Here is a 144,179-nt window from a genome sequence, read left to right as displayed (position 1 = left end):
GGCTACCTGGATTTATTATTTCAGTTCTGTGCTCTACTTCCTCATCCAGAAAAGGAGATAGTAATAGTATTGTTCTCCTAGGTTGTGGTGAGAACAAATCTCTTTAATACACACAAAACACTTTATCAAAGCATATGCCTTGTTCTACCCTAATATATTCATTGTTAGCCTAAAATTACCAGCGGGTAAAAGACACTCAGACATTGTAGAGTACCCATGAGTATTAACTGCAGAATACATTAGCAGCTGTAAAGGCAAGTACAAATTAAAAATAAGAGACAGGGGTGCCTGGGTGGCTCAGTTGGTTAAGCTTGGGACTCTTGATTTTGGCTCAGGTCATGATGTGAGGGTTGGTGAGTTTGAGACCTGTGTTGGGCTCTGCCCTGACAACATGGAGCCAGCTTAGCTTTCTGTCTCTCTCCCTCTTTCTCTGCCCCACTTCCTCTCTGCACCATCCCCCACTTGTGCTCGCTAGTGCACACGTGCACACTATCTCAAAATAAATAAACTTTTTTAATAAATAAAAATAAAAGATGTAATTCTCCTTGTTGGAAATAAGGAAAAAGATTTCCCTCTGCCTCTGCTCCTTTTTTCTTTTGACAACTTGCTTTAGAATATTCATCATCGTAAATTCTCTTTTTAAATGTATGGAAATCATTTTTAAAACTAAAGAAGTGTTTTGTTAGCTGTGTGAATACTCAGAAATGGCTTTCTCGAGGACCTGGGAATATAAACATCCAAGGAAGGTAGGATCCCTGGCTAGGAGACTAACTTCAGCTGGCTTCCAGCTGCAAAATTGTCTTCTGTCACAGAGATATGAAAAGTTTATCATTCCTTTGAGTCACCCCAATTGCCAGGTGATCATAGGTGATTACCCTATGGGTGATCAGGAGGCTGTCAAGCCCTTTGCTGGAAGACTAGTTATTGTTTATCTTCAAAACATACACAACAGGTTGTGTCTTCTTGACTATATGAAAGGATAACATTTCTTTTTGTCTTTGCAACCTCCTAGCCAACTGCCTGTGAAGGACATCACCTTCTGACTTAATGCTTCCTCAGTAATAAACTGTTTTCTTTCTCTACTCTATTTATGGACAGGTTTCCTGGATTGACAGAAGATTTTGTTTTCAATCATATTTTACCAAAACTTACCTTTCCCTTCTATGTGCACCAAAAGATACTCTGGCATTTATAGCTTTAGAGAGAAGAAAGAGGACAGCTGGCATTTCCCCCTTACTTATGCTTTGATAATTTTTTTCTCCTCTGTATATAAAGCAGTAGTCACCAAATCTCACACAAATAGAATTTAGATAGACAGTGTTTCTTTCTTTTTTTTTTAATGTTTATTTATTTATTTTGAGAGAGAGCACAAGCAGGGGAGGGGCAGAGAGAGAGGGTGAGAGAGATTCTCAAGCAAGCTCCACACTGTCAGTGTAGAGCCCAATGTGGATCTTAGACTCATGAGCCATGAGATCATGACCTGATCTGAAATCTAGACTCAGACGCTTAACCAACTGAGCCACCCAGGCTCCCCTAGACAGTCTTTCATAAGTGCTAGCAAAGAACGAATCCATCAGAATCACTCTTTCTATTGATAAGAAATGAATATACAGGACCCACTGTATCTTACTTTACCCATTACTATTGACCTTCAGTTACCAGTCCTATTGTTAAGTAACTTAACTGTCCAAAGTTTCAGTTTAATCATCAATAAAATTGGGATAACAACACCCACTTCCCCAGGTTGTTATGCTCAGTAAACCTTCTTATGCAGTACACTAGTCTGTTTTCTCTAACATTGTGCTGTGGATTTTCTGTCCTTGTCATTATTCTCTTTGTTTCAGTCATGATAATCTGTGATTATCACTGAATTTCTTGGTTCCACTACAGACATCTGCTTGCAATTTGTGATTGTTAATACCAGAACTGCCAGTTAAAAAAAATCAAAAGGGTTTAAATTTAAAAATTTTTAAAGATTTCTACATTAGTCTAAAAAATGTCCAACAAGAAAATACAGCTAAACACATTATAAAAATGGATGAAGAACAGGATCCGTTTACCGAACAAAAAACTCCAATGGCTAAACCCGTATGAAAAGACAACTCCTCTGAAAGGAGAAACAGCAAATGACGTGATATACCTTCACTCAGACTGGCAAACTGACAAATGCTATGATAAACATCAAGGATTGTGTATTAGGTAACAAAACAGTGATGTGCACGTCTACCTCTTGGAATGAAAACTGGTATAGCCATTTTGGAGAGCACTTTAATAAGATGTAGTACAATTTAACATGCATATGTAGCATGACTCAACAATTCCATTCCACATCCAAACATACAAGCTGGCCTCCAAAGAGAATCCTGTAGAATGTCTACCACAGTATTGTTTGTAGAAACAGAGTTGGAGGGGCGCCTGGGTGGCTCAGTCGGTTAAGCGGCCGACTTCGGCTCAGGTCGTGATCTCGCGGTCCGTGGGTTCGAGCCCCGCGTCGGGCTCTGTGCTGACAGCTCAGAGCCTTGAGCCTGTTTCAGATTCTGTGTCTCCCTCTCTCTGACCCTCCCCAGTTCATGTTCTGTCTCTCCCTGTCTCAAAAATAAATAAACGTTAAAAAAAAAAATTAAAAAAAAAAAAAGAAACAGAGTTGGAATAATCTAGGTGTCTCTAACAAGAAGTTAAAGAAAAATGCACTTAATATATACTATAGAATGGCATGCAGCTGTACTAGTTGGAAGAAATGAATAACATTTTTACACTGAGGTGGACAGATCTTAAAAATACAGTGTCAAGTGGAAAATCAAGATATGGAAAATAGAGCTACATCGCAATGCGACACATATAAAGGCAGCATGCATAGAGGCAAGTTAAAACTTCCAGATCCCATAGCCATATTACCTGCATATGACTTCTTGTTAGCTGTGTAAACTTGAGGAACTCTCACTAGCTCTGTGTCTCCGTTTCCTCATCCGTAAATAATAGAAAAAAATAGTACTGTTTTTATTGTGGTAGTACTTACACCACAATAAAATTGTTGTAATAATTAAATGAGTCAGTATATATGAAAGCCACTTTCTTTTCTCTTTTTTTTTAAGTTTATTTATTTATTTTTGAGACAGAAAGAGAGAGAGAGTATGAGCAGGGGAGGGGCAAAGAGAGAGGGAGAGAATCCCAAGCAGAGTATCCCAAGCTGACAGCACAGAGCCCGATGCAGGGCTCAATCTCACAAACCACGAGATCATGACCTGAGTGAAACCAAGAGTTGGATGCTTAACTGACTGAGACACCCAGGTGCCCCTCAAAACCACTTTCAAAAGTGCCTGGCACGTAATAAGAGCCGAATAATTCTTAAAATTTTATAATTTATTGTAAAATGTATTTAAAACATGTACATACACTCAACAATGCTGTATATTTTTTAAAGTTCTATGCACTTCCCTGATGATATATGAATGTGAGAATCTATTTAAAGGAAGGATAGGCATAAAATAAAATAAAATGCAGGAAAGAAATAAAATAAAACATAAAGTACAAGAGAGGGCTTGTAAAGATTGATGATGATAGAGTCCCGTGAGTGGAAGTGAAGCATGATCTAACCTATTCTCAGTTGAAATCTAAATAAAACTACCTTGCTATTTTAACAACTTCATCTGTATTCAGGCTTTTTCAGGACAACTTGTCACAGTTAGTTAAAATACCATTTTTGCACAAATCCTTAACGAAATTTACATTTGATCATGTATCTAGAGAATAATACCCTAAAAACCTTCTAGGAAATCATATAAAGACATACAATCAAAATTCAGTGTTGCTCAGCCTTACCATAACAATAATATACATACAGAACTTCTGATTGTAAAATAAATTATTTTTTGGTTTGCATAAAGGGAAAGGGAAATCGAGTTTGCCCTGCTGGAGTATAAGCATCTACTATTTTTAATAGTTTTAACCCTAGCACCTGTAAACATGTCTGACATTTAGATTCTCAGTTATTATTTGTTGAGGTAATGAATAGATATTATAATCAGAGATGTCCACTCCTCTCTCACTGGTGGATTTTGCTTGTGTATTTAAGAGCTTATTCTTTCCCAGGGATTCAGTGGTCACTACTTCACAAATAACAAATGTAATCCTAATGCTTTATGATCTCTGTCCCTTCGTGCCTGTGCTGAGCTGCCCAATTAATGAAGCCTGACAGATGACACCGCTGTTCCTTTCTGTCCCCAGGCAACTAACAATGAACCTGATAGCATATTAGAAGTCTTTGGATGCAATAGTCAGAGTCAGCGTTTTGTTTTCTGTTTCCAGCCCATTATCTAAAATGGTTAAAGCGAGGCCCCCAGGCCTGAAACGAACTGCTCCCCATTCCCTTCTCTCTGCCAAGTGTAGAAAATCAGTGTGAGGACATTTCTGCCACAGCATTTTGATTATGCCTTCGTTTCATCTTGAACTTGTCAGAAGCTATAGCAACTGGTTAAAATCCTCATCAGTATGTCCTCCGTGGTTGAGAAGATTCTACTCACTATGATCTCAGTGAGACTTAGGCTCATCATCCCCTCTTTTGTGCTTAGAGACTCCTATGATGGATACGTGCCACCTGCCTGACTAGTGCCCCTAGATATTTAGTGGATGTGAATCAGACCAAGGCTTACTTATTCCACATCTCTGGGTGTAGTGCTCTGGGTCCTTCTCTTGTGTTCCTCAAATCTTGGCCAGATCAATTCCCAAGCCACTTCCCTCTTCCTGCCTGCCTGATTCCCATTCTGATCTGTGATTGGGCTTCCACATGTTAACATAATACATTGTCTGTGTAAATGTGTTTGCTATTTTCTTTTCAGTTATCCAAGAGTAGCAACCCCAACAGAACTCTGTTCATTAAAACAAAACATATGACAAAGAATATGTTTATATCTTGATTTGTAACTACAGTAAGCAGCATTCTCCCCCTAATGAGAAGGATCATTGTCTTTGGTATTTGAATGACATAAAACTTCAGAGTCTTCTTTTTAAGTCACTTCAATAATACATATTAATAAAATGTTGCTTTGTACCGTATACAATATGTCTTCATTAACAGCCCCTTTATCTCCTCTTTTTCTTCCTATTTATTAAGAATTTAAAACATGGTTTTGAAATTTTCTCACTGCATAAATCTTAGTGATTAAATTAATCACATGTGCCTTCAATATGTATTAGTTACTAATTATAGAATGATAGCAATGATGACAACAAATATAGCAAATATTATGTTTTAGGATCAACAGAAAGTGTTATGAGCATGTCTTAATTTTTCTCAAAGTAGATACTAGCAACACCTACCACTAAGGATTCCTATAAGAAGTAAATTTGGTACATATTAAGTGTTCAATACATGTTATATATATACTATGGTGCCATATAACATATAAGAGAAAATATTCAGCATAGCTTTATATTAACATATAACAGCAAAACAAGTGTGACGTGTGGTAATTGTATTTGTCCAGAAATTACGTTGCTGATAATAGTAGAGAAGAATAATTGCATCTTCCTATGGGTTTTTCTTAAACAATTCATTTCATCTGAAAGACACTAAGCAGGACTTTAGAGTTGAAATTTCAGAATAAAATGTCTTCCTGACATCTCTGATGGTAGATATTACCACTGGTCGTAAAACACAATGCCTATCACCTCATGCTACATAGAAAACTAACATGACAAGATTCGTTTCCATGTTGTATTGTTTAATGCAGTTTGTCCTTTTATTCAAAACCAAGGTCAGCTTTTTCAAAAATCAGGACGGATTTTGCGCTTTTATTTCTTTTTCAGTGAGAATGCTGTAAGTACCATCTTTTATATTGATGTTAGTTATATAGCCTTTGTCTCATGTACAAAAATTCAAGCTGGAAGGTTTGTTTTATGCGCTCTCTTGCTTATTTAATGTACATTGTAAATTACCCTGCCACTATATTATCTAATAGATCAAATTGTTTGATGTTTACATAGGACCTGCTATCTCAAGATTGCAAATAATTTCTCAGGCAACTCATGGGAAGTCAGAGAATCTCTATGAAATAGTAAATGCAATATTTATGAATAATGACATTTCAAAAAAAAAACCCATAGTTGATATTTTTGAATTCCACTCCAGGGAGAATAAAAGTCAAATGAGATTTCAACAGGTCATTTTGAGCAGGTAAAGTTTCACTTTACCAAAGCCAGATCTGTATATCAAATTGGAGTGCATGGTGAATTTAGAAGAGATTTCGTTTTTTCATATCCCAGTGTCTGATGAAAGATTCTTGCTTTTCTACAGTCAGTTAAGTGATTGCAGGCATGTGAATTCTTGGCAATTTCATATGGACTTCTGGGACTAGTAGAGTTCCGAATCTGGAACTTAAATATATATTTATGTTATATGTCAACATTATAACAATCCAAATTGGTGGAACCACATATTTACTACTCAGCAAAAAAGAACTAATAGGTTTTGAATAACATCAAGAATGGTAGAAAACTGTAAGATGAAAGAATTTTTTTCAAATAATCACATTCTTTAAATTAATTTGGATCTTGACACAGCACAACCCTCTGCCAAGCACTATAGGTTTTGAAGCACACCATCTGGTAAGAATTCGAACTTCCCACTGCAAATTATTTAACTTCTCTGTGCATTAAACTCATATATTATCAAAAGTAAGGATAGTAACAGTGCCCAACTGCATGGGTTGTTTTGAAAAAGCACATGATATAAAATAAGCACTCAAATAATTTTTAATATCAAAAGTCATCATGAAGAACAAGGAGAATGAATGTTTTCAATAAATGTGATGATATTTGGCTATACTAATTTTTCTCATAAATCTATTAGAAATATTTAAAATAGATCAATGGAGAAAAGACATAAATACATAACTCAAAAAAAAGAATATAGATTGTTTATGAGAAATGCAAACTTCACTGGTAAGCAAAGAAATATATATTGAAAAAAATAAAATATTTTTTGTCTTTTAAAGTAGTATAGGGGCCCCCGGGTGGCTCAGTTGGTTGAGCGTTTGACTCTTGACTTCAGCTCAGATCATGATCTCACGTTTGTGAGTTTGAGACCCACGTCGGACTCTGTGCTGATGGCCTGGAGCCTGCTTGGATTCTGTCTCCCTCTCTCTCTGTCCCTCCCCGACTTGCTCTCTCTCTCTCAAAATAAATAAAAATAAACTTTAAAAAATAAAAAAAGTAGCATAGATATGGGAAAATGTAAGAAAACATTATTCAGGAAGTTTACCCTTAAAAACATTCTTGCATATTGCTAATGGGAATGTGAATTCATATAACCATTTTGGAAATCGATCTGGCAATATTTATCATGAGAGTTAAAATGTTTTTATTATTTGACCTAAAAATGATATTTTGCAATTTTGCTGTTAGGTTAAAATAGCTGTAGGCAAAAATTTAGTATAACATAACTCATAACTGTGAATTTTTTAAACAATGTAAAATTATAAAAGTAACTGTTAATTATGTTAATTTCAATTATTAAGATGCATTTTGGAACATAGCATGAGCTATGATTATGGTGAACTGTTAATTTAAAAAAGAAGAATAAAAGGTACACTATGTGCTATGATCACAGCTATGTAAAACAAGGAAATAAAAAGTACTCAGAAGCAAGGCTGAGAGAAATACATCAAAGTATGATTTTAAATTATTTACAGATAAAAAACCAAAATATGATTTGTTATTTATACCTTTCTAAATGTTTCATATTTATATAATTAGGATATATTATAAAATAAAGCAAACTTTGCTTTAGGAAGAAAATAATTCATAGACATTTAAATCACTAAAAAGAGCATTTGAAATAAAATTAATTCATTGCTATAGGAAAAATTCAGATCTTATTTTTATATTTACTTCATGTTGTTTTATTTTTAACAGAAAGAACAAGTTTTTATTATAAACACAGTTAACAGTTAACATACCATGCAGTATTAGTTTCAGGTGTAGAATTCAGTGTTTCATTACTAACAAACTACACACCTAACGCTCATCACAAGTGCCCTCCTTAATCCCTCAGAAACCTTTAACCCATTCCCCCTGCCCATCTCCTCTCCAGTAACCCTCAGTTTATTCGCTATAGTTAAAAGTCTATTTTCTGATTTGCTTCTGTCTCTTTTTCCTCCTATGTTCATAGGTTTTGTTTCTTAAATTCCACATAAAACTTAAAACGTGTGGTATTTGTCTTTCTCTGATTGACTTATTTCGCTTAGCATCATACATTCTAGCTCCATTCATGCCATTGCAAATAGCAAGATTTCATTCTTTGTGATGGTTGAGTAATATTCTTCTGTGTATATATACCACTTCTTTATCCACTCATTAGTCAATGGACATTTGGGCTCTTTCCATAATTTGACTATTGCTGATAATACTGCTATAAACACTAGGAAGCATGTATCCCTTTGAAACAGTATTTTTGTATCCTTTGGGAAAATACCTAGTAGTGCAATTGCTTGATGGTAGGGTAGTTCTATTTTTAACTTTTTGAGCAACCTTCATACTGTTTTCCAGAGTGGCTGCACCAGTTTGCATTTCCACCAACAGGGCAAGAGGGTTCCCCTTTTTCTACATCCTCACCAACATCTGTTGTTTCTTGTGTTGTTGATTTTAGCCATTCTGACAGGTGTGAAGTGATATTTCATTGTAGTTTTGATTTATATTTCCCTGATGATTAGTGATGTTGAGTATCTTTTCATATGTCTGTTAGCCATCTGTATGTCTTATTTGGAAAAAAACTGTATATTCATATCTTCTCCTATTTTTTAACTGGATTATTTGGGGATTTTTTGGGGGTGTTGAGTTTTATAAGTTCTTCATATTTTTTGGATACTAACCCTTTATCAGATATGTCATTGCAAATATCCTTTCCCTTCCATAGGCTGCCTTTTAGTTTTGTTGTATCCTTCATTGTGAGAAACTTTTTATCTGATGAAATCCCAATAGTTCATTTTTGCTTTTGTTTCCCTTGCCTCAGGAGACATATTTAGTAAGAAGTTGCTAACGTTGATGTCAAAGAGATTACTGCCTGTGTTCTCCCCTAGGATTTTGATGGTTTCAAGTCTCGCATTAAGGTCTTTCATCAATTTTGAATGTGCTGTCCAGTTTTTCCAACACCATTTGTTGAAGAGACTTTTTTTCCACTGGGTACTCAGAAGCAAGGCTGAGAGAAATACATCAAAGTAGAATTTTAAATTATTTATAAATAATTATAATTATTTACAAATGATTCCTACTTTGTCAAATAGTGGTTGGCCATATAGTTGTGGGTTCATTTCTGGGTTTTCTGTTCTGTCCCAATTGATCTATACGTTCATTTTTGTGCGAGTACCATACTGTCTTCAGCACTACAGCTTTGTAATATAACTTGAAGTCCAGAATTATGATGCCTCCAGCTTTGCTTTTCTTTTTAAAGATTTTCAAGATTGCTAAGGCTATTCGGGGTATTTTGTGGTTCCATACAGATTTTAGGATTGTTCTAGTTCTGTGAAAAATGCTGTTGGTATTTTGATAGGGATTGCATTAGATGTGCAGATTGCTTTGGGCAGTGTAGACATTTTAACAATAATTGTTCTTCCAATACACAAGCATGGAATGTTTTATCATTTTTTAGTGTTTTTAATTTCTTTCATCAATGTTTTATAGTTTTCAGAATACCGGCCTTTCACCTTTTTGGTTACGTTTATTCCTAGGTGTTTTATTATTTTTGGTGTCATTGTACATGGGATCAATAACTTGATTTCTCTTTCTGCTCCTTCATTATTGGTGTATAGAAATGCAAAAGATGTCTATACATTGATTACATTGATTATGTATCTTACTACTTTACTAAATTCGTGTATCGGTTCTAGCAATTTTTTGGTGGATCCTTTTGGATTTTCTATATAATGTCATCTGCAAATGGTGAAAGTTTGGCTTCTTCCTTGCCTATTCTGATGGCTTTTATGTCTTTTTTGTTGTCTCGTTGCTGAGGCTAGTACTTCCAGTACTATTTAAATAACAGGGTTGAGAGTGGACATTTCTGTATTATTCCTCACTGTAGAGGAAAAGCTTTCAGTTTTTCCCCATTGAGGATGATACTAACTATAGGTTTTTCATATATGGCTTTTACTATGTTGAGTTAGGTTCCCTCTAAATCTACTTTTTTGAGGTTTTTATCATGAATAGATGTTGTCCTTTGTCAAATGCTTTCTGCATCTATTGAGAGGACCATATGGTTCTTACTCTTTCTTTTATTAATGTGGTGTACCAGGTTGATTGATTTATGAATATTGAAGCACACTTGCAGCCCAGGAATAAATCCCATCTGATCATGGTGAATGATTCTTTTAACATAATGTTGGGTTCAAATGCTAGTATTTTTGTAGGGAATTTTTGCATCCATGTTTATCAGGAACATTGGCTTGTTCTCTTTTATAGCGGAGTCTTTGTCTTGTTTTAGAATCAGGGTAAATACTGGCCCCATAGAATGGGTTTGGAAGTTTTCCTTCCATTTCTACTTTGTGGAATAATTTGAGAAGAAATTATATTAACTCTTCTTTAAATGTTTGGGAGACTTCCCCTGTGAAGTCAGATTATCCAATTTGTTGGCATATAATTTTTCATAATATTCTTTTATAATTATTTGTATTTCTGTGGTGTTGGTTGTTATTTCTCCTATCTCATCTGTGATTTATTTATTTTGCCTCTTTCTCTTTGCTTTCTGATAAGTCTGGCTAAAAGCTTATCAATTTTATTCATTCTTTCAAAGAACCAGCTCCTGATTTCATTATTCTGTTCTACTGTTTTTTAGTTTGCTTATCATTTATATCTGCTCCAATCTTTATTTCTCTTCTGCCGGCTTTAGGCATTGTGTGTTGTACTTTTTCTAACTCCTTTAGGTGTAAGGTTAGGTTGTGTATTTGAGATTTTTCTAGCTTCTTGAAGTAGGTCTCTATTGCTATATCCTTCCCTCTTATGATTGCTGTTGCTGAATCCCAAAGGTTTTGTTCCCTTGTGTTTAAATTTTCATTTGTTTCCATGTATTTTTTAAAATTTATTTATTAATTTCCTGTTTGATCTATTCATTATTCAGTAGAATATTCTTTCTTTCTTTCTTTTTCTTTTTTTTTTTTTAGACAGAGGGAGAGAAAGTGCAACCAGGGGAGAGGAGCAGACAGAGAGAGAGAGAGACAGAGAGAATTTTTTTAAATATTTTTTAAATTTATTTTTGAGAGAGAGAGAGACAGAGCATGAGTGGGGGAGGGACAGAGAGAGAGGGAGACACAGAATCCAAAGCAGGCTCCAGGCTCCGAGCTGTCAGCACAGAGCCCGATGCGGAGCTTGAACCCACGAACTGTGAGATCAAGTCCTGAGCCAAAGTCGGATGCCTAACCGACTGAGCCACCCAGGCGACCCTATTTTTTTTATTTTAAAAAAAATTTTTGAGTTTGTAATTTATTTGAGAGAGAGAGAGAGAGAGAGAGAGAGAGGGAGAACATGAGCAGGGAAGGGCAGAGAGAGAAGGAGACAGAGTCCAAAGCAAGCTTCAGGCTCTGAGCTTTCAGCACAGAGCCCGACATGGAGGTGGAGTTTGAACCCACCAAGCTCAAGATCATGACCAGAGCTGAAGTTGGACACTTAACTGACTGAGCCGCCCGGGAACCCTGAGAGAAAAAGAGAATTTTAATCAGGTTCCACGCACAGCACAGAGCCAAACTTGAGGCTCTATTCCATGACCCTGAGACCATGACCAGAGCTAAAACCAAGAGTAGGACACTCAAATGTCTGAGCCACCCAGGCACCCCAATTTAGTAGCATCTTCTTTAGCCTCCATGTATTTGTGGTCTTGCCAAATTTTTTCTTGTGGTTGACTTCAAGTTTCACAGCATTGTGGTCAGAAAAGATGCATGATATAATCTCAATCTTTTTGTACTTGTTGAGGCTTGATTTGTGACCTAGTATGTGATCTATTCTGGAGAATGTCCATGTCCACTTGAAAAGACTGTCTATTCTATTCAGCTGCTTTAGGATGAATATATATGTTAAGTCACCTGGTCCAGTGTGTCATTCAAAGCCATTGTTTTCTTGTTGATTTTCTGCCTAGATGATCTGTCTATTGATGTAAGTAGGATGTTAGAGTCCCCTACTATTATTGTTATTATTAATGAATTCCTTTATGTTTGTTAATAATTGTTTCGTATATTTAGGTCTCTCAAGTTGGGGGCATTAACAGTTAAAATTGTTAGATATTCTTGTTGGATAGTCCCCTACCCAAAAATCTTTATGATTGTTGCTTTAAATTCAACATCAAGCATATTACTATATCTGTTTGGATTAGATCTCTTGCTGTGACCTTTTCTTGTTCTCTCTTTTGGGATGAATTCCTCCATCTTGGCATTTTGTCTAAGTCTCTGTTTTCCAACGTGTGTTAGAATATCTTGTTATGTTTCATGCTCCTGAGAGTAATGGCTTTATGAAGAAGAGGTCATGTAATGTCTATTGCCTGGTGCTTCAGGAATTGTCTCTGGTATGTGCTGCGTGCATTCTGCACCCGTGTTTGGCTGCTCTTTTCCTCAGGTCAGTTGTCTGCTGAGTTTTTCTTTGCCTGCAATGGGGAGTGTTTGGACCTTGTCCAGAGTGTGGCAACTTTTAATTAGGTGTGCTCTGGTCTGTTTGTTAAATGAGATCTGATGCTCTTTCCACCAGAAGTGAAGCTTTGCAGAACTCTATGCTTAGTAGATGTGGTGCACGTGGGTGTTTGTCCTGGTCTTCTAGGGAAGGGGCCTGCTGCGCTGGTTTTTAGACATGCTTGCCCAAGGAAAGGAGTACCAGCAGACTGCAGGGTGACAGAACTTGTTGTAAGTAGGTTAGGGAGCCAGTGTTGGCGCTGTGCTGTGTACCGAAGTTAGTTTATGATGAGGGGTAGGGGAGCAAAATGGCTCCAGCCATTTGTCCCCTCTGAGGGGAGTCTGTGCTTGCTGATCTCAGAGAAGCACTTTCAGAAGAGTGAATAATTTCCCCCCATGCATCTTAGGCATTTTACAGATCACTGTTTTCACACTGTCTGTGTCTGGGTTGCTTGCCTGCTAGAGCAGTGCAGGGCACTTTGGGCTGTATACTAGCCAAGTCTGGTGATTTTTTTTAAAAAAAAATTCTTTTTAACGTTTATTAATTTTTAAGAGAGAGACAGAGAGACAGAGCATGAGGGGGGGAGGGGCAGAGAGAGAGAGGGAGACACAGAATCTGAAACAGGCTCCAGGCTCTGAGCTGTCCGCACAGAAACTAACATGGGGCCCAAACCCACGAACCTCTAGAGCATGACCTGAGCCGAAGTCAGATGCTTAACTGACTGAGCCACCCAGGCGCCCCAAGTCTGCTGACTTTTTAACCTCCAAACGTTAGGAACCTGGTGTGGCAGGGGCCTGCACTGCTCTTCTGGGGGAGGGTTTCACTGTGCTCAGATGAATATATGTTTGACCCAGAAGGGCAGTCCCACCAGATTATAGGGCATGGATTTGGGAGCAAAGCAAGCTGAACAGCCAATGTCTGGTTTGGCCGCCCTCAGCGGGTGTCTCTGTACCTATGCTGAGGGGTAGGGAAAGAAATGGCACCTGCTGGCTATTTTATTCCAGGAGGGGCAAAGACACCTCTCACAGATGTACATTAAGAAGTAGGAACAGTCTCTCCCCGTACACGTTAGGTGATCCTCAGATTTTGCCCATCTACCCTGGGGTTGCTTGGGTGCTTTCTTTCCCCAAGTAGGGCAGTATCCTCAGGTCTCTATCCTAGCCAAGCCCACAGACATCTAAAACTTTAGTCGTTGAGCCCCACTAGTAACAAAAACTCACGAAAATCAGATGCTCTCATTTCCCAGCCAATGGCTTTGGGGAAGTGTTCCCCTTGTGCACTCCTACGCTCTCGTGCCTTTCTCCATGACCAGGGCTCCCTCCCCTCCACAGCACCCAGGACCAGTTTCTCCCCAAACCACGTCTTTACACTTTCTACCTTTCTCCATGTGGCCTGTTCCCTCTCTCTAGTTGTGCGGTCTGTTCAACCAGTCCTCAGGTCAATGTCTTGGATATTTGGAATGATTTGATAGTTATCCAGCTGTGTTTGGTGGACGAGGCAAGCTTCGTGTCCTCTTACTACACCATGGTCTTACCTCCCCCTCCAGATCTCAATTTCAATCTGTATATTTCTAATAATAACAACATCAGAATATCGTGCCACTGATTTAAAAAACTTTATTCATTGTCATAATGATTCCTAAGGATTCCCTCTAAATATCTTAATTTTAAGCTTTATTTATTTATTCAATTATTTATTCTCAACCCATTTTATTAATCAGGAAGTTGAAGTTCAGAATAGTGAGATGAACAGCCCCAGGTAACTGAGCTCATAAATGGTAAAAGTGGAACCCTGGGGTATTCTGGTATTAGATGTATGTTTTGCTTTAAACTATGTGGGTGCTTCTCTCTTATTTGTAAGAATTAAAGGGACAAGAAACAGGTAAAATACTATACCAGTTTTGTTATTTATTCAACAAGTATTCATTGGGTATAATTGGCATCAGACCATGTGATAAATACTGACATTAAAAAGTAAATCAGTGGTGTCTAGGTGGTTCAGCAGTTAAGTGTCAGACTTCGGTTCAGGTCATGATCTCCATGTTCATGAGTTCAAGCCCCACATCGGGTTCTGTGCTGACAGCTCAGAGCCTGGAGCCTGCTTCAGATTCTGTGTCTCCCTCTCTCTCTGCCTCTCCCCCACTTACGCTCTGTCTCTCTCTGTCTCTCAAATATAAATAAACATCAAAAAACTTTAAAAAAGTAAATCATAACCCTAAACACACGGATCTTGAGGCTTTTATGGTGACAAGCAAAGAAACAAATACAGAAAATGTCATCTTGGAAGTATGTGCCAAATACACATAGTAAAAATCATCTTGGAAGTGTGTCCCTATTGCGATGAAAATATAGTGGAGGCATAAGAATGTCAACCTGGGGAGTCAGAAAAGGCTTCATAGAAATGGTGATCTATGAACTAGATTTCACCAGATTGAAGAGGAAGTAGAGAAACAAAGTCACAAGTCAGGTGGCGCTTTAGAGGAACAGTAAGTAATCCTCTAAGCTGCAACCACAGTGTGAAAAAAATAGTGCATAGAGCTAGGACATGAACAAGCTTACTGTGGAATTATAGGTGATTCGAGTGTGATTAAAATATATGGAGTAGTGAAAAGAACATTAGACTGAAAAGGAGAAATGTCTGTTTCCGGTTTTGCCTTTGTTATTAGCAATTATCATGAGTCTTTTATGTGCTAGACACCGTACTACTTTTGGAGCTTATGGCAATTAGCAAAGACAAATAAAAACCCTGTCCCAGTGGAGCTCATAGTCTAGCAGATAAACATACATTTTTAAAAAAACATATTTATAATATATCTTATAGTTGCTAAGTGGTATCTAGGGGTGGGGGGAGGGCGTGTATGTAGGAGATATTAGTGACATTCAAGTTCTGACCTGTAATCTGTAGGAGTCAAATTTAAGGGGAAGGTGGAAGTCCATGTAGAGAAGGGAGCAGCTTTTACAAATCGCAGAGGCATGCCAAAGCATGCTGAGGTCAGTACGGCTGGAGGATAGCCCTTGAGAAGGAGAGATGAGAAAAGTTCAAGCAGAAAATCCGAAGTGGCCAGATGAGTCACAGACTTGTAATGGAGTTAGGGGTTATTTTAAGGCAATGGTAAACCTTAGAAATTTTATGACATCACCGTGAAGAGAATATTTTTGAATGATCACCCATTTATCGGTGTGGAGAGCGGATTGAAAAAGGCAAATCTAAAGACAATGATACCACTTAAGGTATAGCAGCGAACAAGGGAAGGCATAGTGGCAGCTTCAAGTCACTAGGGTCATAGACGTAGAGAAGTCAATTTCACTTAACATCCTTGAGCCTCAAGTTCATCTTCTAGGAAATAAAGATGTTGGGTTGGATGGACTCCCATTCGCTTTCCATTGGAAAAATACACCCCAGAGTGTTCAGCTCATGTTACACTGAAAGGAGCATTTCACCCCCACCAGGGGCCTTCAGAGAGCAGTGCCATGAAAATTTGACTTACCACATAGCTGTGAGGGACTAGGCTGTGAGAGTTTGAAAGAGAAAGATAAAAAGCAGCCACAAGAGAAAGAGGAAAGCTAATAAAGTGAAATGTCTGCTGGGAACTGCTTCACACAGGCTCATTTGTGACGATTCCTAGGGGAAACCAACAAACTAGAACAGTGTGAAATTTTTATCGGAAAACCCCAAACCACATGAAAACTGCCTCCTTCCAGTTTATGCATAAATGTTACACCAAAGGGATTTCATTCAGATTTGGGGAATGTTTTCCCCTTAGCCCAGGAACCTTTCATCTGAGCAAAGAGAGAGACCTGTTACCTTGTCCAGAGAAGATGCTCTCTCCAGGTTGGCTGTCCAGCTCCCTGATCTGTGTGCTTGCAGTCTAGCAAAGAGTGGAGACGAATATATAGGTGTTTGGCTTTTCCGAGTTACCACATGGAAAATCAAAGCAAGCATTTTGTTTAATAATACCTGAAAGAAAAAAAAAAAAAAAACCCAGGTTCCTGCCATTGGTAGTGGTAATGGAGAAAGAACTGGACAAGAGTCCTCACCTGGCCTTCTCTTTCTTACACATCACTACCCACGCCCCAATTCTGTTGCTACCTTCTCCATCATTTATAGCCTTTCCCCACGAGGGGCCCACACACTTTTGGATCCCCCTGATTGTCAGAAGTTTTTCAGTCCAGTGATCTACTTGGCCCACCTCCTGCTCCGATGTGCCTCTTTTACATTCTGCTCTATTCGTACTTAATGGTGTTATGACCAGATATATAAAATCTTAAACTTCAAATGCCCTTTAAGAATCATATAATCCAACAGGTTCATCAGACTGCTCGAACAACTGAGTTGGAAGTCTCTGGCATCCTGTGTCTTCTCAATCCTGTTCTGAATCAGGACCAAATAAATAGGAAAAGGATGCTTCATGTCAAGCCACAATACTCCTTCCTTCTATTACCACGCCGGCAATCTCTTTGCCATCATTCTGAACTCAATAAAAGGCAATAAAATGGTATTTCTGTTTCTGAAATTTTCTAATTCACATATCAGTGTTTTTCCTGAATGCTAGAATTCATTCTGTTACTGCCTTTACAGAATTTTAGCCTGATAGTTCAGGTGAAGTTGTTGATGAAAATTAATTCAGAAAAGCATCAGTGTTTATAGACACTAGAGGCAGTATTGATCTATTTATTCTTGACGTCCCATAATGCTTCATTCATTATATTAGGGCTCCTCTGCCACTGTTCACTCATGTGTCTCATTGCATGCCTGTCTTCTTTTTATACTGTAAGCATCTTGATGGCAGAACCCATGTATTTATTTTTGTATTCTAAACCTCTAAAATTGTATCCAGCAAATAGAAAGGGCTGAGTGAATATTTGCAGAGTAAATAGAACTTTAGTTTTGAACGGAAGAGACAGTGTCACCTATATGAAATAAAGGCAGTATAAAAATCATGCAAAAATATATGTCAATGAATTTTATTTAAGATATCTTATCTTTAGAGCTTTGATGCTTATGGAGGCATGATACAAATCTGAAGAAAATGATTTTTGAAACTTCTAACATGATTCCAATTCCTTATATGCAACCAGGAAAGAAATAGTAAAAGAAGCTGGATCATTTAAATTGTGTATTCTCTCATTTATTAAGGGGTTATGCAGTTTAAGAAATAGTGACTTGAACTGGTCCATCATTTCAAACAAACAAAATTATATGTCTATCTAGGGTTTGCAAAGAGTTTCTTTGAGTTTTAATTTGTATAAGGTAATGACGTTAGCATATTTGTATAAAAATGTATAATTTTTGTATAATTTGTATAAAAATGTATAATTTGTATAAAAAATGAAGTTAGCATATGTAATATAATTTTGCTAAAGACTAGTGAAATTGTATTACATATGCTAACTTCACTTTTTACACTTTCAACTAGTCTTTGTTCATTTCAGGCTGACATAAATATTTCCACAGCAGAGGTAGATGTGTAGTAATTGGATCTTAGACATATAGTAACATTTCTCATATGGTAATTCCAAATCTTTTTACACTTAAATCATTGCTGTTACATAAGGAAAGACAATCTCTTTGGGACTGAGGAGGCAGCAATTTGTTTCCTGGATTTGGTGTTAAAAAGAGGCTTTGGACAAATGATCATTAAGCCACTGACTAGAGCTGCCTAATAAATATTGAACCATCACCTACAAGCCGTAAACAGGAGCCAGTGAAGAGCCTCATCAGCAGACTCTGGTTAAATTTGCCTTTGGATCTTGCCAGAAAAAGTGATCCTTGGATGTCTTCCTTTTACAAGGCAGCAAAGAATCCCTCACTGTTTGCACCTGTGAAAATAATATGTTCCCTCTAGCTTTGCCCTTGCTGCTTAAGGACCCCATTGACAAACTAGTGGATATATTTCTGTAGAAAGGATATAGAAAAGCATTCTTAAAATATATTCTGTGTAATACAAGTTTGATTAGGTTTGCCTTTCAAAAGGGGAAAAGGCTTCTGTGATCACATAGTTTAGGGAAACTGATTAGACAGGTTCCTTTACTGATGGATTTCTTAAGAGTTTAAAATGCAGTTACACATTATCTGTCTCGAGAAAGGAGGTGGAGAACACAGTGTTTTTCAAACTTAATGACTACAGAATCTTTATTCAACTCTCAAGCATCTTGTGGGAATAGTGTTCCGTTAAAAACACTTACAAAACTTGTATTTATGTCAATGGGAATGGAAGTTAAAGAACAACAGTCCATTAGTTGAGAAAACTGAAAATAAGTTCAAATGACAAAAACAAAAAGTATCACTTTATGCGATAACACCAACTAAATACAGTAAGATTTTTTTCTTTCTCCATTCTGTCTTTGTCTTTTCTTCCATAGGAAGAACCCTGGCTCCCAACAGTACGACTGTGTTTGCTCATTTGCTCAGTTCTATAATACAACATGATTTAATTCCTATTTCTATATTCTAAAAGGATATGGTAGTAACGGAACTATTGTCGCAGTGAGCACACCTCACAATTTGTCTTCTAAATACTGTCTCATTAAGCGCAGGAGTACTTAGAGTTACGGCTGATCACAAGATGATTCTGGAATATCTTATTGAGCCAGAAAGGATGCAATCACTCAAAAATGAGGGATCACATACAAATGATACAAGAACCAATTTGACAAATGGGCCACTGACCAAATCTGGGAAAGTAAATCTTCAAAATAAAGAATGACTGTCATGAATCAAAACACACAGAACACAATGGAGTATTTTTAAAAAGTATTGCAGAAAGCTGAGATGTGCAGCAGGAATGCATATATATATATATATATATATATATATATATGTATGTATATATATATATATATATATATATATATATATACATGCAATACACACACACATACATACAGTTGACCTTAAACAACAGGGGTTTGGACTGGTGAACTTAACAGGTCACTTACACACAGATTTTTAAAAATATAAATAAAGTATAGTACTTATTTAGAAAATAAGCTGTGAGGTGTGCTCACTGAGACTAGTATTCCATTACTTCTATATCCTTTCAGAATGTAGAAACAGGAGGGGTGCTTGGCTGGCTCAGCCATAGATAATGTGACTCTTGATCCCAGGGTTATGAGTTCAAGCTGAATATTGAGCGTGGGTCCTACTTTAAAAAAGAAGAATACAGAAACAGGAATTATGTCATGTGTATTGTAAGACTCAGCAAATGACCAAATACATTGATATTGTGGGAGCCAGGGTTCTTACTATGGAAGAAAACACAAATAAATGCAGAATGGGGAAAGTAAAACCTTACTGTATTTAGTTGGTATCATCAGCACAAAGTGGAAATTTTTGTAATTTGTATATATTTTCTCTTTTTATGATTTTCTTAATAACATTTTCTTCACTCTAGGTTACTTTATTGTAATAATGCATATAACATACAAAATATGAGTTAATTAACTTGGTTATCAGCAAAACTTCAGGTCAGCAGTAGGCTATTAGTAGGTAAGTTTTGAGGGAGTCAAAAGTTTTATGCAGATTTTTGACTTCACAAGGGGTTGGTGCCCCAAATCCTTGTGTTGTCAAGGGTTCAGATATAACTATCAAGCTACACAGGGACTATTATCTTGTAAAATTAAAAATCTTGAGAAGAACTAAACATTGTTTATTTATATACAGTATGCTAAATATTTTGAATAAGTGCCTCACTCATTTATAGTTTTCTAAAGGATTAGTTTCCTACTACCCAAGGATGCTGTGAAAATAGGTGAGAAGAAATTTTGTCAATGAACAAAAAAGCCACAGCAAGCACAAAAGAATTCATGAATCACATATTTACTCTAAAGACCAAGCAAACAAATAAACTCAGGGAGAGGAAAAAGCTCTTTCTTACAGTAGAATGCCAACTAATAATTGCCAAAAGATTGATGGACTTAGAAAAATCACTATCCTGTAACTAGCATAGTAAGATTAAATTCAGGCCAGGATGACTTTTCATACAGTGTTTTTTCTACACTACCTTTGGCTTAATTCTTTGTAACTGAAACTATGAGCACTGATTGACAAACATAAAAGAATGAGGTTTTATAGGAAAGTTATATTAAAAGTCTGGATGCAGTGCTGATGGTTTTATTTTTTCCCCAAAATGATTCTGAATTCAGTGATGTGACTTAGAATTCTTAGCAATATTTTGACCAATTATCTAAATTGAGTAGCTTCTTCTCCACTTCTGGCCCTAATCTTTAGAATCATTAACTCTTTTCTTGATGAATTCTGATGTACCATATGTTCTTTCTCAATTATTTTTGTATCATTCCAGCAAACTGCAGCTAACATCAAAGTATAAGATCAAAGTATTTTACCTACACATTCCGTTTCTTTTCTTTATTTTTTATAATTGTTTGTTTAGATATTTCCTTGCTGACCACCTGATCCATAGTACTTTCTCTCTGCCTCAATTTTTTTTCCATTGGTTACATTTTCCAAGTTGGTGAAAATTAAGGAAACAATAAGGAAGCAATAAAGAAACCTATCAGAAACAATATTGACCTTATAAGAAAAAAATTTAGCAGCTTTCTGTATTTATCACTTTTCCCAAGTTGAACATATTTTTATAATGCTGACTAAAAATATCATAATTTTCATATCCTAAAGTAATTGAAATGTCAGCTGACTTTGTCATAACTAACAAAATTGTAAGTTTTTACAATTAAGGGACATTATTTTATCCTTTTTTATATCTCTTCTTTCCTTCTTAGTTTCTGGGAAGGTGCAGGTATGCACCATGAGCCTAGGAGATCATTTTGACTTAAGATTAAAAGCTAATAGTTAGTTATAGAAACAGAAAGTCATTTGGTAATTTTTTGATGTAATTCAAACCTTGATGTAGGCAGGTATCCTGTCATAATGGACATCTGTTTGATCACTACTTAAAAATCTAATTTGAAATATCTCTTGAAGCTACTGTCACAAACTGACAAGTATAAAACAATTATTACAGTATGGATGGTTTATTAAAATTGCTAGATCATTCTTCGATTTATCAAATTTCCTTGTCTTCCCTAAAGTTGAAAAGTCAGATATCAAGGCATTTAAAAACAGATTCTCTATAACTAGAACATATATTATAAAAATCATCTAACGTAGATGTTCTAACATCTAACTTCATATGCATGTGGATCTATTATAATAAGTAATACCATGTGATAATTGTTGTTAGGACACCTCACTGCTTTAAAGAAATCTTTTATGGAGCAAGAATGAAAACTCTGATTAATGAAGAAAATGCAAACATTTTCTACTAGTCTATGTATATCCAAAGTCATCTAGATGTGAATTTAGCCCTCCTTGAATAAAACAGTGTAAGTAGTCCTATTCTTCATGATTTAAGAATTACAGCAGATACTGTATAAGTTTAGTTTCTTGAAATATGAGTATATCCATCTTGCAAAGGATGTAGGTGGATGAAAATTATGTCAATTAACTCAGCAAGATATTGCAGGAACAAATTAGTCTTCTTTTAAATGGCCCCAAAACAGTTTCTGGCAAGGGAGAAATAAATGATAATATCAAACTTCACTGATGTGGAATTAGGAAATACTACCCAAATTGCTGAAAAATCAGAATCTTTGGGAAGTTAGTTAAAGATGATCAGCTTTTACCAAGATAATAAAATATGAAGTCGTTTTCAATGGTGTTGACACGTAAGGAGAGTTTAACTGGACCTGCTTTATTGATTAGGTCACAATTATGATTAAATCGGACATTTCATTTCTGAAAAAGATAAAGGTGGGGGCCGTGCTTTTTTTTTTTTTATTTGCAAATAGGATGGCTAACTTAGAGCCTGATATATGTAGAAGGAACCAAGTAAAAGTTTTCTGTACATATAAATGGTTAAATGAAAAGAAAAATGAATGACAATGCTTGAGGAGTTTGTTTCAACAGAACAAAGTATCTCACAAATTACTTATTATCCCCTATAATATTTTTTTACATAATAGTAAACTCTAGCCCCACATATTGACTTAAGAAAATTAAAAAGGGCTTCAGCTTAGTTAAAATGAATAGTGAAAGAACGTAATTTCAAAAGGATTTGTTGAGCGCCAGTTCTGGGTTGTAACACAATAGTTTTATCCATTAAAAATCCTAAGTAAAAAATACTTAACCTTAGTAACACTTTAATAGAATATTTAGAAAAAACAACATAATCATTTGACTTATTCACCATGGCCACCAAAATTCAGGGAGAAAAGTCAAGCAAAGTGAGGGGTTATCAACTGCAGTGGAGACAGAGGAAAGGAGTTGTTGCTATTTTGTGTAGGTTAGGGAAGGCCTCTTTGATAAGGTGATATGTGAGCAGTGATATGTGAGCAGGCTAATCATGAAGATATCCAAAGGAGGACATTTTTAGGCAGAAGAAACAGCAAGTACAAAGTGTGGCCTGGAGTGTGCACGTTGTATTTGAGCAAACTGCAAGGAAACCAGTGCAGCTGAGGTGGGGAAAAAAGAGGAAGAGGGTGAAAGTCGATAAAGTCTGGAGGGTAATACCAGCTCAGTTCATATAACTTTATGGCTTGAAAATTTTGGATTTTTACTTGATAGAGATGGGAAGCCATGAAAACATTTCAAGCAGAGGACTTGCATGATCTGTCTTACATACATTTCAAAGGGATCACTCTGTGGTGTGTGGAGAACAGAGGAGGCAAATGAAGTGTCTATTCAATCCAGGCAAGATATGATAGTAACTTGTCACCATGGAAAGAGCTTTGGAAGAACCAGAAAGTGACCATAAATTGGATATGTTTTTAGGAAGAACCAGCATGATTTGTGCCTAAGCTAAATGTTTGGTCAGGCCCAAACTGAGCCTGAGCAACTAACCGGAAGGATGCAGATATCTTTTATTAACAGGGAGAGGACTAAAGGAGGGGCATGTTTAAGGAGATGGAACTCAAGAGCTTGTGGCAAGAGGATGATGTCTACTGGAGAACCAACAAAATATGATAATTTGGTAGCTGGGTATAGAGTTCAAGGAAGAGATATGAATTGGGGACTCATTAGCATTAAGTAATGTTTACTGGATGAAATCAGGATGTGAGTGAATTAGTAAAGAAAATGGTCTAATGGTTAAGACCTAAGTACCAACTCCTATCCCCTAAAAACAGAACAGAGGATTAAAGTTCCTTAATCAGACCTATCAAGTACCATAGTTGCAACAATTGACAAATGAAGATACGTCTTGAAAATAAAGAATAATTATTTGCACTCATCATGAATTATCATTTATTTTATTTTTTAGAATTAAAAAGAAATGGAGTATATTTTGCCTCCACAAGGAGAAAGAGAGAAATATGTATGAGGAATATGGCTTCTGTTTACAAACCTGTGTGATTTTTTCAGACCCAACCACAGGTAATTACAAAGGCTTTACATGGCAGACCTTATGGGGACACCAGACTCCATAGCAGATTTGGGGCACAGCCACTATTTTGCAGCCACTGGGGGGAAGGGAAGTCAAGAGCTCAGGACCCACTTCTCATTCTCTTCTCATATGTACATTCTCTTCTCATATGTACATTCCTATCTATAGGACTTTCTTTCCTTACGTCTCTATCTTGAGGCCTGGGGCAGAGGTCTTTGAGTGCCTCTGTTGAGGCCTCCTTATGCGGGAAGGGGGAAGAAAACCTGATGGCACATTTACTCAGGCTGACCTAGTACTTTTCCACTCCTAGCCCTTCCTCTTTGGTCTCTCCCCCAATCCCAAGTCCATAAGTCTGCCAGCACCTCTTGTTCAGGGCTTCCTCAACAGTGAACCAACCCAACCCCAATGTCTTTATCTATTCTCCTGATACTGGACAGGTGTGCTGTTTGAGGTGGGGAAATGGAATGGGGGGATGGAAACTTTTTCCAGTTTCAAACTTTTGCTTAAATTGTAGCAGTAAGTAGGGGTTCTTGGGTGGCTTAGTTGGTTAAGTGCCCAACTCTTGATTTCAGCACAAGTCATGATCTCATGGTTCATGTGTTTGGGCCCCATGTCAGGCTCAGCTCCACAGAGTGGAGGCTACTTGGAATTTTCTCTCTCCCTCTCTCTGTCCCTACCCTGTGCTCACTGTCTCTTTACTCTCTCTCTCTGTCAAAAATAAATAAAATAAAATAAAATAAAATAAATTATAGCAGTAAGTAATTACAGATTTAACACTTTCATTTTGGTTTGTTGCCTGAATGGGTTACTCCATCACTGGTGGCTCAGTTCTCTTTCTTAGTTTAACTCAGCTCGTAACAGTGTAAATCATCTTTTTGTAAATGTTATCAGAAAAAAGTTAGTACATTTTACTAACATTGTGTAGATTAAATTTATAGTGAGGTGTTTTTCTGCAGTGAAATATATTATAAGCAGTGACTTTCATAAGTAACATTTCTTGATGTTCAGGTAGTTATTCCAAAAATCCTATAAGCACTATTTTTGTAGGCAAATACTGCTCTGGCCTTATGTTAATGCTTTCATGTTCCCATGAATTCCTTCGCAAAAAAATAATACTAAAATCAATAAATCATATTTTACTCACTAGGCTCTTTCTCCTGCTAACTATTCTAGCAACACTGTTAAATAATTATACCCCCAATGAATTAATGGTAAGCCACAAATTTGGTTTCATATAAATTACTGGAGTATAACTATAATTAATTAATCTTCCCAAACTTTTTTTTATTGCTTGCTCAGTACAATAATTGATAAACAAGAAATAATCTGTATGAAAATCTCTCATTATTGAACATGTAACATGGTTTTGTTATTGTTGCTGTTAAAGTTTATTTATTTATTTAGAGAGAGGAGAGAGAGAGCACAGGAGCTGGGGAGGGGAGAGAGAGAGGAAGAGAGAATCCCAAGCAGGCTCCATGCTATCAGCACAGAGCCCAAGGTGGGGCTTGACCTCATGAACTGTGAGATCATGACTAGAGCCGAAATAGAGTTGGACGCTTAACTGACTGAGCCACCCAGACACCCAAATATGTAACATGCTTTAAGATTTTCTTGAAAAGACAAAATACTAAAATTCAGTCAAAGCCAATTCCATTTTGATTCTAGATATGTAGAAATAAAGATTACTCATGCATCATCATGAAAAGTGAAATCTGTCTATTCAGATGATTTACCTTTTACCTAGTACTTCATGTTTCAAAGGAATTATAATATTATTTAAATATTATTCTTAATTCTATTCTTAATGTTGTCATTAGGACTCAAAGGACCAAAATGTCTTATACATGACAAGCACGGTTCACTGGGATTTACGTAGAGAAAATTAAGCACGAATAGATTGTCAATAGCTGGTTCTGTTTTCAAATCTGGAAACTACTGGCTGATGAGTTCTATCAAAGTCACCAAACGTCTCTAAATTCCAATCTTCTTAGCTCTAAAATTAAATATCAAAACATTATTTCATGAATCAAATTAGTTGGTATAGTTTAATTATGACATATATTGTGACTATTCAACACTGTAATATTTTTATTACAATATTAGATTTGTAGAATTTCTTGGGGAAATGTACTGGATCTCCTATGTGGCAATAGGTAGACCACACCTAGGGAAGTTTGTAGTCTTCCTTTTCTACTTCTCAATGCTTTCAGCTTTTCACCACTCTGCTTCCTTGTTGCCCACCAGGCCAAATGACCTCAGTCTTTTAGCAAAGGATGTTTGTTCTTGTGGGCCCAGTCCCTTATCTCAGCCAGAATCCTCTGTCTCCTTCCTCACATCCCACAAGGCTAGATTTTCCTGGGCTGGACAAAGTGAAAGTCACTAATCAGAAAGGAATGGTATTGTGGCAGAAAGAACTCTGGAATTAGCCCTGAAAGGTCTCAAATCTTTGGCCTTCATTGACTACTTCCCTAACTTTCAGAAAACAACTAGCTCTTGTTTTCTTAACTGTGTGGTGGGGCTAAGTAATTCTCTGTAGCTGTATTTTTAATGTTTGAAGATTAAATGAAATAAGGTTCCCTAAGGTGCCTTGTAAACAGTAAAATACATAAAAAGCAAGTAGATACTACAATTCAGATAAACATATCCATGCCAGTGGAAGGAAGGCAGTGACAATTCCCTGGAAGCCTTCTGCCATTATGAAGAGGTGTTTGAATATTTATCAGAAGTTTCCAGAGATGACATCTCTCCTCTATTGTTGAAATGATGGGAATGGCATGGAATACTGCCTAGGAATGAGGTAAATTTAGTCAAGAGATAAATATAGTTATAGATATCATTTCCATATTAAGAAACGGATACCATTTAAAAAACTGATAACCTAGGTGTAGAAATATACCATTTAACTACATTATGTCTAATTTTTATTTTAAAAAAACCATACAAGGTAGAAATGGTAATGGTAATTCCTCTAGCATCCCTCCTAATAAATATTTTACATAACTTATCCCATCATGGCTTTCTTTTTCTTAGAGAACTACCAACCATCCCACCATACATTTACATGTACTACCCTATCCTGCACACATACATTACTTCAAAAAGGTCATATTAAAAAATGGATAAAATACACCTGTAGTTTGAAACCAGTACCAGGGAGAAAAAATATTGATTCTCTGGTAAGATGAGGCTGTCTTGTTACTCTTAATACCATCAACTGTATTTGATATTGCTTGATGGTTTTTAATTTCTAATGTTAGATCTTATGTCTCCAAATATTTCCACGCTAATTCTCAAGACGAATAGATGTCATGCGGTGTGTCTGGGAGAAGTTTCTGAAACAGAAATGAGTAACAGATGGTTTTTCATACATTGGAAGGACTTTTGATTCAGATATTAAAGATGAGATTCAAAACACTTGGACTGTATCTAATTGTTCCAGACTGGTAAATGGAAAATTCAAGTAATTTATTTAATGTGATTGGATAGAGTAGATGGATAGTGGTCTGTTTGACTCTAATTGCACCTTTTTTCCTGGGGTATATGAAATGACTAGGTGTAATATGTATCAAATGGTTACCTTTAGAATTATAGTCAGAATTTCACAAAACAAATATAACAGAAAACATTTCAAACTTGAAATTTGTTAATATACCCTTGAGTAAGTGTCCACTGAAAGTCAATGTTGAATATTTAGTGAAGGATTTCTATATTTAGTAGAACTGAAAATTTTAAGTGATCCATGGGAAAGTTGATAGAGGCAGAAGAGGAAAGCTGAGTCCATGGTTTTTTTCTTTGTTATGGATGGTTTGTGAACACTGAAATCCATTGCCAAAGAAATCACATTGAGATTCCAATCAATTTAAATAGGCATTAAAACAATAGCAATATTCCTCAAGCACTTAATGATTATCGCAAACAGCCTGATTATTTCCATTTTTTACAATTTACTAGAAAAGTTTAAGTTTGTTACTTGTTATTTTTATGGCACTTAAAAGTCTTATTTCATTAATAGGTGCTCTCATCAATCCTGAGGGCAATTTGGCTTTACTTTATTACTTTCACTTTGCTTTTATTACTTATTAATGTACTTTTGAGATGAGAATATGTTTGTGGTACTTCAGCAAGCTGGAAATATTATTCTAAAACAATACCATCTGGGGAAAAAATCCATGATGTTTATAATATTTCACATTGAGAGCCACTGTTCCTAATGTTTCTGTGATTTGATTGTTAATTTATTTTGCTTTTTATAGAGGTAACGACATTTCTTTCATTTTTCTCTATATCAAACTGTGAAGGAAGGAAACACACACACGCACACACACACACACACACTGTAATTAGTCAGGCTAATCGAACTTCAAGTCGTACTCTGCCATTTACCAACAACATGATATGAACAGAAAATGCTAGTACCAAAACCTGCACTACTTAATTTCCCTTCATTGGGAAACTGCAGAAATTAAGTGAAATAAGGTATGTATATATATATATATATATATATATATATATATATATATATATATACATATATATATATATACATATTATATATGTATATATGTACATATTATATATGTATATATATATACAGACCCACACACATACACATCTATAATAGAAATGCATAAGGAATGTATCATAATATATTTTAGCTATGTCTTCACGATTTCTGTGAGATATTGGTGATCACAACCCTCTTGGATTATCATTTCAGAAGATCTTAGTGATATGTAGCCAGCATTTTCTGTCAGTCGTGGAATTATGATTGCTGAATTTTACTGGCTAGAATTTTATATAAAGTGTATTACTAACACTTAGGCAACAGGGCTATAGTTTTACCAGTTCCTCTTTTTCCTTTCTCAGATTTTAAATAAATTTTCTGGGAAAGTTTAATTGAGAAATTTAAAAAAATATTTCTAATCTTTTCCTTTAAATGTAAAATAGTTCCTTGTTACATTTCTCTGGCTCTAGTGCCTTTCATTCTTGATTCCCATTGTTATTTCAATAGTTAATATTTCCATGTCAATCTTGGGTAGTTCTTGTTGTCTTGTTACTATTGTGTAATTGTACAAAGTATTCTAAGATGTCTCAAGTCTTTGATGTTTCATCTTCCTTACATTTCCAATACTGATTACATGAATTATCTTCTTTATTCTCACTTATTTAACCATGATTTTTCATCTTTGCTTTTTAGTTGCTTGCTTGTGTTAATCCATTAAATTCATGTCATGTTTATCAATTTATAATTTTCTGTCTTTATTATTTTCTTTTCCAGTTTTCTTGCACATGCTATATTATTTGTCTGAATTTTTATTCAATCTGTTTTCTTTTATTCTAGTTGATGATGATAACATTAAATATTGTCTATTTACTTGACTGACTATATCTTGCATTCCATACTTAATTTTTCACAAATTTGTTGTATTCAACTTGGAGTATGATTATAGTTTTTCTCTCTTTGTTTTTGTTTGTTTATTTATTTATTTTAAGAGAGAGAGACAGAGAGGGAGAGAGAGAATCTTAAGCAGATACCATGCTCAGTGTGGAGCCTAACATGGGCCTCAATCTCACAATTGTGGGATTATTACCTGAGCTGAAATCAAGAGTCAGACACTTAACTGACTGATCCACCTAGACACTCCAGCTTTTCTCTGTTTAAATCATTATTTCAATAATTTTTTCAATAATAGTTATTGATTTCCTCTTATGTGGTAGCTATTTTGGCCCCGACTTCCTGAAATTTACAACACAGAAAACAATCAATTAATTAATCAATCAATATTTGTGTATAAATTTATAAAAGTTACTGGTTATAATAAGTGCTATAAAGTGAATAAATGGACTCAGATCAGTCATGTAGAGAACAGAAAATAACGGTGGGATTCCACATTTATAGAAAAGTCAGAGGATGCTTCCTTTAGATTACAATTAAGCTTAGATCTAAAATATAACAAAGGATCAACAAAGCAAACTGTAAGAAAAAGAATGATCTAAACAGAAATGATAAATTATACTTAAAGTTCTTAGTTGTGAATATCCTGGCATCTTTGAAATGGCACTGAATAATCTTGTATAGTTTAGTTTGGCCTTGTTGGCAAGGCCATATATTAAAGGACTTTCTAGTAAATAAGTAACTAATGAATTTATATTAACAAACAATCCTCAAATTGCTGTGTGGAGAATAGATTGTAATGAATAAGGGTGGAAAGGGTAACAACAGAGTCTTGAGCCAATTTAGGAGTTCAAGAGACGTAATGAAGATAGTGTTTATGAGTAGAGCTATAAAGAAATAAATCTGGGAGTGCCTGGGTGGCTCAGTCGGTTAAGCGTCCAACTTAGGCTCAGGTCATGATCTCCCGGTTCGTGGGTTCCAGCCCCGCGTTGGGCTCTGTGCTGACAGCTTGGAGCCTGGAGCCTGCTTCAGATTCTGTGTCTCCCTCTCTCTCTGCCCCTCCCCTGCTCATGCTCTCTCTCTGTCTCTCAAAAATAAATAAATGTAAAAGAAATTTAAAAAAAAAGAAAGAAATCTGAAGGTAAAAACAATAGGTGTGTAGTGTGTATAGTATACATAGGTTTTCCCAGAATATTGAAGCAAATATTAATTTAAATGCCTTACTTAGACTATATGCTTTAGGGTGGCTACGCTATCTACCAATACCAGTATTGGGTAGGTTGTTTCAGAAATTGTATATTTAGATAATCCACCTGGCCTAGAGGGTATTTAAATTAAAAGATAAATACATATCCCTGAATTTGTGAGGCTCACATTATTCAGAATAATTGGAGAGAGAATATAGTGAGAATCCTAGGTTCTATCACTCATAGCTACATGATTTCTAAAGAAGAAAAGTTTCAGTAGTTGCTATTACTGCTTAAAATACCTCAAAACTTACTGCATGAAACATTCGTGTTAATATACTCTCAGTTTTTGTAGAGTAAGAATTCAGATATGGCACAATGGAGATGATTTGTCTTGATTCCAGTATGTCTGGAACCTCAGGGAAGAAGATTGGATAGCTAGAGGCGATTCAATGCTTGAGGACAGGAATTAATCTGTTGACATCTCAGTCACATGTTTAGTAATTTGATGCTATCAGCTGGGACCTTAGCTGGACTAAGGGCTAGACCACCTGCATATTATCTCTCCATGTGATTTCTCTGTGTAGGCTATTTTGGGCTTCTTCACAGCAGACTAGCTAGGTTGTAGGACCAAGTACCCCAAAAGAACTAGGTAAAAGTTATATTCTTTTTACAATGCAACATTGGAATGCTCACATCATTACTTCCACTAGAGTTACAAGCCTTTCCAGATTATAAAGAAATAACATAAGTCTTACCTCTTAATTGGAGGAAGGTCAAAATCACATTGTAAAAAGAGCATGTGCATTGTAAATGTTGTTACACCTCTTTCTGGAAAACACAATCCACCGTGCAATTGATTCAGTAAATAATGGAATTCTGCAAGTATGATTTGCTTTATATGCTACTTGCAAAGAGTCAGTCACATCATTACTTCATTGAATGTATCATCTTAACTTTAAATGTTATTTTAATTTTCAGCTTGATAGTTTAAGGAGAGTGGGTCATGGTTGAAAACCACACCATTTAAAGACCATTAGGAAACACATTTTTCTGAACAGTCAAAGAAGCATTTCAACTTATTAACTTTCCTATGATGAATCACAAATGAATCAGCTTTATACTAGGAAGTCAGCACGGCTCAATAAACTAATCAATGAACTAAGGCTTCAGCATATGGTATAGACACTCTACTCCCCCCGAGATATTTTAAACTCATTAAAATGGTCCAAACCAGATAGATGCACATGCAAATTTTTAATGCAAAATGAAGTCCTTACCAAAAATGATTATTTTTGCAAACCCTTTGAAAGTTCTTACCATATGTTCACGTACATTCTTGAATGTCTACCTTTCTTACTGTTCAACTAATCGATCAAAATATATTGGACACCAGCCCTGTAAAAAACTGAGGAAACCCATAATACAATTGGCCTCTTATGATCATGTATTTATTGGCAAAAGTTAATAAAGTGATAAAAATATTGAATTATCACTTACAAGGAAATTGATATTAATGCATTCTTCTTCTAACATGTGTTTTGCATCATAGAATATGAAATAGAAGCATCATGAGATGTATATTCAACTTGACATATATGTCTCTCAATAATAATTTGCTGTAGGCAAGTCACTGTGATAAGTGCTTTATTTCCTTTGTTTCTTTCACTGCTTGCAATATGCCTGTACAGTGTCTTAAAAAATAGAGGTTTATTATTTTTTTTAACTCATAAAGACAAGAAATCTGGAATAAGAAGTCCAAGGCTTATTTGGCAACACAGAAGTGGTACAATGATCCCTGTTCTTCCCAAACATCAACTTTTACACCTCCAGGTCTTGTGTCTGAATTCAAGGGAGGAAGGAAAGAAAGGCCAAAAGCTAACAGATCTAAGGACTGGATGCACACACCAGTCTAGTATAATTTTTAACAGAAAAAGGAGTTTTCCAGAAAGAATACTCAGATACTTTTTAAATTAATGGAACTAATCCGGGAATTGGCTCACGTGGTCATCTTTAAATTATAAAAAAGTATAAGGAGACAAATATTTATTTTCTTCTTTTGACTCTGTAGAATAGAAAGGCTGGGGGAAGAAAGGACCTGTTAGTATTCTTTTTTAGCACTCACTTCACCTTGTCTACACATAGCCTATAAAGTCACCGCATTTATTGTCCATGTTTTATAGTTGAGATGAGGGTGGCTTGGAAGTGTTAAGCAGTTTTCCCAGTGCCCTATGGTCAGTAGCTAATAGAGCTGGGCTACAAACTGGGCATCTGAATCGGCATCACATTTTCAGCAGAGGTACAATGATGCTTCTTATTATCATCCTGGATCAGAAAGTCATTATTTCGAGAAACCTCCTTTTCATAAGTCTTTCTCCTCACATAATCATCAGGGAAGATATTAATAGTTTTGGAGCATCTGAAAGATGCCAAAAGTTTCTGTAAAAGTAATCTTTCTTAAATCAGTTAAAACAAAATGGCAAGGCTTATAAGTGTAAGGAATCTGTCCATGGCCACACAAAATAAGAGAGGGCTAGAATTTTATTCCAATTCTACATAATTTCAAAAGCTGTTTCTTTTTATACTATACAAAAAGGGTTTCAATTTTCCTAAATATAATGACTATTCCAGATGCCACCCATCTATATCCATTCTGTAAAAGATTTTAAAACTAATGTATCATCTCTATCTATCTAATTTATCTATCATCTCTCTATCATCTATCTGTCATCTATCTATCATCTACCAATCTACTAACAGATATATATTTAATTGTGGTAAAAGCACAGAATATAAAATTTATCAGTTTAACCATTTTTAAATGTATAATTGTGTTAATTATATTTTCATTATTTTGCAACAGATCTTTAGAACTTTTCAGTTTGCAAAACTGAAATTTTATACCTATTGAACAACTTTGAATTTCCCCCATTCATGACAACTACCACTCAATTTTCTGTTTCTATGAATTTGACCACCATACATACATACCTCATGGTAATAGAATCTACGGTATTTGTGTTTTTGTCACTGGTTTATTTTACATGGCATATTGTCCTCAAGTTTCCCCATGGTGTAGCATGCCATATAATTTACCCCTTTTTAAAAGCTTAAGAATATTCCATTGCATGTATATACTACATTTTCTTTATCCATTTTTCTATCAATGGTCATCGTGTTGTTTCCACCTGTTATTGTGAATAATGCTGCAATGAACATGGGTGTGCAAATAATCCATTTGGGATCCTGCTTTCAATTTTTTTGGACATAGACAGCATTGCTGGATCATTCTGGAAGTAATTTTAATCAATAAAATAATTTTAAAAATATATATGTATATATATATATTTCATTTGGAAATCTTTCCCCTGCATCCTTGTAGTTTTATGTTACAAGAATTAACCTGTGGCCTTTGACTCTCCAGTTATATGGATCCATACATATAATCTTGTTTCTCAAGATTGTCAGACTCTTAATGAAATCTTCTGCTTTTAATCCCATTCTGGACATGCATGTCCTGCTGATTCTATCCTTCAATGTCAGTGACTACAGAAGAAATGCATTTACAGTAATACTTTAGGGCTTGGCGGGGGGGTATATGGAGCCTGGCTGCCTAGAGAGACAGTTTTGTAGTGTGATACAGAGAACAGGCTGGGACACCTGGGTTTAATCCTGTTTGTACTACTCATTTTCTCTGTGTCTTTGGGCAAGTATCTCAACCACCCTGTGCCTCAGCTTCCCTTTGTGTAAATTGGGGATAATAATACTAGCTACTTCTTAGGATGTTTTAAGGATTAGGCTAGTTATTATGAAGAAAGTTCTTCGGATAATACCAAGTAAATATTATGTGCTAACTATAATTACTTTTCTTACTGTCATGATATTTGTTATTGCACACTCATTTTTTATTCTCAGAAGCCATTCTGTCTCATAAGTCATGATAAAAAAAACATGGCTCTTAGTCCCGCCATAGTTATTCAACAGGCCACCTGCAATTTCCTATATTGATTATTTGTCAAAAGTGGTTACATTAGAATTGAACTATATGGTGTGCTCATGTTGAATCACAAATATTCAATTGTGAGAGCAGCCAATACTGTCAATACATTTTAAACTTGCACACTCATGCATGATTGAATTTTTGTAAATAATTCTATGCACAGAGTAAAAGCTCAGCATATATTATTTTCTTCTGCTTTATAACAACTATCAAAGTCAGAAAGTATGTCACTTCATTGTAATCCTAGCAAGAAAGGAGGAAGTAGGAATATCCAGATCTAGTTGTTCTTAGTCCAGCTTCTCTTTCTCCATTCAAACTGTCAAGAAAAAAAAATGTACAATGGAGACAAAAAATAAAAAAAAAAAGAAGACATTATTATTGGAACTTGGGCAACAAATGAAAATTTAAAAAATCTAGCAAAATAGTCCTTGGTTCTTAGAGCAGATGTATACTTAGAAATTTACTGCAACAATGTGCCAAAAATTTTACATGGCAATATCATAGAAAATGGAGCCAGAGAGACAGAGAAGCTTCCTGGATGCATGAGTCTAGCTTGCCAAGACATCCTGGCCCAATCATGGCTGCTGACCCTGCAGTGCGAAGCACAGACCTCAGAATTGCCTGGGGTGCCTCTACCTGTTATTTTCCAGGTAGAGATAAAATAAATATTAATTTATTAATATTAATATATAAGGTGTATTAATTGTAATCAATTCAGAATCTCCCAGTTGTGTCCTCAAACGTTATTCTTGGTATTTTCCATATTCCCTCTAAATCTCTCTAGCCTTCTGCTGTCTGCTCTGTATCCCAGAAAACTGACCTGTAAGGATGATATCAAAATCGCCCTTGACCCCTGGCTTCTAGTAGGGTTTGCCAATGATGAACACCAGCAGAAAATCAGAGGGAAGAGATGCCATGAGATTTTTATTCTACAAGTTCCCTCCAGCAAAGATGCCATGAGTTGTCAGTGTCCTTCAGCTGAAGGTCACAATGCCTGTCAAATGTCTTTTGGCCCACAGATATTTCTTTCTAGCTTCCTGCCTTTTCCCCTACCGTTGGTCCTTTAGCACCAGCTCCTCCTTCTATAATGAGTTTCAGGATTCTAGAAGATGCTTGGGAACTTTTCTAATACTTGTCCATACTTTCATAAATTATCCTTTTATTAAATCCTTCTCACATGACACAACTCCAATATCTCATTATTCTCTTTTTGGGACCATAATGAAAAAAACACATCAAAAACACTGAGGTAGAAATACATTTTCTTACAAAAAGAGAGACAGAGTTAGACAGAGACAGAGTTAGAAGATGGGTGAGATTATGCATGCTGTACAAATGTTTCAATTTCTTTTACAATATTTCTTAAATATTGTATTTATTCTTAAAATAAATATTCTTAAATTTCTTAAAATTTGGAATTTACATTGTAACACAGAATTTATAAGAAAAAGGCTTGAACTTGATGTGTGTTATTGACTAGATCTCCCACAGTGTCTGGTTCACTGTTGTTTTGTTTGCCAAATGGAGTGCTTACTATTGGTCTCTCATATCCCATAGACTTTGCTAATGGTCAGCTGAGATCATTAATATAAAGAAGCTTGTGCAGTAAAGCAGTAGGCTAATATTAATTATTCATATTAGTGCAAAGTGAGGTTGTCAAAATGTTTACTATGAGTAATCATTTAAAAAGACAAATCAGAATGAAGAAATGTTGGCACAATAATTTGAAGGTTAGAAGCTAAAAAATCATTAAAAATCTCAATCTTAGTATGAATATAAGAAAACTTTAGTGGTGTACTTGAAACAATATTAAGAATTTGGTTTATGGTAAATGTTGAGTATGTCAACATGTAGTAGGTTACTAAAGTTTCTTATTATCTTAAAGTTTCTTATAGTATTATCTTAAAGAAGCTTTCCTATTTTATTCAGAATGTGCACTTTTTAACAAACTACTCCTTGTGACTATTTGAAATGTAAATTTTAATAATTGAAGTGCACATCCTGAAATGTGGAGGGAAAGTACATGAGTAATGTGCAAAGTAAATTAAATATTTATTCCAGTGAAATTATTCAGAAAGGGCTGCTTAGATTTTTAATACTGTGAAAAATGTTAAAAGCAAGATTTTATATTGACACAAACAATTTTAATGAGGAAACATACTTCATGTTGTCTCAAGAGGGAAAATATTAAAATTACTTTACGATTTGCATTTATCACTTTTCTTTTACTTAAAGCATCTTGTGTCAATTTTAGCGGAAACAGCAATCTTCTTTCTAGATTAATCTACTTTATCTGTTTCAAATAACATTGACACAATTATGAGGAAGCATGTATTTCCATTAATAAAACAGATTTACAACATGTTTTTTTTACAAATTCTAAATAAGAGAACATAGCTTCGATTAGTGTCTCTTTGAGAGGAGCTGAAACTTTAAAGTGCACTGGAGGGCGATTAATTGCATTTATTTCCCATAAAACTCTTTTCAGCCAAGACTATTTTCCTTTAAAATTAAAATTAAAAAGAAAATTAAGAAAAGGCCTTTTTTAAAATGTGGTCCTTTTTTAAATGCCACAAGTAAAGTTATTCAAAAATACAAGTTGGCCAACCTTCTCTGTAAAGTGCCAGAGAAAAATATTTACACTATATGGGCCACTTGGTTTCTGTTACAGCTACCTACCTCTGCTATTACAGTGCAAATGTAACCGTGGACGATATGTCCACGGATGGGAAAGGCTGTGTTCAAATCACCAGTGCTGTGACCATCGTCTGCCAACTCCTTTTCTAAAAAGTCAGTACTCTGTATTATAGTTGACTGGATGGCCGGAGACTTTTTCAGAACACTTTCAGTACATATTTCAAACATTTCAGCCGAAATGAAGTTTACATTAGAAATAACAAATAAGCTGCTGAAGATCATGCTCCTGCTAAATTATAGGGTATTTCTGTGCTTTGAAGAGGTGAGCGGCTGTGCTTTAGATCTAAACTCCTCTTTGGAGAAGGAAACCCGCTATAGTGTTGGAATATGAACAACCATTTTGTCATCAGAGTAGTTCCATGTAATTGAAAGATAAAGGTCCCTGCATTTAACTTCAGGTTACAGTATGAATCTAATATTCTTAGCTTGTTTTTCCCATCTATGAAATAGAGCTCTTCGCTGTGAATACTATATTATTAATATATAATGCTTGAAGTTCCAGACAATGGCAGGTGCTCAGGTAACATTAAATCGTCCTCCATCTTTGGGCACCTGTTGGGATGAGCACCGGGTGTTGTATGGAAACCAATTTGACAATAAATTTAATATTTAAAGTAAAATAAAATAAAATAAAATTTAAATAACAGAAAAGAAGCTTTAAAAAAATCCTCTTCCATCTTCTTCAGCATTTTATGGAAACAACATTGGCCCTGAAGGAAGACTCATAAAAAAAAATCTTCAAAAAAAAAAAAAAGTACTGGACCATGGTGGCAGAGAACAGAGGACTGCAAGATGCAGCAGGAAATACCCGCTTTGCTGATTTTCTGGCTTTTAATTTTCCTGCACTATTTCCTCAAATAACATTAAGACATTTTCATAACATGGGGTATTTGGAAAGGCCTGGGTATCAATCCATGCAATATATATTGCTCTCACTGACTCACCTGGGGAAGCATATCAGGCAGTTCATATTAGGGTGAAGTCACAAGTTGTTTAGAAGAATCCAGAAATTCATAGCCTTTGCAGTGAAAAGCATGCATAAATACGAGCTCTCCTTATCTACTTTTTTAAAGTTCAATTCATTTTCAGAACTCTCTATCAAAGGGAAACCCTTACATTTAATTTCCTAATTGGAAAAATATGAAACAACATTGATCAGAAATTAATTTCATTGCTAAAGTCATGATTATATACTATAAAACAATAAAGGGATGTATCTATATGAAAACTATTTTTATAAAACACATTTTAAGAGAAAGTAACTTTTTTTTATTACAAGTTACTGACTTTTTTTTTTGCGCTTAGGATCATGAAACCACACAATACTTTGAAAAGTTGAGATAACTTTGCCTTACACTCACAAAATGCTCCCCAAAATGATAAAGCAGAGACAGACAACAGGAGCCATTACAACCACAAGCCATAAAACTTTTATTGTATGGAGTGACTGCATACACTTAATGGATTCAAATAGCTGTTATTACAGGAACTTACTGAAATCCAAACTATTTCCATTTAGGTCAGCCATGTCTGTAAATCTGTTAATTAGTCCTTTCTGCTTAATTGCATTATAATTATCACAGGCTTATCTTAACTATTCACATTCAAACTATTCATGGTCCAGGTACATGTCATTGTCCAACAATAAAAATGTATTTATTCATTTTGAGACAAATATTTCAGAAATTGAGAATACAAATCAACTTCCTGGATTTGTCTGGTCCCACAACAGCCTAGTTCTATTCCCCGTTTTCCTCCATTCTTTGTCCAAATACATTTTTTTTCCTCAGAAAGAAGAGAAAATTATCTGAAGAGAAATCCCTTTTAATGAGAAACAGATTTAAATAATAACAATAGTAATAAATCTTAGTAGACCTTCTTTGTGATATGTACTTCAGGAGATTATTCTTGTTCTTCATCCCTAATATGGTAAAAACATAGATCAATAGGAAAAAATGACATTTGATTAAAATGTTTAAAGTAACAGCAAACAAGATTGTAATGCATCCTTGTAGTGATTTAGTATCTATTTACATACAATTCCGTACTCTTCAATACAGGACCCCTGCTCCCCTCACATACACACACACACACACACACACACACACACACACACACACACGGTGTCACTGTTAATGTTGCCTGTTAATTACAGCTTCATGTCTCCATTTGTCCTTTCTTACTTAGGGGCTATCTTCCCCCTCCTCCCCTGAATGTCTACCCCTGCAGTACTAACCTTCATCCTCCCTCACCTCATGTTTTATAGTTGCTTTAGAACTGGCTTTGGCTTTTCCTACTCCAAACATCAGACCCTGGTAAGATGAAACTTCTGCAGTATTAATACTGTCTCTTGTACTTAGGTATCTTTGTGAACTCTCCATGAATTTAGAATGTCATGCAGCCTCCTGAGATTTGTATTCTTGCCCCTTTACCATAGGGCCCGACCTAGCTTTGTAGCCTCATCTTTAATTGTCTACGTATGCACCTTAACTTTCAATGAAAATAAGTTTTAATTGAGTTGGTTACTCAACTGGAGAGTGTGATCTCTAGTTACCCATACCTACTGACATAGTGAATTCGCAAGCTCCCATCTCTAGAAAGTTTCCCAGTTACTCTCCCCTCTTAAATTATATAACTAATCCTCTCATGTATGTTTCTTGGTAGTTCATCTTTATACCTTCCCCATTGTATCTAAATCAGGACCTTGTCAATAGAAAGTGCTGCATAAACATTTTGAATTAGGTTATGTCACTTCTAAAATGCAAACACAAAAGAGGCACAACTGACTTTGTATTTACTAGAACCATGTCAATTGTGTCTGAAAACTCCATCTGGAATGCTTTTGACGGTGATTTGGTAATGGTGTCTGTGACTTTACAGTGGCTTGTCAAGGGCTCCGTAACAGTCAACAATATTGACTTGGAATACAATTTCACATTTTACAATTATGGGCCCCTTGATGTGAGAGTACTATCGATCATTCTTCTTCTTCTTCTTCTTTTTTTTAATGTTTATTTATTTTTGAGAGAGAGGCAGAGTGCAAGCAGGCAAGGGGCAGAGAGAGAGGAAGACACAAAATCCAAAGCAGGCTCTAGGCTGTCAGATCAGAGCCCAATGCGGGTCTCAAAACTCAGGAATTGTGAGAGCATGACCTGAGCTGAAGTCTGACGCTTAACTGACTGAGCCACCCAGGAGCCCCCGAAAATTGTTTTTCAAGATTGTCAAACTTCCTGGAGGAAGAGACCATCAGGAATTAGACTGCATTCCCTTTGAAAATAAGTTTGTCCCGAATTCTTGTAAAAAGAGACTAGCTGCATCTTCCCCTTTTTATTCTCATTTTTAGAAGTACCAAGATTTGTACACCTCTCTTTCTGATCTACATGTTTAAATCAAACTGCTCAAAATGCCACTTGCTTTGAAAGCAAAGTGCTTGTTTCCATGACATATACAATGAATGTATATAGTAAAGCATCTTTCATATTTTCATCAATTTTATTTCCGCTTCTTAATATTGCCAACATTTAAAGCCAAGTTCATGGAACACCAATGAGAACATCCAAGCTATTTATATTAAGCATTTTAAAGTATTTTAAAATACAATCATGCTCAGATAGAGTTGAGAAATCCCAGAATTAAAATTGCCTTCATGAAAATGAACAGGTTATAGCCTAATACACGGAAATAGCCATAGTACATTTTAGTGAAGTGTTTTATTCTCCATGGATACTTCATTTTTCATTTATCCATAAATGAATGTTCACATTAAGAATATCCATCAATACTCAATGTTATAAAAATGAATGCGTGAATAACCTGTACGTGAATATATACATGGCCAAAGTTTCATTTGGCTCTCCATTCAAAAAAGGTAGTGTCGGTGGATATTTTGGGCATTATCAGTCAATTCATGCTTACTTTTTTTTCAGAGGTTTATAATCAAAGTAAAAAAAAAATCTGATTTAGCTAAGGAACACACAATGAAATGTATTTAGATTTAAAAAAAAAACTATTCTAAAAAAGATAAGCATAACCATGTCAAAGCCTCACTCATGTATTCACTAACCAGTTGGGGGAATTACTGTACTAAAAACTAGTGTCAAATGCACAGGTGTGAGCTTCCTCCACATTCCATAGGCTAGGCTTTGATCACAGCACTCTTTATCCTCATACTTGCTCCTGGCAATGGAATCTATTTTTAAAGGTTATTACCAAGATCACTTTGGTGATTTCCCCCAAAATTAGATGAATGAGTATGGAGTTCTTAATAAACAACTGATATGCCGAACTATTTACAAGAACATAATGATTAAAGCCTAAATTTAACTCTCCTCTTCATGAAAGAGGCATTTGGGAAACTATTAACCAACAGGCTTTACACTACAGTGAGGCTTTCTCTGCTTTTATGTCTAAGAAGTTAGAGGGCTCCCGCACTCATGTTCCTTAGAGATGCCTATAATAGAATTTTACTTTTAACATGATTTTTGAGCCTGCTTTCATTTTTTAAAAAAGAGAACATCATAACAATTTATAACAAAGATGTAAAACTGACAGGAGCCAAACGTAGGAGCTGGAAAAGACAATATATGACACCACCTAAAACTATATTTCTAGAATGTTTTTAGTCCGGCAATTATTAATGATACATATTTAAGCCCATATCCTCAATATGAACTGTTACTCACTTTGTTACATAATAATTCTTTATCCACAATAAGTATATACAAGCACTATTCTTCAACGTTTTGTTAATTTAGAGAATGTATGCTTTTGTAGAGCATAAAGAAAAAATCAATTCTTTCTGTATTTAATTTCAGTCTTGGTAGATCCAAACATTTCTGTGTTAACTTCTTCATACTTCATAAATGCTGTGAGGCAGAGAATAAAATGATAAGTGTAACATTTTATTTTCCCCTTGTATTTAAAAGAAATGACCTTGGTGGTTTCCATCCTAGTTGGTAAATCACCAAAACTAAATGTAACTAGAGTTCTATTTAATATTGTGTCAGGAAATGGACATGACTAAAATACAGATTAAAAACTGGTCTTATAATAAGGTAAAAACTGGCCTTTTCTTCTAATTTAATTTGTTCTTGGGAGTAAAACATCTGGATAGAAATGCCAGGAAATCATAGTTTTCACTAGCTCTATTGCAAACAGGGCATACAAATAAAAAGTAAGAGAAAAATCAAAATAACAATATTTTCCAAGCAAAAAATTACTATATAAATATTAGGCATGAGATTATGCTCCCATTACAAAAAGGGACAGATTATATTTAAATATAATATTATTAAAATAATTAAAGTAATCCATCTTTAAAATATGAACCACAGAACTTAACAAATTCAAAATCCTAATGGGATATAAGTAAAATAAATAAGATTAAAGTAAAAATATATAATACTATTTTATATACTGAATTTTGCAACTAATCTATTTTACATACATTTAAGTAAATTAATATGAAAGCTGCTACTTTATTTACCTTTGAAGCCATAGAAAGGTTCAATAGTTTTACATTTTAATAGTTTTAATTTTACATTGGTTTTCTGCATTTTAAATTTAAAACTTCCTGTTACTGAAGTGCAGTAAATTTTATCGGATTTAGTTAAACTTCTTATGATTTTTGCCTAGTGAACAGAATTTATAAATAAAGGTAGCCAACCCAATAAACCAAATTGAACAGGGCAAAAGCTGTTGGGAAAAATATTCGAGAATAGGAGTCAATTTTGGCAATGCGTATGTGTATCCTTCCTTCCCTCCATGATCCTGTTCTGCAGTCTTCAAAGCAGCAGAAGAAACTGGCACAATCTTTGCCCTCCAAACACTGGTACCCATAATCCTCTTCTCCATGTGGCAGAGAAATGCTATTCATTGGAATCAGAGTGGATCCAGGATGGAGTCCAGGGGACATCTGAGTAAAATAATAAATGAGTTTTTCAGAAAAAAAAATCTCATAAAGAAAGATCAGTATGGCTCCTCAAGGCAAACTCTGCAATAAAAATAATCTTAGTTTTTAGAAATCAGAGAGGTGTTCAATCCTAATGCGTTTTTAGATTATAATTTACTTTGTAACACATAACTTAATATTATTATACATTCCAAAGACCTTTCAGGGAAAAAACGCTCAAATGTGGAATATATTGTTTACCTTTAGAAAACTGGCCCACCAAAATATTGTTAACCATGAATCTAATTCTAAAACAAAAATATATATTTTACACTAAAACATTTATAATTCTCTAAGTGTCTGTTTGCTACTATTATATTACATAATTTATTTATTTTGGTGATAATGAGAGCAAATAGCAAAGATGGAATTTTGATAATGCAGAAAAGCTTTGAAGAACTGTGAATGAATAAAAAAAGGCATGGATAGGGTTTGTAGTAGAGGATAAGTGCAAGGCATCATATTTGGAAGAGACAACATGCAGGAGTTAAAAACTCAGGTTTTTGTTTGAGAACAACTGTGTCCAAAATTTGGTACATTCTACCAATATAGCTAGCCTCATAGTTGGAATTATATCAGCACCTGATTTTTGTGATGGCTGTGATGAGTATATTACATGACTTATTTAAATGATAAGTGCTCCATCTTGCCCACTTATAGCAGCTACTTTTATCAGGATCATGTGGGACCGATATCAAACTAATTTTTTATGATACCAGGTTCTGAATAATACTTATATAATAAAAAAAATTTAATATTTTAAAATCAAGCAAGTCCAGGATACTGTGAGACATTAAAGCAATCACGTTGGAGTCAGACAGGTTTGGTCAACAATTCCATTTCTGCCCAGCAGAGTTATGTCACCTCCAACAGGAATTGTTAGTGCTCTTCCTTCTGTCTCCGTGTCTTCTGTACAAAAGTCACAGTAATACACAGATCCATTTGGTGATTAAATGAGATGATGTGCATAAAGCACAAAGCAAAATATGAAACATACAAGTATTCAGCTGCCAATAGGTAATCTTATTGCCATTGCTAGTGTTGATGCCTGTGGGAGACATATCACAATTTGGTATAAAAGACGTACTAGGGGCGCCTGGGTGCTCAGTCGGTTAAGCATCCGACTCTGGCTCAGGTCACGATCTTGCGGTCCGTGAGTTCGAACCCCGCATCGGGCTCTGTGCTGACTGCTCAGAGCCTGGAGCCTGTTTCGGATTCTGTGTCTCCCTCTCTCTCTGACCCTCCCCCGTTCATGCTCTGTCTCTCTCTGTCTCAAAAATAAATAAACGTTAAAAAAAATTAAAAAATAAATAAAAAATAAAAGACGTGCTAAGCAACAATAACAGTAACAACAACAACAACATGCACCTTATAAAAAATGTTACTGGAGGGGCACCTGGATGGCTCAGTCAGTTGAGCTTCTGACTTTGGCTCAGGTCATGATCTCCTGGTTTGTGAGTTTGAGCCCCCAGTAGGCTCTGTGCTGACAGCTCAGAGCCTAGACCCTGCTTTGGATTCTGTGTCTCCCCCTCTCTCTGCCCCTCCCCTGCTCATGCTCTTTCTCTCTCTGTCTCTCAATAATAAATAAATGTCAAAAAAAAATTTTTTAATGTTACTGGAAAAAAAATTAATGAACCCTTGAATAAAACAGCAATTAAAATATTAATGAAGATTCCAGTTTTCATAACTCTTCCTTCAGAACTTCTCCATATTTAGGGATTATCTTAAAATGTGAATCCTACAACTTGTAAGAATCATTGATTTTATTACCTAAACACTAAATATAATGCTGAGATCATAGAAATTATTTTAACCTGATCCTAAATTCTTCCTAATGAAAATGTTTACATTTTTTCATCCTGCATTTTGAAAGAGACAAATCTCAAAGCCTTGAATATTAAATACTGTATGGAAAAGATTTTAAAAATTAAACAAAAGAGAATTAAAAAAATTTGGACCTATACTAAAATCCATTTTATTTCAACAGAAACATAGAAACCAAACTACTAAATGTTAAAATTCAGTAGATGTAAAAAGTAGCAAATAATTACATAGAGTGATATTTTAAAAAGATAAATGCATCACACAAGTCATAATATTAGAAACAAAATGTGCAGCCTAAAGATAAGGAGCAATGCCCTAAACACAAATCAATTCATGACTCCACTTGCCTGGATGTATCATAAAAAGCAGAAGCAGTATATTATTAAATGTTAATGACATATCTTTTCAGGTTGACACTTGGGGATACTTGAATAAGACTCTGAAACTTTAATGGAGCACTAAAATTATGTACAAAATGAGGCAAATTGGTATTCATTTCTTTGTCACTTAGTACTTACATAACATATGTTCAAGTGCTAATCAGAGTGGAAAGTGATTAAAATACAAGTTTGTTTGGGGCACCTGGGCAGTTCGGGAGTTCGAGCCCCGCGTCAGGTTCTGTTCTGACAGCTTGGAGCCTGGAGTCTGCTTTGGATTCTGTGTCTCCCTCTCTCTCTGCCCTTCCCCTGCCCACGCTCTGTCTCTCAAAATAAATAAATAAATAGATAGATAGATAGATAGATAGATATGTTAAAAAACTAAATACAACTTTGTTAATAGGCAATTTCAAGGTTATATGGCACAAAATACATTCCAAATATCCCTCAGCACTGACATAAATAGGAAGATGGTGTGTTTGTTAGAAGATATCAGTTGTGTATGAGGGGATGATTAAACATTAAAGTGCACAAAGGTGGAGAAAAAAGTGGTTCATTTTAAAAATGGACTAATCTGTAGTGTTCAAAATCATGGAGAGCTTCTAATGCAGTGACACTTTAAATGGACAATTTTCCAGTTTCCTGCTGTCCCTCAAAACACCACAAGTCCATAAACTGAAAGAAGCTACACTTTAATGAATGATGGATGTGAACAGAAATATATTTTATATGTGCTGAGAAAAATATCCCAAAAGCTGACACAGTAGCAATAAAATAAAATATTTTGACACACAGATTGTGACCTGGAAACCACTAAAAAATTAATCAGTAGAATATGCACATTCCAAACCTCATTTATCTGAAGTGCAACTTTATTACCCATCTTATAATTTCTCAAGTAAAGGTCCTGTCCCCCCCCAAAATAGCAAGCATTGAAAAAATTAAAAAAAATAAATCAGGTAAGTGATAGAAAAATAAACTACATAATCAAAGTTATTTTTTACTTTAAATAATATAGTTTTGAGAATATACCATTATATTGTTATTTGAAAACGTCACTAAGAATATAGCTGAACTTAACATTACAATAAATTGATCATGGTCTCATTATTAAATATATGTATGTCTGGTTATATATTAAGGACTACACTATGTAGATATTAATAAAGGAGATAGGTATACAAAATATATTTCAAGCATCAAGACACATTAATGTCAAATAAATATTATTAACTAGTAAATAAAACATTTATGTACAAATTATATTTATGTATGTTTATATATTATTATTTGTATCATACACTAACATCATTAATGTTATTAAATATCAATTACGTGAATATGAAATATTATTAGGTCATGTTATCAATATTATGAAACACTAATATTACTGTCCTTAATCTCCCATTTAAAACTTTACATGCGAGAATGCCAGCCTGAGCACAGGTTTTCTCAAGACACTGTACTTTCATAAAATCCATTTCAAAACCTACAAAAATCCACATCAGTGTTAACAACAGACATGAGATGGATCTTAGTGATGCTGAGTGGTCAACCAGCATGTCAGAGTTTGTGCTGTTCCTGAAAGACAAAGAACAGGTGAAAACAAGCCAACAAGCGAAGTGGACCAAAGGAAGTCACATTTTGGAAGAGGCTCAGGAAATGGAAGCATGAGGGGAAGAGCTGTTCTTCCCATCAAAGCTTCAGAGATGCTTACTCTAAAGCAGGAAACATGGGAATGATAAAACAGGATGGAAAACATGGCCTTTGTGAAATGTCCATCTCCGGAATAGCTACCGCGGTCTGAACCATCACTCATCCACGCATGTAGAAAGTAGAGATGCTGACAGGTTGATGTCTGCTCACGTTTAGAACCTTGAAACTTCGACCATCAGATCATCCCATGCCACTCCAGGGAGGATTAGGGCTCCTGAAGTTGGTATTGGAATGTCCTAGTAAAACCCTCATCATCATTTAGAGTGTATGTGTGCATGTTTGGAAGCACCAAGATGTCGTGGTCCCCATCCCCACCCCCACCACGGAAGTGAAATCTGACACTTGGAAATTCAAGAGTGGCATGACAAGCTTGCAGGGCCTATTGGAGAAAAATCGCCAAGAACTTCCAAGGTGAACTTTCAAGGTACTAACACTACAAAAGAAAAACATGGAGATGAACAGCTAGAATTACTGATTCTAATAATTCAGGAAACATAAGAGAATATTAACCTTTTGAATTAGTTCACTCAGAAATACTTAAAGAGACAAGTTGTATCCATTTAAGGAAAACAGGATAGAGAACATTTAGAAAATAAAAGCTCTCGGAAATTAAGGATAACATTGTAAATTCAGGAAAAAAAATCAAAACATTGTGAAATAAAATCTTATGGAAGGAAGTTGCCCACAATATACAGACAAAGAATGTATCAATAACAAATAGGATAGTAAAAAACAGGATAAAAAAAGAATATCTGTAACACATGGATAATTAACCTAGGAGGCCTACAGGTATCTAATAAGAATTCTATGAGGAATTTAGGAGAAAACAGAAAATAATTGAAATAAAGAATCAAGGAAATTCTCAGAAATAGAAGATAGGAATATTAAGTAATGAAATGAATGAGGTAAAAAAACAGAGAGTGTACTGGCCCTCAGAAATTTTAACACCACGGAAAAAGAGATGAGATGAAAATTTTCAGGTCAGAAAGAGAAAGATTTACTATCAAAAATAATAATCAGATTGGCATTATAATTAGTGATAATGAATTAAAAGGTAGATATTTAAGTGTATTATTTGAAATTTGAAAAGTAATCAACAATAGTTATTAAAGGCAAGATAAAATATTAAAGGAAAGCATAAGATGGAGATGGTGGGAAAGCTATATTTTTCTTTTATACCAAAGAGTCACAACTTTAATAAACTTGGTACCTTAAGAATCGGATATATAATGGAAATAATCATCAGAGGAAAGTAAGAGCAAAATGATAAAATGTGGTTAATTCTAAAGACTAGGAGCAAGTGTTCACGGTACAGAATTTTATTCTTCACTTGTACATTTTATACTTTTTGACTTGTTCAACTGTGCACTTATTAAACTTAATTTTTTAAGTTTATTTTTTGAGAGAGAGAGAGAGAGAGAGAAAGAGCATGTGCATGCACGAGTGGGTAAGGGACGGAGAGAAAGGGAGAGAGAGAATCCCAAGCAGGCTCTGTGCTGACAGCATGGCGCTCCATCCCATGGACAGTGAGATCATGATCTGCGCCGAAATCAAGAGTTCCATGTTTAATTGACTGAGCCACCCAGGCACTCCTAAAATTAATTTTTTCAATGAGATTTTTTTTTACTTGTGACTAATCTGGTCACAAGCTATAATAATCAGCTATAATAATCTATGATGGTTTAAGTAGGTAGAGAAATATTAGTGTTATTTGGAAATCAAGGTTAAAAAAACAAAGAGCCACTGTTGTTGGTATTTATATACCTCCCGAGGATCTTTATACGACCATTGTCACAGCTGATATTAAATGGCTATGCCGTCTGTTGACAACATCCCACACCTACTGACACCTTACAGTTATTTAAATAACCTTGTATTTCACATCTCATCAATATCAAATGATCTCTCCTAGAGGCTTTGCCAAATGCCATTAAGGGAAAGATTTATAATTTGTGAAACTGCGTATTTATATGGCTTTTATTTCAGTATTCTCAAAGGTAGATGAATGTTTATTTATATAGATATGTATTAACTGAAAATAAGATCATTTATTTGAAGAGAAGGAGCTGAGGGGTGGGGATTATGGGCAAAACAAACAAAAACTTTCCCACACATTATCTTCACTCTAATATCCTGGGTCCTGCTCTCTGTGGTATATTACTTCTTGAACTATTGCAATAGTTTCCAAATTTATCTCCCTGCCTTGTTTGTCATTCAAGTGTATATTCCAGGCTACCTCTAATCATCTTTCGGAAACATAGATACAAATATGCCATCTTGCCTAAAAACATTCATGGCATAACAGTCCTGACAGTACAAAATATAAATTCTTTAGCTTGGTACTGGAGACTTTCCACAACTTGGCCATATACCACTTTTCTATCCTCAACCTAGGTTATTTTCTTTCCTAAGATTCCTATTTTCTAGACCAGCACTGTCCAGCACAATTTTCTATGATGACAAAAATGTCCTGTGTCTGCACTGTTCAACATGGTACTCACTAGTCAGATGTAGCTATTGAGCACTTGAAATATGACTAATGATACTAAGATACTGAATTTTAAATTTGGGTTAATTTTAATCAATTTAAATCAACCTAGCAATATATGGCCAATGGCTACTGCACTGGACAATACAGCTTGGAACATATATCAGTCTATCTATATCTTATTCTCATAAGTCTCATAAGTCTATCTATATCTTATTCTCACGTAAGACTCAGCTTGGCTCACTCACATGGTTCTTTCTCTATCTTAAATATTCTTCCTAATTTGTTCTCCTGAACTTTGTAACTTACTCTGGAAAGAACAAATTCGATGATATCACACTTCCTATGAATTTTTCTCTGTCAAATCCCCTTTGAAAGCATTACTTTACAACTTTGAGTGAGTTATTTACACCTGAAATGAAAGGAAACCACCCACTCCATTGTGACTCACATTAACATAACCTCCTCTCAGCACTGTGTGCTGAAGTCAATGTTTCACAGACCACATCACCTGGTGTTTCTGGACTTCCTCAACGCGAGGGATAAACCACATAGGTCAGGCTTCATGGTACTTGTCTCTATTTCAATATGAACATTTCCTTTAAAATATGCTAATATATATTTACTATAGAAAACACTGCTTCTGAAAAAGTATTTGAACCCAGTCTTCTGAGCTAATTCTCTTATTATCTTTATTTTTATTTTTAATTTGTATTATACTTTATCTTATGTTTACATGTATATTATATTTTTCCATAACTACATTTAAGATCTATGAAAGCAAAGAACACATTCTATTGTTTTTTCTCTCCAAAGTGCCTTGTCCATGATCGGTGAAATACATTTCCATGATTGCATACTTTAACCAAATTAAGAGATTACAAATAAGTAAGTCTCTCCTCAGATGGGTATACCAGGCTCCTGATATAGGTATAATATGGTTTTCTGAGATTTCTAATCATCCATGGGATGAAGATTCCAGTTTCAACACGAACTACTCTTTAGTTAATAATGAATGGCTTACTACAATTGTATTTCTATGACCTTTACCTGTTTCGTAGAGTCTGGATTCCATGCTACAACACTCTTAACTTAGATTTAAAAAAAAAAACAAAAAAACAGATGTTGACATAAACACACCTGAAGCATGTTCTTAATGAGTATGAGTAAAAACACAATAATATGTATTATATGGGATGGAAATATGGGCCAAATTAAAATGTCAATGATATTCACAATAACAAAAAATAAAGAGGAAAGAAATAGATATGGAAAGACGGAAGCAGGGGGCGGAAGAAAGGAAGGAAGATGGGAGGTAAAGGGGGAGACAGAGAGAGTGAGAGAGAGAGGGGGAGAGAGAGAGAGAGAACAGAAAAAGGAAGGGAAATAGAGAAAAGGCCTAATATATCACATGGAGAGTAAGGTAAAAAGTATTTTTATTAATTTGTTTTTTTAAGAGGGTCATTGGAGCTAAAAATCTATTGTATTCAAATATTACCGCTTTTTTAAATAAATTGAAATAATCTGAGATTCTCAGTTAAGCAAAGAGACCTCAAGAAGGGGATTTTGGTTTTGCTTAATAATAGACATGTTGATCTTTCAGTGACTCTAGTCGAGGTCTTTGGTTCTGACTTGACTGTTCCTGTAAGTCATTCAGAGAACAAAAAGGGAAAAATGCTATGTTTTAAACTACTCAGAATTTTGAGTTTATGAAAGAAAGTGGGGGTATGGAAGGAAGAGAGAGAGAAGGGGAAGGAGAAGGAGAAGTGGGAGAAGGAGGAGGAGGGAGAGGGGAGGAGGAAGAAGAGGAGGAAGAGCAAGAGGAAGGAAAAGAAAAACAGGAAGATGAGAACAGTAACAACAACGACAACAACAACCGAAACATTTGAAAAGGGGTAAAGCCAAGATGCTTCAAGACTTCTGGGTCTAGGTTATGCAATTTTTTGTCCTGGCTGGCAGAAGAAAGAACAGACTCCACAAAACCATTAAGTAGAGCACTCGAGACAACAAGCAAAGCTGTTTATTCTTCATGAAAGTGCAATCTGATTTACTCAATTAGCAAGACCATATGGTTGAACACAAAACCAAGCAGGGAGTCAGATTTGATTATTGATCCTGGTTTTTCAATCAAAATGTCATTTACTATTAAAAGAGCTCATAAATCACATAACTGAACAGAAAGGAGAGACTACAGAACTTTATTCTGGATAGCTCTAATAAAAATATTTTTTGTACCTAGGTAGTCAACAATATATATCAATTTAACTTTTAATGTTTGAAATTTAGTGCTTCAAAGCTCTTATTTAATTTTTATTCCTTATTTTTTCATGTTTATTATTTTGCCTCCTGGGCCTGACGCTAAATTTTAAATACCCAATGTATAGATTTTTTTCCCTTAAATTCTAGAACATTGCCTAGGATATGGGTATCCCTAACAAATATTTGGTGAATGAATTATTTTAAAAAATCATAATTTTAAAATTTGCACTCCCATGGTTAAGTTTACTGAGTGAATGTGATAGCCAAACTGATTTGCTATAGTCGTAGAGTAGCCACTTTTTGGTTGAGTGTCTTTGATAATATAATAATAGTCGCTACATTGTATATTTTTATAATGAAATTAGAGAATCTATGTGAGATTATAGATTTCCTGCCTTTTATTCAGTTTCCAGAAGTAAAATTTTCAAAGTGGTCATTGAACATAGCTATGGATGAGTAAATGATGAAATGGAAAATCCAGAGAGGATGCTTGGCTTTGATTAAAGGAAAATGGTAGAAAACCTGCATTTTTCTTTACCTAAAAATTTAGCAAATGGATATTAACATTGACATTATGGCTCCCTGATGGTTTATCCATTCAGGGGTTATATTATGTCCTATGGGTAAGCTAAAATAAGTCAAATTGAGAAAGTCACAGACTAATTCTGCAATGTAGGTTATCAAATGTGTACTGCCATCAATGTGCTCCACTTACTTGGAATATTGCGGGAAACTGAAAGCAAATACACATAAGTTTGGTCCTTGGAGTGTAATATGAAAAGTAAAATACAATTGAAAATGATGTCAAAGTTTGATAAAGAAATTAATGAAAACTGGGAGGAGGGAAGAAAAGCATTGAATCCTAGAACTTGCTAAGTTAGGAGATAATATAGAAAACTCCGTGACTTATTATATATGCTCTATGGTAGGCTTACAAGCTTGCCATTCAGGATAGCTGTTCTCGTTAATTTAGGTATGTGGGAACAAATCTGCTTTGAAAAAAAAAAAAAACATTTCCTGGAATCAGCAAAAAAGTGGCTTTTTTTTTTTTTTTTTTTTTTTTTTTGGTCAATACTGGAGGAACAAATGTTGACTTTTCTGAGTCCTATAAGAACAGGAAACACCAAGGAGTGATTACAAGCTTCAGCTCTGGCACCAAAAAAGACCTAGGTTTGAGTCTTGGATTCTTCAGTTCCTAAGGCTGTCTGTCCTTCTGCAAATCGCTGCACTTGTCCTCATAGGAACATAAATGAAATCATGCACATAAAATACCTGGCATACTCAGTAAGTGTTGGATATTACTTGAAGGTTGTTACAATTGCCATTATAATAGATTATAGTTGATCATCCAATACTTAAGTATATTGAAATTAATAGAGCCACTTCTAATAAATCAATTTGATGTGATGTATGTTGGGGTAGATACATGATAGGGAAGGGGGAGTAAGAGAGCACAAATATAGGCGAATCAAAAACACTTCATAGCTATGACTTTCAAACACAGCTGAATACTAATATTAAAGAGGGTTCTTTATCTCTAAAAATTAAGTAATTTTGTGGGCCACCTTTTGTTAGAAGTGAAAATCCTAACACAAAAATAGCATCAAAGAGAGATCTTAAATAATTTTGGGGGTACAAAAAATCTACCATTTGGGGAAAATCCACAATAAGAAACCACTCTTTACAAGGGGATTTAGAGTCTTTTCTAAGGGGCACTATCAATATACCTCTCCTGATAGGCCATGTTAGGTACTCCGGTGTCATCTTAATGTTATTTATCTCTTGCTGGGTACTTCAAGAATCCATATTTGTCTAAGCAAGTATAACATGAGTATTCAGAACACCATCTCTATTATGATAAGTTGATGTTTATAAAATACAGATTTTTATAACATACCGAGCTCTTATTTTTTTGCTTTCTGTCTCTAGTAGTCTTTCCTTTTTTGTTGCTGGTAAAATAATGCAAGGTGCCATATTCCATTAAGGCTGCAAAAACAAAAATGAAACAAACAGAAACAAAGAGGTCCATCGCAGTCACATAAGAAACCTTAGGTAATGACTTCCTGGCGATTGTGCTCAGAGTTGTCATAGTCAGGACTGTGGTGATACCTGCGGAGGGAGGGGAAAATAGGAGACAAAAAGTAACAGACTATTTTAGTTCTGCCATCTGATTTGGCAATGCTGTAAGCGGTCACAAACAATGGAAACAAAAGGATATGATTACTCCTGATTTACACAAAAAATTACTGGTAACCATAGCTACATTATGTTCAATGTGCTCTTTGTGTCTGTATGAATTTTATTTTTCTTTTTAAGCTTATTTATTTATTTTGTAGTGAGACAGTGAGTGAGAGAGGGACAGAGAGAGAAAAAAAAGAGAGAGAATCCCAAGTGGCCTTTGTGCTGTCAGTGCAGAACGCAACTTGGGACTCGATCTCAGGAACCATGAGATTACAATGAGCAGAAATCAAGAGTCAGATGCTTAGCTGACTGAGCCACCCAGGAGACCCATGTGTCTGTATGAGTTTTCCTCACCTAAATTTGTGGACTGCAGATATCTGACTCCCTGTACTCATTCTTCCATTCCTCCACAGCAATAAATTCTCCAAGTTTTAGCTGGCATGTGGCTGCCTGGAAGAACTTCTTTGCCCCCTTCTCTCAGTTATGTGTGGACACAGCTGAGGAGAAGTAAGTCAAGGGCGTAAACAATGGCCAATGGATGGCATTAAAAATGCAAAAAGGGAGTCAAAAATGTCAAATTTCCAGGTATAAAGTAAGTCATGGAGATGTAATATACAGCATGGTGATTATAGTTAATAATACTGTGTTGTATATCTAAAAGTTGCTGAGAGTAGATCTTAAAAGTTCTCATCACAGGGGCACCTGGATGGCTCAGTCAGTTAAGCAACTCACGTTCGATTTCAGCTCACCATTTGTGAGGTCTGGCCATGCTGACACCTTGGAGCCTACTTAGAAGATTCTTTCCCTCCTCTCTGCTCTTCCTCTGCTCTCTCTCTCTCTCTCTCAAAATTAATAAACTTAAAAAAAAATTTTTGTCACAAGAAAATACATTTTGTAACTGTATAATGATGGATGTTAACCAGACCTACAGCGGTAATCGATCTGCAATATACACAAGTATTGAATCACTATGTTGTACTTCTAGAACTAATATAATGTCAATTGTATTTCAATAAAAATAAAAGACGGCATTAAAGAGATAGGAAATGCCCATCTTTCCCTCTTCCTCAGAGCTTTCTGCAGGAATACAATGGCTAGAGCACCAGCAGCCATCTTAGAACATTAGATAATCATGAGAATTAAAATCATCCACAACACAGCAAAAAACTAGAAGGAGCCTGAGCCCCTCACACTGCAATCGCCCTTCCACTACCTACCTCTGGGCTTCTCACATGAGAAACAAATCCTCTTCCACCTAATTTAAGCTATAGAGATTTGAGGTTTTCTGTCACAAACAATTAAAATTAATCCAAACTAGTACAGTGTTTTCTTACACAATAACTTGAATTGAAGTTATTTTTTAATCTCAAGTTTAAGTAAAGAATAGTAGCAAGATTATGTCAATGGAATACCTAAAAAGCACAGAGAAAATTTTCATATTTTGAAGAATTCAGCATATAAAATTGGGATGTCACCCTGGGCCCCAGCCCTGTGTATGTATCTCTGGGAGTATCTGTTTGTTTTTAGTTATGGCTTTCTTGTGGTTCTTACCACAGCTCATCTTGGCACCCTTAACTCACAGCTGCACATACCATATCTCTTCTTACCTAAACCGCTACAATTCTCATTCTATGTCCACCAGACATGGCCCCAAATTCTGACTCTTCCTTTAGTTCTGTGACCTTAAGGAAGTTTCTTAACGTCTCTATGCCTTTCATCTAAAAAACTGGCACAGTAATATCTTACTACTTATAATGAATTTACACATGAGGTATTTATTTTATTTATTAGTTCTTAAAGTAGATACTTAGAATATTGATTTTATATCTTCCTTTCTAACATTAGCATTGTAAAACTATAACTTCCTCTCTGAGCAATGCTTTAGTTGCATCTACAAATATTTATGTGTTAAATTCTTATTAAAATTTAGTTTGAAATATTTTCCAATTTCCATTTTGACCCAAGGGTTATCTAAAAGGTCATTTTAAAATTTCCAAATAGATAAGGCCACTATTATCTATATTATGTATATTAATTCTTAATTTACTTCCATATGCACGTGAAAGTATGGTATGTTTTGTAGTTAGGGATAGTCTTCTATGAATATTAATCGGGTCAAGTAGTTGATAATTTCATTCAGATTTTTTACATCTTCATTGATCTTTCTCCCACGTAATTGTTCTACCATGAGTGAGAAAGAATGTTAAAATATCCAAATATGATAACAGATTTCTTTTTTACCCTATTATTCCTGACAATTTTGCTGCAATGATTTTTAAACCAAAACTATTTATTAAGGCTAGGCATACAGGAAGTGCTCAACAATTACCACGAATAAACAAGTCTTTCCTTTTCCTCACCTTACACCTTTTTTTCTGGTAACTTATCAAATCACAACATTGCCACACTCAGAAAACGATAGATTTCCAAATGTATTCCTGGCTTCCATACTTTTGTCCCAATTAACTCAAAAAAAAAATTAAAGACAATGTGTGCTTTGATTTCAATATCAGTGACTGCATTAAATTTCACTTTACTAAAGTACTATTACATTTCTATTCATAAATCAATGAAAACTACAGAACTTAGCTTTCAGATATTTATGTCTTTAATTTAGTAATTAATATCACAGTCTTTCACATAAAAATAAGATAGTGGATTTCCTATAAAATATCTTTGAATCCATAATAATAAAAAAAATATTTGGGTTATTAAGCAGATTCATTGATATTGCCTCCTTGGTTTCCCTTGCTCAAAATCCTACAAGTCTTCCACATCACATTGAGAATAAAATCCAAAGTCTGTAAAATGACCTGTTACAAATATGATCTAACTACTGGCATGTCTCCAATCTCATTTTCTACCACCTCTCAGTCAGTCTAGCCATTGTTGCTTTTTGGTTTTTTTTCGGGCCTTCAAGCATGGCATGGCAAAGAAGATCCCACGTTAGGACCTGGTGGTTCTCCCTGCCTGTATTATCGTTCTACCAGATACCCACCAGGTTAGCTCCCACACTTGACTGGGTCTCTGCTCCCTCCTCAAACAAGTGTGGCCTGACTCCATAACACAAAATAGCAAACAGCATATTTACGCACATCCCCTGACATACTCTTATATTTATTTTGCTTTCTCTTCATAACCTTTATTACTCACTGATATTATATGCTTTTTATATTTGTACATTACCTGCATACCCCACTAAAACATAAATGCCTTAAACATGAGGATTTTATAACTACTGTTCGCTGTTAACACTAAAGCCCCCAAAACGCTGCCTGTTTCATTAAAAAACATTTGATAAATGTGACATAAATAAACTCAGGAAATTGTCCTTCAATTATGTGTGTATGTATGTATGTATGTATGTACCTACACTCGTTTTAAGAAAAATCTTGGTCCTCCAAACACATAGGGCCCACAATTATAAGAGATATTCTTCAAGATAGATCTGGCTATGGCTTCACAGTTGATACGCTAAAACTTAAAACTATGGATTCACATAACAACACAATTCCACAATTGGCTATACCCTTTCTGAAACTATGGCATGTTTTTTGGCTTTATAAAAATATAATAGTAGAATAGAAACAACCCATTCCAATTTTCTTAAAACAACTCATGGTAGCATACAAAGAATCTGAAATACTTTACTTACTTTAGGACATAAAATAATTTGAAATTATAATACTAGTTTAAATAGGGAAACGAAACTCAGGTATGAGTACATTTTATTCACTGGCTATATCTACACCTCTCTTTAGACTCTCAAGGGCACTGAATTTTCAAATACAGAGCTGGGTGCCTCGGGCTTTATCTTGCCACTTTTGTGTGATTTGCATTTTACTGTATTTATTAAATGTAGTTATTCACCAGCTATCATAGAAACCACATGAAAACCTCCTTTGTTGAAAATAGACTATCCCAACTTTATATTTTTTAAGACACAATTTTCAGTAGTATGATCATGTTTTGCACTGATCTTGGGAATGAAATTGATCAATAAGATATCTTTGTATATCAATACATAAATGGATGTTATTTTCTTTTAAACAAATGTATAGTAATTAGGCATATTTTCTTATATGATTTTGATTATTGCAATTGACTGCTAAAGAAAGAAACCAAAGGTCTATTTTATCAAGTATGAATCACAAATTGCCCTTTTAATCAGTGTTATTGTACAGTCAACTCTCAAAATATTCATACACTAATTACACATTTCATAGATCACAGAAGCCTGGCAGTTTTTGTCCCTTTCAGCGACTTGCCCTTTAGAAAAGTTGGCTGTTGATTAGCACCATTGTAAGAGCGGGAGATTCCGAAGCCTTCTAAACACACATCAGTCAATAAATGCTGGCTATCAATGATTCAGCAAAAGAATAAAAATCTTGATGAAAAGTGACTGAAAATATTGACCAAATGAAGATTCAGGAATTATGCATGGTTTTCGCTTATTAATTCTTGCTGAGTATTTATGCTTCCCTTGAACTCCATGAACAGGAAAAATATAAAATTTTCTGAAATTAAATTCTTTGTGATTCAATTTACTACTTGTTTTTCATATATTCCTTTCAACATTGTATTGCACTGGAGTATTTTTTAAATTTTTGCTTGATTGTAATGTAGAGGGATATTCGAATATATTCAACTACAAACTTTTTCACATTGAAATATTTCAACAGTCCTATGATACTTATAGCATAATATTACATATCATACCAAGTGATGTTCTTGCAGGTACTGCATCTTTATTGATCCAAAAAGACACCCAAGAAAGAACAACTGTCAGAATACACGGAATGTAGGTCTGAATAGTGAAATATCCCATTCGTCTGCTCAGGTCAAAAAAAATTGTCATAATAATATAATCCCCTAGAAGAAAAAAGAAGGTTTTATTTTTGCTATTAAAATACATAAAAGCATAGGTTTGAACCAATAGATTTAAATACAAAGCCGTTTGATGCTAGCATCATTCACTGATTGGTGTTTCCTTACCAGAGATGGTGTGAGAAATTTCAGTGGAGTTCCGTAACCCTACAAATGCAAACTGATATAATCTCCAGTATTTAGGATCAGCCACTTCTACAGAAGGTTTTTTCCACTTATACTCAATTTCATTTTTAGGGTACCCATCTAGATAAAAAAATTAAAATAAACATAGAGAGTTTAGCAAGATCCAAATCTGTTACTGTTGCAATACCATTATTCAAAGACAAGTTCTTTGAAATTCATTTTTGTATGATAGGATATGTCAAATATAGAAAATACAGCATAAAATATATGTGTATAGTTTAAAATTAACCATATAATGATCCAATAATGATAATCCATGCCACTCCACTTAAATCAAAAAACAGAATCCTGCTAGTTTCTTAGGGAAATTCATGTCCCCATCCCAATGTAGTAGTCCCTCACCCAACTAAATGTAACCACTAACCTGATTTCTGAAATCAGAAAATAGATGTTCTGATATGCATTTCTGAAACATATAGCTTATTTTAGGTTCTTTTTCAACTCTACTTGATTGGTGCCATACTAGATGCATTACTTTATATTTTACTTCTTTTGATGTGATATTTGTAGTAGTCATCCATGCCAATGTACGTAGCTTTAGTAAATTTCTTCCATTGTAAAGATGTACTGAAATTTGCTTATCCATTTTGCTATTGTAGATGCTTATAATGTTTCTTGTTGACTATTGCTAACAGTGTTGTTTGTACCATTACCATGCATGCCTCACAAAATACATATACACAAAATTTCCCTGGGACATATCTATGTATGGAAGAGCTAGGTCATGGATGGCATAGAATTTCCACTTTATGAAACAGTGCCAATCTTCTATTCATAGAGAGCATACCATATATTCTCTCACCAGCCAGTGTGTGAAAATACACGTGGATCCACAGTCTCATTTAACTTGATGTGGACAGCCTATTTTTACTGGTCTCTAAGTATATTTTATTTCACATTTTCCTTATTATGAATGAAACTTCGTAATTTTTTCATATGTTTATTAGATTCTTGGGTTTCTACTTTGGAGAACTGCTTGTTCTATTACCTGTTCTTTTATTGGATTTTCTTCCCCCCCCTTTTTTTAGTCTGTTATCTACATACTCTGAATACTAGATTTTTGTTAGTTACTTGTGTTGAAATGTAGTTGCCTAACATAGAGGTGCATTCTTTCAAAAAATTTTTGTTTCTGACACAGGTCAGGAAAATCCACAAGGGCTTTTTAAAGTAATCGAGTGAAGGAAATTCAGGCTGAAAATTCATGTGAGGGTGGGTCTGCAATTATATCCTCTCAAGGAGTTATTTCACCCCTAGTATGCTGATTGCAGAGGCAACTGTTCTTTTAGACTTTAGTGGTTGTGTGTGTGTGTGTGTGTGTGTGTGTGTGTGTGTGTGAGAGAGAGAGAGAGAGAGAGAGAGAGAGTGTGTGTATATGGGGGAAGGGGAGGTTATTCATGTTACCCTAAGCTCCCAGCCTTTGTAACCCAGCTGTAGGTACAAATTATGTTCTAATAGATCTCTAATCCACAAATCTGTCAAATTCAAAGCTCAACTTTCTGGTTTCATTTTTACTGCTTCAATTCTTTCCTGGTGATTACTCACATGTTTTTGAGAATGTTTTTAATAATATAAGTTTTAAATTGTTTTCAACAGAAGAGTTGGTCTACCATAGACCAACCAGAAGAGTTGGTCTACTGATAGAATCCACTATCAACTTTAAAAATTTCCAGAACATTATGTCATTTTGTACCAGGATCTCTTCATCGGCCATGATAAAATAGCTGTCATCTCTCCACTAACTTGTTTTAAAAATCTGTTTTCTCTTTTTTTTTTTTTTTTTTTTTTTGCGTTCTGTCTTGTTTGATAGGCTCTAACCATCTTGCTTTTCCATAATCTCTATTTTTTTAATTATCATTGTTGATGCAATATAGTATATAGGAGTGTGGGTAGAAATAAAAACAGTGAGCTCATTACTTAATTACTCTAAATTTCATGATATTGACTGTTGAAATGGGGATATATTGAAATATTTTGAATATATTTGTTGTAAAACATTAGGAATAGAAAACTTAATTCTCTACTGGATCGATATGGAATACCTGAAAAAAGTTAGCTGTGATCATTATGTTTATATAGGTGATAACCAATTGGATTCACAAGGATAGAGTATTAATTTCCAACAATTAATTTCCAAATCATAGTCAAAGAGATATCACACCAAAGATGTAGTCATGGTATCCAGAGGCAAGTACAATAATTGCTACATTTTCAAATATTTTCATATCAACTAATCTTTGAATGTTGTATTCATCAAGTCTTTGGTATGATTTGGCCATTTGATTCAATAAGAAGTTAATGTTAGAAAATCAAAACAGTGAGATAGATTATAACTTTAAAAGGATATTTTAATATGACACAAATCATTAAGAAAAGTCAAGAAAATTCAATAAAAGCAACAAGAGATATTTGGGGATTTTTGTGAGTGAAGAAGCAGGATAATACTTGTGAATACATAAAATGTAGTGTGAATAGATTTTAGTATGTAATATACAAAGAAGTCAAATTTCAATAGAAGGAAAATAGCACTAGACAATTTGTGGATATAGGCAATTATATTTCTTAAAATCATTTTACATGTTTTTAAGACTTACTCATTTATATATTGTCTAGAAAAACCTTTATAAGATATATATGTAAATATGTCAGTAATTATGAAATAGAATTGATATTCATATAGAAAGGTAACAATTATTTTCTTGAAATAAAATATTTTTATATCAAAATTACTTAGTTCTAATCATTTCTCTGTATTTCAATATTTCTTTCAAATAAACATTTCTACCTTGGCTTTTCCAACTCATTAAAGTCTCAAAGATTTAGTATTCATGTAGTAAATATTATTCACAAACCAATCTTTGAAACATATTTTAAAATCCAATGTAATAAAGTTAAATCTTGCCTCAGGGAGACGAATAAAATTTGAATCAACATTTTATTCATGGGAGTATTAAAACATTTGAACACTATCTTCAGGACTACTTTATTTAATCAAAATAGGAAAAGGCACTGGGATAAAACCAAAATTTGTAAGGAATGAAATAATAAAATATACATTTACTATGTATTCATTGTCACTTTTTAATTTAAAAGCCAGAAACAAATATGTCATTTGTAATTATTTTATCTGAGAGAAGAATATAATCCCCACCTCAGAAAATTATATAAATTGCATTTATCTCACTTTATTTTACATTTTTAAATAAACAGGTCTGCGGCTAAAATTCTATGAACTTATCATGCATTTTGTCACTTACAGCTTGAAAATTCCAGCGGACAGGAATGTTCATCCATAGGAAAGTTATGAAGCTGAAGATAGCATTCTGCATTAATTGTCAATCTATTTAAATGAAAAAATAAATATTAAATAATAAGTAATTTCAAGCATTAAAAATCCTTTGTCTAATATTCAAGAATGATTTTGGCCTGTAATAGCAGTCTGTGATATATTAGAAAATAATAATAATTATAATACTTCAAAGTTTTAAATGTTAATATTGTAACATTCATAAGTGAGTATGAAAATTCTAATATTTTCCTTTCCAGCCAATTAAGCTACCACTATATACATTTCAGTAAATCTGCTTACAGTTAAAACTTTATACTTCAGGATCACAAAAACACATTGCACACACACACACACACACACACACACTCACACACACAATTAACTGAGTATACATGGTTATGTAAGGTGATTGTTCTCTCTTAAGTTTTCATGAACATCTTTTCACTAAGGATGATTCTTAAGATTAGGATGATCCTTGATAAGATATGTTAAGATACGTTCAAGACAACGAATTAAATAAACTTGAATCTTATATACATCAACCTTCATTTAATCCTTTCTTAAGGATGCTTTATTACATTATTGAAAATTTTATAGTAGATTGGGCTCTTAGAGAAAATCTCAACTATTTGCACCATAGGTTAAAACACATAATGTTCACACCACACCCTCTTTTGTTGCAGAGTTGGGGAGGGAAGGAGGGAGGAATCAAGAGATTTTTCTTGTTTGCTTTTCATTCCTTTCATATGCTAGTTACTCTGAGCTTTAAAAAAAGTTTCCAAAGTATACCGCTATTTTAGATTTTAGTGTATGAAAGGAACTCCATATTTCTTTCTTTGTAATACTGAAAAAGGAAAATTTATGACTTGACCAAATATTAGTATGGGAAATAAATTAAAGCAGCTATATTTTTTAAAACAGTATTACCTTAAAGTATATAAAACTCGTCCATCATTCCAAATTCGAAGCAGACGATTAGGAGTTGTTATCCAATGTGCATCAGATTTTCTTGAGTTTCTGAAGAAAGTGTCAGGAATCCAAATTTTTCCTACCATATTACTGTTAAGCATAAGCACTTTCATGGTACTATTGAATTTTAAACGACTATCAAACCAGGTTTGGGCAAAAATTATATCTATTGTGTATTCCTGAAAGATAAAAAGAAAGGTAACAACTTATAGTAAAGTCACTACTTAGACTTTTTTTAGATGTTTTCATTTTTACATTATAAAATTTCTGTAAGTGAATAGCACTGAAACTCAGTGTTTTCAAATAAAAAATATGCCATTACCTTAATTTTCATTTTTCATTATTTGCCTGAGTCATATAAGATGAAGTCCAAGATTTCTAGTAATAACTGCTTCCTAGTGCGGCTTCATAATTGTTTTGTAAGTTTTATTCAAGATTTTATAATATGTAGTATATAGTCATTTAATATAAAAGCAAATTACCTTAATGTCAACAATTGTATCAATTTTTGTGACAGTCACATGGAGCATCGGTTAAAAAAATCACAAATAAATACAAAATCAAGATGCAAATACCAAATTACCTAAAATCCCTTACATTTTCTTTTGTCCAAAAAATTAATTACAATTATTTAGATCCGCTGTTCTCAAAATTTTCAAAACACACACACACACCCTTATTAAGCGCTTTTAACATGCCAAGCACTGTATGTTGAGTTTTGGATGTATCATGTCATTAAATCCTTACTGCAACCCTGTGAAATAGGTACTGCTATAACCTTTATTTTTAAGTCGCATTTACTGAGCAATATAGAAGTAAAATAATTCTCCCCACATCACAGAGGTAATAAGTAAATGATAGGGAGACTGAATCACCACAGGCTGAATCCACAATCCACATCCACGACAACCATACATAATGGTGGTCATAGTGGAGCCTGATGGGTGCTGGTATTAGAGCACAGGCTGTGCCCATTATCAGCAAGTGACTGTAGATAAGAAATTCCAGGGTTATGAGAGAACCCTGGAGGAAGTGATTAGGTATTACCTACCTTTGTATCCTGACAAAATGTCTGCCATATTATAAGCACGAAAATTGATTTGATAAAATTAATAAATAAGAATGCGGTAATTATCGATGCTGTTGATGAAAGTGATTATGTATGTGTACAACTTTGATATTAAGAGAGACAGAAAAGAGTAAATTGAAAAATATGAAATAGTATATGAATTACTTGTTGTGGGAGAGATTGTTTCCTCACTCTCGATGTAAGGCTAGCAATTGGCCAATTTACATGGACGGACATGTTTAGTGTAAGAAAGAGAAGTGTAATTAGGAGTTTGACCAATTGAATGAAAATTTTTTAAAAAGGTAGAGAGAATAATAAGTACACAGACTAGGAGTTAACTTGTTATTAGGAAAGTTGTATCAAATCCTAATTCCCAGCAGAATATTTATAATTTATTTGACTAGAATATAGAGGAAATAGAATAGATAAGGAATATAGAATAGAAAGGAAAACCTTATTTTATGTATTTTGGCGTTTTATTTTTATTTATTGAATAAATTTGACATGTAACATTGGATAATTTAAAATTGTTTTAATGTTTATTTATTTTTGACAGAGAGAGAGAAAGACAGAGCATGAGCGGGGAAGGGGCAGAGAGAGAAGGAGGGAGACACAGAATTCGAAGCAGGCTCCAGGCTCCGAACTGCCAGCAGAGAGGCCTAAGCGAGGCTCGAGCTCGCAGACTGCGAGATCATGAACCAAGCCAAAGTCAGACGCTCAACTGACTGAGCCACCCAGGTGCCCCCATCATTGTATGATTTGAAGGCATACAGCATACGTAAAGTTACTTTGATATATTTCTGTACTGTCAAAGATTGCCAATGTAGCAATATTTATCATATTACATAATTATGGTATATTATTGTCTATATTAATTATATTGTACATTTGACGTCTATGGCTTATTTACTACTTACTACAAGTTTGTACCCTTAGCCACCTTAACCACCATCATCTTATCTATTTTAGATGAACAGTGTTGCAATTTGGGGAAGGCACGTACATATTAATAGTTAAAATAAAACTTTGGTTTGTGAGCATATTCATTCTGGAAGCATACTGATAATCCAAAGCACCTGTATATCAAAGCAAATTTCAAGAGCCATTGGATCAGTTGTGATCCTGTGATGTTTGACATCACGTACCACTCGTATTGCAGGACATCGCTCGTTTGTCAAGTTACAATTTATTAGAAATGTTTTCTTGTCTTGCAGAACACTCACAGAACAAGTTACTTGCAATCCAAGGTCTTATTGTATTTAAAATCCAATAGGGGCCTAAGCATTACACAGTTGAAATGTCCTTTAAAAAGGGGTTAAGAAATATAGATAAATTACTCCGGATAATTTGTCCATATAATGATGTAATATGTGATCATTCAATACTCTACCCATATAGCCAGTCAATTGTTTTGCATGGATGTGAAGATTTGAAGTCCTTAGGCACAAAAACACTCGCATTATGATCTCCCCTTCACATAGTTTTGATTGCCATGAGGTTGCCAGAGAAATTTAGAGAGGGAGAGAGGACTGAGATTTAGTTTTTTCCAACTGAGTATGGAATGGCACAGGATCAAATTGTACTGTGGAATATAGGCTGAGGTTTCTTTGCCAACCAAGTACTTCCATAGCCACAAACTTGCTGATGTTCACAACTCAAGCTGAGTTGTAACGCAAGACATATCTCATAATACATAATACTGAAGTATATTTACTCTGTAGATGCTTAATCAACTCACTAAGGAATATTAATGGATTAGGCACGCATTATTGGGGGTGGGTGGCGAAAATGGGTCCTTCCAGACAATATCGGTGGTACTTTCTCCCTAAATCTTGTGGAAAATCCGTGGCCAGCTTTACAACAGTTATCTTTAACCCCTATTCTGACCTCCTGCTTCTCAGGCCAGATGTCTTTTCTTTAGAATAAATTATGATTTATCGAAGCAGCCTCTTCGACTGACACAAATAATTAACCACTCAGAGTCTAACAGTGTAACTTGTGTTAATGACATGGTTTCTGGTTTTAATAGCAAATGCAAATAGAAGAATGCTCATGTCTCTTCTCTGGTGGATCCGAAAAAGAGTATTTAATAACATTATGTGCCAGAATTATTTTGTATTTTTGTATGGAATCAAACAGTATTAACTGCTTAAGATAATGGATAAGGCTTACATTCCTGCCAGGATTATGGCTTCGCAAAGCTCCAACATTGGTTGGTAAAGGGGACATCATGCTACCTGATATATACTTGGCTGCAGTATTCCTAACTAACAGGGCATTAAAGGCTGCACTTGAGAACTAACATGTCTAGGGGTGGGATTTAGCAAGCAGCTGAAAACCCTGCTTGGCAGCTGACAGGATCTTCTTTAGAATACCTGTTGATAAAACTGCTAATTGCCATTGAAAGAGTTATGATTTCTAAAGAGTAAACTCTCCCAGGAGAGAGTCTTGGGGGAAATGGGAAAATTTTTCTACTCATAATTATTCCCTCAAGCGAGGACCAAGAAGAGAAAGATACAGAGCATATGTCTTGATAATCCAACCTTCCTAAACCCGTTGCAGATGCTAATACTTTCAAGCTCTTTTAAACTGCTAATCCTTAATAAGTGCCTCACTGAGATAAGAAGGTCATTAAAGTTTCTGCTACTTTATATGTAATCGAAAAATCCAATTTCGTTTACTCATTTGTATTAGTATAACTTCCAGAAAGTGATCAAACTGTGTTATTGTTCTTCATGTTCTTATTTAGAAGCTATAATTAACTGGATAATAAATAAGTAAAAAAAAAAAAAAAAAAAAAAAAAACATGAAAAGGAAGGTCCATTCACTCAAGACAAGTACAATAGCTTCTAGGATAAACAATTTGAAATAAGGCACAGTACATTTAACATTTGAGATCCAATGTACATTATGAGACTTACTTTTTTCCTTGCAAGTTAGCTGAGAAAACAGCATTCATGAATAAAGGCGAAGAAGTGAGTCATTTTATTTTTAACTCAATCGAATCAAAGCATAGTTGATGAAAGTATATGCCTTGTAGTCTTCTTACCACGTGGTCAGACTTGCAGTTATGCACTGTGTCTCACAATTAAAAGTACTAGTTTTCAATACTATTGTCCTAGTAATGGAAGAAACTTCACACAAAATGCAGACCTACGTAACTAATGTAGGTGTATAATTTCATCATGAAGTTTGTTTGATCCTGATCTGGTCTTCACACCTTGGCATTAATCTCCCTAAACCATCTATTCCCGTGGTCAAAATAGTAGTATACTGGGCCAAATAATGGTTATCAATATATTAGATGTGAAGGCTACAGACATGTAGACAAAAGGTACAGGCATAGCTAATCCACAGGACAAATAGCTTTAGTGGTAAAAGTTCATAGGTAGCTGCTCCACTTTGCTCAGTTATTATAAAAACACCAGTCCTTAATACTATCACAATATGGTTAAGTATAAAGCTTGGTGCTATTCTATTTTTCAACTAGAAAAAGAGATAAGGAACAAAGAGGATATGTCATGATAAATCATTGAAGTCATCCAGAAATATACTGAGAGAGAATCAAAAAGTAGACATGAATCCTGGGTTCTGTTACCAACCCTTTGGGCTCTTATTTTTATGACTCTAAATGTAGATTTTCAAAAGAACATAACATCATGTGCATTCACCGATTAACTTTTTAAAAATATTTTTCAGTAATTAAGTTACTTCTATATTGTTCTGGGTTTACAAAGATGAAAATAGAGCCTTCCTGTTATGAATATACTATACACAAAAAATAAAAAATTAGAAATTAATAAAACTTAGGAAACGTACAGATAAAGAGAAATGGAGACAGTAGAGGTGATTTTCAGCTAGGGAAATTTGAGGAAGACTTCATGACAAAAGTAGTATTTTACCCAAACACTGAAGGATATATGAACATTCAGATACATGCTGGGGTCGAATAATAGAAGTGGGGAGGAAGTAAAGAGGTAGTAAAGTATAGGGCATAATGGGGGACAAAATTTAAGTCATATACAATGAAAAAAGTAGTGTATTTTGTGTCCATCAGGAAATGTGCATACCTCAGACACACAGAAGATTCTACATCTGTAAGAGTTTTTGACAATTACCAATAATTGACTTGGAACCTAGACACCACTCCATCCCTATGTACTACTGAACTGAGTGTTATAAACTGAAAGCCCTAATACTCCCTGTGTTAATTTTATGCATCATGCTTAATCATACATTTCCTGCTAAATATTTATTCTATAATATTCGATGTACAATTTCAAAGAGTAAGACATCAATCTTAATATGATCACAGACGGCTAAACCCTACAAAGGATACAAATAAAACAAAATTCCCACTCCTTAAAAAATGTATAATATACACTAGTAAAGAGTTAGATTCTAGATGTATATAATAAATAACCAACAATCTGGCATGGGAAAGATCCTCACAACCCTTATGAACCTGTTTCAGTCAGGGTTCTCCAGAGAAACAGACCCCTTAAGATGGATGGATGGGTCAATGGATGGTTGGACAGACAGAGAGATAGCCAGAAAGGATCGATTGATTTACTTAAAGGTAGTAACTGATGAAATTCTGGGGTCTTTCAAGGCAAAAACTGGCAAAGCAGGCCAGCAGGCTGAAGAAACACAGAAGAGTTGATGTTTCAGTCTTGACTCAGAGTCAGCCTGGTGGCAGAATCTCTTCTTCCTTGAGGGACCTCAGTCCTTTCTCCTTAAAGCCTTATCTGATTGAATGAAGCCCATCCACGTTACAAAGCATGAGCTGACTTACCCAAAGTCTACTAATCTCAGTGTCAGTCACATCTAAAAGGTACCTTCACAGTAACATCTAGACAAATATCTGGGTACTATACAATAGCCAACATGACACATAAAATAGACCATCGTTATACAGTTATAGCAGTAGAAGTGGGATATTCATGGATTCAGGAGGCTTTAACAAAAATTATGCATGTGTTTATTTGCTAGATAAATTACAATAACTAGTTTTTGTGGTAGGAAGAATCACATTTCCTCAACTCATGTTTTCTATATAAATCTACACTCTCCTTTTTGTCCCATCTTTTACTCACTCTACCTTTCAGAGAAGTTTGTTCCATATTTCTTAACTGACTAAATTGGATATATTAAAAATCATTTATTAATAAGTTCTAATCTCTTTTTCATGTGCTGCACCCTGAACTTGATCTGAATGAAATGTCTCAAAATCTTACCGGAAGGTGGGAGTCAGGTAGGTGCACAGGAGTGCCGTCAAAGCGATTTGAGTCTCACCTTCCCAACCCTATTCTACAGCCCCATTTTAATTACTAGTAGGAGAAATTTGGGGTTTTTTTTTTGTTTATTTTATCTCCATTTGCCTGTCTTCTATGAATATTTGTCAGTAGATTCAGAATCCATGCAGAGGGATAAAAATGGGAGAATTATTTATTGGTCCTTTCAAACACAAAATATGCTCCAGAAAATATAGATTACCATTTTTTTCCATACAGATATTCATTTGTTAAGTTTTCAGATTCAATTTTGGTACTGCATAAAGATAATGAAATTTGAAATTCTAGTGTTCAACTGGAGGTCTCCCAAAATAAGATACATGATTATTTGCAGAGTAATTCCAAAATGTTACCTACGTTAAGGTCACTGCATGGGATCAAACATACAATATTGCCTATTCCCTGCAACATTCATAGGAGGATAAGAAGTATGGACTGTCCTCTTCCAGGGCATCTACTGGTAGGCCAAGAAAAGTTCTGGACATGTCAATATCTCCTTCTATCAGAACACCATGAGCAATCCATTACTTCAGATCTTTAAACAATAAGGTCCCCTAAACATTTATAAATTTGTGAATTCAACCTTCCATAGTTATGCATGTCTTGTGAAATTCTATCAAAATTATGAGCAACTGATACCAAATATCACATGGAAGGACAATTTCTTGAAAAAATTCTAGGAACTTCCCCAATGCATAGGCATCAAAACGATGTTGAACATCACCACGTTTTTCTGAGATGGATATAAAAGAGGAACAGACATGTCTGCCACACAGGGAGCTGAAGTGAGATACAAAGACAATCTGGAAGGCAAAAGAAAGACTCTCCAGATTCACTATAGCACTGCATCGAGCACCAAAACAGAAACATAAATGGCTGGAGAAAAAGCAGCCAAGTGAGGAATCTGATATATAGTCAAGAGAAACCCAAATTATTTTCAGTATGCATAATTGGACTATTCTGAACCCATGAGGTGAGACTGCATTTAAAAAGGGGCAATTTGGTGTAGTGATTGTGGGGTGAATGGCACTTTGGGGAAGACTTCTAGGGCTTGAATTCTGAATATAACAATGTTTAGTTGACCTTAAGTAAATTTCTCAGCTTTTTCTTTTCTTTTTTTTTTTCTTTTCTTTCTTTTTTCTTTTTTGCTTGTTTGTTTGAGAGAGAGGAAGTGTGTGTGTGTGTGTGTGTGTGTGTGTGTGTGTGCGTGCACGTGTGTGAGCTGGGGCAGGGGGCAGAAGGAGAGAGAGAGAATCTCAATCAACCTCCACACCCAGGGCCCAGCCTAACGCAGGGCTCACTCTCACATTCATGAGATCATGACTCCAGCCAAAATCAGGAGTTAGATGCATTTAATTGACTGAGCCATCCAGGTACTCCAAATTTCTCAGCTCTTTATGGCTCTCTTTCCTCCTCTTGAATTGGGATAATACAGAGTTTAGTACATAAGGTTCTTGCTAATATTTAATGTAAATTACTTAAAACAATGATTTTACACACGGTAAGCATACTATAATATTATGGTCATGATAATAAAGGAAAGACTTCATAGCATTTTTGTTTTTTAAAAGTTTATTTATTTATTTATTTTGAGAGAGAAAGAGGCAGAGAGAGGGAGAGAGAGAATCCCAAGTAGGCTCCACACCATCAGTGCAGAGCCTGATGCAGGGCTCAAACTCACAGAACTGTGAGCTCATGACCTGAGCGGAAACTGAGATTTGGATGCTTAACCAACTGAGCCACCCAGGCACCCTCTTCTTAGCATTTTTAAAAGGGGGCAACAGGGCTTTTGCAAACATTCCAATTTACAGGGATTATAAGACACAGCCATGCAATGCCTCCTCTGGAAGATGTGAACATTTTATAGACATAGTTTTATTTTTGAAGAAATTTCTTCATGTATAGAGACTGCCAGTTCTAATACCAATATTCCAAGTCGTAAAAATTCTCTAGCTTCTGGAAAGCTAATTTATTCTAAATATTCATATTATTAGTTCATTTGCAGAATTTGAATCAGTTAATCAGTTTCTGTTTCATGAAACATCTGGCCCACTCAAAACTTGGGACACCATTTGAGTTGTTTTTTTCCTATTTCAGTGGCCACTCTTTCTCAGTCTCCTTTGCTAGTCCCTCTACATCTTTAATCTGCCTGAGCAATGCCGTGCCCTAGTTTAGCACTCTGTTCCCTTCTCTTTACTCCCAAGGTCTCATCCAATCTCGTGACTATAAGTATCACGTATATCGCCTGAAAATTGCAAAAGCTACATTCCATATACAGCTGCTTCCCCTGAAATCCCAACGTGTATGTGTAACTGCCTCCTTAACATTTTCATCTGGATTGGTTAGTAGACACCTCATGTTTAATGTTTCAAAACAGAACTCTTGATCTCCATTATCCTACAAAACAGAACAAAAAATCTTGTATCTTTTCTCCATCTCATCAAGTGACAACTTTATCCTTCTGAGTTAAAGTAAAAAAAATCTTGGAGTTATACTTGACTCCTCTTTTTCTCTAAAACTCCACATCTGGTCTATCAAAATACCCTGGAATCACCATTTTCAAATTACTTCCAGGATCTGGTAACTTCTGATTTGCTTCACCATCAACTTTTTCCTTAATTATTGCAATTACTTGTAACTAATTTCCCTGCTTCCACAACTGTTCTCTTATACTTAGTCCTTCATTCAGAAGGATAGTGGTCTCACTGAAAACATTAAGTCATATCATTATCACTCCTGTGGATCAACACTTTTCTATCACATTCTCACACTCATTCAGACAAAAAAAAAATACGCTACAACCTTTAAATGTATTTAGAACTCCAGATGATCTGAACCCTAATTACAACAACTTCTCCTACCTCTTTTAACCTTCTTAATTTTACTACGAACACTACTGTTCTCCTTGGTGTTCCATGCACATCTCAGAGCCTTTACTCCTGCTATTGCCTCTGACAAAGCACTCTCCAGATATCTGCATGACTTTCTCCTTGAACACTGTTGATTTCTATTCAAATGTCACCTAATGAGTGATGTTTCCCTTGTATACTGCGTACACTAAAACCTTCCCACCATCCTGACCCTCTCTACCGAGTGCTTTGCTTCACTTCTCTATATTTTATTAATTATCACTTAATATGTTATATATTTACTTATTTTATAGTGTTGCCCCAACTAGAATGTAAGCTCCATGAGGACAAAGGGTGTTTGATTATCCAATACTATAACCTAAATTCTTGTTTAGCATGCATTCTTCTTTTATTTTTTTTTATTTTTTAATTGAAGTACAGTTGACACACAATAGTACACTAATTGCAAGCATACCACATAATGACTTAACGCCTGTATATGATTTGCTATGCTCAACACAAGTGTAGCTACCTTCTGTCACCATGCAATGCTATTACAATACCATTGACTATATTCCCTATGTAGTACCTTTTATTCCCATGTCATATTCATTCCAAAACTGGAAGACTATATCTCCCACTCCGCTTTACTCATTTTGTCCAACCTCTATATACCTCCCACCCTTGTGCATTGTTGGCAAGAATCTAAATTGGTATAGCCACTGTAGAAATAATATGGAGCTTCTTCAAAAAATTAAAAATAGATATACCATATGATCTCATAATTCCACCCCTAGGTATTTACCCAAAGAAAATGAAAACACTAATTTGAAAAGACATATGCACCTCTATGCTTATTGCAGCATTATTTACAATAGCCAAGATATACAAGCAGCTTGTGTCATTGAATGATGAATGAAGATGTCATATGTATATATATATATATATATATATGTATACACACACATACACACACACACACACACACACACACACACTATGGAATGCTACCTAGCCATATATAAAGGATGAAATCTTGCTATTTGTGACAATATGGGTGGGACTAAAAAGTATACTAAGTGAAATAAGCCAGACAGAGAAAGACAAAATACCATATGATTTCACTTAGATGTGGACTCTAAAAAACAAAACAAATGAATAAACAAACAATAAAAAGCAGAATCAGACCTGTAAACTCAAAGCTGAAAAATAGCATCTGGCATATAAAAGACAATAAATAGTTGTTTATGGAATAAATGGAATATATATATATACATATGTATATATGTATATGTATGTATATATATGGAATACATATATATATAAATGGAATATTTATATATATATAAATGGAATATATATATACATATGTATATGTGTATATGTATGTGTGTATATATATATACATATATATATATATATATGTATCCTCCCTGGTGTCTACAATGCATTTGAATTAATCTTCAAGAATTAGGCCAAAATCTCATAAATTCATGGATAAGTTCATAGTTACAGGTCTATGATCTAAACTAAAGTCATACAAATATAGGTCAACATGTGAGAGAAGGTTATATTCTAAATGGGAAACCTAGAAATACATATCATGACATCTGGAAAGAAATAATCATCTCGGGTACTCTTAAAAGCATGGTAGGGGCACCTGGATGGCTCAGTAGGTTAAGTGTCCAATTTTGGCTCAGGTCATGATCTCACAGCTCATGAGTTTGAGCCCTGCATCAGGCTCTCTGTTCTTTGCTGTCAGTGCTTAGCCTGCTTTGAATCCTGTGTCTCACTCTCTCTCTGCCCCTCACGCCCCCCCCCCCCACACACACACACACTTTCTCTCTCCCTCTCTCTCTTTCTCTCTCAAAAATAAACATTTAAAAGCATGGTAAGGAATTCCCTGCAACAGAGGATTGGAATTCAAATGAGGGCTCTGCTCCCTAGAGAAGCCCTATCACCAATGAACCATCTGTTTTCCATCTACATGTGCAAAATGCCATTGATTGGTTCAATGCTAGATGGCTAGATTTTTTGTCTGTGGTCTGAGTGTGACAAGTATTCCTGCATCTGTAACTACACTGTATTAAAAATATATTCGTTAACAATAGTATACTTGAAATTTGTTAAGAAGATAGGTTTTAAGTTTATTCATTTATTTTGAGAGAGTGAGAGAGTGAGCACAAGATGGGAAGGGGCAGAGATAAAAGGGGAGAGAGAATCCCAAGCAGGCTACAGGCGATCAATGCAGAGCCTGACGTGGGGCTCAATCTCAGGAATTCTGAGATCATGACCTAAGCCCAAATCAAGAGATGAACATTTAACTGACTGAGCCACCCAGACAACCCAAGAGGATAGATCTCTCTCTTTTTTTAAGTTTATTTATTTATTTTGAGAGAGACAGAGACAGTGCAAGTGGGGCAGTGGCAGAGAGAGAGACTGAAGATTGCAAGCAGGCCCTCTGCTGCCAGTGTAGGAGCCCCACATAGGGGTTCAACTCATGAAACTGTGAGATCATGACCTGAGCTGAAACCAAGAATCAGACACTTAATGGACTGAGCCACCCTGGTGCCCCAAAAGGATAGATCTTAAATGCTCTCAACACGTACACACACACATACACACACACACACAGAGAAAAGGAAAGAGTAAAGGAAAAAGAAAAAGAAGAAAGAGAAGGAGAAGGAGAAGGAGAAGGAGAAGGAGAAGGAGAAGGAGAAGGAGAAGGAAAAGGAAAAGGAAAAGGAAAAGAAAAAGAAAAAAAAGGAAAAGGAAAAGGAAAAAAAGAAAAAGAAAAAAAGTAACTCTGAGGTGATGGATATGTCAATTAGCTTGATTATGCTGATCACTTCACAAGGTATATATATATCAAAACACCAAGTGGTGCACCTTAAATATATACATTTTTGTCAATTACACCTCAATAAAGCTGAAAAAAGCATTTCTTGCTGTAAGAATTATTCTTCCTATCTAAGCAAGATGGAATACTGTATTTAGAAAGAATCTACATGTCTCATGTCTTAAATTATTTATATTAATTACCACTTTACAGATTATTTCCATTGTCCATAGTCTTAATGCAGAAAATGAATTTTCTGACACTGTCATATGCTGCTAGAATGGCATTGTGTGTACTGTTTTAGAAGCACTGACTTCCAGTGTTTACCTCCATAGTTTGGGTATAATTGTGCATATCACAAAGCTGAGTGTTATTAGAAAATCCAAGGCTTAGCACATAATTTGCAGAATTCCCATTATAGAAATTTGCCATAATTTCCATTTTAGCAAAACATCAAATGTCAAGACATTTATACAAGTTTTTCTCCTTTCACATTTTAATTAAATTGTAGAGCAATTGATGTTAGTTCATACTCACTGCCAATTTAAGACCTAAAGCTTTAGTATTTTATTAAAATCCTTTCCACTAAAAAATGAACAAATAACACATTGAATAAGAGATAAGGCATTTCTTTTAATTATATGCACAATTTTAAATACATGTTAGATAACAGAATGGATAGTGATATTGAAAGGGTATATTGCAGTGAGAAGTCGTAAAGAACACTGGCTGGATGGAATCAGGAAATCATACTATAGTCCCAAAGCTGTGACTTTCTAGAATATAATGCTGACCAAGTCACTTATTCTGTCTCACTGGAAAAATGAGGGCACAAGGCAAGATCATTATTATGATCTTTCTGAGCTCTAAAGTCCAGTGATCATGAGAACATTGTTGATCATGAGAATGTTATAAAATGTTAGAAATTAACTTTAAAATTTTTAAACATAAGCTAGGATAAAGACTGAAATGGACATGTAGTCTTTCAATGACCCTTCCTCCCATAAAAATAGTTCTGTAGGTGTTTTTGTTACTTTCATTTAATCCCATTTAATTTCTGATTGTTGGATATGGCTTCAGGCTGTGGCTGCCAAACCTGGTCGACTAGAAGTCTTTGAAGAACACTTCAAATTTCTGATTCCAGATCCCTGTCATGAATTACTTAACCAAAGTCTCTTGGAACAATGGCTGAGAATTTGGATTTTTCTTTAAAAAATGTATTTATATACAGTTTGGGTAATACAGGGTTGGAAAATATTGACAAGATTCTAGCCCTTCCTCAATGCATTTCTATACTATATTGATTAGGCTTTTGCATAGGGAAGAAAAAAGTAGAAGAAAATAAGAAAATGAAGGAAAGAGAGACACCCTTGCTATACAGAATAATAGATCTTTAATTGCAGAAGCTGAGGACATTTGGACACACTTTGGAGTTGATATCTACAAATGGGAAGATTTGTGTGGTTTTCTCTCAAACTGAACCATGTAGACTGCCATCTTTCTAAATACAAGCTCCCTTTATTAAACAGCATAGCAGAACTTGTGTGTGTGTGTATTTAAGAGAAGTATGGTTTTTAACATTCAACTAAAATATGTACCTCTACACAATTTTAGAAAGTAATCTTCTAAAATGAGGAAATAGTAACCCCTTGAAGTTAACATAGGCCATGCTAAAGTACCACTACATGTACAAAACTGCCTTTTCCTAGATGTTTATTGTTTGGTTATGTTTTTATATTATTAGCAAAGCATTAACACATATCACTGTCCTCCTATAAATACATTTTATATTGAGATACAAAACAATGTTTTTCAAGTGGTTGCCTGTTAACTTTGGGTTCAGTATTGAAAGCCCTTGGTAGGTACCAAATAACCCAAATAATTCAGTTTTAAACAAAGGGGTGAAAAAAGGAGGAATCCAGAGGTATGTTTGAATCTACCATAACAAATGAAAAAGTGCCTTAGAGCAGCTGGGAAGAAGAAAGCAAGGCCAAAACCAGCTTTTAATCACATGTGTGAAAGTCACAAGTTGAAACATACTATCTAGACACTCCTTCTGCCAGAACTTTCCCTCTTAAAACCTAGCTTGAGGCCAGAACTACCAAGAAGTACAGGCACATTCTACAACATTCTGTATTTACTAACTCATAAAGGACTCAAATTGTAACTAGCCCAGCGTCTCTACCATGAGGCATATCATTAGAAAAGAATTCAAAATATGCACCTCCTTAATCACGATAAAGTGGGAACATTCCAAATGTTAAATAATGGATTATTAATATATTATGGCACAAATACATTCCCAAATATTATGCGACATTTAATGGTATTAAAAAAAAATAATTAATGGAATAACAGTCATGATATAATAAATGCAAATATACAAAGTTATAAAACAATATATATAATATTGTAGCATTTGGTAATACTATGTACATAAAGCCCCCTTGCTCTGTGCTCCTCTCCTGCTCTCTCTCTCTCTCTCTCTCTCAAAAATAAATAAATAACAATAAACAAATACATACACACATACATACATAAATAGTATAAGGTCACCATTTGTAACTTAAATACATATGGGTTCATACACAGCATTCTTTTGGGTACTCCCCCTTCTGTATTGATCTGATTTGCATTTTTTAGCCATCTTCTCCATTAGGATTTATGCTTCTCTGAAGGAAGACGGTCTTATCTTTTATAACTTAGTAGCCAATGCACCAACTGGCATAATACAGGCAGGAAATAAATGCATGATAAACAAAACCACAAAATAAAAATGAAAATGTATTTGTTTACATCAAATAATAATAATATTATTTTAATAACTTTTAGATATTCAGCTATTAATTTAATTTCTTAATCTTAGAGCTTTAACTTCTTACTTATGGGGCAAATGAGCACACTGGATCAAAGAAGCATAAAGATGAGAATAACATTTGTTCGTTTATAATTTTATATTTACTAGTGTTCAATCAAAAAGTTCCTAAATTTTATATTGTTTTTAAGACAAAGCTTATGAAAATAAATAGATTTTAGACTAACAAATGCCAAAAAATTAACATAATATGCAGAAGTTAAAAAATTAAAACCATGGAAACAAGCCTTAAAATATCATACAAACCAAACAAATAAAATTGTTAAATATACATATATTTCTTCAAGTACGTTAGTTTGTCATGGCCAAAAAAAGAAAAACCCTTTTTCTTCCTCTCCATTAGCATATCCAGGTCAATTATCCAGATACAAATATATATATATATTGTTTCTATGCCTTTGTTGTTTCAGTTTCATAATTCCTCAACTTAATGTACTTGGCAAGGAGTGACTAATTCCTGTTAATATAGCAAAAGGAATAAACAGGGTTTCTTTGATATGTTGAAGCTATGCCTAAAGCATTATCTCCTGGAATCTAGAAGCAACAGGGACAAAAAAGAGAGGGAATGAGAGAGAGAGAAGGAGAGAAATCAGTTGAATATTAGCACTAATTGCATGAAACATACTGAAGAAATATATTCCTTGCAGTGGAAGAAATTCTTCAAGAAAAATCTCTATCTGAGCACCAGCTTTCTCAATATATTTAGAATGTTTAGACACAAGTTATATGCATGGGGAGTTTATTATCAAAAATGAGTCTGATAAGATAAAGTAATGAAAGACTTAAAAGTTAGCTCTCACCATTTTCACATAGATTATTAACTATAATCCCTAACTCCTCAACCCCTCCTCCCCCCTCGATACACACATTTGATACTTGGCTGTTCCACTTAAATGAGTAAAACAAAATTTGATTGCTGGGGAAATCCCTTATTTCTGGTCCATAATGAATCATGTTTATTACTTTTGTGATTCCACATATACTTTTGTTTAAGAGTATTTTTTTTCTTTTATGGGGAACATTTGGATTTTCCTTTTCTGGTAAAAGGAGTCTGTAAGGGAGCATTATTTTTAAATATGTCTATACTGATCAGAAAGAAAGCATCCTGATTCTTGCTAAGTTCACTCAACTCTGTTTGTGTCCTGCTCACCCCCTTGTAGTCATCTCCAGCAGGTAGTTATTTTGCAATCCAGTCTGGCTGGCGCTCTAGATACTTTCTAACTCACACTCCTCAGGATGGGTGCCCTTACTCCTCCGCTCTGTCTCCATTACCAAGACCAATCGCCATTTAATGCAGGAAGAATCTATTCAGCTTCAGCTCTATATCCTAAGACTGTGTGATGTACTACTCTGGCAGTTAGAATGATATAAAGTAAGTTTTTCACACATGAACTAGGACCTCATTCTTTACATATATATTTTTTTTAAGTTTTTATTTAAATTCGGTTCAGTTTGTTCTCTGTAGTTAAGAGTCTGTTTCTTGCTTTGTCTTCCTCTTCTTTTTTTCCTTTGCTCATTTGTTTTGTTCTCGAATTCCACATGCAAGTGAAATCATGTGATATTTCTCTTTCTCTGACTGACTTATTTTTCTTAGCCTTAAGGCCCTACCCTCTAGGTCCATCCATGTTGAGTCTGTTTCTCTGGCCCAGGGTATCAAAATACTAATCTCGGTTATATCTCTTAATATTGAACTATATAAGGATGCACCAGTTTCTATAAGTAAAGTCACATCCAAAGTATACCTGTAATTTTCTTTCCTTTTTTTTTTTTTTTTTGCCTCAGAAATATTTGGAAAGTTTTATTTAAATGGTTTGTGTTCCCTTTTAACCAACACCAAAAAGAGAAAATAAGTTACTGACATTCCAAACACGAGTGTCGCTTCAGAGAGGAGTGGGCATGGATGTTAAGAGCTGGGCAGTGCCTGCTTCTCTAGGCTGCTCTTCCCAGACGTGCCACTCTGGGGTTGGATGGCCAGTCCCAGGAGTTCACTCATTCCTGGGCCTTGGAAAGTGAGGGAGCAAACTGCCCATCCTGCAGAGAAGGATTTTCTCTCCCCTGCAGGTTGGGACATGAGTATGGTGAGACCTGGTGGTTCTAGAGGTGAGGGGAGTGGAAAGGTCAGATCCGAAATGTTCCATGGAATCTCCAGGGCTTCCAGGTCTGGAGAAATATGTTTGCTAGGAAAATAAGATGCTTTGAGAATTTCTGCAGTCTGTATTCTCTGACTACCCAAGAGAAACCTACTCTGTTGGTCAAAGGGGCAGCAGGGAGGGAGGGGAGCAAAGGCTGGAGGCCAGGAACTGGTCTGGCCCCAGTGAAAAATTCCAGAGGAGAGTGAGGCAGGCAGCAGTCTTTGGTTTCCTGGGTCCTCTTCCTGGCAGCTGTAGAGGCTGTGAAGCCTCCTGCCTACCTGGTCCTTGAGGTGTGGACTCCCAGGCAGTGGGCAGCACTGAGAGAGGAAGACTGGCCATCTGTCACAGGCTGGTGGGGGCCCAGGCCCTAGGCCCTCAAAATAAAATGCCCAGGGGAGCAGGGCCAGCAGAAGGAGCAGGAGGCTTGGAGAGGATCTGCTTCTCCAGCTGGCCAAAGCACAGTGGTCGTGGTTGTTACCGACGCAGGCCACATAAACCATTGTATGGGGAAAGTAGTTCTGCTTATGATTGCCATGCAGCAGGTGGGGCCCTTGGCGAAGACCGCTACATCTTCCCTGCCATGGGTCTAAGGGCACAGGGGCACGGCAGATTGAGCCTGGTGTTTGTTGTGAGTATAATCCACTGTGGAAACATTCTCTTACTCACGCCCTACCACCTTGTAGCCAGGCCCATTGCCACACAGGATGGCAGCGGAGGGCTTCTGGTCCGTGTCGCTCGCCATGGGGGCCAGACCAAAGATAGAGTCGCCACAGGGGCTGGAGGTTGTATCCGCCAAAGGTGAAGATGTGGGAGTGGTCCTCAGTGAAAAAGGTGAGCTTGTTTTCCAGGGAGATCATGGTGCCTGCCTGCGCAATTCCCCAGCCCATCTCCACTGCCTGGTGCAGTGCCTGCTTGGTCTTTCCCTCCAAACTATACCTGGAATTTTCACCTATGACTGTTTCTGTACTTACTCCCCTTGTGCTTACCCTCCTGTTCGATACCCATAACGTCATCCTGGATTGCCTAGAACTCTTAGTGATTGCCATTTGAGTCAGAGAATTGCTACACGCATTGAATGCTGTCTTAGCTATCAGAAGGTAAGCTGGTATTGTTACATTATCCTGAGATATTTATTCAGAAGAGTAACAACTCATAATTTTCCCAAAGCCCCCAAAATGAAGAGGTTAAAATACATTTTAATTCCAGGCTAATAACCTCTTTTAACATTATTTTTCCTTTAATTCCAATTGTATATTTTTGTTCTCTTTCTTTTTAAGATTGTTTATTATTATTAAGGTGTTTTTTTAAATTTTAACTCCAGTATAGTTAATATATGGTGTTATATTAGTTTCAAGTGTGCAATATAGTGATTCAACAATTTTATACACTGTTGTGCTCATAAATTACTCAGAGTTTTAATTAGAGCACAGGTAGTTGAACAGCCTTTATCCAAGTTACTTTACTTTTCTTCAGTCTTCATTAATGCCTCTGTTACTCATTTTGAATTTAAATGTAAACTATAGAAATAATCTATTTATTGACTAATTTCTTCAGTGGTCAATTACTGAATATCCTAAGTTTTGATAGTGAAACCAAAATTGAAACCATTAATCTAACCATGAAAAAAAAAAAAAAAGGAAAAATATATCTTACTGTAGAATAATGTTTTAGGTCTTCTCAGTAATTTACAGAGATACCATTTTATATAGCCAAGCTGAAAAAGAAATAACCATTGTACATGAAACCAAATTTTGGCTAATTAAAACAAATAAAACCATTAAACTATTACATTAATTTTGTTCCTTACCAGTAACTTAAATTTGTGAGTAGTTAACAGGGGGAAAAAAAGAACATCCTCTCCTCCTACTTGCTTAATTACACTCAAGTCTGCTTGCTCAATGACACTCACATTCAAAGCAATTTTGTTCATTTTATGAAAACTGAATTCTAATTTTCCTGCATTGTTTAGTTAAAACAGACTTCCAGGTAAACTGTTTCTTATTAATCCCCGGTATGACAATGTTTCCCTTTTAATAAACATTATCAATTATTCCATGTGTTTTTTTTTCCCTCGTATGTGCTTTTAGTATCATCAGCTTAAATAGCAACTTCATTTAATTAGCTTTTTAAAAAACTATCACTGGCCAGGGTTACAAGTGTGTAGTTTGCCCTACTGGGAAAACTAAATCTTTAATCCTATGAAACTTTTATACACTAAAACACCATAGAAGCCTCTCCGTAGCCATTCTTGTCAAAACATCTCTGGAATACTAATACAGCCTTAAATCCTATTTCTCTTTATTTTAATGACTACATTTTTTAAATGAATTCAACAAATTGAAAACAAGAGCCCAAGACAAAACACACACAGTTCAGAAAATGTAGCCTTCCATAAACTGCAGTAGGGTTGTTTTCTTTAAGCATTGGTTAATTAGAATTAAACATTATGTAAGATTCTCCTAAGGAGAAAATGAGCATTTTGGTAATCAAATTTACATAATGTTGATACACACAAGTTATATAGAATGCTTCATCTTTACAAAAATTAACTATTTGTTTAGGAATTCGATTTGGGCAGAGCTAATACTCAAAAACTTATTAGAGCTTCCTTTTTCCTTGGTTTCTTTGCCACCGTTTTATCTTCTTTTTATTGCCAGCCTTGATGTTGCATTTACTACCTCAACTTCATTTTTCAGGTCTTTCAATGTATGTGTTCCTTACGGTCTGATATTTATTCCTTTTTTCCTTCTCTTTAAGATTGTTTTTCCCATCTCTCAGAGGTTTAGCTAATTTCTGACAAATACTTGTTCTAGCTCTTTCTCCTGAGAGTTAGCTCCTCTTTTCAGATTCTCACATTCAACTTCTTTCCACAGCCAATTCATATTCATTTGCACCAAGGAGACAAGGATGTCAGTTATGGTGTGGCCAAAATACTGTCAGTACAGTAGTCAATGCAGGCAGCTGTGAAAGCTAATGACAATTGCGTGAACATCATATTAAGTGAGAGAAAACCTGGGGCTCACAGTAATACTGTAGGAATCAGCAGACACAGGCAATTGTTAGGCATGATGGTTATTCAGATAAAAAAGTGGTTAAGATCTATAATAAAGACATGATTTGACTGTTGTACTAATGGATAAATGAAGTAAGAGAGTAAATCAGCAGTCTTAAGAATTATCTTTAGGTGGTGTTATGGACTGAATTGTGTCACCCTAAAATTTATATGTTAAAGCCCTAAGCCCTACTCCCTCAGAATATGAATTTTAGATTGCCCCAGAATAGAAGATCTGTTGCCCAGACTAAAGCAACCTCTCAAGTGGTCTCTCTAACTCTCTTAACTGGTCTTACCCATCTTCTACACTGTTATAATAGTGATCTATTAAAATATACATCCACCTATGATACCCTCCTAATGAAAAGCTTCCAGTCAATTCTCTGATCCAAGTGGATATAATTCATGCAACACACAGCCTTCTGTTATGGCTTGGAAGATCATCTTTAATAAAGACCTTAAGCATCTTTCAGCCTCACTTCCTCACATATCACCTTATGTTCCAGTGTTATCAAACTGCTGGAAGTTCCCCTGATCCTGTTAGGTTGTTTCATTTCTCCATGACTCTGTGTGTGCTCTCCACTCTGCCAATAAGTCCTTTTCTTCTCTGTTTTCCCTTCAGTCCTTCTGGTTCTCTTTCCAGATTTCTACAGATAATTTTTTATGCCTTGGCATCGCTCCTACCAAACACAGCACTTCGGAATAACAGACTACACAGTCATAGATATGGAATATTCTAGTTCTAGTCCCTGAACCTGACACACAGTAATTTCACAAGTTGCCCTGAACTCATTCAGAATTAGCTATCAGAATTAGTCACATAACCATTTTATTGTGAAGGTATATACTCAAGAACTCTATGGCAGACAATTATTTAATATTCATTACTCACCATATTTATGGGGTCAACTGGTCCAATGCTGTTTACATAAACATCAGTTTCAATTACTGTGGGCCTCACTGCAAGATACCAACACAAGGAGTGGTCAAAGGTAAGATCAGAAGTTGTGTTAAAGAAATCTTAGCTTTAATAAATCTTCATAAATAATAACATTTACCATTTAAGTAATAAAATATCCCTCATTAGAAAATGAGGAAACATAGCCCATTACAAAAACACAAACACCTTTTCAGTTTACTAATCAATTATGTACGTAAAAATTAACACTTTTAACTAAAATATTTTAATGTACAACCTAAAAGTGTTATAAATTTTAAATCATTCATTAAAATTAACAAAGTTAATTCAATATAAATTGCTAGATAATTTGCTTTCTGCAATATTATAGAATTTTAGAATTGGGTATTAGAAACTAAATATAAAATAATCCCACTTAATGCATATCAATGGTGTGCTGGTAAATGTTTAACAACAGCCTTGCTCCAGTAGTGGATGGGGAGGAAGCCCTGATTTATCGTTCTTACAGATATCCATGGGTGACTATTCCCACAGAGACCCATTTAAGGATACCAATGTGAAGTTGCTGAAAGCAGACTTGGGACAATATCAAGTAGCTATTGTGAGCGAATATAAGCATGTTCTAGCACACAATGAACTTGAAGCATGGTTCTGAGGATTAAAGAGATAATGTCTGTCAAGCATCTACGTTCAGGTCTGATTCTTATGGGGAGCTTCATAAATATTTGCTGTTCCTTCTTTCTCCCATGTTAACAACATTCCTCTAGGTTGTTTAAGTTGGCTCCAGAGTTAGGTGAATTTTTTTTTAATGTTTTTATTTATTTTTAAGACAGAGAGAGACAGAGCATGAGCAGGGAAGGGACAGAGAGAGAGGGAGACACAGAATCGGAAGCAGGCTCCAGGCTCTGAGCCATCAGCACAGAGCCCGATGCGGGGCTCGAACTCACAGACTGTGAGATCATGACCTGAGCCGAAGTCGGACGCTCAACCGACTGAGCCACCCAGGTGCCCGAGTTAAGTGTATTTTTATCTAACTTTCACAGAGTATATTGTAGAGATGTCCCTATAGAGTTCATCTATTGTGTTTCATACATAACCATTTCTGTCTTTCCAGTTGGTCTTAAATGGTATATACTGTATATCATTGTTTTTATATTCTATCAAAATGTGTAGTGCAGGTCAGCCTTTTAAATGTTGTCAAATGACATGAATAAATAAACACCTGCAATGCCGCCATATTTAATTGTGCCTTTTTGTTTGCCATGAAAAACATTGTCACATAGTTTCTTTTATTCTCCTTATCCTACTAAATAAAACATAAAGGGTTCATTTATTGATTTAGCCAATACTTGTTGAGGAGTGAATGTAAAGGGTTCACAAAGTAGATAAGAAGAAAACCATTTCAAGAAGAAAACCTATTAGATACCTCACAGAGATTTATAGAGAGATGATTCAAACAAAAGAAAACAGAAAAAAACATCTTGTAGATTGAAAGTTTCTATACCAAAGTGGCATGTTTTGTAATTTTTACTCGGCTCCCCTTGCTAAATTTTATCTGATTTCCCATTTCTGGCCTAATACTTATCATGCTTACAATTCTGACACTATGTTCAACCTGTCTGGACACACCTCCACCTCTAACACATAGCTGAGTCCACCTGTCAGAGTCTCTATCCAGCTCCAAGGCCCCTGTATTGGAAACTTCCAAGCTAGAGGGTCTCCCACGCCAGCAAGATTCAATGGAATACTTGAGGCATTTGGCAAAAACAGTGCCTAGAGAATTTTGAAACAATGTTAAATTTTACCATTTGTGATTAAAACTAAACTACACTTAGAAAAACATAATAACATTTACATAGTTTGTTTTTCCTCAAATAAAGATTTTAGTAGGTGGCATACATATTTCCTTACTAGAAAGATAAATGAGATTTGCTAAAAGTAGATTTAGTATGCAAAACTATATAGGTCTGTAGATCTGTACAATACATGACTGTGTTATTCAATCTGCTAGCCAATAATTATATTTTGTATAAACATAAGGTCACATGATTTATAGAAGGCTTTATAAAGCCTGATGACTTCTGAGATGATTTGCCATTTATTTTTGACTATGAAATGAAGCCAATAAATACCATACAAAATTAAGATAATTTTGGTCAGATTTACAGTAATGGATTTTATGAAACCCAATTAATAAAAAATAGGTTGATTTGTTCCATATGTAAGTATATATATTGCCAGTTAAAGCAATTAAGGGCAACGTTCAAACTTATTTAATTAGATTATTTTTCAGCTCATCTGATAAATCAACAAACACTAAACATCTTTTTACTGCACGATAGTAAGGGCTGAACATTGTCTATGCCAAGAAATAAGATTCCTGAAGACATTTCTATATACAGGACGTACTTTTCACATTTACAGTGTAGAACATTTTAGATTTGAGTGATCTATCCTGGTTTCCTGATATCAATATTTCCTTAACCAATTATAAGACAAATATATGTATACTATAAAAGTATTAACTCTTGCATTAGGGCATAGCCACACAGAAATATTTCATGAGCAACATAAAACAAGTCCATCTGGGATGGGACGAATGAAGAATCACATTTAGTGAGTCCCATGTAGAACATTGCTATTGATGAAGATATTCAATAAATAACTTAACAAATATATATTTGCATACCAGGAGTATCTTTAAAGTTATTGTGTCTTCTATTTTATATCTTTGGGCTCTTTGTATTTCATTCGGTTCTTTAAACTTCAGGCCCAAAACATGAGGAAGAATAAGCCTGAAGGTGGACTAAAATATTTCAGATTAATTTTGAAACTACAGCTAGAGATGATATGCTTTAAAATATACAGTAATGAGGAAAACAACAGAAATCTGCATTGTTCCTTAATAGTGACTCATTACCACTTTTATTGCTTCATACTATAAACAATACTTGTAGGTGAAATCACTGAAAATATAGGCTTCTTGTAAGAGTAAATATTTTTTCTTAGCACCATAATTTCTCAGTCCAAAGTTTGTTTAATTGCAGGGGTGGTATTTAAAAAAGAAAACTAAAAGGACATTGTCATTCCAGGCTCATTAAGTGATCGTTAGAAAGTGGCCATAGACTATGTTTAATTCTTCAACACACATGGAAATGAGAGATCTCCTTTTTTGTGACAACATAACAATGCTGAAAAAACATGTACTTCCATAGCAAATTACATTTTTCATAGATGGAAGGCCGGTAGACGACACTGGATTATTTTTGCAAAGCCCCTCTCCGCATTGTGATTCTAAGTACTTTGCTTTAAGTATCTCACCAGAATATAAACTCTTGGTGGGAGTGAATATATGGAAAGAATGGACAATTTGGGCACCTTAAAGAAAGTGCAGAGAATAGTATGAGGAAGGAAAAAGAATTAAAAAAAAAAAAAAGAAAGCAGTGAGGTCAATGAAATTTCCATGTTCAGCTTCCAGATAGCTAAAACCAGATACCTATTTTCCAGACATAAAATAAAATGGATTTAAAAAATATTTTCTTCATAATCATTTTTAACCATGCTTTCTTGGATGACATATTCAAACAAAGATATCTTTAGCAGATTATGTAGCTTCTGGGTCACTTTTTTATATTAATTCCGATTAATTAATTAAGGTTAATTAAAAATTAATTCTGGTCAATTAAAAACTCTAATCCTAGAACATAAGTTTAACAGTCTTTTCCATTAAAAAAAGAAAGAAACCCATTGATTCATATGATACCATTATAACATACTGACTCTGAAAGAACCATAATTAATGTTTTTCTTGCCATAGAAAAGACAGCAGGGGTTCTCAACCCAGATACTTTTTTGGGTTTGGGTCCAGATACTTCTTTCCAGGACTTGCTAACAGGGAAATGTCAACTAACACTCACCATTTCCCTCTGCAGGTTACATATGGGCACATGGGTATTTGGCTATGTGTGGATGAAAAGGTACACATGGGTAAATAAGTACTTAAGTGAGTCTAATACTGTAGCCACAATACTAACACAAAAATCCAGAAAAGATACTAACACAAATTTTGGATAGAAAAAAATGCCTACAAAGAGCACTTCAACAGTCAAGTCATTTATTATGGATACAGGTAAAATGCAACTATGCATGGTACATATGCTTACTTAAATAGAAATTAATCAAATTAAAGTAAAACTGTATTCTCTTAGCCAAACAAACAACATTTCAATACTCAATAGCCAAGAACCAATTTAAGTATCCAATGCACATATATGACAATTTTAATATATATTTAATTATCTATTTTAATATAACTTAATTTATGGGGGCACCTATAAATTAAGGTGGCTCAGTTGGTTAAGCATCTGACTTCAGCTCAGGTCATGATCTCGCAATTGGCAGGTTCGAGCCCCATACGAGTTCTGTGCTAACAGCTCAGAGCCTGGGCCTGCTTCAGATTCTGTGTCTCTGTCTCTCTCTGCCCTCCCCCCATGCTCTGTCTCTCTCTCAAAAATAAATAAACATTAAATTTTTTAATATAACCTAATTTATATATATTTAATTAAGCATATTTATTTATTTATTTACTGAAATTGTCTTCTTGGGAAAATATAAGATGGGCCTCTTGTTCTGTAGTTAAACATCTCTGTAGGCAGCAGACTTAGCAACCTGCTCCTGCTCCTACACCTGATCAGGGTAAAAGAAACAGAGGAGCCATGGGTTCTAGAGAGAAAAGCAGTGGAGTATCTTCACACCCACTCTTTTGTGTGTCTAGGATATTTTAATTTCTTGTGGGCATAATTCACATCAAAAGAAGTTGACTGGGCTAGAAGGATCTCACTAGGTTTTTGACCCAAGAAAGTTGTGCACCAGCAGCACACATCTCACATCTACTGATGGAAGGGCTAATGCTGGTGAAAGGTAGAACCATCTAGGTTTCCCAGGTCAAGGAAGTAAACAGTATAAAAGGCCTATGAACAAACAACAGAAAACAATCCTACCCTCCTACTCATAAACGTTGTTATTTATACAAATGCCTCTCAAAGGATATCAAGGGCTAATTAAGATTTGCCTGAAATGAAGTGGAAACTAACAAGACAAATGTTTCAACTGCACCCAATGAAATGAACAGGAAGACCATCCCCCTTGGTAGTTCCTGCACGTTCCCATCACTAGAAACCTCAAAGACTTAAGCAGATGGAATAAAAAAGCAGATCACACCTCCTCACCACCTCACCCCACCAAGTCCCTCTCTAGTAGCACTTGCCTACCCCATGACCTAGGAGAGTGATGGCATTGATTCTGTTCAGATATTAATTTTTAGATTAGCTCAAACTATTTGAATCACTAAAACTCCTTGGAAAGCCATAGACTCTACCCTAATAGTTGTTAAGAAATTAAAAAAAAAAGAAGATTCAACATAGAGTAGTTGAAAATTTACTAGAATTAGACAACCTTTTAATGTTAATTTGCCATTAAGCTTAGAAGTCCTCAATAAGTTGACTGTATAAATTTTCATAGCATCAATGAAGAGTAAAGATAGCAATGAAATTCTGGACAGAGAGGAATGCCTGCAAAGGTCACCTAAACAAGTCAGCTATTCATTATGTATACTCTGAGGTACACAGATAAAGTGCTACTGTGCATGGTACGATTATCAAGGTTCTTGGGACATGTTTAATCTACACTATTAAGCAAAGTGATGATGTCACAGATGTACATAGAATTTGAAAGCCCGTATCTTGATCTGAAATAATATACTTAAAATGTAAATTGATGAAATAGGGCTATCAAAATACCTACATATGGAATAAAAAAAGACTATATATACTGGCTTCTATTCAGAAAATATACATTCAGCAAATATTAAGTGAACCTTATGCTTCAGGCATTGCTTTAACAACTAGGGATATGGTGATTTCTACTTTCAGGGAATTTATTTATTGGAAGAAAACAGACTATCAACTAATAATAGTGAAGTATGATAAGTAAAATGGAACTATAGTTTTCTGCTTCTTGTGATAAATATTTGGTATCAAATTAATCTTCCCAATGAACATAACTATAAAATTTATTTAAAAATTTTAAAATTATTGAAAGAATCACACAGCAGCTAACAAAATCAGGATTTGATGCAACAATTTCCTTGAAGGAATGGAAATGCAGTATGTAAGCTCTACATTATGCTGGCCACTTTTCCCCATTGGTGCATTTGCTGTTTTACTGCACAGAAATGGCTTAGAATTTGCATCTGCCGCATTGGGCTGGAGAAACAAAAATTGAAGTTAATGTCTGTCCAAAGAGCTATGACTTCTCTGCCAGTCAGAGTGGCTACAATGAACAAATCAGGAAACTATAGATGCTGGAGAGGATGTGGAGAAACGGGAACCCTCTTGCACTGTTGGTGGGAATGCCAACTGGTGCAGCCGCTCTGGAAAATAGTGTGGAGGTTCCTCAAAAAATTAAAAATAGATCTACCCTATGACCCAGCAATAGCACTGCTAAGAATTTACCCAAGGGATACAGGAGTACTGATGCATAGGGGCACTCATACCCCAATGTTTATAGCAGCACTCTCAACAATAGCCAAATTATGGAAAGAGCCTAAATGTCCATCAACTGATGAATGGATAAAGAAATTGTGGTTTATATACACAATGGAGTACTATGTGGCAATGAGAAAGAATGACATATGGCCTTTTGTAGCAACATGGATGGAACTGGAGAGTGTTATGCTAAGTGAAATAAGTCATACAGAGAAAGACAGATACCATATGTTTTCACTCTTATGTGGATCCTGAGAAACTTAACAGAAGACCATGGGGGAGGGGAAGGGGAAAAAAAAGTTAGAGAGGGAGGGAGGCAAACCATAAGAGACTCCTAAAAACTGAGAATAAACTGAGGGTTGATGTGGGTGGGAGGGAGGAGAAAGTGGGTGATGGGCATTGAGGAGGGCATCTGTTGGGATGAGCACTGGGTATTGTATGAAAACCAATTTGAGAATAAATTTCATATTAAAAAAAGAAAGAAAGGAACCAACAGAGAAGAATTTAATCAAACATTCTACCTGCAATTTCTCCTCAAGGTATTTACTAATTCCTAAATTGTGCATATGCACAGTGTGATGCTAAGAAACCAAATATAAATCAGAATCTAAAATAATATGTAGAGATTTCAGCTATTTCTGGCATATGTGGGGCCATCAAGGAGAGGGGTTCCTAGTACAAACCTCAGGCTATCAGTGGAAACACTTCAAATGGTTATGCCCTGAGGAAAAGCAAAGTTTTACAAAAAGAAATACACCAGTTTGGGCCAAATAAAGGCAATTTCCTTAACTTGACTACTAAAACAAAATTAGAATCCTCTCTGGAAGGAAATAACATCATCTAAGTCTCCATATTTTTAATATACTCTACTGGCATTCAATAAAAAATTAACATACAATAAATGAAACAAGCAAATCAACTTAAACCAAGACATAAAATGAAAAAGAAATTTTTTAAAAAGTTACACAAGTGATCAAGATACTGTGATTATCAAAGACTAAAATAATTACAGCTAATATGTATAAGAAAATAGATAAAAAGATGGCAAATTTGATAAATACTTGAAATACTTTAAAAATCATTTGCAAATACTGCAAGTAAGAATTATTGACCCAGAAAAGAGGCCAATAATAAAAGAGAATGAGGGGCACCTAGGTGGCTCAGTCACTTAAGCATCTGACTCTTGATTTTTGGTTCAGGTCATGATCTCATGGAGTCGAGCACCACAGTGAGCTCTGCACTGACAGCACAGAGCCTTCTTGGGATTCTCTCTCTCCCTCTCTCTCTGCTCCTCCACCATTCATACTCTCTCCCCCACTCTCTCTCAAAAATAAAATAAACATTAATTAAAAAAAAAAGACTTAAGGAAAACGTCAAACATATGTGCAATGGAGTCACAAAGAAATTGACATAGAAAAAATATTTGAAGAAATATTCACCAAGAATTTTCCAAAAGCAATCAAAGATTCCAACAAATAGATTCAAGAAGCCCTATGAACTCTCCCAAATACCAAAAACAAAACAAAAAGTCTGGGGGCCTTACATAAAACTGCAGAAACCCAAAGACAAAAAAAAAAAGAAACCCTGCAGAGATAAAAGATAGTTTATTTTCTAGAACAGCAACATTGTTGTTGAAAAGTGATTTTCAACAGAAATAACAGAATATAGAATAAAATGGAGTGAGGTTTATAAAATTTGGACAGGAAACAGCAACTATCCTGGGTTTAAATGTTAACTGAAAATATCATTCAAATGAAGGCAACATAAAAATATTTTTCATGTAAAAACAGAAATAATTTTTTGCCCTGAAATTTACACCAAAAGAAACACTGTAAGGAATATTTTTTCTAAATGGGGACACAGTACTGAAGAAAGTAAAGAATAACAAATGGGATAATTTCATGGTAAAAACTAATTGCTTTTAAACACTTTGATAATAAGAGTGAATTTTGGTATTTCAAAATATAAAATAAAAATACATGGATATTTGGGGCACTTGGGTGACTCAGTCAGTTAAATATGTCTGACTCTTTATTTCGGCTCAGGTCATGATCTCGTGGTTCACGAGATACAGCCCTGCATTGGTTTTGCACTGACAGCATGGAGCCTGCTTGAGATTCTACCTCTCCCTCTTTCTCTGCCCCTCCCCTGTTCACACACTGGCTCTCACTTGTGCGTTCTCGTTCTCTCTCTCTCTCTCTCTCTCTCTCTCTCAAAATAATAAACACTTTTAAAAGTTTTAAAAAAAGAAATGACAAAAAAGGGAAAAAAACTTCAGATCTTAAATACAAAAAATATCGCAAATGTTATTATGAAACAACTTAACACTAGTAAATTTGAAAATTTATATTCCTTAAGAGGTTCAGCCTACTAAACCTGATTATTAAAATCATTGAACCGGCACACCTGGATGGCTCACACTCCGTTGAGCTGGTTTAGCGTCTGACTCTTGATATGGGCTCAGTTCATGATCTGTGGGATCAAGCTCTGAGTTGGGCTATGTGCTGATAGCGTGGAGATTGCTTTGGATTCTCTCTCTCTTTCTCCCTCTCTCTCTCTGCCCCTCCCCCGCTTGTGCTTGCACTCTCTCTCTCTCTCTCTCTCTCAAAATAAAATGATAAATAAACATTAAAAAAATAAAATACAGTAATTGAACTGTTAAAATTTTTTTCCCAAATCAAACTCTAGACCAGCATGACTTCCCCAAATAATTTTCCTGAATATTTAAGGAAATAATATCATCCATTTTAGATAAACTCAGAGATGAAAAGGGAGGTAAACCATAACTCATTTGTAGATGCTATCATGATCTCAGTTCTGCAACTAAAAGAGACATTAAAGAAAGTAAAAATAAATGGCTAATGTCTTTCATGAACAGATACAAAATTCCAACACAAAATAGTATCAAATTGAATCTAGTGATATTTTGTAGTTACCATATCACAACCAACTGGTATTTGTTACAGAACTGCAAAGTTTTAAAAATCAGACAAAGCTACTTATAGAACAAACAGTAAGTAGAATAAAGGGCAAAACACAATCAATATGATTGTTTCAGTGGTTGCACAGAAATTATTCAAAACATAGAGGAAAAAAAGAATTCTAGCAAATAAGAGAAACTAACAAGCATCTTAAAAAAGAATCCTACAGCAATCATACCTAATAGTGAAGTATGAATTGCTCTCTCTGATACCAGGAACAATCCAAGACTATTCAAAATGTACTCTAGTCCTACCCAATTCAACATGGCATGAAAAAAAGCATAATTTTGGAAATAAAGTAAAATATTCTTTATTTGCAAAGTAGACACTATTTGCAATGCAGTAGTTATTTGTAATGGTCAACTATCTTTATAGAAAATCTAGAAGAATATAACAATAAATGATTAAAATTGATACAGAAATTTCACAAGGCTTCTGAAGACAAAAAATATGCAATTTAGCCATTTTTATATATATTGCTAATGTAAAATTAGAAAATAAATTTTTAAAAATGTATTTACACTTACAACACAAAATCCAAATATATAGAATTAAATCTAGTAAAATATATTCAACATTTCTTCACAGGAAACTATATATACATATATATACATATATACATATATATACATATGCATATGTGTATATATATATATGGGGAGAGAGAGAGAGAGAGAGAGAGAGAGAGAGGGATGATGCTTATGAACTTGGTATGGTAAAAATTCAATATGGTAAAGATTTCAATTTCTCTATATTGACCATAGATTTAATGCAATCCCAATGAAAATGCTGGCTGATCTATATTTTTTGTTTGTTTTAAAGTCATGGGGGGCACTTAGAAGTTAATTATTATAAAACTTACACTTAAATACAAATGACTGAGAAGAACAAAGTAAGATTACCTGCACTATTACTGGCTTAGAATTCATTAATTAAAACAGTGCTGCACGGGCACAAAACTAGATCCCTACCTACCTTTCAAATAATCTCTTTTAGGAAATATCTCTCAGCTTTTCAGGCAGTTTTATCAAAACTTTGCTGTTGTGCTCTTTATTGTAGCAGTTGTAAAATAATTATATCAAAAATATTTATGTCTTTCTTCCCACATCAGACTGTGAATTCTTAACACTGCCAATTTAACTAATAAATTATCAAACTTAACAGTCTCTGACATACATCAGACACTCAAGGAATGAGTTATATGATTAAAATGACATCAGTAAATAAGATTTTCATAGTCACCAAAATCCCAAACAGATAATTCAAACTTACCTCCTATATCTGGGCGAAGTTTATTGTCATAGCCTTGAAGCAATGAGTTGAGAATTTGTGTTATATCTCCTTCATGAATCTTTGGTGCCAAGACCCAAGTTTTGTTCACTGTTAAATCCTCATCATCTTCGTCATCCACTTTATCAACACTAAATAATTCAAAAATGATAGAAATTTCAACAAATTGTGTACTTAAAAACACAGTTTAAGATAATCATAATTCTTATTTCTTTGTTAGGAAGTAGTAAGAGGAGAAAAAAAGCATTAAAAATATTTTACATTCAGTAAGACTGATACTTTCTTCATATGAATCATGCTGATATAATAATACTCAAAAATTAAGAATTCAGTACAAGAAGTGTAGCACATAATTTTTAAATAATAAGTTAAATCTTGACCACATCCACAGTTGTCATTTAAGGTCATAGAGATTATACACTGGAAATGTGAATGATGGTCTTAGATTTGCGCAGTATAGAATCTGCACAACTGTTTATGGTGACTCAACCACAACACATCCCCCCCAAAAATTAAAAGGTAAATAAATACAGGAAAAGTTGTAATAATTGCTGTAGTGAGATATTTAAAAATTCATGTGTAGAAAAGAAGAATAAAGGAAAAAGTACTCATACAGGAGTACTGATGCATAGGGGCACTTGTACCCCAATGTTTATAGCAGCACTCTCAACAATAGCCAAATTATGGAAAGAGCCTAAATGTCCATCAACTGATGAATGGATAAAGAAATTGTGGTTTATATACACAATGGAATACTATGTGGCAATGAGAAAAAATGAAATATGGCCTTTTGTAGCAACATGGATGGAACTGGAGAGTGTGATGCTAAGTGAAATAAGCCATACAGAGAAAGACAGATACCATATGGTTTCACTCTTATGTGGATCCTGAGAAACGTAACAGAAACCCATGGGGGAGGGGAAGGAAAAAAAAAAAAAAAAAAGAGGTTAGAGTGGGAGAGAGCCAAAGCATAAGAGACTGTTAAAAACTGAGAACAAACTGAGGGTTGATGGGGGGTGGGAGGGAGGGCAGGGTGGGTGATGGGTATTGAGGAGGGCACCTTTTGGGATGAGCACTGGGTGTTGTATGGAAACCAATTTGACAGTAAATTTCATATATTAAAAAAATAAAAAAAATAAAAAAAAAAAGGAAAAAGTATTCAATACATCTATGCCTCTTCTTTCAATTCAGAAGAACCTAGATATCATATTCTAAGAACTTTTTCAAAGATTGTCTTGTCATCAAATCTTGAATGGGTGACTCACCTGACATATATGAAGGGGGACACGACTATCAAGTTTTATGAACAGAAGTGAAACTTTAGAAACCAAATAACACCATTGCTTTCATTTTGTAAATGAGAAAACTGAAGACAGTAGGGAACTAGCCAATGCACAAACTCACTTTTATTAGGAAAACTGAAAAACAAGTCCTAACTAACTCTTCAGTTAATGCTTCCTACTACACCCCTGTGTTTAACAAGCATAAGGATGCAGCTTAATCCTGCGTTGTGGTAGAAAATGCAGCAATATAGATATTCATCTACAATTCATCAGAAGTAACAAACTACTCTTCATTATTCATAAAGAATGCCATCCTCAAATGAGTATGATCATCCTAGACTTAACACCTACTCCAGCAAATCTCAGCCCTCCAGTGAAAAAGGGTCAAAAGGATAAACACTTACATTGGTGAAATTAGGTAAATCCAAAATACATCAGTTATTTCCAAATATTTCAGAGAGAGGCTTCCCTCTAGCAGTAAACATGCAAATTTATCTCAGTATCTTTAGTTTAATTTTCCACACTATCCATTTTGATTTCTTTTGCTTTGGACCTAAAACATCTTCGCTAATGCAGCCTTCCCCCTCTTTATCTTTTAAAACCTTTTTCCAGTTTTATTGAGATATAACCAATGTATATTATAGTACAAATTTAAGGTGTACAACATAATTATATGTGTATTTAAAGATAATTACCACAATAAGCTTAATTAACATCCACCCTTTTTATTCTTAATGAGTACAAATTAACATTATAAATGAAAGCTTCATCTTTAAAGTATCGACTAGTCATTTCTTCTCCATTGTAATTCTATTGATGGTTATTATCAACAGATAATGGAGAGGACTATTATTCTCAGTATTTCTTCTCTCCTTCCTGTCAGAAAATTATACTTCTCACTTCACTGACTTCTAATTTGGCCATGTGACTTGAAATGCTCCTTCCTTGCTGGAGGATTGTACTTCCCTGTTCTACTGAATTCAGGGGTGGCCCTGTGGTCTGCTTTAGCTAATGGAATATATGTGGCCTGCATCACTACCGAGCAGATTTGATGTCAGAGCACAGTTCATCATATCTCTCTTGTCTTTCTGCCAAAAGACCAGAAACATGTAGAAGCTACTCCATTACTTCACTCCCAGAGCGAAGGCAACACGGACAGAGCCACAGCTGATCTACAAGGGACATGCATCCTCAGTGAGAAACACTGAGTGTTGTAAGCCACTGAGATTTGGGGGTACTTTATTACCACTGTATACAACTTAAATTCCTACGTAAACTCCAATGGTACATTTAGTTAACAGGTTTTCAATGAAGCACCCATTTATATTATTTGTATTGCTGTATTTAACTTCAAAAAGTATACACTACTGAAATCTAGCTATATGATCATCTTTAAAATAATTTATTTTCTCTCAATGAAATATACACACACCTACATTCATTCATAAAGAAATCACTAAAAATAGTGAAGTATTAAGAGTCCCTGCTGGTGTATCCTCCAGGAACATTATCTTATCCAATTAGAATTGCTAAGAAATTGGCAACAACCCAAATTCTAGAGCATCCATTTCGCTTAAACTCCCAGTTTATGGAGTGAAACATCTGGTGGTTTGAAGCAGGCCACTGAACATAGAAGCAGTCGATCTTTCTTTGAAATATGATTGTAGTCAAATGGAAGTTTCCATGAAAAAAAAATAAAAGCCTTTTCTATTTTTTAACAGTAGCAATGTCCTGATAATCCCAAAGTACAAGTTCATAGTGATTTATAGTCCTCTTTTCCCAGCTGGCTTGAAGGTAATATGAGACTCTCAGTGCTATCACAAAGCTAACTGTCCTCATTTTTGGCACTAATAGAAAGGAAATTTCATTATGGTTAATTTTTCTGTATCTTCCCTCCAAGCTTTCTAAATTACCTTCGGAATATTCATTAAGTATGTGAAGACCTTATTGGTATTATTTTGGTGATTAAAAAGTACTTGTCATAATTTTAAAAATAATTCACATAGTTGATCTGATGTCTCGATATCTTTCACAGCTGGGGGATATTTGTAATGTTTACATATGTTGAGTGACTATTCACATAGGGGAAAGAAGTATGATTTTCTTAGGTAACACTGAGAATTTCTTGACTCATGCTCAAGCACTTCTTTTAAATAATTTAACTAAGTATAATTTTATAGTTAGTGGAAATACATTTAGACCACTGAGTATAAAATTTTAATAATTGTTATCTTAATGATTGACATTTTTATTGTTACTATCAACTACTGAATACCTATAGTGCATCATTAAGTTCTTACCATGTTTTAGTAATTGTGTGCTAGGTTCTTTCCACATTTTATGTCATTTAATCCAGAGTAATCCCATGAAATAAATATTAATGTTTCTATTTTACAGATAAGAAAAAATAAATTCCTAGAATTTCCAGGATACACCCTTTTAAAAAATAGAACCAGGAATATTGATTAATTTGAAGACTTGTTTTGTCTCTCTCACTTTTTTTCTTTTTTGTTTTTTGGTTTTTTTTGGAAGTTTCCATAATATCATCACATTTTATCTTCATTAAAAATTTCAGGGTGGTTGGACTGTGAGTTTTCTAATTCATAAGAACACAGCAACTCTTACGGTAAGTAATTAGTATATTTGGATTGTGCATGAATAGGATGCTTAATCTCCATCCTTGAATTCCAAAGGGTTAGAATAATAATTTCAAGGAATCACAAACACATGCTCTGATGAAAAAGACTTTCTAACATGTGTGCTCAACTTCCAATCCAATGCTTTAACTCATTTATAGAGTAAATATCATGTACTACAAATGTGCTAAGTCCTGAAAATAAGACAAAGTTGCTTTACTGATCTAGATTATCTTATTTTTTTAATAAAGGAGAAACCTATTTAAACAAATGACACAGAAAGCCATAACATATAAAGATATTTATTACAGTATTATTTATAATAGCAGAAATTTTAGGGGCACCTGGGTGGCTCAGTCGGTTAAGCGTCCGACTTCGGCTCAGGTCACGATCTCATGGTCCGTGAGTTCGAGCCCCGCGTCGGGCTCTGGGCTGATGGCTCAGAGCCTGGAGCCTGCTTCTGATTCTGTGTCTCCCTCTCTCCCTGCCCCTCCCCATTCATGCTCTGTCTCTCTCTGTCTCAAAAATAAATAAAAACGTTCAAAAAAAATTTTAAATGGCACAAATTTTAAATACTAAGAGGACATTTAAGTAAATAATTATAGAGCCCTATGATGTAATGAATGTACCCACTTGATTGATTTGATTGATTGTACCCATTTGACTGATGTACCATACAGATTGAACAGTCTGTAAAAAATAGAACATTATTTTCATGATTTAATGTTATATATAACATATAACAATTTGCTTTTATCAAAGCCTATGTATAAAATGGCTGAAGATTTGGTGGGAAAGCTGCATAATGAGTATTCTAAGTATTCTACACTAGTGGAGCTATAGAAAATTAAATTTTGTTTGTATATTAATAGTATGCTATGACCTTTCTGAGGAATTTTATAATACAAAGACATGAAAAGGAGTTAATGTGTCATTAATGCCTACCTAAAAAATGAACTGCCTTTTCCTATACATCAGATAGTGTTCAGAAATAAATTTCTAATCATAAACTTAAGTAATTCAACAGAGCCTTTTATAGAGAGAAGCGGGGCTTTATACTCTGCCAAGAAAACAGCAGGGGCAGCCCTGAAAATTCGCTCCTCAGTTTTCCCTCCATGGGAACGTGGTTGACTGATGGCCCAGCTGCCGGCCCTCTGGACCAGACCTGCATCTACAGGAGACCCAAGGTTCCCTTGGGCTGCTCGTAGCAATAACTGAACGTAGTAGAAATCCTAGTCGTACAGCTCCATTCCTACAGGACCAGGGACTCCTCTAAAGGGCAGCTTATGTTAGACAACTCTCACTAGCCTGCGCAAAACTTGATTAGAAGTCTGAGACTCTTTTGACACAAACTTTCTTTCTCCCCCGTGTTCACAGGTGTCAGACTTCCATTATTATCTGAAGCCTCTCTTTCCTTATGTCCACTTCCTCCTGCTTACCTTACATAGGCATTTCTCTCAAAAATCTCTTGGGGCCCCTGGGCTCAGTCAGATGAGCATCTGATTTCAGCGCAGGTCATGGTCTCGTGGTTCATGAGTTTGAGCCTGGCGTCCGCTCTGTGATGACAGCTCAGAGCCTGGAGCCCTGCTTCTGATTCTGTATCTCCCTCTCTCTCTCTGCCCCTCCCTTGCTCATGCTCTGTCTCTCTCTGTCTCGCAAAAATAAATAAATGTAAGAAAAAAAAATTAAAAACTCTCTTACGTGTCTAATCTCAGCTTGGTATCTGCTTCTCCAAAGCTTCTGCCTCCCACATATTTTTTAACTGACACTGCTAACTATTTACTAAAGAAAAATTTTGAGTCACATACATCAGTGTTGGGTTTTCTTGTTTTTGTTTTACTAGGCTATTTAATACATTATACAAATCGATCAGTTTATATACTTCCCGTTTGTGAAAAACTACTCTAATGAGTTATTACTATTCTTAATAAAACAAGCAAAAGCTTTGAACTAATAATAATTCAAACAGACTAAGTAAACCAAAGTATGCTATATCCTATAATTATAAGGAGAATTACAAACAGAATTGTAATGCTATATATGCTATATGATCTTTATAGAATAATAATTTCAAGGAATCAGAGATTCCTTGATAATTTCAAGGAGACAGAGAAAAATAATATAGGTCTATAGCAAGTCAATCAAGTAATATAACCTGTCTTTCATACATAGGCTAAACATTCATCAGAGTTTGCCCAGGATGGCCGTGGTTTCTATCTGTTGTCTTAGAATAATAATTGCACCCTCTTTTACTCACAAAATGACCTAATTTGGATGATAAATTATATAGTCACCCTGTATATAGTGCATATAAAGGTGACTTCAAATGCCCTGGTTCTGACACCTGGGGAAAACTCTTCCATTAATCTGTTTAGAGGGTCAAGATGATACTTCAAAGCCAGGCCTCATCTGTGATCTGTTGTGCATGACAGATTAGCCTTTGTTTATAAATTTCAAATATGTTTTTATAAGCATAAGACAAGTGATAAGTTCCAGGAAAGAAACATACCTGTTCTCATGTTTCTGAGTAGGAGATATCCTAATGCCAAAGCCTACAGGAGCTAGTTTTTAGAGACTAGATATTGATTTTAGATCTGAAATTCAAAGAAAATGAAAGTAAACTAAAAAAGCGAATTTTCTTGCTTTCTTTTTTCCTCTATATTCCAACCGCTAATTTTTTTTTTAGACAAAGCTCCCTTCTACAATTGCAGCTCTGAATCATTTTTATTGTTTGTACAAGTTAGTAGGGAAGCAGAAGAAGTAAAAGCCTGGTAGGTAACAGGGTTACAGATCTGAACTTTCGGAGGTTTAGAGAGGTGAAATGATAGCCCACTCAATTCTATGATTTTCCTTTTAGCACGAGAGAATGTAAGACTCATCACTTAACACACACAAAGAGGAATACTTAGGAAATTTGAGGAAGGAGAAGGGACCCTAACCTGGAACATTAAGTGTGTTCCACTCTGTTTCCAAAGTGTCCAGTATCTAATTCTCCCATAAAATTGACCACACTGCATCTTAATTAACAACTTTATTTATTTATTTATGTTTATTTTGGAGAGAGAGAGAGAGAGACAGAGTGCGAGCAGGGAAGGGGCAGAGAGACAGGGAGACACAGAATCCGAAGCAGGCTCCAGGCTCTAAGCTGTCAGCACAGAGCCTGACACGGGGCTCAAACTCATGAACCGCAACACCGTGACATGAGCCCAAATCAGACGCTCAATCGACTGGGCCACCCAGGGGCCTCTTAACTACCTTATTTATTTATGGACATCTCTAAACTCCTTGAAGGCAGCGGTTAAGGTTTTCAGTGTTATATCATTGGCACCCAGACCAGTGCCTGACACCCAGTAGTTGTCCCACAAAAAAAATTCACTGAATGAATGGAAAGAATATTCAAGCCCATCTTGCTGTTTGCAAGTAAAATTAAAGTGAATCAAGAAAACAAACAAATGAAAACAAAAATCATTGGCCTTAATAGAACTTACTAATGTAGCTAAACTAATATAAAATTAATTTCAAAGAACAAAGTAACTTTCTGATACTAGTACTACTGTCAGACTTATAAAATTGACATAAAATTAGTAAGAGGAAACGTAACAGGGAAGGTACAAGTCTTATGTGAAAAAAAACAGAAGACTATCGGAACAGAAACAAAACATAAAGGCAACGTATATATTTTGGCTACAAGACACTACCGTTAATATATAATCCCCAAATTAGCTTGTAAATTTAATGAAGTTTTAATCAGAATCCCGTAGTTCACATGTATGAGGTTAAAATCCTCATAACTAAATAGAAGAATCAGTATGGGAGTTTATAGGAAATTATCAAAAAAAGAATTATTAGATGAAGTTTGCCCTGCCAGAATAAAAAGAAAACATATTCTTACAAGAAGGAAAATAAACCATAATTTTCATTATAATCTATTAAAAAAGTGACCATTGGGTTAAAAGTATATTAAAATTAACACCAAATTCTCTATTGTTTGAATTTATATACATAGACCCTGAGAGAACATACAATAGAAACAGTACAATTCTTCATGACACTCACATTCTCTATGCCTTTGATGTTCTTATGCATCAGATAAAATCTATAATTCTGCTAAAAATTTTACAAAGTGGAGGCATAATATTGAAGCTTATTAAATTATAAAACATATTAAAAGATCTTAAAATCAAGTGGAATAAAGATATGGCAATGAGTTCCTCTGAATGCAGAAAAATATACCTTTTTTCCCTAACTCTTAGAATCACAAAATGAGAAATTAAAATATATTCATTGACATAAGGATCCTCTCAGACCATTCACTTAAAAAAGAAGAGAATACAAATGGGTAGAACTGAAACAAGAAAAATATCTTTCTAGTCATTCCGGTTCTGACAATTTGAAGGTTTTTCAAAAAGAACTGTTACTAAGGAAATGTTCTCTCTCTCTGTCTCTCCCACTCTTTCTTCTTCACTAATACTGACCCAAACTTATGCCCATGACATTGAGTCCTTTCCCAGAGTTACAGTTGATGCCAGCCTCTATGATGTCCGCGCTATAGTTAGTTCATCTAGAATTCGGAATACCAATTATATAGCATTTTATCATCAACATAAACTACCAGAATGCAGATTCACTGAGGACAGGGACTCTGCCTTCTTTGTTCTGTACATTGAGCATATATTCTGTTCCATATATGCCCCATACACAGGACACAAATGTTATTAGGGCAAGGATTCTGTCTTACTTACCAGTGCATCTCCAGCTGTCAGAACTCTGCTTAACACACCGTGGGCCCTGAGTAAATATTTGTTGAATGAGTGCTAATGCTCCATAGATGTTTACTGAGTGAATTAATAGCTAAGACTATTTCCTGAAACATGAGGCTTCAATTGGTTACACTATTTTAGTGTAGATAGAATTAGATTCTGAGATATTTAAAAATAGAAAGAGACATAAATTTCATCTGCCTCCCACAGAGCACAAGAACTCTAACAAGCTTCTGCTTGAAGAAGTCTGGTGATAAGGCATCCATAATTTTGTTAGAGGCCTTTTGTGTTGAAAGAAAATGTGACTTCACGTAGCTTCCACTAGTCAGTGATGGTATGTCTATTATACCTATGTGTAATAAATTCAACCATGATTTTATTTAGCACCCTTAAAAATAAGTTGCCATTCCGAGTCCTCAAGAAACCTTTTCTGGATTCCAAATTCTTGCTATTAACTCTTTATCCTATGGTGTTTTTTTCTAGATCAAGTGTTCCACTTTGTTAAAGGTTTTCTTAAAATAATTAATCTGGCACTATACATAGTATTCCAGATTATGTGATAGCGACACAAATTTTTATACTTACTATGCTTCCATCAACTGCATGGTCTGTCCTTTCTTTTCATCATTCTTTTCATCCCTCTCTTCCTTTCTTCCCCCCTCCATCTACAGTCATGCTAATTGCTTTGATTTAAACTGCATTTGTAATCTGAGAAGTGTGGTGGTTAAGAATGCAGGCTCTGGGCATAGAATACACGGATTTGAGTGTTGGATTCAGCACTTATCAGCAAGATGTTTAGCGAGTTTAAAAATTGCTGTGCCCCAGTTTTCCCATCTGTAAAACGGGGAGAATAATAGAAGCAAATATTATTCTCCCTTCATACTTGATTGGTAATTTGGCTAAGTACAATGTTCTATGCTGAACCTGTGGCTTTAGAATTCTGGAGACATTTCCCTCTTCGGGTATGGCTGGTGAGAAATCTGTTGGCTCTTTAATTCTCTTTCCTTGATTGAGATCTGTTCCAACAGCAGACTCTTCTGTTTATCATTGGCCTTCTGAATATATATTTCCTTATTGTGACTATAAAATGTTTTGCTTTGATTAATACCGTAAATCCAGGCGTTACCATGAGTAAAAGCTGCATATAGGTTTTACGCATATCTAGTCTATTTGCCACTGCAAACGCAGCACGTTGCACTTTGCTTGGCATGTAACAGGCATTCAAGAAGTATTTGTTGAATGAAATTATGAATGATCTCACTGGAATCCCAAAGATACCTAAGAATGCATAAGGGTTGAAGGACTTTACCGTACTTGAGACAACTTTAACCAGTATAAATTATACTAGAATCACTGTAATTCCCAGAATATCCATCGTTATATCTTTTCGGTTAAAATTTTAAATGCTATGTATTTTGCACAAATTTTCTCTCTCGGTCTTGAAACAAGCTGGAAAGGAGAGTGTCATTTCTATTTTCACAAATGAGGACTCTGTCTCAAAGATTTTCCTGAAATCACCCTAGTGGGAAATGGTGGAGCTAAAACTAGGATTTACATTCTAATGGCCAAGTCCAGGATTCTCCACTGGTACCGTGTGTACCTGTGAATTATTCTCTTGAGGTCCATACATTTAATTTATGCCCACCTTTCCTCATTCTCTCATGGTAGTCATTTATTATATTTTGATATAAATAATTAAATAAATAAATCTTAAGAGCCCTTTTTTTTCTCTTTTTTTTTTGGTTTTCCACCCTACCTTGTCTCCTCTCCTTTGGGACCCTGCCTTCATTAATATTTTCTTAGACAAATTTTAATCACCTTTATATAACTATAAAATATTAGGTTAGCCTATTTAATGATTGAATAAAAAGTCAAACATGTCCTCTTGTTGCTTAGGCAAAAGCGTGTCTCATAATATATTATGGAATAAAATGGAAGAAGGGCATAACTAAAAGAGTCTAAACACAAGAGATTTATCAATAATGATATTGGCATTTTAGCTTCAAAAGCATTTGTCTCTTAGTCTTTCTTTGAATATTTTATGATCATGGAATATCATTACTCAGTAATTTTGTCTTCAAGTTTAATTGTATTGTATTAGAAAATTAAGTCAAAAATCTAAATGCCTAAAGAAAAATCATTCACTAGTATCTCCATAAAATATATTACTGAAATTACTTGAAAATAATATATTTTATAAAGCAAATGTATTTGAATATTTTCATTTGGGCAACTGAACGCTAAACTGTATGATTATTGACTCATGAAATTGTTTGAAAAAAAAAAAAAAAACAAAACAAGTTATGTTCCCTGGGCTCTTTCGGAATATAACTTCTCAGTCAAAGCTTATCATAAATTACTTTTTACAACAACTAAAGCCTCCGACTACTTTTTCAACTCTTGTTAAAAATCGGATTATAATTAGCTTTTCTCAACATTACAAATAAGTCAAATCAGGCTTAAGAGATTTTAACCAACTTATCAAGATGCCATAGAGCCTCACAGAGAATGAAACATAGGTACCATGACTACAGCTTTTAGTTACAATAAGAGGATAGGCTTTCAGAGTTCAGCAATATAAAAATCAATATAGTGTCTCTTCTCTGTGCACTCGATAGAAACTAATGAGGAAGCAAGCTATTGTCTCTGATTAGATATAAGAAATAATAACCCCCAATTTGGTAAATCCCCAAATAGATGACTCTAAAGATTTATTTTAGAAACCAGCATATCAAAATTCTTAAAAACAGAACTGTGATTAGTTTTAGAAAGGCCCCTCAAAAGAAGGAGAAAGGGAGAAGGAAATATGAATGTAAATGGTTTATACATGCTGAAACCAATTATCTCCAACTAAATATTAAAAGGATGAAAACTTCACCACAACTGTAGCTACTTTAAAGTGAAGACACAAACTCTCATTATGGAGGCCCTGAGAGCTAATTATAACAGCAATATATAGCTTTATTTTTTAATATTCTTTTATTTATTGGCCAGAATAATCCAAATTATCTGTAGTCTTGTGATAAAATGAATTATTTATATATACATATTATTTATCTATATATATCTATATATATCTATCTATATCTATCTATCTATAATTATTTATCTATATATATCTATATCTATCTATCTATCTATATATATCTATATATAATTATTTATCTATATATAATTTTAACTACATAAGCCTCCTCTCTGACTTATACATAAGGTAAAACAAAGTACATGGAATTTCAATTAGAATTCCACTCTTGAAAACTGCAAAGAAAACCCAGTAGAGCAACCACTGAGGTATTTTATGTTTCAGTTCAAATAGTAAACATATTGACTACGAAAATGTGTAGAAATCATTAATGATCTCCAACCACCCTTCATTTCCTAGATGAAGAACCTGTTCAAGGAGGTTAGGGACTCTTGACACAGGTGATCATGTCTCCAGACTTCTAGAACCCATCCCTGTCAACTACACTGCATAACTCTTTAATTCTGAGCAGCGTGAAGAGACTTCTGGAGCGAATTATGAGGATTGCAATGTAAATAGCCTCAAAAACAAAAGATATTACTTAAATAAAACATCTTTGTAGGTAGACGGTATGTCCTTTAAGGATCAGCCTATTAGGTTGCAAGGGAAACTCCTACTTACAAAGGTAAAGGAGCATACAGGTTGTTATTTCAGAAAGCCACTGGGTAAATCTGTTTTTACTTATGAGAACACAGATTCATTTGTAGTATTATGAAGATTCGTGAAAGCACTGATACATGATCTATCAAAATATCTTCTATAATTTTATAATATATTCACAGAAATAAGCCATCATGGTACAACTTATATACCACAAATAATTAGTCGGTAGTATGTTTGTGCCCATGCAGAACATTTAAGTTTCTAAGGGAAAAAGGTAAATAAACTAAAACTGCAATACTTAAAAAAAACATTGCATGTCAAACATTTTCTGACAAGCCTAATATTGCTTAGTATAGCTTAATCCATTTCCTGTTTTTGGAGAGAAAATACAGTTGTTCTATCTGCTGGTAATGACAACAATATTCACTCTAGCTATAGACTAAAATTAATCATCATAATAATTTATTTCAGTAATGACACAAGTATAGAGGCATGTTTCCATCTGCATAGTGATTTTATTCTGGAGTTCTAAACAGGATAACATAATATAATAATATAATTTTAAATATGCATTTATACAAAATACATTTACATGATATGTATTGTATATCCAAGACCTAAATAGTGTCTGTTAATATATTTTAATTCCATTCAGCCACTACTCCTCTATACCTGACCATTTTATTTTTCTACCAGAATTATTTCAAAGTTTTATTGGAAGATATTACAATCCAAGAAGCTCAAGTCTTGTTCCTGTTAAATTGGAGGCTTGGGGATGCTACTGTCTCTCTCTTTGCCTCTCTGTCTCTCTTTCTCTGTCACACACACACACACACACACACACACACACACACACACCACATTCACATCCATACATTTTTTTCTTACTTGTAGACAACCAATTAAAATAAAAATTATTTACATACCTCAATAAAATATACATGGTTATCTCCAAATTAAATATAGCACACCCTCAAACCCAAAAGATTTTTAAGCCATATTTATAATCTCTCTTGATATAAAACTTTGGTTTTTCCAGAATACCAAAAAAAAAAAAAAACAAAAAGATAAGGGAAAAATCAACGTTACTTTATAGAAAAGCATCATACATACCATGTTGTGTAACAAGTTTCTAAAATAACTTTCTCTTTAAAATGCAGAATTATCCAGAAAGTTCATCAGTGACATCCATTCACTAAATTTAGTAGCAAAATCATTTCTACTCCCCCTCCCTGCTCCCAGTAACTGACCCTTTACTAGTTTCCACTGTGGCAAGTCACACAAAACAAAACAAAACAAACCCAAACTCAACTCCCCTCTGCGCTTTCACACATAGGTTCCTTTCATTCTATCTGAAAACAAGTAGATATAATCGGAAAATAAAAGGACGGTAAAAGATCGCACTTGTGCCCAGGGGAATGCAAATTACTTAACTTAGAATGATTTTTTTTTTTTTTAAGAAAGAGAAATGAGGGGGGAGTGGGTGGATACCACAGAATAGTTTCAAGTCCTTGAATGTACTCACCAGTTTCCCAAATGCAGGGTCAGTAACAAGAACATCAGCCTCACCACTCTACTTTGGCTCCACAAAAGAAAAGGGGAGAAGAGAGCAGCTTTCCAAGAACCCATCAGGATTGCTTTTTCCGCTCAGTTCTCCCAGCCAGGACTTTTTCTCCCACCTCAGCAGCAGCCGGGTGAGTGAGTACGAGAAGGGAGAGTGTGGGAAGGCAGTACACCTCCCAACCAGGTAGGATGCGACTCCCAGCGGAATGGAGCAGGGGAGCCAATAAGACCGAGAGGATGTTGGCATAAATTATCTGAGAACGAGTTGGGCCAATCTCCGGCCCTGAGAGGCGGGGCTTCTCCTACTAGAAATCGGAGCCCAGTAGGGAAAAGGGCTCCGTCTTTCCAAAAGAAAAACAAACCTCTTCTCTCACGCAGCCTTGGAGAAACGTTTGAGTGGCCTTGACAGATTCCCTCCCTGGGAAAAGAAGTCTCCCTCTTCCCCCGACCTTGCCTCCTAACTGACTCTATTTCGGGGGCTGCTGCCTTTTTCTCTCCCGGGTTTGGATTCTGAATCTGCCTTCCAAGGGAAGGCAGTACCTAATCCGTTTCCCCAGGCTCACGAAGGTTCTGCTATTTTTTGTTAATCATCGTTGGTAATTTGGAGTGTCGGCCGGTGTCTCGTTTCTCTTTGCAGACCCAGCAGCTGGCACAATGCCCGGCACAGATGAGCTCTCGGGAGATGCTGAATATATAATTGAATGAATGAATGAGCGGGCTTGGTGCATTCCTGGTAATCACGTTTCCAACCCCCCGCCCCCTTCCGCTGCCCTTATGAGTGAGAGGATTGGCAGTCGCCTCTCCCAGGGCACCAAAAATGATGCTCATGAATAATCCCCGGCAAGAACAATCTCATTTTACAAAAACATAAGCAAAAATTCCATTTTAAAAATGTCCTCTTAGCCATAGGAGTTGGAGACCTATTACATGGGTAGTCCTTGCTCTCTGCTCCCTCCCCAGTTGGCTTAGCGTTTGTGGAGCTCCAGTGTTTGGTACCTAACTTCAGAGGCTCTGCTTTGAGTTTGCAGCAGAGCCCAACAGTTACCATGGCAACCGGAAGCCTCTGGCAGATTGAACAACTGTACAGACGAAGACAGTGGTGGTGGTGGAAGCAGGCTCGCTCTGCCCAGCCATCTTCTGCCTTTATGCCTTCCTCAATCCCTGCTTCCCACTGAAGCCAACTGGGGTGGAGGTATTTGGCTGTCTCATTAATCACCCCACCACTACCTGGAATTGACCAGATTCGGGGTGAACCGCATGTAAAAACCACGGAAGTTACTTGAGAGTATTTGTCTCCAGGGCAAACAATTCAAGGCAGAAGTAACAGTGTTTGCACAGGAGCATAAGGTAACTGTTGCTGCTACCTTATCTTCTGAAATCACTTAAAGGAACTGGATGGAGGTAACAAGCTTACAAATATTTTCTTGCCCAGAATAACAGATGGTGCAGTGCTGGGCTTTTCTCTTCTCTCTGATTGATTCTCCATCTTTTTAGTCTCCTCTGAAAATAGTATTGACTTCCTTGTTTTCCTTCTCCTACCAACCATTAATTAGGCGGCATTATTCTCTTTCACAAAGCATGCTAGTCAAGGTAGCTTATACCAAATAATTTATATAACAATAAAGTTTCATTATAATAGATTTAGAGGTGAATAAATTTAGTTAAAAGTTGATGCCAATATAAATCTGAGTAGGTTTTTTTTTTCTCCTTTAATTAAGAATGTGCTTTGGATAGCTATTTAACTGTTTCATTGGATGCCCACACTAATACACTGATCTGATTAGCCAGTGAACCAGGAATTAATTCACTATAAGTATCCAGTGAATACCAAATACCTGCCTGGTTACTCTTTGCATTATGTTAGCATTAGGGAAGATTTTTGCATATATTAATAGGAATATGACACTGCATGGTGTTATACAATAGTAGTTGATAGTTCATCCATCAAAAATTCTTAACAAGATTTCACTCTTCTTGTTCTCATAGATATCTGAAAGATGCTAAAAACAGTTAAGGAAAATTAATGGAGAGGAAAGGTGAAGGATATACCCTTGGGTAATTACATGTTGACTGTTTACTCTTATGAAAGATAAAAGACTGGAGTAATTTCTAGACTGGGAAATTTCCTGTGTTTTACAAAATCTAGATTTTTGAACAATTTTGTGTTGTAATATTTTCAAATTTATCTCGCTCTTTTCTTTCAAGTAATTTTATCTGACTTTATTTCTATCTCTTCCTTTGATTTTCCCCCTTTTTATAGTATATGTCTTCTGGAAAACTGATCCTATTCTGCTGTCATAGTTAATTATAATTCCCTGTAAACTGAGTAAAAAGGATCTGAGCCCTCCAGAACCTGGAGAAGGAATAATTATTTTGGCTATCAGCCATGTCTTGATCCTGATGTCTGTCTCATTTGATTTAATAAATCAAATGGGGCAGGGGAATGGTGACATATATTGTGAGTTCTAGAAAAATCCAAGTAGGTAAGCAAACAAATCATAGTCTCACAGACTATGTGCCCCCTGGCACTCAAGGGGAAACAGATCAGGTGCCTTGCACAATTCCAGAGGAGAAGGCCAGAAATTGGGCCAGTAAGGGACTGGAGGAAGCTCTCTGTCGTCCATTGTGGCCATCATTTCCAACTTAAGACAATTGGACCACCTGAGACATTTATCAATATCTGGAGATATGTCTTCAGTTGTCACAATTTGGTGGGTGGGGGAAACTACTGGCATCTAGTGGGTAGAGTCCAGAGTTGCTGCCACACATTCTAAAATTCAAAAGAAAGCTGTCCCACCACAAAAACTTACAAAGTTCACACTATCAACAGTACCAAGGTTGAGAAGCTCCACAGTACAGATGAAGAAGATAGATACCCAGATTCTACTGTAGCTGATGATTTCCTTATATTGTCTTTGAGTCACCATTCTCTTCCTCCTTCCTTTGATAGGCTGAGCCACAACCATTATCCAGCTGTATCTGGCTGTAATGATGACCAAAGCATTGTGCACATCAATTTTCTTTTTTCCAGAATTTGTTCCAAAGGTATCATCTGAGAATAAAATGCTTGAGGTTCCTATTAAAAATGCAGATTCGTGGACTTCTCTCCAGACCTATGAATTATGATTTATAGCAAGAACCTCTGGCAATTATCATGCATTCAGAAAGTTTGAGAACAATTGTCCCATAATCATCTCACAATATAACGAATGCAATGTGACCTGATTATGTCCGTGCAGCCCTGGCCTTAGCAAAGCCAGGTTTTGACATACTCATCTGTCTGTTATTAATTTATTCATTAAAAAATAGTATTGAAAACTTCTGATGTCAGACACTGTGCCTGGAAGTAAGAATACAATAATGAACAAGAGTTGCAATTTTTGCTTCAGTTTCTTCACTTATATAAAATAGATAAGAATTACATTTAACTTATAGAGTTGTTTTAAGGATTAAATGGATTAATACATGGGGATCACTAGAACAGTACATGGATGGTAGGAATTACTCAAAAAAGTCATGGTTGTTAACTCATTGAGAGTAGGCTTCAAATTTGATTCATGTACCCCAGTCCTAGTTAGTTCCTGGCACCAAGTAGATATTTCTAGTAGGTACAGTCTAATAGGGTGGATGGAGAGGATTAGGGGATGGAGAGGATCGGCTGTTCTCACCACATCCTAAATATTATCATGATACCTGGTTTCTCCAAAGGGAGAAGACACTTTGAGTCCTGTTTGAGCTCTCCCAATGCACTTTTAGTCAGATGGCCACAAACTGTACATCAGTCAGAACAATAATAACAGATCCCTAAACTTATGTCTCAGTATCTTACTTGTTTTGTCTTGCCATATGCCACTCCCTCAGCTTAAGAGGTCTTTCCTGGAGTGCCTGGGTGGCTCAGTCGGTTGAGAGTCTGACTTCGGCTCAGGTCATGGTCTCAGACTCCGTGAGTTCGAGACCCCCGTCGGGCTCTGTGCTGACAGCTCGGAGCTCGGAGCTCGGAGCCCGGAGCCTGTTTTGGATTCTGTGTCTCCCTCTCTCTCTGACCCTCCCTGTTCATGCTCTGTCTCTCTCTGTCTCAAAAATAAATAAACATTTAAAAAAAAAAAAAGATGTCTTTCCTCCTTTTCATTTGCCTTCTCTTGTCATTCTTTTCTAGTTAAGTTTCAGTCTTATTTCCCCCACCCCCCAAACCTTTATTGATTCTTCACACCATGCTAGTCTGTTGTATAGTCTGTCCTATAGTAATAGTTAAAATCTACTAAGTATTCACTACGTGTCACCACGCATTATACTTAACAGTTCTATAATACACATAGGTGCAATTGTCTTCTATCACTTAAAGCAACCATTTCATATTCATATCATAGAACATTTCACCATTTTTGGAAACTACCTGTATTGCTACCTAAATTCTCAGTTTTATGTTTTTAAATCTTGTATCAAAGAGTTACATAAGTGCTTATCGGAACTCATATTAAATATGTGTATATTTAATATTTGTGTATATTTAATTAGTACCTTTCTGTCCCTAAAATGTAGCATAATGAAGGCAGAGATTTCATTTGTTTTCATCACCCTCTTTGCCAAAAACAGCGGCTAACAAGTACTAGACATTCAATAAATATCTGCAGAATAAATAAGTATTCAATGTATAATTGAATAAATAAACACATGAATGGCTTTAATCCTTTTATATATTTCTGGAGCCCTTAAGGGATCTCTATTCAACAGCACAAGTCTCAAGTGCCCGTCTCTAAGTGGACAAAATCTAAATTTTGTTGCTTGACTTGTTCCTTCCCATTGACCAGGGGAATTAATTATTTTTCTTATTTGCAGGTCAACATGATCAAATTTAACAAACCAAGACATCTTAATTTATGTAATCAAGTTATTATTTAAATCAAACAAGGAGGGAGGGCCAGCACAAAGAGATTTCAAGACTGAAGGCACAGACTCTTTTTTGTCAATCTGTTCAACCTCCTTAAACTTGTTATGTGGCCTCTCCAGTACAGCCAAGAGAGGGAGTTTAGAAGCGGAGCCTTGGTGGAAGACAGCAATGGAACTATAGCTTCCAACTCTAAGTCCATCCCATTTTTTTTGTTTGTTTGTAACTGTATTGTAATTTCTTAATATGGCTTTTTGCTGCTGGTTATCTCTAGTTTTTCTTGTATCTTCCATATTTTCCTTTCTATCTGATTTACCCACCAACATGCAAATATGCTCATATACAACATCAAAATATGCATAGACACACTATTAACCTCATTTCCCACTCTATCTTCCATTTTTATCACTGACTCCCATTAATAGCCATCCCTCCCTATTCCTTCATCATTCACCACTCACCAAACTCTGTGTTCTGGCTTCTGCCCCCATGACACCAATGCCTCTATGTTGCTAAATCCAGTAGACATTTCCCCTGGTCATCTTGTATGATCATCCATTCACCTGCATTTCTTCTAGTTGACCATTCCCTCTTTCCCAAAACCCTCCTCCATGCCATGGTACCATGCTTTCCTGGTTTTCCTCAAGTATGTTTAATAATTCTTTTTAGGCTTCTATACATGTTTGTTCCATCTGGCCCGAACATTGTAGAATTACTCAAATATCAGTTCAATTTCTTTTTGCTTCAAACTCTCACATTGAGCAACCTCATCTATTTTCCAAGATTATATATATATATATATATATATATATATATATATATATATGTACATTTTTTTTTAATGGAAATATATCCCTTCAAATCACGTTTCAAGTCTGGAATTTCTATTGGACTTTAGATGCATATGTCCAACTAATACCAGCCTAGTCAAACCAGAAACCTCACAGTTTCTCTAGATATATGTATTATCTGATCTATCATAAACTCTTCAGTTTAATTCCCATATGATTGCTATAAAAATTAAGTTAGTCAATTTATATAAAGCTCTTAGATAGTGCCTGGCACATAGTAAATGCTCAGTTAATCTTAATTCTTGCTATTATTATTACCATTCTCCAATTTCTTTCTATTTCTCCTGCCAATTAATCCAAGCAGCCATCATCTTTTACTTGGACTACCACAACACCCTCCATATCCAATCATGCCTACCTCTAATTTGTTTTTTATATAACTATCAGATGGTCTTTTAACAAATAGACAGCTATGTTCTACTCAAACCATTCAATGATTTCCTATTGCATTTAGGACAAAAATATCATATTATTATTATGGTCTTTGAGACCCTCTAGCTTCTGGCCCCTCCCTCTCTCCCCTACTCCACCTTAGCAGCTATCTCCTTCCTTCAATGTGTTCTAGCTAAAATCACACTCCTTTGTTTTTTTGTTTGTTTGTTTGTTTGTTGTTCTTGTTGTTTATTTTTTATTGTGACTTATTGATACTTTTGGCTTTTGCGGGTGATTTCCCTATACCTTGATCACTGCATTCACCCTTCACCCTTTGTCTATTGTCCTCTTTTCTCAGCTTAACTGGCACATCTTCAAACAAGCCCCAATTCCCCAGTTTAAATTAAGTCCTCCATTGTGTCATCTAATATCACTCAGTACTTTTCCTTCCCACGGCACTTTTCCTTTCCTTTCTCAGTACTTTTCTTTCTTTCTTTCTTTCTTTCTTTCTTTCTTTCCTTCCTTCCTTCCTTCCTCTTCTCTTCCTTCCACTTGCTATATTTCATAATTCACTGATATATTTAGTTTGCGTTAGTTACTAAGCCTTATGGCTTCAAGCATTCTTCTATATACTAAAGATACCAAAATAACCAACAGTTTCATGCTCTTATGGAGCTAGCATTTTATTGAGCTCTCTATGATATAGATTATATATATCTTCATTCTTAAACATATTTTTATAAATATTTGTTTAATTTTTGTCTGTTATCCAGGCTGTCATTCTTTGATAACAAAAGTTTTTGTCTTTTCTTTGTTTCCAATGTCTGGAATAGTGCCCCATCATGTCTGGGATACTGCCCCATCATAGCCATTAACTGAATGAATAAATGAATGAAGGAATGAATTACAAGTACCAGAAGTTGGAATTACATGAGTAAACCCTCATAAGCATCATGCATCATACGATTAATTTATATTTGGAAAAGATGGAATGTAGCGTTAGGTCACATAAATTTAAATCCTGTCTACACTAATTATTTTTTCATGATTTTTAGCAAACCATGACATCTCTCAATTATCTCAGTAATGTCAGGTTTCTCAGTTAGAAAATGGAGATGACAATTACTCCTACCAAAACAGATATGAAGATTAAAAAAATAATTTTAGTATTACTTTTTGTAAACCATTAAATGATGTAGAAATACTAGTTGTTGACATTGTTGTAATTATTTTTTGATAATCAGTACCGAATTGTAGTAAGTAAAGAAAGCATGACAAGGAAATACAAAATATCAAGAGCTAACATTGATGTAGTCCTACAGTTTTCTAAACATTGTATGTCTTAGTTTATTTAGATATCCTAACTTATTGGAAGTCTAAAACAATCGTGGGAGGCAGGTACAATTATAATTCCTTTAGTTTACAGGTGAGAAAACTGAAGAGCAGAGATTTACTTCCCCATATGGCACAGCAAGTAAGTGCTAGAGCTGGGATTTGAATCTAGGGAATTAGGTTCCAGAGCCCATGTTTTGACCTGCCGTGTGATATTGTCTTTTAGATGAGAGATAAAGCATAGTGTCAGCTTCACAGAAAATCATCCATATTTCTTCTAAGACAACTTTCCCCTCTCAGTTTAACCAACACTGTTATTTCAGTGACTACATACCAGGGCATCATTATTGTGAAAACCTTTCATATTTTATTTTAAAAGACCAGCCCATAAAAATGTCAAAGGTGGGAAAGAGTTTTTGAAGAATGACCCTTAAGCAGCCATGTTTCAAAAGAATGTAAGTCCTGTTTAGGATATGAGACACTTACAGGAAAGAGGTCCAGCTCTTGGAGATTCATCAAAGCCTGACATTTAATGGAAAACTTAAAAGGTCTTGATGGAGTTTTATTATATCAATTACTTATATAGTCTAATATATTTTATTTTAAACATACCTTGCTGGCAGGACTGGCATTGAAACAGTAACCCCAGGGCATCTTTGAATGGGCCCTATCCAGTACCTAACTCCCTTAACATCCAGTATATAGCCCTCAATGTGTCTATTTGTGTGGTTTTGACTAGTAGCTAATGAGTAATATAGTTTCCTATGGCCATTAAGGTCCAGACAGAGAGAACATCCTTCACCTTGCTTTGTCCTCCGTCTTCTGTCTCACTGTAGCTCTTGGTCCAGCAAAGAACACAGCAACTACATGTAAATACTGGGAAACCATGGATAGTCTTCAAGTATACTTTTAGGCATGTGAGGAAGTGCCATACACATGAAAATAATTGTTTTTAATTACAAAAATCTGGGGAGCCCTTATAAACATAGATTCTAAGCTTATTGGATCAGGGTGGAAGGATTATAATGCTGGATTGTCAAATGTTTTAAATGAGTACATGCACTAAGCAAAGATTCTAGATTCAATATGTTTATTCAAGGGGCTAAGAGTATTTCTACCAGTTTGCTTAAATGGTTGATCATACCTTCACCCAAAGGTAACAAATAATTAAGTTAAAACATTTGTGATACTGAAAAGCAGATATCCAAAGTATGAGGAAGAAAAGGTAGTTGGTATGAATTTGTCTCACTCACCAACTCTAATCTATGCACCTAAATTTGTTCAAGGACACTCCCTTAACTTTAATGTATTAATCATGGAAGCTCCAGCAGCCTTGAAGAATTCTAGGGGGGCTATTACCTGTAGCCTGGGGATGACAGTGGAAAATGCTGCCATTAAATGGAATTCCCAAAATCCAATGAGGATAATGGGATACCAGGGATTCCTTATATTCGATGTGCATGATAAAACCCCAGAACAGCAAGAGCTGAGTGGCAGCACTTAATTACCAAAATTAAGGTGGGCATGGTTACAGAAATTGGCACTATAGACAGTAACAGTGATCAGCATACTTTGACCTGTGGAGGTCCTCGGTGTTAGTCAACTGATCAAGGTGTCCTTAGAACTAACGTAGATGGTCAATCTATAGACTTCGTATTGATTTGTGTATTATGAAAAATACTAGCTCTTGTGAAGAGAGGTGATTTGAATTTCCAGAAGAGAGTCCAAGCCCCTCAACCAATTTTTACTCTTGAGTCAGTTTCTGGACCCAAAGTCTCTTAATAAAGGGGATATTCGGTTTCCTTGTAAAAGGTTGTGGCGACACAGACAAAAACTTATTCTGTAAATCTACCTCCTAGCCTTCTTCCCAGAAATTCTTCCAACATTTATCAGAGTGACTGTATTGCAGAAGTTGAATATCTAGACTCTAAGGCAAAAAAGGCCCTGGGTCTGACAGCAGTTCCTGGAGATCCAACATGCAACTGTAGTATACTAACCACAGTAGAGATCTACAGAGGTAACCGATGTATGGTTTGGTTACCACAGTGAGCCTGTGTGCACTTAAACTCATCATGTGATTTTATCCTAGTTAAAAATGCGTGGGTGTGAGGCACACACTCAGCAACTGGCAGAATACCAGATTAGTTCCTTGACCTGTGGAGAAAAACCCAAGTAAAGGCCACAGGAAGACCTTTATCTATCAACATAATAAACAAAATGCAATACCACATTTCTGCCACATCAAGGACTTCAAAGGAGAAAAAGCAGTACTTCTTGCAACATTTGCATTCAGTTTTTCTGTGGGCATATGCCGAAGGCAGATGGATATAAAAGAATAACAGTGGATTATAAAATATCTAAGTAGTAATGATTCCAATTAGAACTGTTATCCACATTTTCTCATTGCTGGAGTTTCGACAATCCCCTGACACATGGTCTGCAGCAAATATTTTATTGCTGAATCCCATTAGAAGCTTACTTTTTAGTTGAGGTCAACAATACACTGTTGCTGAATTACCTCAGGGCTAAATCTAACATCCGTCCTAAGGACAGAATCTAGTCTAAAGGCACTTCTGTTGCCCTTTTATTGCATAAGGCATCATAGTGTTCAATTACATTGATGACACCATGCTGGTAGGACTTGGGAAACAAAAAGAAGGAACTATTCTAAACACCTTGGTAAGGCACATGCTAATGGAAGGTGGAAAGGAATTCCACAAAATTCAGAGGCTTTCACCTTGATGAACTTTCTAGAGGATCAATGGCCTGTACATGTTCAGATATCCCTGTGAAGGTGAAGGGAACTTTGCTGTATCAGGTCTTTCTTATTATTGAGGAAGGAACATAATTCCTCTGGATTTTGGAGACAACAGATTCCTTATTTGGGTTCATTATTCCAACCCATTTGCCAAGTAACAAAGTCTATCCTTTATTAGTGCTTTTATTATTTTTATTGGGATTCTATAAAAGAGAAAATTGCGCACTAAGTTTAGATTATTGCACAAGCTGCACTACCACTTGGGCCACAGGATACTGTAAATCCAATTATGTTTGACATGATTGTGGCAGATGGGGATACTGTATGGCACTTATGGGCAAACTCTTATTGGTGACTCACAAAGTAGACTTTTAAGATTTTAGAGCAAACCTACGCCATTCTCTTCAGATTATTATCTTCTTTTAAGATATACATTCTGGCTTGTAACTGGTCTGTAACATAGAGAATGAACACTTTCCATGGGCCACCAAATTACCATACAATATGCGCTGCCCTTCATGAATTGATATTGTAGGGAACGGACAGAAGTCTATCATCAAATGAAAGCAACACACACGAGATCAGGATTGAGTGAAGCATGAAGCATAGATTAAGTCACATGAGTAAATGGCTCATATGCCTATGGCCCATACTCCATCTCCATTGCCCTTGTTTCTCAATCATTGTCCTTAGAGCCCCATTAGGAGTTCCCTGAGACTAATTACTGAGGAACAAAAAAAGTCAGGCCTTACTTACAAACGGCTCTGTAGGATCGACTAGAACAATTCCAAAGTAGACAACTGCAGCTCTACAGTTTCACTCCATGACATTTCCAAATAAATTGGTAAAGAAAGGTCATCACAGTAGGAAGAACTTGTGAGTTGTATACCTGTTTTGTTGTGTTTGTTTTTTTTTTTTTTTCCTGAAATTAGAGATGGTCAGAGGCAGAATCCACACGGATTCACAGGCTGTGACTAAAGATCAGAGACTTGGAAAAGATACAGTTGGAAAAATAGTGACAAAAGGGTATGGGAAGAGACATCTAGATAAATTTATCTGAATGAACACATAATGCCAGCATATATTTTGATCCATCATCTGTGAATACTCACAAGGAATAGTTTCAGCAGAATAAGATGTTTATACTTTCATGAACAAGATGATGTTGTATGACTGTCAATTAGCCTCTTTCTCCAGCCATCCTCATCCTTACAGACTGTAGTCCTACATCAAGTGGGCACAGCAGCAGGGATGAAAGTTGTACATAGTATCAACAACATAGATTCAACAAATATGGTCTGGCTTGGAAATTCCCAGGTTTGCAGTAATAGATAATAATACTTAGCTCCCAGTATGGTACCATTCCCCAAGGACATCAACCATCTACCCAGGAACAAATTGACTAAATTGGACCCTTCCAAGGATGCTATTTTCTTCTGCAAGTTAGCTGAGATGTCAAGAGGAGAGGTCGTGAAAAACACCCCAGCTTCCAGTTTTTCTTCACTCTCTATCCTTTTGCTTGTCCCACAATTGATATCCTTGATGACCTGTAATCATTTCAGTCCTGCCACCACCCACAAAACTACACAAGCCTGACTCATTTTTAGCAAAAGTCAAAGGTGACCTGAAAAAAAAGTCCAAATTACAAAGTGTCTAAGAATATTAGTATCTAAATACTTGAAAATAAATAAGGTCTCATGTGTTGGTTCACAGTATTGAAGCCCTTTTACATTAACAGCTTAATGGACAAATCTCAGATAATACAGCAATCATTATCAGATATCTACATCTATTTCTTCGTACTCCTATACCGTATTTGTGTTCCATTTACAGCAGTTGCTCTTTTATATTATAGTGTTTGTCACTAAATGGTAAAGTGTCTATGGCAAAGGTTATGTTTTTTTGTCTTTGTATTCCTAATATCTGGCTATAGTGGGCACCCTGTAAAACTGTTGAATGGAAAAGAGTGAATTTATGAATTACCTGTCAGTCAGTATGTCCATCTATAGAAATGAGAACAACATTGAAGTCATAACAACATAATCAAGCATTGGAGATTTGTTATATTTGGGTGCACAAGGTGGAATAAGTATGGGTTAATAAGGGTAGAGTTTTCTCATAAGCAATAGAGACGGTACAAGGATTCGGTGCAAGCTGAGCCCTTCAGAATTGTGTATACTGCATTTATGTTGATCAAAACAAGACTTGAAAGTGAATGAGGGAAATTGTGTCTTGAGCACAAAAGAGGAATATATTTGTCTGGATATTCAGGATAGTGGTATATACCAGGAGTATGGATAATCAGTCTCTGAAGCAAATTGTGAGGCAAGGAATATAGAAACAAATTTATATTAAAATATTTTGTAGGTAGAGTAGATAGGAAGGATAAAACTTATAAAACATATGAATCATTGGAAGAAAGAAAGAAAGAAAGAAAGAGGGGAAGAGAGAGGGAAGGATGGAAAGAAGGAAGGAAGGAAGGAAGGAAGGAAGGAAGGAAAGGAGAAACAGAAAAAAGTAATCACTAATACCAAATATAATGGCAAAATGCAATTGATACATATTTGTTTGATGAGTATATAAGTAAACTAATTAATGTTTTGCTAAATTTATCACCTTCCTAAGAATGTTAGAATATTTCTAGGAATTTAGCAAACATTTATAAGCCAATATAATAGTGATTCTTCTCTTAGGGTTTGGTGACCTTATAATGAAAGAATGGATGGAATTCATAGTCTTTGAACTCCTTTTTACACAAATAGTATGCATACCCTTTTTTTTTCTGGAAAGAAGTTCCATCTCATTCTCATTGATTCAGCAAATACATGACTACCTACAGGGATCTGTACTTCCCTCTTTCAAAGGTTGAGAACTATTGCCCTAAAGTATTCATATAGCTGTTGATTTGCATGTGTGCTGATATATCCTCTAGGCCCACCACCAACATCATTTACATTTTAAATGACCATGAATCCATATATCCTCAGAATAAAAAAAAAAAGTACAGTATGATCAAGAAAAAAAGTCAGATAATAAGACTTATCCACATTAATTTACACAGGGAATAGCCTCAGAAGTTTTGGGGGTTTTTTTGGCTTTGTTTTGTTTTGTTTTGTTTTTTTCATAAAGGGATCAAGATAGAGATTGGTGCTTTGAGATAATTTCGTCAATCCTCTTCTTTGGTTCAATTGTCTACATTGCAAGAACTTGCTGTTGACAGGGCGACAGTTCACAGTTTTGATGTCCTTGTAGTCCACATTATTTCAATCTGTCTAGTAGCTGTACTCTTTGTGAGTTTAAAGTTGTTTAGTCAACCAAACAAGGACAGTATAGATTGAATTGATCAATGTCACCTTGAAGGGAGATAAAAAGGCCTTTTTTGTAAGGTAGTGAAACACAGGAGGCTAGGAGAGAAAGCTTCCTAATATGCTGAATGACAGAATTAAGTTTTGAAAAAACCTTGATGCAGAAATGAATGTAAAGAACATCATTTCAGTTGTTTTAAATCATGGTTATTGAAATGTAATCTACAAATGGTAAATTTACCCTGTGTAGGTGTACAATTACATAGGTTTTAACAAATGTATACCACCGTTGCTATGTAACCACCATTGCTATGAAGATGTAGAATATTCCTATTATTACAAAAGTCTCCCCATAAACTTCATAGTTAGTCATGTCACATCCAGCCCTGGAAATTGTTGACTTGATTTCTAATTTTATACTTTGCCTTTTTCCAGAAAATAATATAAACAGAACCAAAAATTATGCAATCTTTTGTGTCCGTGTCTTTCATTTTGCTTAATAAATTTAAGATTCTGCCTTATCAGGTGTTCATCAATTTATGTTCCTTTGTTGCTAAACAGTATTTAATTTTAGAGCTGTACCAAGACTTATTTATTCATTCAACAGTTTATGTACATTTTTCCCAATGCATGTAGTTGCTGCTATACACATTTGTATAGAGGTCCTTTACTGGATACATATATCTTTATTCTGTTAGTTGAATGCCTGGGAGGGTAATTGTTCACCACATATTATATTGTTGTACTACATTATTTATATTATATTATCTATATTATGTTATTTTCATACTATATCTAATTATGTTATATACTAATATTCACATCTTATATATTATATATGAAGTGCTAAATTGCTCTCCAAAGTGGTTGCACCATTTTGTTTTCCTGAATGCGATGTTTAAGAGTGGTTCTGCATCCTTGTCAACACTTGGCATTGCCAATTTTTTTTAGCCATGTTACTAAGTGTGCAATGAAATCTCATTTGGGTTTTAATTTGCATTTCCCTAATAAATAATAACACTGAACTTCTTGAATGTGTTTGCCATCCGTATCTTTTTTTTAAATGTATTTTTTTTTTTTTTTTTAAGATTTTTTTTTTTTCCAACGTTTTTTATTTTTATTTTTGGGACAGAGAGAGACAGAGCATGAACGGGGGAGGGGCAGAGAGGGAGAGGGAGACACAGAATCGGAAACAGGCTCCAGGCTCCGAGCCATCAGCCCAGAGCCTGACGCGGGGCTCGAACTCACGGACCGCGAGATCGTGACCTGGCTGAAGTCGGACGCTTAACCGACTGCGCCACCCAGGCGCCCCTAAATGTATTTATTTTGAGAGAGAGAGAGAGAGAGATAGTGTGAGTGGGTGAGGGGCAGAGAGAGAGGGAGACAGAGAATCCCAAGCAGGCTATGCACTATCAGCACAGAGGCCAATGCAGGGTTCAGACTCATGAACCTTGAGCTCATGACCTGAGCTGACCCCAAGAGTCCGATGCTTAACCAACTGACCCACCTAGGTGCCCCTATATCTCTTTTATAATGAAGAATCTGTTCATTTTTCTACTTTTAGTGGATGTATTAATTATTATTATTATTATTATTGAATTGTGAGAGTTCACACAAGCCTTTTAATTGATACAGGTATATTGTGCTTCACAGATACTGTGTTTTTTAGAGATTGAAGTTTTGTGGCAACTCTGCATTGCGCAAGTCTATTGGTGCCATTTTTCCAACCGCATTTGCTCACTTTACATCTCTGTGATACATTTTGGTAATGCTCACAATATTTCAGACTTTTTCATTATTGTGGTATTTGTTATTGTGGTCTGTGATCAGTGATCTTTAATGTACTATTGTAATTGTTTGAGGGCACCATAAACCATGCCCATATAGGATGGCAAATTTAATTGGTAAATGTATGTGTTCTGACCGCTCCACCAACTGGCTATTCCCCCTCTTTTCTCCCTCTCCTCAGGCTTCCTTATTCCCTGAAATACAGCAATATTAAAATTAGGCCAGCTAATAACCTTACAGTGGCCTCTAAGTGTTCAAGTGAAAGAAAGAGCTACATATCTCTCACTTTAAATCAAAAGCTAGAAATGATTACGCTTAGTGAGGAAGGCATGTCAAAAGCCGAGATCAGTGGAAAGCTAAGACTGTTGCACCAAAAACTAGCCAAGTTTTGAAGGCAGAGGAAAAGTTCTTGAAGGAAATTAAAAGTGGTATTCTAGTGAAGACAGGAATGATAAGAAAGAGAAACAGCCTTACTGCTCATATGGAGAAAGTTTGAGTTGTCTGCATAAAAGACCACCAGTCATAACATTCCGTGAAGCTAAAGGCTAATCTCATCAATTCTGTGAAGGCTGAGAGAGGTGAGGAAGCTGCAAGAAAAAAAGTTTAAAGCTAGCAGAGGTTGGTTCATGAGGTTTAAGGAAAGAAGCCGTTCTCCATAACACAAAAGTTCAAGTTGAGGCAGCAAGTGCTGATGTAGAAGCTGCAGCAGTTTTTCAGAAGATCTAGCTAAAATACTTAATGACCATGACTACACTAAACAACAGATTTTTAATAGAGACGAAATGGCCTTTTATTGGAATAAGATGCTATCTAGGACTTTCATAGCTAGAGAGGAGAAGTCAAGGCCTGGCTTCAAAGCTTCAAAGGGCAGGCTGACTCTCCTGTTGGGGCTAATGCAGCTAGCAACTTTAAGTGGAAGCCAATGCTCATTTACCATTCCAGAAACTTCTAGGGTGTTTAAGAATTATGCTAAGTGCTCTGTAACTGGAACAGCAATGCCTGGATGAAGCACATCTGTTGACAACATGGTTTACTGAGTATTTTAACACCACTGTTGAAATCTACTGCTCAGAAAAAAGATTCCTTTATATTTCTGCTCAGTGGTGCCTGGCTGACTCAGTTGATAGAACATGTGACTCTTGATCTCAGTGTTGTGAGTTTGTCTCACATTGGGAGTGGAGATTACTTAAAACTGATATCCTAAAAAACAGATGTACAACAAGATTAATGTTATTTTCATGCCTGCTAACACAACATCCATCCCGAAGCCTATAGATCAAAGAGTAATTTCAACGTTGAAGTCTGATTATTTAAGAAATATATAATTGGTAAGGCTATAGCTGTCTTAGATAATGATTCCTCTGATGGTGAAGTAAATTGAAAAACTTCTTGAATGATTCGCCATTCTAGATGCCATTAAGTCCATTTGTGATTCACAGGAAAAGGTAAAAATATCAACATGAACAGGAGTTTGGAAGAAGTGGATTCCGACCCTCATGGATGACTTTTAGGAGTTCACAACGACAGTAGAGGAAGTAACTGCAGATGCGGTGGAAATAGCAAGAGAAATAGAATGAGAAATGAAACCTGAAGATGGGACTTAATTTCTGCCATCTCATGATCAAACTTTAAAGACTGAGGTGTTGCTTCTTAGGGATGAGAAAAAAAAAAGTGGTCTCTTAAGATGGAATCTATTCCTGGTGAAAATTCTGTGAAGATTGTTGAAATGACAACAAAGTAATGAGAATATTACATAAATGTAGTTGATAAAGCAGTGACATGATTTGAGAAGATTCCAATGTTGAAAGAAGTTCGACTAGGGTAAAAACTTGTCAAAGAGCATTGCATGTACAGAGAAATTTTTCACAAAAGAAAGAATTGATAAAAGAAAGAATGGATGGATATAGCAAACTTCATTATCGTCTTATTTTTTGCCATTGCTGTTTTATTTTAAGAAATTGCCACAGCCATCCCAACCTTCAGCAACCACCACTGTGATGTCAGCAGGCATCAACATTAAGACAAGACTCTTGGAGCACCTGGGTGGCTCAGTCAGTTAAGTGGTCGACTTCAGCTCAGGTCATGATCTTGTGGTTTCTGAGTTCGAGCCCCGCGACAGGCTCTGTGCTGGCAGCTCAGAGCCTGGAGCCTGCTTCAGACTCTGTGTCTCCTTCTCTCTCTGCCCCTCCCCTGCTCATGCTCTGTCTCTCTCTGTCTCTCAATAATAAATAAACGTTAAAAAAAAATTAGAAAAAAAAAAAAAGACAAGACTCTCCACCAGCAAAAAGTTAACAAACTCAGATGAAATCTCAGATGATGGGTAGTGTTTTCAGCAACACAGAATGTTTTGATTAAGGTATGTGCATTGTGTTTTCAAACATAATGATATTACACACTCAATAGACTATAGCACAGTATAAACAGAACTTGTATATGCACTGGGAAACCAAAACACTCATTTAAATCACTTTATTGTGATATTTGTTTTATTGCGGTGGTCTGGAACCAAACCCGGAGTATCTCAGAAGTATGCCTGTATATGATTTGTAAATATTTCCTCCAAGAATGTAGTTTGCATATTTATTTTCTTTAGTTCTTTGAAGACCAAAAGTTTTTAATTTTCATGAAGTACAGTTGTCAATTTGGTTTTCTTTTACGGTTTCTGCTTTGTTTGTACTATCTAAAAACTCTTGCCTAATCCAAAGTCAGAAAGATTTTCTCTTATGACTTCTTTGCAGTTCTAGGTTTTGTGCTTAATTTTATCATTCAGTTTGTGTTGATTTTTATTTATTTTGCAAATGATGCATCAAATCCCCTTTTTTTCATTTATATGTCCAGTTGGTGTATGGACAACCAAATGGTCCAACCATTTGTTGGAAAGACTATCCTTTTTCGACTGAATTGCCTTACCACCTTCTGTTGAAAATTAATTTATAAAATATATGTAGTCATATTTCTGGGCTATCTATTCTGATCTTATGATCTACATGCCTATCCTTATGTCAATATCAAATTATCTGGATTACTATAGATTTAGGAGACCTCAGGAATAATGTATTTTAACAACTGTATTTTCTAGTCTCTTAGGTTCTTGATCTCTGCCGCCATTCAAATTTAGAGACCCACCACCATTTCTGCACCTAACTGCTCCATCGCCGAAACTATAATACCGGTATTTAATACTCAGATAAGAAATATACTTGGTGCTGCTTGTTTACTTTTCTTTGAGTTTGTCATCAGTCTATTCTGCTTGCCATTAAAGTCTTAAGAATTAACATTGAAATTTGTGAGTCCATAAGAAAAGAGCCAAGTAGCAACGTGGATACATAATGAAGATCATAGAAAAAAGTATACATTGCCTTCATGATACAAATATGTGGAGTAAAAGCCTGTTGATGAGAGCTCAATGTTCTACACAGAGGTGTGGTGTCAGAGCCCTGTGACGGGATTTGCCAGCATGTTTCACACACAAACACTAATTCCATAAGATTTTAATCATTTCCAAAAATTTATTCCAAAAAGTAGTTATAGGTGACCCTTGAAAAAATGCAGGAGGTAGGGCCAATAACCTTGAAGTCAAAAATCCATGTAAACTTTTGACTCCACAAAAACTTTATTACTAAAAACCAACTGGCGACCATAAGCTGATGTTACAAATTAACAGTCAATTAACACATATTTTGTATGTGTTATGTAGTACATACTGTATTCTTACAATAAAGTAAGCTTATTAAGAAAAGAAAATGTTAAGAGAATCATAAAGAGAAACTACATTTACAGCATTGTACTATATTTATTGAAAAAGTCCACATATAAGTGGACCTGTGCAGTTCAAATCCATGTCGTCCAAGGGTCAACTGTTTCTGATTCAAATAAATATGATAATACTGGACTAAGGAGACTCGGGCTCCCATCCTATAGGGATTCTCAAAGGCTTTCATGTGTTTTGGGAATTTCCAAGAAGGGTAATTAATATTTAGAATTAATTATAAAATCTCCATCTTCATTTTTGTTTTCTTTTGTCTGTTTTCTTGGATTAACTCACAGTTTAAAGATTCTATGGAATGTTTTACAAAACGCTCCACTGTAATAAAAAATGACGTTGCTATAGTGTCTTCTTTGCATGTTTCCTTCACAAACATGTGGTAGCTTTGGGACACTGGTTTAGCATTCGGTGGTTTGATTTCCTAGTCAAATACCTTTCATCTGGAGATAAAGAGTTGATTTCACAATTGAGAATGAAGATTGAGATAGGAAAAAAAAACTATATTAGAAAAACTAATTGAAATCTTCTAGAATATTCAAAATAAAAATTAGTTGAAATTAGATACAATATTATTCTAAAATATTTGTATACTTGTATATACAAATACACATGGATTTGTAAAAATACAAATATTTGTATTTTTATTACAATTAAAAATTATATTGGTATATAAAATTAACAATAGGTGCCATTAAATGAACAATTACTTTTTAGTAGGATGTGTGTTAAGTCTTTTTGGATAGATTTTTCATTTCATTTAATCCCTAGAAGAAGTCTTCCACTTTAATATGACTATATCTATTTTATAGACAAAATAATGGAAACTCAGAGAAGTTAAATAACTTGCCCAGGGTTACACAGCTACTTAATGGCAGAACTGATATTTAAATCTCAGATCTTCCTAACTGTAAAACCCTGCTGCTTTCTACTATACTTCAAAAGGATTTAAGGTTGCTTAAAGCTAAGAGCATATTTGCTTCATTTAAGTAACATGATGCAAGCAAAACATCAAAGAAGGAAATTGCAAATTAGATACCAATGGTAAAAAAGCATTGATTTCTTTAATCATCAGAGAAACTTGGGACTTGAATACTCAAAGTAACTAAAACTATGTATCCTACCTAAATTTAAAGATGTCCTCTCAATGTTTTTCTTTGTTCGTTCTAATTTATTAGATGCATGGGTTCATTGACAGTACTTGATGATTGTAAATTAAGCTCAGGGTATCAGAATCTGCTAATGAAGAAATCAGTCTCACAACATCAGCTCAAGTGTCTTTATTATAGCATCTCATTAAAGAGATCATAAGCTTACTAAGAGACAAGATTAAATAATCACAATGTTACAGAGGTGAACATAATTTATCAGGTATAGAAGTACAAGCAGTAAATGTGACTACAGAGAAATACTAGAAAATAAAAATCATTCATATAAGCATATGAGCCATGGTCTCTGAATCTTTAAGTCACTGTCTGGTAATAAAATAGGTGCTTGGTAATATCTCAAAGCTATTTGAAGCTAGTATTATATATAACTCAAGGTAGAGAAAAGTACTGTCAGGTTATGATATTTCCTTGTAGGACCATTTCCAATGAAGTCTGCAGCAAATTCTGATAAATTAAGCCTACACTGAGCTTCACCTCATGCATTACATGTGATATTGACTAGTACACGAATAAAAAGTCAGATCCTGAGCTATCATCCTGATGATGATTTGTTGGGAATGTCATCTGTGCAAACGCAAGCCCTGTTTTATGTTGAACAGAGGAAGTCTTGTAGCCAAAGGGATTTAAAGTACAACCCATCTCTAGCTACCAGACAGAACACTGATACATTTGGGAACTCATGGATTCAGTGGAGACTCAAGAGACACAATTATTCAGATCAGAGATAGAGATCAGTCATTACAGTGACAGGGAGAAAAGCCTTTAGCAACAAGAAGTAAAATATGAACACTCCTGGATTGATTGGAAGATGTGGAAAAGGACAGGGTGAACACCCAGAAGAACAAGCAAAAAAACACCACAGATTCAATAACAGCCTCTCTTTTATAAAAAAGGGTAAATGTTATTTACCTGTTACTTAATGCAGAGAAACTAGAAATCAATAACAAAAGCCACTCCCTTAGAATTCACTGTGTATAATAATGGTACAGTAAATTACATGTAGTTTTCATAAATGAGTGTAGACTTAGTTATGCCTAATAAATCTTTTTGTCAACTTCAAACATTCCTGAGTAAAACAAAAAAGAAAATATCCAAATCCTGTTTCATACACATATATGAACCATGTGGATATTTTCTGAAAGTTAGAATTAACATTTTGGCTCCCAGAATGTACAAAATCAGGAATAAAAGAACTTTCTCAAATATTTCTGCTGTAACAAGCCTTAATTCTATTTGAGTATGATGCGCCTCAGTACCATTTACTTGTGTATTCTGAAAAATCTGTATTCACAGCTTGTCTTCTAAATAAACTGAGATTTTGGAGGGGAGGAAATCGTGTATTATTCATCTTCGTGTCTCTCTAGTGCTTAATGTATGCGTGGAATACAGGAGGGGCATCATAAGTTCACTGAAATAAGCAATAAGGTGGAATGAATAAAGACTAACATAAAGAGAAACAATGTGTCGTTGCATAAAGACGATTGGAGCATGGATTAACAATTGGTCTTGGATGGTGATTTTGGCATTAATCTAAGCATGTTTTAAGGCTTAAATTCCTTCATCCGACATTGAGTCTCAACTAGATCAGTTGTTTTTAAATATTTGTTTATTTTTGTGTGTGTGTTCTCAGAAGAAAACTCACCACAAATCCCAATATACAAAAAGGGTAAAGATCGAGTCGTACTGGATACATCAGGAACATAGGTAATGGAGCCCTGTCTGCTTCTTCCATTCCTATTTGTTCTTATCACGTATCATGCAACAACAATCCTTAATCAACCTCCTGAATGAGAAGTGTAAAGAGTATAGTTGAAAACCATCATTCTACTACATGATCTTCAAGCAATGAGTAGATATGAGAAATGACATATTTATAGAATGCATGTGTAAATAACAATATAGATAAGTATATAATATATTCAAAGATATGGCATATATTAAACATAAATACACAAAGAAATTATAATAAAAGAGTTTTTATAATTAAAGTAACATACCATCTCCATACCCCGTTCTTGGTGCATCTTGCTATATGATTGAGCAATCGTTGGGCTTTCCTATAACCTATTATAATGATCAATAAGTTGTTAGGAATGAAATACTTCTCTACCTATTTTTAAACATATTTGTTCTCATTTTTATAATTGTATGACCCCTTTTAATATACCTAATTTTTTTAAATAAATTTTTAATGTTTATTTATTTTGAGAGAGAGAGCACGCACATGTGTGTACGGGGGAGGGGCAGCGAGAGGGGGAGAAAAAGAATCCCAAGCAGGCTCCACGTCCCACATGGGGCTCAGCACAGAGCCCGACCTGGGGCTCGATTTCACAAATTATGAGATCATCACCCAAGTCGAAATCAAGAGTTGGATGTTTAACCAACTGAGCCACCCAGGCATCCCTATACACCTGCTTTATAATGTCTAGCCCAGTTGTAGTACTAGAAGTATACAAAATAAGAAAGCAATTCAATATTAAAGATTCTTTCTCATGTGTGGCTCATTTTGAATTCCACGGTTTACTCTTCAGCTACTTTGTAAAGACTGTTTTCTTAATCTAATCAAATTATTCCCTTACTCATGAATTTAATAAGTGTACAGTTATATAGTAAATATTTTCTCTAAAAATAACTTGAAAATACTAATGAAAAATAATTTTTAAATTGCTATTACAGGTTTGTCATTATTTAAAAGTGGTGTAGGTTGTGTTTTACTTGATAATTACTTTGTAATCTTGACCTAAATATGATCATACATATTGAGTTCCTGCCTATTATTATCCTTTTTATTAATAGTGTGTCCCGATGTATACACTTTATTTTTTCTTTTAGTTTTCTTTTTAATGTTTATCTTATTATTTTTGAGACATGAGTGGGGGAGGGGCAGAGAGAGAGGGAGGCACAGAATCAGAAGCAGGCTCCAGACTCTAAGCTGTCAGCACAGAGCCTGACGCGGGGCTTGAACTCGTCAACTGCAAGATCATGACCTGAGCCGAAGTCAGATGCTCAACCCACTGAGGCCACCCAGGCGCCCCGTGATGTATACACTTTAAAATATTGTTTACCTTTTATGAAAATGGAAGATAAGCATTCGTTTGAAGTTATTCACTGCCAAGGAGATAGAATAAAATCTCCTTTGTATGTTTCAAATGCAGAATTTAAACCAAATATAGGTTTTATACATTTGTGAATTTAAAATAATGTTTTGAATAAGTTTTATGTTCCTTTTGTACTTACATATTTAGCAAGGGAACATTAGTGTAGAAGATTCAGCTAAACACAGTCCTTGATTTTGTGGAAGCTATATAGTGAGCAAAAAGCAAAAATCCATTTAATAATAATACTCAAAGTTTTTTGAGTGCTCAGTTTGTGCCTGGCACTGTTCTAATATTTTTGAAAATGTTAAACAGAAAGGAATTTAGGAGCAGACTCAAAACTAAGCCCCTTGGAATGATTCTCTAACCCTCTGTCAGCACCGGGAAATTGAAGGGTCAGAAAGCCACCACTGCAATTATTAGCTCCAAGAGCAACTCGTTTGCAGTTATAACCAGGATTTAGGAATTGCCATCTAGAATGTTGGATTCAGAGCCATTTCACTATCTCCTAGCAAAAATAAAATAAAATAAAATAAAAAGTCCTTGGGACGCCTCTCATACCACTTAGCTCATTTCCAAATTCAAATCTCTAATTCATCTGTTTGGCGAAGCTGAAATCAGATCCAAGGTCCCAAATCTAGGAAACTGGGAAAGACAGTTTCGGCACACTTGACGGAGGTTTAAAAAGTGTTTCAAGTGGGCCAATTCACCCCAAGTACTATTTTTGTGTGTTAAGGTTGTGCATTATTTTACAAATTGAGATTGGTTGTTTGAAAAGTTGAATCAAGGCAGAGGATCAAGAAAACCTGTATATTTCCTCCAGGCCTATATCAGGAATTGGCATAAATACTATTTTTTGTTCAGGGAAAACCCCTAATAGCCGTGGAAAACAAAAGTGCACCATTAGTAGGCCATGTATTTTTTAAAACTTTTAGGAGATAGAGGATCTTTAGGATCAAAATGATGAAGAAGTAAGATTGAAGCAAACTCATCACAATTTAAAATACAAACCAAACCACTGCAAAGATTATCGTAATTCCACGACATTCCCAAACTAACATCAAGCAACAAGTGATCAAGGGGGACTCCTTGTCAATTCTCAGAGTTTTTAATTAATTAATTAATTAATTAAGTTAGTTAGTTAATAATACACCTTCCCTTGAAGTTAAATTTGCTATAACAGCACAGCTGTCTAAAGAGTTTTAGTGGTGTTGTGTTTTGGAGGTGGGGGCTACTAAAAGGGGGCGACTAGAAACTTGGGACTCCTTGAAAAAATCAATATTCCAAGAATAAAAGACTCTTTATTTTGGCAATTAGGAAGGCACATAACCAGACTTTCTGTGTTTCACCCATATAGTGTCAAGTGCAGCCTGCCAGGTAAGACTTCATTTTCTTTAAAAAAAAAAAAAATTAATGTTTATTTATTTTTGACACACACAGAGAGAGAGAGACAGAGCATGAGCGGGGGAGGGGCAGAGAGAGAGGGAGACACAGAATCCCAAGCAGGCTCCAGGCTCTGAGCTGTCAGCACAGAGCCCAACGCGGGGCTTGAACCCACAGACTGCGAGATCATGACCTGAGCTGAAGTCGGACGCTCAACCGACTGAGCCACCCAGGTGCCCCAAGACTTCACTTTCTTATACAAAATATGAAGATGGCCAACAGCCTCCCTCCCCAGGCCCCGTTTCTGGGGTGAGACTTGTTTGGGAAATCAACCTATAACACTTGAATGGAAACCTACATTAAGTACCTATATAAATAAATCTGCATTTTCTTTCCTTAATGTAATAAATTTCCTAGAATTTTGAAGATAATAAACCTAAAGAAAAGGAAAAAAAAATGAGTGATCAGAATAACTGAACCCAGAAGCAACAAAATGACTCAAAGAAAATCCTGAGTACTGAAATTCTCAGAGCAGTTTTGGGGGGAAATTAATCCAGGGGGAAAAAATTCTGCTTGGATAAAGGAGAAAGTATTAAATAATATGATACACTTACAATTTAAAAATATAAACTAAGTAAGTGTGGATTTGGCTAAAAATAAAATTTATTACCTGAAAGGAAAAATCAGCGAAGTCTTTCAGAACCTAGAGTATCATTCTAAAGGAGATATTTAGAGGCCTATCTAATGTGTTTTCCTTAAGAAGAGAACAAAGAAAATGGAAGAGGAGAAAGATATGCTGCTTTTGTTGTTGCTGTTGTTTGTTGTTGACCTTGTTTTACTTTTTTAGGGGTTAATTTCCCTAGAACTATCCTCAGATTGAAAGAGTCTATCAGGGGCGCCTGGGTAGCTCAGCTGGTTGAGCGTCTGACTTTGGCTCAGGTCATGATCTCGCAGAGTTGGTGAGTTCGAGCCCCATGTCAGGCTCTGTGCTGACAGCTCAGAGCCTGGAGCCTGCTTGGGATTCTGTGTCTCCCTCTCTCTCTGCCCCTCCCCTGCTGGTGCTCTGTCTCTCTCTCTGTCTTTCAAAAATAAAAACATTTGAAAAAAATTTTTTTCAAAAAGAAAGAGTCTATCAGATGCTGAGAAACCATTATTTCATTTTTTCCTTTAATGCAGACCTATTAACAAACTGGCAAAATTCTGGAAATCTTAAGATGAAAGATTTTAAAACCTTTCAGAGGGAAATAAACTATTAACTGTAAAGGAGTAAGAATAAAATTTGGAGGCGCCTAGGTGGCTCAGTTGGCTAAACGTCCAACTTTGGCTCAGATCATGATCTCATGGTTCGTGGGTTCCAGCCCCACATCAGGCTCACTGCTGTCAGCACAGAACCCGCTTTGGATTCTCTGTCTCTCTCTCTCTACCCCTCCCCTACATGTGCTCTGTCTCTGTCAAAAGAAATAAATAAAATCTAACAAAAAAAAGATTAAAGTCTGCATCAAATTCCTCTTTTCTGATGCTAAATATTAGGAGTAGAATCATGTCTTTAAATTTCTGAATGAAATTTATCTTCAACTCAAAGCTGTATTCTCAGTAATACTTTAACTTTGGAAGATGAAATGTATTTTTTCAGTCAAAAACTACTCTTCAAATAATCATTGTTAGTTCATCAGTTTATCATTTAAAGAATTTTTAAAGAATTCTATGAGAATATAAGGCAGAATTTTTTACAAGGCAATTTAAATAAAGAGAGAGATGTAGAATACAATAAACATTAGCTACAATTTAAAATGGTTGAGCCAGTGTTCCAAATCTAAATTACTTCTAAAGCATAATGAAAGACATTAAGCTATCAATCACAGTTCATATTTTAAAATAGTTGATTATTATGACATAAAATCTAGAACTGATTAAAATAATCATATATTATGAAAATATGATTAATTTCAGAATGAAAAGAGGGTTAATTTCATTATCCTTCCTGAATACAATGGAAAAATCCCATTATAATCTTTATACACACTGAAAAAGTATTCAAGAAAATCTAACATGCACTTATGATTACAAAGAAATAGTAACAAATTTGGATATAAAAATAAATTGTTTATTTAATAGAAAATATCTATCAGAAATCTATCAAAAACTTCAAATGTAATGGTGAAAAATTAGATACATTTAAATTATAGTCAGACTAGATAAGAATGATGTTATTATTCAGTATCATCCTAGAAGAATTATTTTAATTGGCTTTATATTTTTAGAGCAGTTTAAGGTTCACAGAAAAATTGAGGGGAACTTGGAAGTATTTTGATAAAAAACACATACATTATATCTATTGAAAAGGAAGATTTGTAATTGTCATTAAATACATCATGTAAGTTGATGTGTAAACTCCATAAAAACAAGGACTATTCTGTCCTCAGAGGCTAGAAATTGCATTGCATATAGCAATACTTAATGCATAAGTGTTAAAGTGGCCATACAAAATAATGATGTGTAAATGTTGATAGCTTTTCTAAGCAACATAGAAGAAATTAAAATGAAGAAAAAAAAAAACAAACTTATGAAAAATCTAGGAATAGAACATAAATGTGTAGGGTCCAGGGGGTCCTGGGTGGCTCAGTCAATTGAGAGTCTAACTGTGGGTTTTGGCTTAGGTAAATGATCCCAGGTCGTGAGACTGGACCCTGAGCTGGGCTCCATGCTGAGCATGCAGCCTGCTTGGGATTCTCTCTCTCCCTCTCCCTCTCCCTCTGCCCCTTCCCCACTCACTCACATGCACGTACTCTCTCTCTTAAATAAGAAAAAAAAAATTAAATTAAATAAGAGTGTAGGGCCCATGTAAAGATAATGCTGACACTTTCGTTAAGGACCTATAAGACAACTTGACAATAAATTAGAATATTTTATATTCTGGAATAGGAAATCTTTGTAAACATAAAGATGTGAATACTACTAAAATCAATGTTAAACTTTAAACAAAATAAAAAGACAAATGACAGACTCTAAGAAAATACTTGAAATATGCAAAATGCATTAGTAGCAGAATATATAAAGAGTTAAAGAATTTTCAAAAACACATTAACAGACATGGATAGTTCACCAATAAATAACTTATAAGTATTCAGAAATACAATAAAACCTTGACTGTGAGTAACTTGTTCTGCAAATATTCTGCAAGACAAGCAAACATCTGTAAAACATTTTAACTTGATAAATGAGCAATGTCTTACAATATAATCAGTACGTGTTGCCGAACATCACATGATCACAACTGAGCCAATGGTTCTTGAAATTTGCTTTGATATACAAGTGCTTTGAATTCCAAGCATGTTTCTGGAATGAATTATGCTTGCAAAACAAGGTTTTATAGTACTGTCAAATCGAAAGGTAGTAATAAAAGTAAGCAAATGTAAATTAAAATGACAGTGGATATAATGTTTCACAATTTAGATGGGCAACGATTATTTGAAACTTTGTTATATTAAGATGCTTTGCAGGTGAAATTTTGGTAAGAAAGTTCCAGCAGGGAACCAACAGGTAAATATGTCAGATGTCATGCATTAAAGGTAAGAAGAACGTTAAAAAAAAAAAAAAAAAAAAAAAAAAAAAACTGAGAAAAACAATGGCCAACAGCATGCATGGACCAGAAGGATAGCTGGGTAGAGGTGGAAATGTGGTGGAGGAAGGGCCATATATGCCTAGAAAAGTGAAAACGGACAAAACTAAAAACTGAACACAATAGAAAAAAGAAAGAAAAAAGGGTACAGTGAACAAAATTCATTTTTTTCCTAAATAGAAAATCCCTTGCACATTCCAAAGAAGTTTTATGTATAATTAATATGGTTTAAGTAAAAAATGATAATATGCCATCAGAACACAAGGAAAAATAGCCTTCCTTTTCTGGATATTATCAACATGGCATAACAGAAGTAAAAATTGACCTAAACCTGAAGGGGAGAATCTCAGGCTAAGGATGAGCAAGTATGAAGCCCAAAGAGAGATAACATGATAATGGCCATCTAGAGATTAGGAATCACTAACGTGAGACCAATGCCTAGGGTAGATTTATGAAAGATAATTAATAGAAATTATGGATGTTTAGGCTGAGAAATAACAAACATTTTGAAAACATATAAAATGCTAATGTTTTTATATTATAAAAAATAGATACATAGCATAAACACACACACATTCACACATACACAACTGAAAACATACTCTGTTGTTAAAAAAAAAAAAAAAAAAGAAAGTTTTCCCAAGAATCTGTTTATAAAAAAGACAAAGAAAGGGAGAGAGGAAGAAAGAAGAGCGTGAATGAGAACTTGAAAGAATAAGATCCAAATACAAGTACTTATGTCACAAAGCAATAACTAGGTGGATCAGGGCACTGACAGCATTCTCCACATCATCTGGCATTTAATACACACTATTCAGTGTCGATCTCCCATTTTTACGTATGGGAACTCCAATGAACTTTGCCCAGGTACTATTCGCACAGCTCTAATGACCAGCATTCTTAATGGATTGGATTATCTCCATTTTCTTTAGGGCAAGTGGAAATATTTAAAGTCACATTTACTTGGGAATTTTGGCACATTATTTGCATAAACATTAACCTTACTGCTGACACTACTATTATAGTTAATATTTTTTATTGAAGATGAGCTGTGACAATAAGGAAATGTGGAGATCCTTTATAGTAATACATTATTCTTTCCATCTGAAAGAAAGCAACAAAATAGTGCTGTTATCAAGCACAGTGAACACTGTTATTTGAGCAGTCCACTTGCTGGCTGTTAATCGTCCGTGACAAGACTTAATACTTGACTAGAGACCTGTGTTGTTTGACACGTAAGCCGTCATCTCTAGAATAGGGGCACGGCATGAAGGAACACTTATGGTTGAACGAGACAATGCAATCTAAATTTAGGAGCGTTGTAGACTGGATAGGGGTGGGTGGGGAAAGGGACAGAGAAAATGCTGCGCAGTACAGAAAGTTAATCTGGCGTGATGAGGTAAAGCAAAGGCAACAGTTAGGCTTCCAAATACTACGAAGAGCAGGAATCCTGTATACAAACTCTGAAAGCGTGCCATCCTCATGATTGAACACCATCTCTAAGATGAATGATATTTGTTCTCTGTGTGTACTAGACAACGGGAAATCTGGGTCTTCAGCTGATAAACCCCAAGATTCACCAGAACTGAATCCTGTCCTTGTCCTTGGTTAATACCAGGAGAAAGGGAAACGGTAGAGTTGCCTTTATAATTCCTCTCTGGGGGCGCCTGGGTGGCTCAGTCGTTTGAGCGGCCGACTTCGGCTCGGGTCATGATCTCACGGTCCGTGAGTTCAAGCCCCGCATCGGGCCCTGTGCTGACAGCTTGGAGCCTGGAGCCTGCTTCAGATTCTGTGTCTCCCTCTCTCTGGCCCTCCCCCGTTCATGCTCTGTCTCTCTCTGTCTCAAAAATAAATAAACATTGAAAAAAAAATTTTTTTTTTAATTTTATTTATAATTCCTCTCTGGAAGCATTTACTGTTGTTTTAGATTTAGTTAGCTTTTTTTTCTTTTTTTTTAATTTGTTCTAGTCGTCTCTCTAAAAGTCTCAAAACCAGTTCCATCTTCATGCTGCCAATTTTATAAATATTAACCTGAAATTATTATTTCTTAACATGATCTGGAAAACAGAAGGAAGGTATGTGATCATTTGTAGGACTTACTTTCCAATATCTAGTATTTAAGCAATTGGATAACTATCCTTAACTTTAGCCTTTGAAAACTTGTAGCCTTTGAAAACTGAGACAATTTTCCTTCTTTCCCAGACTCTTAGAGAAGAGAATAGACTGACTTTCTGCTCATAAAACACCTCAGACTTTATTATCTGCTGCTTCCTGCTCCCAGCTTTGTGCAAAAGAGTAGGAAAGGCAAGGTCTTTTCCAAGGTGCAATTTTTAACTCACCACACACTGGTAAAAATTAGGCTTGAAATTCTGTTTACGTTCTTTACATTTTATGAATTCTCATCTTTTTCAATCTTTATTTTTGTGCATAAGTTCACAACACAAACGCTCCATTTGCTCACTAACGAATTCAGTCTTCTCACCACTTTATCTCTCTTGTTTGCTCTGACAACAGCAAACTTTCTTTCTTCCTTCCTTTCTTCCTTCCTTCCTTTCTTCTTTCTTTCTTTCTTTCTTTCTTTCTTTCTTTCTTTCTTTCTCTTTCTCTTTGTTTCTTTGTTTTTTTATTGTTAATCATATTTCTCTTTTAAACGATATTTGGAGATTTTTTATTGTCTCTATTTTGAGATATTATCACACTAAAACGGAAGTCACCTTGCTTGGATTATTATTTATAAATGCCAAAAGATGAAGGCTGGACGTTGGAGAGGAAAGACCAATTCTCTCATTTAACTAGTTTCCCCAGAAAGAGATCTTGACACTAGTAAAAGTTTCTGAATATTAGGGAATATAAAATCTCTGATTTTTTTTAAGTCTCAGAACATATTTATTTATGTTTATTTATCATTTTTAGGGCAATTCACATGTAAATTCTTGATAATGTGATAATTTTCAATGTTCTTTTCAAAAATTAAAGTATAACAATTTTTAGAATCAAATTGATAATATCCATTAAGCGTCATAGATATTTAGGGAGGATACAAAACAAACTCTGTCTCTCTGAGTTTAAAATTTAGTTACAGAAACAATGTGTGGATACAATACAGAGGAATTCATAATACTAGGCAGTAAATAATAAATACCAAATGAATTTTATGGGTTAAAAGTTATTTAAGGGAACAAATTTGCTTAATAGGGGAACTTAACCTGCATATGGAAAGACAAAAACTTACTAGGACACTGGTCAGCAACTGACCACTCTGGTGAAAAAGTGATGTTTGGCTCATACTACTTGGACATAGAAGTATGGGAGAAATTTGAGGGTCATCTTAGGAGTGCTGTCTCCTGGTATTGCTGTCCTTGTTTTATTTGTACAGAGTAGAGACAGGAGATTTACTCTAGTGACTGAATGCAGAATTAATAAGAAGAGGGGGACTGACTGCAGTAAACCAGTTAAAAGTTACTGCGGTAATTTCTGTGAAACGATGAAGGTCAAAATTAAAGTGGTGGCAGGTGGAAATATGGTCGAAATTTGTCAGACTTTGGGTATTTCTTGGATATAAATGGCCACTTTCATCAAAGGAAAATGTAAATGTGGAAATAAGTAAAATCCCAATCAGGTTTAGTTTCTTCTTTCTGCCCTTTCTATGTAGCAGACACTATTTTGAATATGAAAATATATAAAATTGTGAACGAAGTCTCTCTTTTGAATAGAGAAAATCAGAATGTTTGGGACAAAATGAACATTTCTGGAAAAGAAACAATTATATCTGATCATAGTATGTGGTAGTTTATTAGGCACTTGGTGAATATGTATTAAACATCATATGTGTAAGCATGTGGATACGACAAGACATGGCATGTATCATATTCCAACACTGACATACCAACCATATATGACACATATACACATATGATTTAGGATTTATATTAATTTTGAAGGATCAATACATACAAATCCACCTAGTATGATGATTTTATTTTAGAAGAAGTAGGTCACTGGTAATTTAGAGCTTTATGCTTTAATGATAGACTATAGCCTATTGATGGGTGGAAGTGTTGAATCACTCTATTGTACACCTGAAATTAATATAATACCGCACGTAAACTATACTGGAAATCAAATAAAATAAAACATAAAGAAAATAAAGAATAAAGAAAAAAAACTATAGCCTTTTGGGAGCAAAGGCTGAATTTCTATTAATGCGATAATCTGAGAATTCAATAATTCAAGTTTTGCATGGCTCACGTTGATTTTAGTCAAGTTCAAAATTCTTATTTCAAATAAACTCGTTAGAAACTTACCATGTAAATGCTAAAGAAAGAAGGTGGTTCTTTATAAGTGTATCCACTATGCCCCCATGCTGTACCAGCTGTACAATTATTTTCAGATTAAATTCTCTCAACAACCTCGAAGACTAGATTCTAATTAACATAGTCGTAATTCACAATGATTAATCATTTACTCCTAGCTACTATAGCACAAGGCACCATTGTATCTAGGGTTTTTTTTAGATAAAACTACTAACGATCATTTTAATGTGTAACTTTATGCTTTTAAATGCACACAAATGCCATTTATATACATAAAAAATATTTTTCCCAAATGGTGTTTCAGTGATAAAATGCTAAATCCTACTGCAGAAACAAACAATCACAGAACTGGACAAATCTACATGTCTCATGTATGTTCCATGTGCAACAAAAGCCAGCAAAGGAGCTCTGGTCATTGTTAATTCAGAGACCTGGGCTGAGGACTCTGCCTTGACATGTTCTCAAGTTTACTGCAGTGGAAGGAATAACATACAATTAACCACTGGATTTGAAGGCTTTCGTTCAGAAAACAGACACATTACTGTAGCCAAAGCAAGTTGCACAGCCACATCAAACTTGGAAGGAAAACTGTATCTGAAGAACCCTAAAGAACACAACAAAGATATGTAAGAAAATTTTTCTTTTTTTTATTCACAAAGTCTTTTTTTTTAATATATGAAATTTATTGTCAAATTGGTTTCCATACAACACCCAGTGCTCATCCCAAAAGGTGCCCTCCTCAATACCCATCACCCACCCTCCCCTCCCTCCCACCCCCCATCAACCCTCAGTTTGTTCTCAGTTTTTAACAGTCTCTTATGCTTTGGCTCTCTCCCACTCTAACCACTTTTTTTTTTTTTCCTTCCCCTCCCCCATGGGTTTCTGTTAAGTTTCTCAGGATCCACATAAGAGTGAAACCATATGGTATCTGTCTTTCTCTGTATGGCTTATTTCACTTAGCATCACACTCTCCAGTTCCATCCACGTTGCTACAAAGGGCCACATTTCTCATTCATTCTCATTGCCACGTAGTACTCCATTGTGTATATAAACCACAATTTCTTTATCCATTCATCAGTTGATGGACATTTAGGCTCTTTCCAAAAAGTCTTTTTTTTTTTTTATGCTTATTTATTGTTGATAGAGAGAGAGAGACAGAGCACGAGTAGAGGAGGGTCAGAGAGAGAGGAAGACACAGAACCTGAAGCAGGCTCCAGGCTCTTAGCTGTCAGCACAGAGCCCGACATGGGGCTCAAACCCAGGAACCGTGAGATCATGACCTGAGCCAAAGTTGGACATTCAACCGACTGAGCCACCCAGGCGCCCCAAGATATGTAAGATAATTCTTCAACTTGACCTAAAAATGTTTGTGTGTGGGAGTGGCTAAAAATAATTTGCAGTAACTTAAATTTAATATTATAAAAATATTTGAAAACATTGTATTATATAAAAAAATAAAATTTCTATATTTTCTGGCTAGTGGTGTAATAGTAAACAGTTTGTGATCAGTCTGAGCAACACACTTTATCTAATGAATCTGTTTCTCTTCTTAAAAATCTGTAATATTTTTTATTGGAAAAATAAAGATGAATCAGATTCTACCTTTGGCCCAATATTTGGCAAAAAGACCCAAAATCTCTTCCAAATGACTACAAATCACAGTGAAGTAGTTGAATTATTTATAAAGAATAAGTTCTGAAAATCATACATTGAGATATTTAAATACGCCTTTCTAAATAATCCCCAAATGAGCAATGTTAAGTTGCCTGAGTTTTATAAGAAAATCTTCTGTATGACTTGATAAATACTTCCTTCAAGTGTACCATAATTTCAAGTTGTTGTTTTTATGGATGCATTTAACCACTGTTTATGTACTGACCTCATTTTCTCAATAACTTAAAGCCTGTGAACACTACTTCCTTTCCAGAAGTAATTTTACTTCAAGTCTGTGGGGAAAGGTTAGCACAATCAAAATGAATATATTACTTTAAATTTTATATCCCTTTAGCTCCCTGATTCACTGTATCTATCTTTTAAGCTCTTGGCCTTTTGACATCCCTAGACACAAATTCAAATAATGTGAAAAGTATATTACGTTGTAATTTGTGTGAAATATAGAAAAATGTCAAGGTTTTCATGGAAACGAATAAAAGTTCTGAACAAGTAAGGTGGCTATAATTTTTGAGACACAAAAATCTTTTTCTAAGTCATTGGGAAAGAAAGCTAGACAAATCAAATTATTATATATATGAGAAGGAGAAGGAGAGAAAGAGAGAAAGTTTTGCTGTTTAAATCACCTTGTGAACTTATAGTATTATACAGAGCTAAATATTAACTCATTGTAAGATTTTATTTAATCTGCATATTAAATATAGAGCCTTAATAAAAT

General features: G+C 35.2%; 1 protein-coding gene across 1 annotated transcript; it reads right to left on the bottom strand.

Annotated features, from left to right (window-relative positions):
• Positions 1 to 42,799: 42,799 nt before the first annotated feature.
• Positions 42,800 to 109,274, bottom strand: GABRG1 (gamma-aminobutyric acid type A receptor subunit gamma1). The gene is made up of 9 exons (XM_042934037.1): positions 109,120 to 109,274; positions 95,270 to 95,418; positions 84,445 to 84,512; positions 63,401 to 63,621; positions 62,442 to 62,524; positions 59,110 to 59,247; positions 58,834 to 58,986; positions 53,831 to 54,042; positions 42,800 to 43,233 (listed from the first exon to the last, which is right to left on the bottom strand). The coding sequence occupies exons 1-9, from the start codon at positions 109,221 to 109,223 to the stop codon at positions 42,964 to 42,966; spliced, it is 1,398 nt and encodes a 465-aa protein (XP_042789971.1). The 5' UTR covers positions 109,224 to 109,274; the 3' UTR covers positions 42,800 to 42,963.
• Positions 109,275 to 144,179: the final 34,905 nt, after the last annotated feature.

The sequence above is a fragment of the Panthera leo genome, chromosome B1 (assembly GCF_018350215.1).
Source record: "Panthera leo isolate Ple1 chromosome B1, P.leo_Ple1_pat1.1, whole genome shotgun sequence".
Taxonomy (NCBI): domain Eukaryota; kingdom Metazoa; phylum Chordata; class Mammalia; order Carnivora; family Felidae; genus Panthera; species Panthera leo.
Note: the sequence above shows the minus strand (reverse complement) of the source record. Positions and strands in the feature narration are given on the sequence as shown.

Bases quoted from the DNA above. Each gene is read 5' to 3' on its own strand.
- GABRG1 (XM_042934037.1), bottom strand. From the start codon at position 109,223: ATGGGTTCTTGGAAAGCTGCTCTCTTCTCCCCTTTTCTTTTGTGGAGC. The intron at 84,513-95,269 runs GTAAGTTTGAAT...GGTATCTTGCAG, and splicing joins ACTTCGCCCAGATATAGGAG to TGAGGCCCACAGTAATTGAA. The intron at 43,234-53,830 runs GTATGTTATAAA...TATTTTACTCAG, and splicing joins AGCAAAAAAATAAGAGCTCG to ATGTCCCCTGGACTCCATCC.